At 52.9% G+C, this 134,163-nt stretch overlaps 6 protein-coding genes across 17 annotated transcripts in view; 4 read left to right on the top strand and 2 right to left on the bottom strand.

Annotated features, from left to right (window-relative positions):
* Positions 1 to 21,184, top strand: part of SFMBT1 (Scm like with four mbt domains 1) — a 121,821-nt gene extending 100,637 nt beyond the window's left edge. For 5 of the 6 annotated variants that reach the window (XM_040628691.1, XM_040628692.1, XM_040628689.1 and 2 more), the window contains 11 exons: positions 1,859 to 1,985; positions 3,255 to 3,368; positions 6,466 to 6,508; positions 8,013 to 8,077; positions 12,396 to 12,535; positions 13,280 to 13,389; positions 14,106 to 14,281; positions 17,699 to 17,877; positions 18,037 to 18,282; positions 19,071 to 19,199; positions 20,512 to 21,184. In XM_040628691.1, the coding sequence (XP_040484625.1) occupies positions 1,859 to 1,985; positions 3,255 to 3,368; positions 6,466 to 6,508; positions 8,013 to 8,077; positions 12,396 to 12,535; positions 13,280 to 13,389; positions 14,106 to 14,281; positions 17,699 to 17,877; positions 18,037 to 18,282; positions 19,071 to 19,199; positions 20,512 to 20,652 (1,470 nt within the window). In that variant the 3' untranslated portion in view covers positions 20,653 to 21,184. The remainder of the gene's footprint in view (positions 1 to 1,858; positions 1,986 to 3,254; positions 3,369 to 6,465; positions 6,509 to 8,012; positions 8,078 to 12,395; positions 12,536 to 13,279; positions 13,390 to 14,105; positions 14,282 to 17,698; positions 17,878 to 18,036; positions 18,283 to 19,070; positions 19,200 to 20,511) is intronic. The other variant, XM_040628693.1, reaches the window with a different exon arrangement.
* Positions 21,185 to 28,099: 6,915 nt separating this feature from the next.
* LOC103675064 (store-operated calcium entry regulator STIMATE) lies at positions 28,100 to 81,018 on the top strand. The gene is made up of 8 exons (XM_040628694.1): positions 28,100 to 28,284; positions 63,091 to 63,139; positions 64,893 to 64,988; positions 68,366 to 68,487; positions 73,164 to 73,276; positions 74,584 to 74,661; positions 75,377 to 75,526; positions 77,356 to 81,018. The coding sequence occupies exons 1-8, from the start codon at positions 28,125 to 28,127 to the stop codon at positions 77,470 to 77,472; spliced, it is 885 nt and encodes a 294-aa protein (XP_040484628.1). The 5' UTR covers positions 28,100 to 28,124; the 3' UTR covers positions 77,473 to 81,018.
* A 1,776-nt stretch (positions 81,019 to 82,794) lies between these two features.
* On the top strand, positions 82,795 to 84,627 carry MUSTN1 (musculoskeletal, embryonic nuclear protein 1). Its single transcript, XM_008703675.2, has 3 exons — positions 82,795 to 82,950; positions 84,011 to 84,143; positions 84,318 to 84,627. Exons 1-3 carry the CDS (start codon positions 82,942 to 82,944, stop codon positions 84,422 to 84,424), a joined length of 249 nt encoding a protein of 82 aa, XP_008701897.1. The 5' UTR covers positions 82,795 to 82,941; the 3' UTR covers positions 84,425 to 84,627.
* Positions 84,628 to 86,997: 2,370 nt separating this feature from the next.
* ITIH4 (inter-alpha-trypsin inhibitor heavy chain 4) lies at positions 86,998 to 102,636 on the top strand. Of its 5 annotated transcripts, XM_008703676.2 has the most exons (23): positions 86,998 to 87,087; positions 88,193 to 88,353; positions 90,774 to 90,878; positions 91,024 to 91,186; positions 91,325 to 91,435; positions 91,876 to 92,001; positions 92,669 to 92,785; positions 93,041 to 93,209; positions 93,313 to 93,438; positions 93,602 to 93,783; positions 93,866 to 94,051; positions 96,134 to 96,273; positions 96,536 to 96,696; positions 96,989 to 97,015; positions 97,242 to 97,295; positions 97,701 to 97,823; positions 98,344 to 98,475; positions 98,568 to 98,594; positions 98,668 to 98,805; positions 99,826 to 100,000; positions 101,569 to 101,723; positions 101,857 to 101,953; positions 102,405 to 102,636. In XM_008703676.2, exons 1-23 carry the CDS (start codon positions 86,998 to 87,000, stop codon positions 102,472 to 102,474), a joined length of 2,835 nt encoding a protein of 944 aa, XP_008701898.1. In that variant the 3' UTR covers positions 102,475 to 102,636. The 5 variants fall into 5 exon arrangements, with proteins under 5 accessions (XP_008701898.1, XP_008701901.2, XP_008701899.2 ...); XM_008703679.2 differs by lacking the exons at positions 86,998 to 87,087; positions 88,193 to 88,353; positions 90,774 to 90,878 and having other exon boundaries at positions 90,992 to 91,186; positions 98,677 to 98,805; XM_008703677.2 differs by lacking the exons at positions 86,998 to 87,087; positions 88,193 to 88,353; positions 90,774 to 90,878 and having other exon boundaries at positions 90,992 to 91,186; positions 97,704 to 97,823.
* Positions 102,637 to 106,290: 3,654 nt separating this feature from the next.
* ITIH3 (inter-alpha-trypsin inhibitor heavy chain 3) lies at positions 106,291 to 120,303 on the bottom strand. 2 transcript variants are annotated; one of them, XM_008703683.2, is made up of 22 exons: positions 120,211 to 120,303; positions 119,562 to 119,582; positions 118,145 to 118,311; positions 117,957 to 118,061; positions 117,525 to 117,687; positions 117,007 to 117,120; positions 116,162 to 116,287; positions 115,761 to 115,877; positions 115,344 to 115,512; positions 114,637 to 114,762; positions 114,190 to 114,371; positions 112,170 to 112,355; positions 111,866 to 112,005; positions 110,970 to 111,124; positions 110,258 to 110,275; positions 109,194 to 109,214; positions 108,896 to 108,931; positions 108,634 to 108,747; positions 108,016 to 108,220; positions 107,185 to 107,357; positions 106,867 to 106,978; positions 106,291 to 106,527 (listed from the first exon to the last, which is right to left on the bottom strand). In XM_008703683.2, exons 1-22 carry the CDS (start codon positions 120,301 to 120,303, stop codon positions 106,398 to 106,400), a joined length of 2,673 nt encoding a protein of 890 aa, XP_008701905.1. In that variant the 3' UTR covers positions 106,291 to 106,397. The 2 variants fall into 2 exon arrangements, with proteins under 2 accessions (XP_008701905.1, XP_008701904.1); XM_008703682.2 differs by having other exon boundaries at positions 109,194 to 109,217.
* A 3,103-nt stretch (positions 120,304 to 123,406) lies between these two features.
* Positions 123,407 to 134,163, bottom strand: part of ITIH1 (inter-alpha-trypsin inhibitor heavy chain 1) — a 14,712-nt gene continuing 3,955 nt past the window's right edge. The window contains exons 6-21 of one of the 2 annotated variants that reach the window (XM_040628147.1): positions 132,436 to 132,561; positions 132,236 to 132,352; positions 131,446 to 131,614; positions 131,232 to 131,357; positions 130,107 to 130,288; positions 129,647 to 129,832; positions 128,608 to 128,744; positions 127,868 to 128,022; positions 127,754 to 127,768; positions 127,400 to 127,420; positions 126,930 to 127,010; positions 126,712 to 126,825; positions 125,526 to 125,727; positions 124,479 to 124,651; positions 123,773 to 123,884; positions 123,407 to 123,622 (exon numbers count right to left, since the gene is read on the bottom strand). In XM_040628147.1, coding sequence (XP_040484081.1) covers positions 123,493 to 123,622; positions 123,773 to 123,884; positions 124,479 to 124,651; positions 125,526 to 125,727; positions 126,712 to 126,825; positions 126,930 to 127,010; positions 127,400 to 127,420; positions 127,754 to 127,768; positions 127,868 to 128,022; positions 128,608 to 128,744; positions 129,647 to 129,832; positions 130,107 to 130,288; positions 131,232 to 131,357; positions 131,446 to 131,614; positions 132,236 to 132,352; positions 132,436 to 132,561 — 2,046 coding nt within the window. In that variant the 3' untranslated portion in view covers positions 123,407 to 123,492. Of the gene's footprint in view, positions 123,623 to 123,772; positions 123,885 to 124,478; positions 124,652 to 125,525; positions 125,728 to 126,711; positions 126,826 to 126,929; positions 127,011 to 127,399; positions 127,421 to 127,753; positions 127,769 to 127,867; positions 128,023 to 128,607; positions 128,748 to 129,646; positions 129,833 to 130,106; positions 130,289 to 131,231; positions 131,358 to 131,445; positions 131,615 to 132,235; positions 132,353 to 132,435; positions 132,562 to 134,163 lie in introns of both variants that reach the window. The other variant, XM_040628146.1, reaches the window with a different exon arrangement.

Below are 134,163 nucleotides of genomic sequence, written 5' to 3' on the forward strand. Positions count from 1 at the left end.
CTCTGTCCCTGGAAGGTTATAGAAGCTTTGCCACCACGTTTCCTAGCTGAGCCGCAGTGTGGCCTGTTGGCCCGTCTTCATTCACTTGCTGGGTTCTCGGCCAGCACGTTCTCTCTAGACATCGTTCCTCTCTGCACTGGGAAGTGCTCTTGGACCTCTTCTTTGATTTCCTCCCTTGCATTTTCTCTCTTCTCTTCTTCTGGAAGTACTTTTATTTGTATGTTGGCCCTCTGGATCAGACCTCTACTTTTCTTACCTTTTTCTCCTGTTTTCTGTTTCTTAATCTTTTTGCTTTGCTTGATGAAAGATTTCCTAAACTTTATCTTTCAGCCCTTCTTTAGAGTTTGTAATTTTTATTATCACATTTTTAAAATTTTCCAGAGCTCTTTCTGGTCTCTGAATATTTATTTTTAATAGCATACTATTCTTGTTTTAAAGATGTGGTAGTTTTTATCACTCAGGGGATGTTAACTACCCCTGCCTTTTGGGAAATTTTCTTCTTGCATAAAAAGTTTTCTCCACTTTGTTGTTTTGTCTGCTTTGGTCCCTAGCCTTCATATTTTTAGATGTCTGGTAATGCTTGGTGATTTGCTCATGTTTAAGAATGGGGGGACTGAAAGATAAAGCCGAGTGGAAGCTCTGTGCATGTGGGTGGGACTTGTCAACCTTGAACTTCTTTTTTAGGGTGGGATCTGGCTGGCCGTTTGTCGGGGACACCTAAATCCATATCTTCCTGTGTTTCTTCTTGGGCTTGTCATATGACCATATATTTCTCCGTCTGCCTGGAGGGTAGAGTCAAGGGCTGGACCTCTCAGCATTCCATCTGCAAAACCCTGTTTGGTTTTTTTGCATGTATGCTCTCAGCAGCTCCCGTGCCCTCCTGGCCCAGGATCTCTTGTCTCTGATCTGCTCTGGAGGATAAATCCTCTCATCTTTTGTAGGGGAAGGGATGGGATAATTGCCTGGGGGTCTGGAGTGGAGGAGCCAACGGTCTGACCTAAATGCTTCCTAAATGTTTCCAGCAAATCTTTTCATTTGACTCTTTCTTGTCTACCTACAGTTGCCTAGTCCCTGGTGCTGTGTGTTCTTAGCCTGCTTCGCTGGAGCTTACATTCACCCTTCTGTAATCTGCTACGGTAGTTGTAGGTGCTCTTCTGAATTGTAGCTTATAAAATGTTGATATTGTCTCTTGTTACATCTGTCCTAATACATACAGGTTGTAAAAAAAAGAAAAAAAAAAAACCCCAAAACCAAAAAGTAACACTTTAGTTTTAGTGTGCTGTCAGAAGAGAGAACTATCAAATATGGTTCAGTTCTCCATTTTGACCCAGAAGTTGCACATTTTTCAAACATATATTTTCCATCATTCATAAGCATTATTTATCCTGACTGCCTTGTATGTTATGCACAGAAGTAGGAACCAGGCAGCTTATTGCGTGATAGGGCCCTTTATGGGAGGAGAAACCTACCAGCGGTGGGTGAGAGCCCGTTGGTTGAGGGCACAGAGCCTTAGGTACTTTGTTATTGAAAACGCCTAATAAATCAGCCATTGAGGCAAGTGTTCTCAAGGTCACCTGACCCATGAAGAAACTGAGGCAAAAAGAGGTTACACAGCTTGACCGAGGGCACACAGGTAGCAATAATGCAGGTATGCCTGACCTCAAAGACCATATACTGCTTCCAGCACCAAGAGAGACAGACATTTTGACTTTGTTTCATTAAGAAACAAAACAAAGCAAAATAAATGTATAGCTTTAAAGTGTTACTCTAGGTTTAAATATTACTTGGACCAGGTCTCTCAGATGAGCACACGAGTTAATACTGAGTACGTGTTTGGATTTGATCGTTTATTTTCCAGTCCATTTCTGAGCATGAATTTAAGGAGAATATGAAGCTTGAGGCAGTGAACCCTCTTCTCCCCGAGGAAGTGTGCGTTGCCACCATTACTGCAGTGAGAGGCTCCTACCTGTGGCTCCAGCTGGAGGGTAAGCACCGTGCCCCTGAGAAGCCTTTCTGCAGCTGCTCTCCTGTGCCCTGCCTGCCTACCCCTGGGCTGTGGCTTGTCAGACTGCAACAGTTAGCTAAGTGGAGGTCTTGCTAAGACACGTGTAATTTGTAGTGCCAGATTCTTCGATAAACACTTCTCTTCCTGTCCTTGACTTTCAAATGTTAGGGAATGGATGTAAGGAAAAAGCCTTCCCTGCAGAGTCTCCTGTTTTCTTGAAGGGAAAGTTAAGTCAGATGGCATATGTTTTGATGTAACCAGAATATACGAGCATGAACCTTAACACGTAGCTCATTTAAGAGATAATATTTTGTTTGCCCGTAACCAGTAGAACCAAAAAGTATGTAAAATAGAAAAGATGTACTATAAGTAACGTTCAGTGATTGGATGCGTTTGCAGATGGAAAGCATTACGTGAAAACTCAGCACTGCAGTAACTGAACACGGTCTGGGTTTCTTTTTTATTTGGCTACCAAATAGACTTGGTAGCTACTCTTTCCAGTCTGTAGACTTGGCATTTAATGCAGATGTCGGGGATGGTATTGAATCTAGACTTTTTACACAACCCCTGCTGAGCAACATCCCTTCCTGAGTTACCTTCACGGGCCTGCCTTCTGGCTTGTTGCCAAGTACCAGGACTGATGTTCTCACTGACTAGGACTGTCACTGTTGCCTTTCGTTTCCCAGTTGTTTCATGGGATTGACTGTATTTGTCAGCCAGCTGAGTGATACTGCTGGATGATCCTTCTGGTTGCTTATTTGCTGTTCTGTAACTAGGGGTCACCCTGTGTGCCCACCACCCGTTTTCTTTTTGTTGTCTTTTTTTTTTTTTTTTAAGATTTTATTTATTTGAGAGCAAGAGAGAGAGATAGCATGAGGGATGGGGAAGGGCAGAGGGAGAGGAGAGAGGGAGAGAGAATCTCAAGCAGACTCCCCGCTGAGCACAGAGCCCGACATGGGGCTCGATCCCAGGACCCCGAGATCAAGACCTGAGCTGAAACCAAGAGTCAGATGCTTAACCGACTGAGCCACCCAGGCACCCCCATTTTTGTTTTTGTACAGGTATGCGTAGGGGATATTTACTTTTTTTCCTTAATGTTTGTCACATATGAAAAAGTATGACTTCCGTGTAAAAGGAACTTGCTCAGGAGATTTTGTATGTGCATTACTGCAACAGTAGAATATTGTCTAGGAAGTAGTTTATGAAGAAGGCAGTTTAATGGTCTAAAACTTTTTTTTAATCTAAACAGGTTCTAAGAAGCCCGTACCTGAATGTATTGTGAGTGTGGAATCCATGGATATATTTCCTTTGGGCTGGTGTGAAACCAATGGCCATCCCCTCAGCGCCCCTCGCCGAGCACGAGGTAGCTATTTTTGGGCCAAGGGGCTGATCCTTAAATGATCTGTTGTGTGGCTGCTACCAACTAGGATGAATCTGGACATTCCAGAGAAAAACAAAGTGGCGTTCTGGTTGTCTGTTCCTGCACAGGATGTCACTTATTGCAACAAGCATGGATTATCTTAACGGTTTCTGCGGGTCAGGAATCTGGGTGCTCTGGATCCAAGCCCCTCATGAGCCTGTGGTCAAGGTGTCAGCTAGGACGCCAGCCATCTCAAGGCCCACAGCGGGGGAGGATCTGCCCCCAAGTGTACTCATGATTGTTAGCAAGATTCGTTCCTCCTGGCTTTTGGCCTGAGGGCCTCAGTTCCTTGCTGTCTGTTGGTGGGAGGCTGCCCTCAGTTTCTTGCCATGTGGGCCTCTTTGTAGGGGAGCCCACATCAGAGCCAGCCAGGAAGAGAGGAGGAGAGGTTGAGGAAGATGGAAGCCAGAGTGTTTTTGTATCCTAACCTTAAAAGTGTCGTCCCACCCCACTCTGCCTTAAAAACAGCTTTATTGAAAGATCATTTATATAACATAAAATTTGATCCTATAGTTCAGTGGTTTTTAGTATATTCATGGAGTTGTGCAGCTATCACCACAGAACATTTGAAAACATTTGCATTGTCTCAAAAAGAAGCCCCGTACCCCTGGGCAGTCGCCTCTTTACCTCCTGCCCCCCAACCCTAGGCAACTACTTCTCTACTTTTTCCTGCTATATAGATTTGCCTGTTCTGGACATTTCCTGTGGAATCATGCAGTATGTGATCTTTGGTGACAGGCTTCCTGTACTCTGCACAGTGTTTTCAGAGTTCGGCCATGTGGTGTGTGTATCAGTACTTCGTTCCTGTGTATTTTTACTGCTGTCGCATTGTAGTGAGCAGCCACATTTTCTTTATCCGTGTCTCAGTTGGTGGACATTGGGTTGTTTCCACTCCTTAGCGGTTATGAATAATGCTGCTGTAGCATTGGTCTGCAGGTTCTTACGTGGACATGTGTTTTCATTTCTCGAGTGTGACTATGTTTAACACTTTGAGGGATGGCTAGACTGTTTTCCACAGCAGCCGCATCACGCTCGTCCCTACCAGCACTGTTCGAGGATTCCACTTTCTTCACATTCTCTCGGACACTGGTTACTTTCTGAGTTTTTTGTTGGCTTGCTTGTTTTTTGGGTTTGTTGTTGTTTGTTGGGTGGTTTTTTTGTTTTTTATAATAGCGATGCTGGTGGGTACAGGATGGTATCTTACTGTGGTCCTGATTTGCATTTTCATAATCATTAGCTATATTGAGCACTCTTCATATGCTTATTGGATATTGGTATATCTTCTTTCAAGAAATGTCTGTTCAAGTCTTTTGCCTATTTTTTTAAAAGTTTTTCTTTATTTGAGAGAGAGAGCACAAGTAAGGGGAGCGACAGGCAGAGGGAGTGGGAGAAGCAAACCCCTGCTGAGCAGGGAGCCTGCCATGGGGCTCGATCCCAGGACCCTGGGATCATGACCTGAGCCAAAGGCAGACACTTGAGTGACTGAGCCACCCAGTCACCCCTTTTGCCCATTTTTTAAATTGGGTGTTTTGTTGTTGTTGCTGAGTTGTAGGATTTTGTTACATATTCTAGATATTAATCCCTTCCTTATCAGATATGATATGCAAATATTTTCTCCTATTGTGTGGGTTGCCTTTTCTCTCTTGATAGTGTCCTTTGATGCACAGAAGTTTTAAATCTTGATGTAGTGCAATTTATTTTTTCTTTTGTTGCCTCTGCTTTTTGTGTCATATCTAAGAAATTGTTGCCAAATCTGATGTCATGAAGATTTTCCCTTATGTAGTCTTCTAAGAGTTTTATAGTTTTAGCCTTTATGTTTAGGTCTTTTTAAAAATTTTTGTTTATTTATGGGGCGCCTGGGTGGTGCAGTCGTTAAGCGTCTGCCTTTGGCTCAGGGCGTGATCCCAGCGTTCTGGGATCGAGCCCCACATCAGGCTCCTCTGCTGGGAGCCTGCTTCTTCCTCTCCCACTCCCTCTGCTTGTGTTCCCTCTCTCACTGGCTGTCTCTCTCTCTGTCAAATAAATAAATAAAATCTTTTAAAAAAAATTTAAAAAATTTTTGTTTATTTAAAAAATTTTTAATTTTTAATTTATTTTTTATTTTTTTATTTTTTATTTTTTAAAGATTTTATTTACACCGGAATCACGCCCTGAGCCGAATGCAGACGCCCAACCACTGCGCCACCCAGGCGCCCCTTTTAATTTATTATTTAAAAGATTTTATTTATTTGACAGAGAGAGAGCACAAGTGGAGGGAGGGGCAGAGGGAGAAGGAGAAGCAGACTCCCCGCTGAGCAGGGAGCCCCATGTGGGGCTTGATCGCAGGGTGCTGGGATCATGACCTGAGCCGAAGACAGATGCTTAACCAACAGAGCCACCCAAGTGTCCCTTTAGGTCTTTTTTTTAAAACTTTTTTTTTTTTTTTAGAGAGAGAGATGAGGGGAGGGGCAGAAGGAGAGAGGGAAAGAGAGAATCTCAAGCAGTCTCAACACCCAGCACAGAGCCCAATGTAGGGCTCCATCTTATGACCCTGAGATCATGACCTTAGCCGAAACCAAGAGTCAGATTCTTAACTGACTGAGCCACCCAGGTGTCCCTATGTTTAAATCTTTGATCCATTTGGAGTTAATTTTTGTATATGGTATAAGGTAAGAGTCCAACTTCATTAATGTGGGTAGTCAGTATTTCTCAGCACTATTTGTTGAAAAGGCTGTACTTGCCCCATCGAACGGTCTTGGCATCCTTGCCCAAATCATTTTTTCTTTTGAATATCTTTTCCTGTGTAGAAAATATTCATAGGAGTTGACGGATTTTTAAGGGCCTTGCAAATATTATTTTTGATCTTCGTGTAAAGACTCCTCCTACCCAGAAAATGTGCCTCAGTCTAGAGATTCAGATATAGCAGCACTTAATTCATAGTACTTACTAGTTAAATATACACATGACTGGGTTTTAAATATGCTAATGTTAGCTTAATATATGAATAACTTTTCCTTTGTGTATTTGTCTTGACGTTTATAGTTTTGTTTTCTTCTTACAGTACACAAACAGAGGAAAATTGCAGTGGTTCAACCAGAAAAACAGTAAGTAATATACTAGTATGTTTGAACAGTTGACACTTGAAAGTTAGAATATCTAGAAAAAGAAATCACTATTTCAGAGAGTATATCTCATGTGTTATTTTCTCAGGTGGAAGCATAATTCTTTAATTCAGCTTTTGATAGGTTACATACTTTTCCTTACAGCATATGCATTTTTTAAAATGGCATTATATACAAAAGGGTAAAATGCCGTGTCAAGATGTTCCCACCAGTTGAGTTTTCTTTGGTTTTTAGAGCCTGAAAGCATTTGCATAAGAGAGGAAATAGAATCTCTGTACTGTTATTTGTTAAGGAAGAGCAAAAATTATAAATTAGGATGGGATAAGATTTGTCACAATGAAAAAAAACCTTGAGGTGGAAGGTAGTAGCTCTGAGAGAAAAGGTGCACTCAGGGTGCCTTTGTGTTCCATTGGGAAACCCTTTGTAGCATACCTTCATACACAGCTTTTGAGAAGCAATTAACTAGCGATGCCTTAAAAATACATGTCCATGTGTGTTTCTGAACGCTGGGTTTTCAATTCGAGATTAGTTTGCACAAGCTGCCATAACAAAACACTACTGACTGGGTGGCTCAAACAACAGAAATTTATTTTCTCCCAGTTCTGCAGGCTGGGAAGTCCAAGGTCAAAGTGCCAGCCCAATTTGGTTCTTGGCCGGGCTCTCTTCCTGCAGACTGCCAGCTTCTCCTGCGTCCTCACATGGCAGGGCCAGCTGGAAGGGAGAGCCAGCCGTCTTAGATCAGAGTCACGCCTTTATTTACCTCGTAAGAGCTCTGTCTCCAGACACAGTCACAGCGGGGCTTCAGGGAATGAATTTTAAGGGATCACAATTCAGTCTCTAGCAAATTCTGCGTAAGTTATGGCTGCTTCTGTGGCTGTGTGAGTAAAAAAGCTGACAGCAGAAGTGGAGAGAGAGGCCACGGAATTCAGTTCCAGGTAGAGAAGTGAGATAGCAGTGTCCACAATCTGGCCTTGGATTTCTCCTTGACTTAGTTGTCGAGACAGAGTCAAAGTTTTAGTCAAGAAGTATTCTAAAAAAAGATAAGTTAGCCTTTTTCATTGATTGCTGCATACAGAATAATTCTCTGATTTTTAAAACATAATTTGTCTTTAATTTTAAACTGATAGAAGAAAACAGACCCTTATAAGAAATGTTTTTGTTCTTTGACTATTGAAAAAGATGAAAAATTTACTTCGGGTTTGAGAATCCCAGAAGGAATTCTATAATTTGTTGCTCACATGAATGAAAGAAAGTTGATTTGAATATGAAGTATTATAGCACTGTCTACAGACTGTTGGCTCATTAAACCATGTACATAGTTTTACAAACAATTGTTAAAAAAATAAAAGTATGATCAGGGAGGCACCTTCTGTTATACAGTTTGCAGTCTGCCACGTTTGCTTTCTTAGATTTGAAGGAAACTAGCCTTCACACTTTACTGACCTTAAGGATTGTCTTACCATCTTGTTGTGTTATCTTGACCCAGAATACCATCCTCCAGGACTGTCCATGAGGGCCTGAAGAATCAGGAGCTGAACTCCGCAGACTCAGGTATAAATAAGTGTATGCAGTCTTCAGTCTCTTTTAACGGACTGTATCTTAAGCAATACATTTGATTTATAGGCTGTAGCTTCACAGAGGGGTCTCTTAATGGTGACTTTAAAGACTTATATTGTCTAAGATGTGTTTAGTTTAATAATTATGTCTAGGATGATATTTCTGTCCATTTATAATTATAACTATTCTCTCCTGGTCACTTGTTGGGTGCGAAGGGCTAGGGTCAATATTCTCATCCCTGAGTTTAGATGAAGAACCAGGGGCTTTCCAGGCAGTTCACTTTCTTAAGCTGGGTGGTTGAGAGGTGGATGTTTACTGTTCTTTAAACACTTTGTGATATACACATTATGTGCACATATTTCACAATTAAAAAAAATAAAGCATTGGAAAAACAGATTGTCTCAGAGGCAATGCCTGATGAACGAAGCGAGAATCATTGCTGGAGGCCAGAGCCTTTTGTCGGGAGTTCTTTCCCTGGAACTAGTCTTGGCTCCGCCTTCTCTGCTTGTGTGCTGAGCATCTTCACTGTGTGTGTTGTAGCACAGATGATGCATTTGGATGGCATTTAGTAAATGCCTCGAAAAGAAGAACCAAAGCTCAGAGAGGCCACACAGCTTTATGAATAGATGGGTCAAAAATGTAACTCAGCTCTTTCCCAAGTTCAAAACTCATACTTTTGTCTTTTCTACTCAATGCCTTCTCATTTAGCACTTTTAGATGGAGGATCAAGGCCTTTTCAAAAAAGTTATTACTTGTATTATAATAACCAGTTTGCTGTACTTGTTTACTTTTATTTCCTCATAGCTCTTTATAGAACTTATCCCTGTGTGTAACAGGCTTGATGACAGTGGCACTATTGTTTTATTCATGATATTAAAGGGAAGGTATTTAAACTTTCTCTATTCAATAGGTGATTGGCATGTAACTGCTAAAGAGTTCCCTTCCATTTCTAGTTTTCTGGGAACCTTTGTCATAAACACATGTTCACCTTGACAAAATAATTTTTCCTTAGCATTGGATGATCGTATGATTTTTCTGTAAGCTTATTAATGTGGTGAATCTCACTGATAGATTTATTTTCTAATGTTGAATCATCCTTACATTGCTAGGATAACTCTTACTTGACCATAATGGTATCTTTCGAGTACCCAGCAGAATAGCATTATTAGTAAATATCTTTTTTAAAATTACCCATTTTTTAATTGATAATTGACATGTAATATTATATTAGTTTCAGATGTACAACATAGTGATTTGATATTTGTATATATTGCAAAATGGCCACCATAGTAAGTCTGGTTAGCATCCATCATCACAGTTATAAATTTTTTTTCTTGTGATGAGAACTCTTAAGATCTATTCTCTTAGCAATGTTCAGATGTACAGTACGGTAATATTACTACTACCCTCACCGTGCTGCACGTTACATCCCCAGGACTTATTCATAACTGGAGGTTTGTACCTTTTGACCACCTTCACCCGTTTTGCCCACTCACTACCCCTGCCTCCACCAGCCTCAGTATCCGAGAGTTGGAGTCTTGTTGTTGTTGTGTTTAAATCCCACATCTAAGTGAGGTCGTATGCTATTTGTCTTTCTCTGTCTGATTTATTTCCCTTCGTGAGTGAACTCAGGGTCCGTTCATGGTGTCACAGATGACAGGATTTCTTTTTTTTAAATGGCTGAGTAATATTCCATTCTTTATCCAACTGTCTATCCATGGACACTCAGGTTGCTTCCATATCTTGACTGTTATAAATAATGCTGCAATGAACATGGTGGGGGTCGGGGCAGATAGCTTTTCAAGTTAGTATTTTTGTTTCCTTCAGATAAATTCCACTGAAGTGGAATTACTGGACCACAAGATAGTTCTCATTTTAACTTCATGAGGAACCTCCATGCTTTTCTTCAGAGTGGCTGCACCAGCTTGCATTCCCGTGGTGTGACAGTGTACTCTTTTCTCTGCCTCTTTGTCAACACTTGTTATTTCTCGTCTTTTTGATAATAGCCATTCTTTTTTTTTTTTTTTAAGATTTTTATTTATTTATTTGACAGAGAGAGAGACAGCCAGCGAGAAGGGAACACAGGTAGGGGGAGGGGGAGAGGAAGAAGCAGGCTCCCAGAAGAGGAGCCTGATGTGGGGCTCGATCCCAGGACTCTGGGATCACGCCCTGAGCCGAAAGCAGACACTTAATGACTGAGCCACCCAGGAGCCCCCAATAATAGCCATTCTAACAGGTGTGAGGTGATAGCTCATTGTGGGTTTGATTTGGTATCAAAAGGTAAGGTAAATTAAAAAAAAAAAGGCAACTCTAATTTTGATGTATTACTGGCTATTCTAATGCCTACTAGAACTATAGAATTAAGACATTTCCCAAGTGATCTCAGCCATTTTCTTTTTGGTTTGTGTTTTGTCATAATTCTGGTTACCTTGAAAACAGTCTGAGAGTGATATTTGCGTGTAGGAGTGTCCCTGGGGAGTGCTTTTTCGGAACAGCTGCAGGGGCAGGGGGCAGGATTGGGCAGAGGGAGAAGTTGAGTTGCAGAGTTTCTTCCAGCCTACAAGGGAGCCTTTTAGCTGGTGTGACCACTCAGAGTCATCCCTAGTTGAGGCATAGTGGCCACACCTTTGTACTCCCTCTTTGGTCAGTTATTAGAAGTGGGCTGCACCTCCCTGTCTACTCACAAAGTGTGGGACCTTGGGCAAGGTGTCTGACTCCTAGTGAGAGGGTAGGCTGAGGCTAATTCCAGGGTGACGTACAGCTGAGAGCCGTAAGCTGCCCATACTGCCAGCAGTGGCGGGGAGCATACAGGCCTGAATCCTGAGGAGGGGAATCTGGGTGGCAGAGTTCAAATGGAGAAGTGGGTGCAGACATGCCGACGTCTGTGCTGGGACTGCATTCTTAGTTCCAGAGTAAACATTCTGTGCTTCAGGATCCTATCAGCAGTGGGCATCGCACACATTCCCTTTCCCAAAACAGCGTCCATCAGCAGGGCTTCTCTCTGCTTTAGTGTCTTTGAATTTCATATATTTATTAGTAGAGTTGCCAACTACGACGAGGGAATAAAAAAACATTACATTGGGGGCGCCTGGGTGGTACAGCGGTTAAGCGTCTGCCTTCGGCTCAGGGCGTGATCCCGGCGTTCTGGGATCGAGCCCCACATCAGGCTCTTCCGCTATGAGCCTGCTTCTTCCTCTCCCACTCCCCCTGCTTGTGTTCCCTCTCTCGCTGGCTGTCTCTGGCTGTCAAATAAATAAATAAAATCTTTAAAAACAAAACAAAACAAAACAAAAAAACATTACATTGAAGTATAGCATTCACACAGAAAAAGAGTTGAAGAGGGGGGTCTCTGTGCCCACGGTACTTAAAGAACTTAGAGATGTGTTCATAGCATACTTTCAGCCTTCAGAGGAATCCCAGATGTGGGAGGGTGCTTACCTCATGGAGCACTGCTGACATGCTAGTTTGGTGGTTTTAAGGGGACCAACTGTAGTTCTGGAAAATATTCATCATCACTGCCTAGAAGCATTCCAGAATAGATTATTGAATAGTTGACCATCAAGAATCATCATGGTTTCTCATGCGGCTCCTGGGCGCTCAGTCGGTTAAGGTCTGACTCTTGATTTCGGCTCAGATCATGAGATCAAGCCCCATATAGGCCTCTGCACTGTGCGGAGAGTGTGCTTAAGATTCTCTCTCTCCCTCTTCCTCTGCCCCTCCCCCTGCTTGTGTACACGCACGCATGCTCTCTCTCTTTTAAAAAACAAGAAATCACCATGGGTTCTTTTTTTTTTAATTAATTTTTTAAGAATTGTTTTCCTTTTAGAGATTTTGAGAGAGAGAGCGTACGTGCACTAGCTGGGGGAGGGGCAGAGGGAATCTCAAGCAGACAGCGCTGAGTGCGGAGCAACCCCGAGATTATGACCTGAGCCAAAATTGTGAGCCCGATGCTCAACCGACGGAGCCACTGAAGGCGCCCCATCGTCATGCGTTCTTAAAGTCAATCTTTTACTTCCTTTATTGATAGAAGTGTGGGACTCTGAAACAGTGTCTCATTAACCCTGAAGTCAATCCACATGCCATTCAGGCTGTTGTTTGATTTGGGCAGAGTGATGAGCTCTATAATTAAGTTGCTGTAAGTCTAAGGTGTTTCAAGGGTACTCTCAGGCAACGTGTTAGGCTTCAAAATATGTAATTTATAACTTTATATAATGGTGGATATGCTTGCCACCCCTACACCCCCTAGTAATCCAACTTTGGAAACAGAGTGGAAAATGACTGTTCTGAGTATTTGTTTCTCTTTGTTTCCCAGTTATGATTAATGGAAAATACTGCTGTCCAAAGATATATTTCAACCACCGTTGCTTCTCAGGGCCATATCTTAACAAAGGAAGAATTGCTGAGCTGCCTCAGTGTGTAGGACCTGGGAACTGTGTTCTGGTCCTCAGAGAGGTAAGATTCTTGCCCAGGGCAAAAGAACGTGGAAATTTCACAGCAGTCTCATAGACTCCTCCATACAAGGATCTGCATGCCATACATGTGACAGTGCTAGGTTTAACAGAAATGACTCACTTTTCTCCAGTATTGTTCAATGGACCACACACATCATTACTTTTGCTCCTTAGGGAGCAGTCACCTCGGCAGTTCTTCACATAGCACGCTCCCCTCTGCTAGTGTAGAAAGGGCTTTTGTCAAAGGCTGCTGAGCACGGTGCAAGGATGCGTGGGAGCGTAGTCGAGGAGTCAGAGGCTGTGCGGCGCTCGTGGAGGCCGCGATGAAGCTGCACACCTGCAGGCTTGCCCGGCTGCCTGGCCAGGCTGCCACTCACTGTACATACGGGATGTGAGCACTGCTGGGGCTTTCAGTCCATGCGGTGGCAATGGAGGGTCTGGGGAGGCCAAGCTTCTGTGTGTGCCATGACTGGCAAAGGATTTAGAAGCATATGCAGAGTGATTTTTAATTCATGGTGCCTATTTCTTCCTGAACATAATGTTTTGAATGTCTAAGAGGGTCTGATTATTGTCTTAGCTGCCACTTTGGTCAGCGGTCATATCTTGAATATTAACATTTTGTTAATATTTGTTAATGAATATGACTAGAATTAGTCTCCTAAATGACATTCTGGGGGATAGCAAGATTCTAATGGTTTGTTTTTCTCATTCCCACCCATATTTCTGCTTTAAAAATGGAGCGCAGGTCCTCACTTTACTTATCAATGCAGCCTATAAACCCAGTCGTGTCCTTCGGGAGCTGCAGCTAGACAAAGACTCCGTGTGGCATGGATGTGGGGAGGTACTAAAAGCCAAGTGAGTAGCCTCCTCTGCCCTTTATTCTTACCTGTCTGACGGGCCACAGAGCCCATTCTTCATGCATCATGTTGGAATTGTTATGTCCTCTCTGTCACTTCTTCTTTAGCTACTTGGGGTGAAGGACCAGATTGGTTTTCTTTCCTAAGTTTCCATCCTGTTGTGGGCCAGCACTGTTATAAAATACGGTAAACATGAGTTATAAGAAGTGTGAAAATTACAAGACATAAAATGCAAGAATAATTTATTTTTAGATTTAAGAGCCACAAAATTACCTTTGCAAATTTACTGTGAAAGTTCATATACACTTACTCTTGTTTTCTGACCCTGTCAGCGTGACCAATGGCAGGTTAACCTGGTCCATGACCACACTCTGAGGATCACTGCCTAGGGGTAAAGGAAAGCCTTAGTGCAAGTCACTTTTCTTTTAGTAGCTAGCGTAGACGTTCCTATTTGGAAACCTTAAACTGAGGAACCAGAAAGCAAGAGCCTCATTTGCTAATATGAAAACCTTGACGTTTATCTCTCATAGCTTAGGTGATAAATTTGATTTAAGTACAATGTGCATAAACTCATTATTTTTAGAATCCTCAAACTGTAAAGGACATAGACTATTCTGAGAAGCCAAGATAACTTTTCAGATCTGTGAATGCACTTGATTTTCTCTGGGTAATCACTAGCCCAGTAAACTTGGTCTCTGGCATCTTCCACCGCAGATACAAAGGAAAGAGTTACCGGGCTACTGTTGAAGTAGTGAAGACGGCGGATCGCGTGACTGAGTTCTGCCGGCAAACCTGCATCAAACTGGAGTGCTGTCCTAATCTCTTCGGCCCAAGGATGGTTCTGGACAAGTGTTCTGAGAACTGCTCTGTGCTTACAAAGACCAAATACAGTCAGTCCAGTTTTTCAAATTTGTTAACTATGACAACTGGCCACACTTTATATCTTGGAAAGTGTTTATTTTGCAGACATTCACCTATGGCACAAGTATACAAACTGTTCCTGTAAAGGACCAGATAATATGTTAGGCTGTTGGTCATATGATCTCTGCTGCATATTCTTCTCTGTTTTGTTTTATTTTCACTTTTATAAAAGCCATTTTTAGCTTGAGGCCCATACCAAAACAGGCCACAGGCCAGATTTGGCCCACAGGCCCATTTGCTAACTTTCACATATAGTATGTGTATAAATTAACTATTGCATCTGATGGGATATGTGATTCATTCATACAGTCTGCAAGTATTTATTATGTGTCCACTGTGTGCCACCACTGTTCTAGCACTAGGATGCTGCAGTAAAGAAAAACACATTCCTGTGCTCATTGAGTTTACATTTTAATGTGGGAGACTGATAATAAGTGAACAAATAGAGACAGGTAATATGGTGAAAAGTGAGGCAAGATAAGCAAGCAAAGGAGGGGAATAAGAAAGGCTGGGGGGGGGGTGCTGTTCAGAGGTGGTTAGGGAAGTCTTCCTGCCAGGTAACAACCTGAAGGAAGCAAGAGAGCCAGCTGCGCAGACACCATGGTGAGAGTGTTCTGGGCAGGGGCAGCAAGAGCACAGACAGGAGCAGGAGCTTGCTTTGTGTCTGCAAGGAGCAGCAAAGAAGCCGCGGTGGTTGGGAGGCATCAACAGTAGGAGAGGGGGGTAGTTGCGGGCCTCACTCAGAACTGTCACAACAACACCTGTTCCCTCTCATTGCTTATCTTCTCCCACGTGAAACTGCACACACTCACACGTCATACAAGATGAAATTTCCAGTTTGGAGCCTTGTTACGGCATTGCTGCCCAAAGACAAAATTCTGATCCCTCCTTTCCTTAAATTTTACAAGCCCTGATGTCAGTTGGGAGAATTAATACAGAGGTAGATTTTACCTTGTTAAATTTGAAGATTTCTTTTAGGGATCTGTAATCCTGCTCCTCTTAAACTTTATCATGCATGCACATCAGCTGAAGAACTTGTTAAAATCAAAGTTCTGATTCATCAGGTCTGTGGGTATCTGGGGTCTAAACGTGTCTGCTTTTCCAGCAAGCTCCCAGACACTGTTGATGCTGCTGATCTGAGGTCATTTAGCATGATGAGCTTGCTAATCAGTGTTCAAAGTGCAGAATCATCGAAGAGTCTAACCTTGCGGTTCCTATTTATATTTGTTGGATTGTAAACTTCTTAAAGGCAAGGACTGGTGTTAGCTTATAGTGTCAGATTCAGCACTTAGTTTAGCAAATTGCAAGTATTGGTACCTAAGCGAAGTATCTCTAAATATGTGTATACCACTCTGAGCCTGTGGAGGATATGCATATTTTATTAGCTTTTTGTCTAAATTTATTTTTCACAATGATATAAGCCTAGACTTTAGGAGAGAGTCTTTGTAATTTTTCCCAGTTAGTGATTTGAGTGATATCAAATGGATTTATATCCTGTAGAATTCATTTTTTTTGCCAAAAAAATTACATTATATTTTGTTTTTACAGTAATATATAACTGTGTATATGTTTAGAGCTAGAATATATATGGTTCATTTTTGGAATTGTCTTTAGATTCTAAAATTTATATGAAAGTGCACAGGATCTAGAATAGCCAAAACAATCCTCAAAAAGACGAATAAAGTTGGAGAATTTACTCTGTCTGCCTTGGAGTTTTACCATAAAGGTAGAGTAATCAGTAGTGGGGTGGATGAAATAGTCACACAGAATGATGGGACAGAACAGAGGGGCCAGAAATAGACCCAAATTTATGTGGTTAAATTATTTCAGTGAAGATAAAAAAAACTTACCAGGGAAAGGAAGTTCTTTCAACAAATGGCACTGGTACAATTGGATTTCCAAATCAAAAACACAAAAGCAAAACTCCTTGGCTCCTACCTCACTATATATGAAAATTAATTCAAGGTGTGTCATAAGCCTGGGTAAAAGCTAAAATTATAAAGCTCCTAGAAGAAAACAAGAAGGGTATCTTCAAGTCTCGGGGTAAACAAAGATTTCTTAGGACACAGAATGCACTAACATAAAGGAAAAAATCACCAAAATTAAAAACTGCTCAGAGAATTTCTTTCCAGGATGAAGTAAAATACCCGCACAACTCTGTAATAAGAGAAATCTGGAAGCTAGAGAAAGCTGATAGTTGTATGACATTGTGAATATGCTAAATACCACTGAATTGTGCATTTGAAAGCAGTTGTTAAATGTATGTTATGTGACTTTTACCTCAATTTTTAAAAATTTAAAAACAAAAAGAGAAAATGTTCCAGAATTAGATAGAGGTGATTGTGGCAAACATACTGAATATACTAAAAATCACTGGATATGTACACTTTAAAATGATGGATTTTATATTGTGAATTATATCTCAATAAAAATGAAAGAAGTAGAAAGAGAAAACCATTTTAAAAATGAACAAAAGACTTGAATAGGCACTTCACAAAAAAGACACATACGTGGCCAATAAGCACATGAAAACATGCTCAATATCATTAGTCATCAGGGAAATGCAAATCTAAACTATAATGAGAAATGACTACACATCCACCACATTGGCTAAAATGAAAAAGGTGGACAGCCCCACAAGTTGGCAAAGGCGTAGACAACTAGATCTCTTAACACACTGCTGGTGGGAGTGCCAGATTATGCAACCCTTTAAGAAAACGCTTTGGTAGTTTCTTTAAAAGTTAATCCTAAATCTGCCATATGATCCAGCAATTTCATTCCTAGGTATTTACCCAAGGAAAATGAAACTATGCCCCCTAAAAGCCTTGGACAAGAATGTTCATTGCCGAATGGTAACAGCCCAAACCAGGGAACAGCCCAGGTGCCTGTCAACAGGAGAAGAGTTCAACTAGTGTATCCTATACAGTGAAGTGCTGTTCATCAGTAGAAGGGAATGAAGTATTCACACACAGCAGCAGAGGTGAAACTCAGAAACTTTCTGCTGAGTCCAAGAAATCTTGTTCAAAAAGCATCTGCCGAATGTCCATAGATGAGCCAAAACTAATCTGTACCGATGGCGATTGCAGTACAGTTGTGGTGGCTTCTGATGAGGGGGACTGACTGGGAAGGGACCCTGGGAACTTTCTAGGTTGGTGGAGACGTTCTCTATCTTGACAGAGGGAAGGTTATTCAGGTTTATGCATTCGTCAGTACTAACTATACTGTACATTTAAGATCCGGACAGTTAAGATTATTCCACGATACGAAATTTAAACCTTAATCAAATACAGTGTACCTGTTTTCTGCTGTGCTAGTAGAATCTCTTGTGGTGTGAGGTGGACAGAAATCACGAAGCGACTTCATTTTTCTGTGTCCTTCACATTTAGCCCACTATTACGGAAAGAAGAAAAATAAAAGAATTGGGAGGCCACCTGGTGGGCATAGCAACTTAGCATGTGCCCTGAAAAAAGCCAGTAAGAGGAGGAAGAGGCGGAAAAACGTCTTTGTCCATAAGAAGAAACGCTCCTCTGCATCTGTTGATAACACCCCAGCGGGCTCGCCCCAGGTACGAGATCTGGGAGGTGCCTGTCCTGCCCAGAAGCCAGGAGACCACTACCTGCAGGCCTTTCTAATTCAGACCCCTGCCCAGTAGAAGGTGGTTTTGTGGCCCAGGAGCTGGTTTGTCGTGGATTTCAGGGAGACTTTTTCTCTCTGTTTCCTCTAGGGAAGTGGGGGTGAAGATGAGGATGACCCAGATGAAGGGGATGACGATTCCCTGAGTGAGGGCAGTACATCGGAGCAACAGGACGAGCTACAGGAAGAGTCAGAAATGTCAGAAAAAAAGTCGTGCTCTTCCTCTCCCACCCAAAGTGAGATCTCTACATCACTGCTTCCAGACAGACAACGGAGAAAAAGAGAGCTTCGCACTTTTTCATTTTCTGATGATGAGAATAAACCACCTTCACCAAAGGTACCCATTTTTAAAATACAGTGCCTTTTATTGCTGTCTTCTAGAATGTCTCTCTGAAGTCTAATCGTTAGTGATGTGGGCATTCCATTTATTTCAGTACAGGCTTCAATTGAATTTCCCAGGTCTCTCAGCAGAATTGCAAATTCAGAGATTTACTTGCGTTGCAAGGATTATTTGGAGATCAGCTACCTATCAGAAAGAAGGTCTCTCTGAGTAGCTGCTTACTTCAGGTTAAACTAGCAATAAAATAAGTTATTTATCCTTTTGATTGTGGTGAAGCTATTTTGTTTGGTATATTTAATCCATATATGTGCAGTACGTAACATCCACATTGTAAGAGTGGCAGTCACGTCCCTGTTTTAAAACTGGGCTGCATTTGAAATATATTGCCTGAACTGAAGCAGTAAATGGTTTCTCCTGATGACTTAGTGAAGCCTTCTCTCTTCCGAAGTAGCATCCCGTTCCTGCAGCACCCCATCAGACAGCGAGTCGAAATAGACCAGGAAACAAATGGGAGGTTTAAAAACCATTTGTCTCTGTCAAATTGTCCACATTATTTGTGCTGGAACTTTGAGATAAATTCTTCCCCATTGATATTTCTTATTATAAAAGACAAACATTTCCTGAGTACCTAGTGTGGGTGGACCTCGGCCATCTTTGCTGGGAGAAATCATGCCGTAAAACCCCCTTAAACCCTGCCTTAAAGGGTTATGAATTTATATAGAGAGACTTTTTTAGAATAAAATAGCTCTGACACCATTTGGTTTGCTTTGTTGCGGGCAATGTAGGAAATAAGGATTGAAGTTGCCGAGAGGCTCCACCTGGACAGTAACCCCCTCAAGTGGAGTGTGGCGGACGTTGTCCGGTTCATCAGATCCACCGACTGTGCTCCGCTAGCGAGAATATTTCTAGACCAGGTAATTACAGAGACCTGTGAGTTTTAATAACTTGTCTCTTTAGCGAAGGACAATGGGTGCAATAGCAATTTATTTACAAGTCTGAAGAAAAATAGTTCTATCCAAAAGAAAAGAAATGTAGCCCCCCTTTTAGGTGTCGTAGCAGGAGGATTGTAAGAGGTCGTGATCCGACTCCCCCCACAGTTGAGGCGGATGGTCACTGTGTTGCCATTTTTCCCAAGACTTTGTTTCCGTCTCCCAAATATTCAAATGGCTTAAAATCAAGCATGCAGTTCTTAATTGTGCTCTTCTTTTCCAAAATAATGATTTGCTTGTTTTTAAGAATAATTAACATCTGTAATATGTTAGGCTCTAAAGTGGTGATCAGTTTTAAGGCAAGTTTTCTGAAACAAATAGTCTGTGGCCTTAAATATCAATTTTTTTTTTTTTTTTTTGATAATTGGGGAGATTCTAAACTGAACATCTTTGAAGAGCTGAACAGGCTTTTTTTTTTTTTTTTCTTTAAGATTTTATTTATTTATTTGACAGAGAGAGACAGCAAGAGAGGGAACACAAGTGGGGGGAGTGTGAGAGGGAGACGCAGGCTTCCCGCCGAGCAGGGAGCCCGATGCACGGCTCCATCCTAGGACCCTGGGATCATGACCTGAGCCAAAGGTAGACGCTTAACGGCTGAGCCACCCAGGCGCCCCTGAACAGGCTTTTATGAATGTTACAGAGTAGGAAAACATTGAAGTTTAGAGTTAATATTTTATTTCAGATTTAAAAAGCATCCTTTATTTATTTTTTTTTTAAAGATTTTACTTATTTATTTGACAGAGAGAGAGACACAACGAGAGAGGGAACACCAGCAGGGGGAGTGGGAGAGGGAGAGGGAGAAGCAGGCTCCCAGCAGAATAGGGAACCCGATGTGGGGCTCGATCCCAGGACCCTGGGATCATTCCCTGAGCCGAAGGCAGACGCTTAATGACTGAGCCACCCAGGCGCCCCTAAAAAGCATCCTTTAAAAAGTGGTTTCTTTTGTCACTTTCAGTAGCCAGTTACAAACTAGTTCATTCACTGAATTTCTGCAGAGCAGAAAGGGTAGAATGGATTCTTATCCTTGGTAAAAATTTTTCCTAAATTCTGAAGATTCATTAGCATGGAGGTCTGCGGGGGGCACTTGGAAGAAACTGTGTGCCACTTATGTAAAGGGGGAAAGTAAGGAAAAGAGAGCACAGGGACTTTGACACAAGCCAGAGGGAACGGGGGCTGTGTGGACTGAGCTGCCATCCATGTGCACATCATAGATAATGTGTGTTTTATGTTTTAACAGGAAATTGACGGGCAGGCCCTGTTGCTCCTTACCCTTCCCACTGTTCAAGAGTGCATGGACTTAAAATTGGGCCCCGCCATCAAACTCTGCCACCACATAGAGAGGATCAAGTTTGCTTTCTATGAGCAGTTTGCCAACTAACTGAGAAGGACAACCAAAGTGAGCTGTGTGTCTGTGAGGCTCAAATGCCACAAATCCTTCTCGCTGCTCTGCAGGTGGAGCTGAATCAGCCCTGGGGCTCTGGGCCCTGCAGGGGTCGGCTTGCTCTCTTTGCACTTTCAGGGAAGGAGGACCCACGCTGAGGAAGCAGAAACTGCACAGAAGTGGCTCTCCTGCCAGTGGAACTGTGGGCATCTCTTGGTCAGCAGATTGCAGTTTTAACGAAAGAAAGGCTGTGAAGAGAAGACTCCTGTAAGAAGACTAAGCATTTCCAGCGGTGCGGCCTGAAAATGAGCAGTCTCGGCTGCTGGAGAGCACCCCTGTGGTGGTCGTCTTTTTGTTCTGTTCCTTCCCATTGTAGATTGAACTCTGTTCTCTGCTTTCTCTTTCTTGGAAAGAGAGGACATAGCTTTAAGTCAGCACTGATTTGGGACCATGCCTAAGGCACATCAGTGCTTCATTGTCATTGTGTTTTTAAGCTTTTTTAAATTAAAACAGTTCATTTTGGGGATGATTACATGGCTCTAGGGTTTTGAATGTACAGTCACACTTTGATCCATTTTACCATCTAGTCTTAGGAGTTCCTTTGTTTACTACCTCTGTTGATGATTGAGCTTACAGCCATGTATAAGGTTTTTTGTATGATGCCATTTTTAAGCTACATGAACACTAAAACTATGACAGAAGCTGGAGGGAAAACAAAAACAAAAAACACTGTTTGCTTTCTTAAAAATATCATGTGAGCACTTACACCAGTTCCTGGCCTGATCTGAGAACCTTGCTGTCATTGGTTCCCGTCTGGACCCAGCATGGGCTCCCTGTTTTAGGTGGTCTCTCAAAGACTGTGGGTATTTCTGTTTAGTTGCTCTCTCCCCATCAGTCTTCAGAGGGACTTCAGTGGCTCTTACTTTATTTACTTTCCTCTGCAGTTGTTTGTTTCAAGAGTCCTCACTTTGGGTGAAAATTAGTCGGTGGTCCTTGGACCCACAGGAAAACCCATTTCCCTTTCTTTCTAGGTGTCTCCAGGCAGAGAGTGTAGAAGCACAACAGAGAAAACATTTTGGGGGGTGATGCAGAGCATGGAGTTTCTGTAACAGTGTGTCCTCGTGTCCTCAGTGGCTGCATAAAGATTGAGAGGTGGTTAAGGATTCTGGAAACCTCTTGGCCTAGTCACATTTACATGTCCTCTTGGTGAAACCTTTAAATTGAATGTAATCTACAGTCTGAGGATTCCCACTCAACAGCTCAACAACTTGGTTTGCTTTTAGTTGTTTCTTTTGGCCCAGCTCAGGTTAACATGAAACTACAGGCAAATTTTCACTTAGGATCGCACTGCTAGCTACTATAGAACAGTAGCGTTTGCTGTGCTGTTCCAGCCAGGAGGGATGAGGAAGGAGGCACACATAGATTGCTTCCTTTAAATGGTTTGCATTGCCGAGTGTTTGGGTTTTTGGTTTTGTTTGTTTTTTTTTTTAATTATCCTAGTTACCTGCAAATTTATAACTTAATTATTCATCGTCAAGATTTGAAAATGTTTTAAAACTACAAACTTGGTGAATTCTAAACAGCTATACAAATATAAGGTAGTATTATTACAAATTTAAACTGATTGTAGATTTTTCCCTTTTATTCCCCTCTCCTGCTCCCACCAGTTTATGGATCTTGGCAGACATTCTGTGGTCTGCAGCCTCTCTTCATTGGATTATTTATGAACCACCTTAACTCAAGCGCTCCAACCAAACCGTATATTAAAGCATCAATTCTTTGCTTAAGTTACTACCAGATAGACCTGGAAAGAAGCGTCATTTAAGTAAAAGTTAATATGTTTGAACTTAGCGATCCGGTTTTTAAAAATGTAATTTTATGCCTATGGAAGAGAAGCATATATGAGATGCTTGGGAACAATTAGTGTTGAGTACAGGGTCTTGGGGGAGGGGGTGCGTAACTTACATAATTAAGGTTCCTGAGAGCTCAGCAGTTAAGGCACTAAGGCACAGGGAGTTCCTTGAAGAAGATCAATGTTTGTTTTACTTAGGGAAATGAGATTTACTTCCTATGAGAGGGAATTGACCAAATGCAACAGTGAATACGTTAAGTTGTCTCTCTTTTGCCGTCTCCAAAACCATAGGTTAGGGGGCAAAGCCCCTGGAAAGGTGAAGCTCACGGCCCTGAGTCATCTTGAATCTGGGTATAGTCAGTCAGGGCTCAGCGGGCTCCCCTGTCTGTACCGTGATTATTCAAGCTCAGCTTTCTCCTAGAGAGAAGCCAACTCTAAGTTGGGTTTCCCTTAATATTTCTTGCATTCTCATGGTGATATACAGTTTCTCAGGCCACTGCATTAAAGAATTATATACCCCACCCCCCACTCCCATATATTAAATAAGAGAAGGTAATTGGGAATTTGGCACAGGGCTTTTTTTTTTTTTTTTCTTAGTAGAAAATTTAGACTCCATTTCCCTCCTAAAGCTGCTGGGGCTTGTCTGGACAACAGTGACAGTCTGATTCCTCTGATTCTGAAACAGATTTTAAACCTGATAATAACTCACCATGTTGGGGTAAAGTGTTTGTATATTACACGTGAACTTTGTTCTTTAAACATTGATACCCTCTTAAATTTCTGAGAGATACATTATCAGAGGCTGCATTTGTCTGAATTTCAGCTTCAGCTGGTCCACAGCTGCCTGAGGTCAGGAAGTACTCCATGATCCATTTTTTGATTCTGAATTGACAAACTTGGAAACAGGTGAATGGACTGTATAAGCCTCCTGGACCTTGAAGTTGACCGACCACTATTAGCCTATGTTAGTGTGTTAGGGAAACCTCTTATTGTACGTGAAGATGTGCTGTGACATTTTGACTGTATTTTGTGGGCTTCTGGGAACTGTGCTGTTTTCCTTTGTAAACTGCCCTCATCATTCTCAGTGGAAGGTGAGTTGAGGTGTCTAATGCAGGGGATGCATTACTGGGGCTTTACCTATATCTGCCTTTCTTTGGTGATGTAGGTGGCTCCCGGCATCTATGTTGTGGATACATGAGGTCAGGGAAGGATACTTAGCAACCTCTGGAAGAGAGTGGCTTCCTGGTAAATATTTATGGAAATATGATAGAGGCAGACATGGAAAACCAGCTCAGAGCTTGGCCTTTATATGCCTCTTCTCCTGGAGGTAGTTCTTCTCACAATGAGAGAGAGGGCCTTGGACCAAAGCTTCCTGAGGACTTGAATATATTTTACTGACTCTCTTTTATTAATCCCATCATTAATGTGGTACCTGAATAGAGATTAAAAGCTTTAGGAGGCCTTAGCTAGAGCAGGACCCAGAACCATTCCCCTCTTGCAAGCCAAAAAGTATTTCTGGGGGACACACAGAACGTCAGGAAATTGTTAACAGTAGGTAAGAATTATCTAGATGGGAACTTTGGGAAAACTCACAGACACATTTACTTGGCACCTATCACCAAAGACTTACATTGAAGACCCCATTCACTGGTTTGATTGATGCCCACAGAAGCTCTGAGAGAGATGTTAGGACCTTAGTCTCAACAGTGGAAGCACATGCTGGGTTTGAACACTGGTCCTGTATTCTAGGGGTGGTGGGTGTGTGGGTGTGTGTGTGTGTGTGTGTGCGTGTGTGTGTGTAAGTTCAAAAGTGTTCTGTGTTATCATTTGGCCTTAGGAAGATGAAGGAGAAGACATCACTAACATGTGAAGTATAAATCTCAGTGGGAACCACGGACCCCCTTTTAAAATTTGAATGTCTTTGGTCTTGGGTCCACTGTAAATAACCATGTGTCATGGTCCTGATGCTGTCTCAGAAACTCTGTAGAACAAAGTTTCCTGCAAAGCCAAAAAGAAGTCAGTCCCTTTCATGCGGTTGTAATTCTTCCATGACTTGATCCACTTCACTACGTTCTGTTAGTGAACTTTGACGATTCTCACACCTTGTGTAAGAATATGCGTACTTCGGAAATTTGCATCTATCCAAGCAAGCCACCTTTGGACTTGGAGTTTTTGCAGAAGAGTTCTACACTCAAACCCCAGTCCAAGGATCTGGTTCTAAGCCTTCTCGCTTGGGGTGTCCTCTGTACTTGTTCCAGACCACAGAGGTGGCCTTGTTTCTGAGGGCAGCCTGCAGGGTGAAGGTATAGAAGGTGGTGGGCAGTAAATGCACTGGAGATTGTCTTGCTTCTGGTGTTTCAGAACTCTTAGGTTTTTCACAAGAACCAGCAAAACCAGGAGAGGGGGAATGGAGAAATAGGCCTAAAACTCCCTCCCTTTACGTCTTTTCTGACTTACACTGTTTGGGTTTGTCCTGGTGCTATGGCCTATCACAAAGGACTGTTTTAAAAGAGAAACAATCTACATACAGCCTTGGCGGACACGTCCTCAACACCAGCAGTCAAGTGTGGACCCTGAGCTATTTTGGGGGACAAAGGATGATACCGCCTAGTGAGATGATGCCACCATTGCTGATGGGGGTGCCTGTTCTCAGGATGTGTGGAAACTCAGTCTTGAAGGGTTTCTACATGGTTTAGTCAACCCAACTGCATGCCTAGCTTGGCAGAATGGAGGTGGGCAAAGAGTGCTGGAAGGAGGAGGGTAGGCTTTAGGGGTAAATGAAGTCACAAAGCAGATGATTGAAGGGCCCATACGAAGTTTAGACAAAGTTAAAACTGGACAGTTACTTATCTCCTTTCGCAAGAAGGCTCTAGGGAAGTGTAGTTCGAATGCTTCTTTTGAGATTTTAAAGTGTTCATTTCTTTTCCTCTTCCTTTCTTCCTTTTTTTGGTTGAATATTCTCTAAAGACAATCAGAGGCCTGCTAGGGTGGGACTTCTGGCTGGTTCCAGCACGCCTTAGGCCTCTTTCTGATACTAACTTGTTGGAACTGATGCACTTTGTTTATGCTATCCTTTTTTTTTTTTTTTTAAGCTGCTTGTTTGGAACAAAACGAAATGCATATTGCATTGTATCCTTCCTGCTTGCTGTTTTTCTCTTAATTTTAAAAGTTATGCATTGAGGATGAAGTATAATTAAGGAGAAATATGCACAAGAATACCTATTAAAATAACTCCCATCTAGTTTGGTGGGTATAACTTCAAGGGATTAAAAAAAACTATTTTGGATGAATATTTTGTGTGTGGTTTTTTTTTTGTTTGTTTGTTTTGTTTTTTTTGTAAATAAGAGTGTATAAGATGTGGTATATTATGACAGTTTTAAGTGGTTGTAAGAGAATTAAAACAGGTCTTAAGCTACGTTTAACTTCATTTGACAGCGAAGAAGACATCTTGGCCAGAGTAAATCCTTCAAAACTCTTTCCAGTGGGGCCTCAGAATCATCTCTGAAAGGAGCAGAAGGTTCCTTTCTACATCAATAAAATGTACCTTTCCAGAATTCTCCCTTCTCTCCTGCTGTCCAACTCTCTGGATTTGGGTACTTTTTAATTGCAGTTCAGGAAAGGTAGGAAGAGCAGACTTTCCCCACAGCGACCTTGCTCCTGGCATTGGGGAATCTGCCCCCGATCTCAGAAGAACGTTTGTCTACATTTGCCTTGCTACAGCAGCAACGGGCCTTAAGGATCCCTCCACATCTGGATGTGCAGAGCAGTGCTTTGTCAAAACCTTCATTCTTCCGCTCGGTGTGCAACTTTCCTTAAGCTGCCTGTATCTTCAAGCAACTAACAGTCTCCTTATACCCAGCCCACAATCTCTCCTGCTCTAAGTACATGTCCTCTCATTTGGTTCCCTCTGAACATGGACTGTAACTGTTGAGCATCCCCATAAGAGACTTTCTTAGATTTAAAGACAGTAATGCAATTTCCCCTGACCTATTTATTTTCTTAACCTGATTTTGTGTATTTTCCCATGTTCAATAACTTGTGGAGAGTTTTAAATTTTATAAATTAAAATTCAGTTTAATTTAAAGAAGTGTTGCCATGTTCTCTGTGCCAGGTACTATGTCGGATTCAAGGGCTAATAAAAACCAGTTCCCACCCTCGGGAGGCTCACACTCAGCTGTGTGAGAGAGAGAGAGACGTGTACAGCCATCTAATGGAGCAGTCAGAAAAGTTCTAGTAGAGCAGTATACACAAGGTCATGTGCAAGCCGGCCGGGGAGAGGGAGGTCAGGTGGGCCTCAAGCACAAGTAGCATTCATTCAGCAGAGAAAAGGGAAGAGTACATGCAGCTACAATGCCATTTAAGACACAGGAGGTGTGAAGTGCATTGTAAGAGAAGGACTAGAGAACTGGCTCTAAGGAGCCAGTAGCATTTTTGTTCTCTGGATAATCAGGTTAATATTCCTGTGAACCCAGAAAGCTTTTGTAAGCATTTAGCCCATTGGGATTCCTTGGTGGATATTTTTTAGGGAAACTCTCTAAATACGGTTTTTTTTGTTCCACAAATGTAGCCCAGTGTCTACTGGAGTAATACCATATGTACATGCAGCAGGAAGGCTAGGGAGTGGAGAGCACCAACACGAGATGTCCGGAGAAAAGCCAGAGGGGGCTGGGAAGGTAGAAGGGAGAATAGGCACTACAGGCCCTCGTAGAGGTAGAGAGCTGGTCCCACGGAGTCAAAGGGTTAAGGTGGGAGTAAACGTGCATGTGTGGAGGGGGACCTTAGAGATTCTGGCAGTTGCCAACAATTTGGCTTTATGAAGCACGTTCAAAATGAACAAGATGGGGATATGTTCCCATGTTTTCAGTATAAACGTTGTATATTTCTAAATGACAGTGATTGGATTAAAATGACCATTTACATAATGTTTAGGGAAGAAAAAAGTCGACTCGGGCCTGATTGACGAATCTAGGAAAAGCTTTTGGCCACAATATTCGTACTAACAGGGAAAGTAGAAGGACGCCAAACGTCTGGATTGGAAGGAACATGCCTGTGTGCAGAGTCTTGGATTGTTTTCCTCACCGCCTCCTTCAGAATAATCTAGGCTGCTGAAAATGCAGATTATTTCGCCCTGTCTCAGAACTACTGAATCGGAATCTGAGGGTGGAATCCAGGAGTATTTTTAATAAATTCTGCAGGGTATGAGGGGTTCATCTTGGAAAAGAAAAGAATTTAGTCGCAGACGGTCCCGGCTCCTGCCTTCCCGACCTGGAGCTCGGGGTCCTTGGGCTCACTCGCATCCGCGCAGCCCGGCTCACCTGCTCTGCTCTACCTGTGGCCTGGACGCACGACCCCGCCCCCACGCCCGGCCGGAGCCCCGCCCGTGGGGGGGCGGGGAAGAGCTGGAGCAGCTGAGGCCCGCCCCCACGCCCGGCCGAGCCAATCAGGCGCTGCGGTCTCAGACGTCGGGTTACGCGCGGCGGCGAGTGGGCCGCGGGGCGGAGGTACCGGCTCCCGGCTTGGACTCCCGGCCCGGAGCTCGGCGGCGCGGCCCCCGCAGGCAGCGAGGCCGGGCGGGCGGGCTGGCCGCGGCGCCCCGCGCCCCTCCGCCAGGCCCGCCATGCAGGGCCCCGCCGGGAACGCGAGCCACAGGCTCCCGGGCGGGCCGCCCTCCACCGTCGCGTCCGGGGCGGGCCGCTGCGAGAGCGGCGCGCTCATGCACAGTTTCGGCATCTTCCTGCAGGGGCTGCTCGGCGTCGTGGCCTTCAGCACGTTAATGCGTGAGTCCTGGACCCCCGCCCCTCCTGAGGCCCTGTGGGACCACCGCAGGCCCAGCCCCGCCTCGGGGAACCTCCTGCCTGAAGAGTTAAGGCCTGGGGCTCCGGGCCCTGTGGCGGGGGTGCCTTCTGCCCGCGAGCGCAGGCTGGGCATTCCCAGACTAGCGGGAGCTCCGTCCCCCGACCCAGGGTCCTGAGTTCCTCGCCTTATCGCGACAGCCTTTAGCCAGGGGGTCCCCCCTTCTCTTCTCCTACAGCCCGCACACGCCTCTCTTCCGAGAGAACTAAAACTCGCGCCCCCCTCCCCCGCTACCTTGTCATCGCGAATTAAGGCTACTCCACTTTCCATCCTGGGGCCATGAACCCCCCAGCTGGAATAATCCTTTGTGCCCTCTCATAGAGTCTCTTCCTAGCCTTCCCTTCGCACTTTGAACCCGCTTCCCTAAATGCCCTGTCTGTTGCTAGGCTTTTTCCTGCTTCCTCACTCCGCAAAGATTTGCTGTCTCCCTTTGGCTTTTAAATCCCCGCTACTTTGCAATACCTGGACTGTAAGGCCATGCTTTGCGTTCCCAGTACTACTTCCTCCTGCCCCGCCTCCCCCTCTCCCCCCAGCTTTATTTTCTGTTTTGGTTGGAGCAGGACCCACCCAGACTGCCTTCTTTCCCCTCCTTTCTTCCTGAACAGGTCCACCTGTTCCGTATCTGTCCCAAGCTTTCCTGATTAAGTTGCATCTCAAGCCTCCTCTGGCCATTCCCCTGCCCAACGCACTCTATTACTTGTATTTAAAGTTTCCTTCCTTTCCATGCGACTAGGCAACCTAGTGGCTTAGTGGAGGAGGTGGCTCAGAAGGTCTGGAGAGGTGGCAGAATTCCTGTGCTAAGTCCCCACGGGCCCTTTCTTGAGAGTTTCCTGATGGAGGGGAAAAAGCCCCAGATGGCCCTTCTGGAGAACTAGAAGTTCCACCCTGTTGTCAGGTGTGCTGTGCGTTTGGGGTTGTGTTGTTTTCTTGGTGCACGTCATTCCCTTCATTACAGTTAACAGGAGGCTTCAGTTGGCTGTGATTGCATTCTGGGGGAAGGAAGGGTTATAACGATCTGTACGGAGGCATTCATTCCAGAATGACTGGTTCTCAAAACTTCCCCACTGTGCTCACATGGGCAGAGTGGAAAGTTTCTGCAGAAAGTATGCTCCTTCGCACTGGGGACAGATCCTGCAGCTGTGTGCGTTTGTCTTCTGGGGTGGAGTTGCTGGCGTTACAGCTTTGCTTGTCATAACACGGGGCTTGTTTGAATGAATTATCCCAGGCTTCATTCAGGTAACCCCAAAGAGGCTGTTCTGGGATGACACTTCTTCTCGTTGCCTGGCCTTGATAAATCTTACCCCAAGTGCCCGACTGTATATGTTTGCCACTTTTTCTTTCCTTTTTAGTCTCTGCTTGTCTTGCTATTTTCCCAGCTGAACAAATACCCACTTGTTTCCACAGTATTAATTTATGACGACTTAGCCAAAATCAGCTGCTGACTTGGGGGCATGAACTGTATGCATGTGTTTTCAAGACACCGTGCGTGGGTCCCCCTCCCCTCCCACTTCTGTCCCCTCCATCTGGTCTTCCTTTCTCTCTGAAGGAACTGCAAGCTTACTTTGCGTTTTGTTCCCTAACTTAGGATTTGCTATCCTAGCTCTGGCTATTTCCGTGGATTTGATTGCTGCTGATGGCCCGATTTATTCTTGAGAGCTTGATACTCGTGGTTCAGGGAGGGAAATATGATTATGGCCGGACAGAATTGCTTGTCGCTGAGAAGTGTGCCAGGTCGCCTGTGTTCTGAGTGACGGCGCTGGCCCTGGAGTCTTCAGGGACATACCCACTTTGCTTAATCTTCAGTGCGAGCACATGGGCAAACCCCACTGCGGTGGGTGCTTTCTGTAGGCAAAGACCAGACTACAGAGTGGCCTTTTGCTCAATGTAAGTCTAGATGAGGAGGGTGCCTGTGGAAATGGGCATTGGCTTCTGGGACAGTGATGAGTAGGAGAGACGGGGAGAAGGGGTGGAGGGGTGAGAACTGTGTCTACCCTTGCTTATCTCTTCAACTTGCTGGTTCTGTTCTGAGAACCACGGGGCTTCCCCGTTGGCACTGTGGGGTTGAGGAGGGAATCTCTCAGGGGCTGCATCACATTTTGCAGTGACTTTGCTGGGGATGAGGGGAGGGGGTGGAGGTGCTGTCAAGGAAGTGCATCTGTGAGCAGTTTGGTTTGCCTGGGCTTTGTCTTCCAGGCACAGCGTCGGTTCCCCAGACAGGCAGAGCTGCTGGCAAGAGTGCCAGGCTTCTGTGCCAGGTGTCCACCTTGCCGCCCTTGAGGGAGGTCTCGGTGTGTTAAGATGAAGCCTCTCCATCCTTCGTCAGTTCCACTGTTTTCTTTGTCGAGCATATTTTAAATAGCAGTCATCTCTCCTGAGCAGTTAACCTCTTTGGGGTCACAGTCTGTTCCCACCTGGGTGCTTTTTTCCCCCCGGGCCATGGGCTCATTGGCTCTCTTCTCCGACAGTTCCCCAGTTCTGCGGGCAGGCACTGGTCCATTTTCCGGGCAGACCAGCTCTGTTCCATTGGCTACACCCCCTTCTCTGCCAAACAGGCTGAGGCATTTTTCATCACTTCACATCCCTGAATTCAGTGACTCCTCAGACTACTATCCTTATGTTTCTTTTTCTACCCAGAAAAATCATTTTTTTCCCCCATTTACAGGTGGTTGTGTTTTTTACCTAGAGGGTTTTGTCCTGGAGGAAGACTTCAGATATATATGTACATCCGTGTGTGTGCGCACACATACGTGTACACACATATATATGGGAGGCTTTTGATTCTCACAGGATTTCTCATCCTGGTGCTTGGCTCTGTATGGAGATTTTCAGATGGTCTCAGCCCAGACAGTCGAGAGTTAAGAATGCCAGGTGATGTATGTCGCCTCTCTTCAAGTTGCATAAATACAGACTGTTACCGGCCAGCATCCACACGCATGTCTCGGTGTCGGCTAAGACAGGTCAGCATGTCTCACACCTCCCTGCGCTACCTAAGCTACCCTCTGTATGCAAGGAAAGCTGAACACATTCGGAGGCAAGCTTTTAAAGGGACTTTCCAGTCTGGGTTCTCTGGGACGTCACCGAGAAGCACTGGTGTCTGAGTAGAAAGAAATGCTTTCAGTGAGGGGGCTTGTCATGACCTGCCTGCTGAACCGCTCCTCTTGTTTTGGTGGCTTTATCTCTAGTCTGCGACTTGATGAAATTGCTCAGACCAGAGTCACAGCAGAACAGAGCTGAGCACACTGTCCACTGCAGGACCATGGCCCGGCTGTCAGCCAGAGGTCGGTGTCGGCCAGCGTGCATGTTGGCGTTTGGGGGTGTTGACTCTCAGGACGTGGGATGCATAGCAAACACAAGCCTCCTTCACCGTGCACAAAGTTCCGGGCTGAAGTATAGACAGAATCGGTTTTTTTTTTTTTTTTAAAGGTTTTTTTTTATTTTTATTTATGTGACATAGAGACAGCCAGCGAGAGAGGGAACACAGCAGACGAGTGAGAGAGGAAGAAGCAGGCTCCCAGCGGAGGAGCCCGATGTGGGACTCGATCCCGGCACGCCGGGATCACGCCCTGAGCCGAAGGCAGACGCTTTAACGACTGCGCCACCCAGGCGCCCCGACAGAATCGGTTTTTAACACAGCAAGCAGTTTGAGAGGTTGGATAGACCTACCTCCCAATTTTGTGGTGCAGATGTGGGGACTGGCCAGCTGGAGAGGGCGTCCGTGTTTTACAAAAACACTGCTGGCGTTGAGAAATGAGAGCTTTCCTGCGACCCAGAGGAACCTCACACACCAGTCTGCCCGGCTTTGAAATCTCAGTCTCGTGCGAGGGTCACTGGTTTCCTCACATGGTGAACCGGCCTCCTTACATGTTCTGTACGCACAGACCTGCGGGGGCCACCCTTCCTGGGGTCTCCTCTCCCCACCCTATCCCAGTCTTTACCTTACAAAATGTCAGACATCCAGGAAAGATGAGAAATACTACAGTGATAATACAGTATCAGCCCTCCACCTAGATTCAGAAATTGTTCGTGTTTTGCCACATTTGCTTTTTCTCTTTATACTTTTTTTTTTTTCCTGGCCAAGCCATTTGAAGATACGTCGCAGCCAGGATCACACTTCACCCCTAAAAACTTCCAGTTGAGTCTCCTGAGAAGGACAGTCTTCTGCATAATCAGTTTCATGATCATGCCTAAGAAAATGGATACGAAACCTTGACCATAGCACCCAACAGCCAGTCCGTAGTCACACTTGCCCACCTGCCCCAAGTCTCTTGGAAATGCGGTCTTTGAGAACCGAGCTGGTCAAGGGCCGCATGTTGCATGACTTGTGTTTTGAAGTCATTTTTACTATAGAACAGTCACCCCCTGCACTCACTCGCACGCTCATTGGTTGTTTGATGACATAGCTGTTTTGAAGAGCACTGATCGCTTGTCATGGGGTTGTGTGCCGTGTCCCGGAGTTGCCTGGGTGTTTCCTTGTGGTGGTGTGTGAGCTGTTCCGTGGACCCCTGTGTTCCCTGAGTTTTGTCTGGGGGAGGTTTTAGGTCCAGGTGACCTTTTTTACAGCAGGAGCACTCCGTAGGCAGTACTCTGCTTCACAGGACGGCGTACCAGGAAGCACGAGACCTCAGGCGGCCCTGCTCTCAGTAATGAGGTGGTTTATGTGGCGGAGGGGTGAGGTCTCCGGATCTCTCCCTTGTAAAGGTACTTTTCCCCCTTTGCAATGGTTAAATTATCTCTGTGGTGGTGATCCTTCGAGATCGTGGGAATATCCTATTCCCCAATAACTTTTCACTCATTGGTCACCTGATATGAGGGTGGGACACAGTCGTGGCCGCGCTGGAGCTGGAGATGAGGAGAGAAGGCACCTGTGTCTGGGCCCGGCACCTAGCACTCAATAAATGTTGGTTTCCTTTGCTCCCTCTGGAGTGCCAGCCACAGCCAAGGGAAGAACATCCCTTTTTCTGTCCCAGGCTGGTATTGTGCCCACAGGGGAAGGAAGGGCAGCCAACATTAGTGTGGCAGCTGGTTAGGAATCTTTATTTTTGGAGAGTTTTCAGGGTTTCTAAACGCCAATTTATCTGGTAGCGTGTATCCATCATGGTGATCTCCTCTATTTATAGTAAAAATTAATCTGGAGTAAAATCAGGGCAAGAGGGAGTTGTCTGAATTAAAGGACAGTCTGGGTTGAAGAATAATTTAATGAAATGCATTTTTTAGCCTTTTAAATGCCTCTGTTTGTCAAGTGTTGCCCTATAGGGGCCTATCCAGCCTCCTCTGCTTAAATGATCTGTTTAAAATCCTTTGCAATTAGTATAATATTTGCATGAAGATGAAGTCTCTTTGAAGGAATTTTACAGGTGGTTAAAAATAGGATCCGTGGCTCTGGAACCAGTCTGACCTGGCTTCCATTTCTGCTTCTGCTTCACTGTGCCCTTGAGCAGCCTACCTATATTTCCCCACAGTTCCGTTTGCTCCCCGGTAAGATGGAAATAATAGTTTTTCTGGGACTGTGGGGATTAGGAAGAATGTAAAGAAGCTGGGTCAGTATCAGGCACGCGTTAGGCCCTCTGCGGAGGGGGGGGGTGTGAAGTCATCCTCGTTGTTACCATATTTGCATTCGAGAGTCCCACTGAAGAGCATTTCACAAGTGCTTGAGTAACTTGTTTTCTGAATTAGGTTAAACATTTCCCTTGCTATCTTGTTTGCACAGCATCTTTACCTTTCGCCCTCTTTTCGTAGACTGCATAATAGTGGAAAACTTGAACACAACCAGCACGATGCTGGTGAATTCCAAATTAGCATGTACCCAAAGCAGGTGGCTTCAGTAGAGGCAGTGCTCCCCTCTTCACCTAACCCTGACCTGTGTTTTCACCTACACAGTCTCTCATGGGCCTTGAGAGGGCAGCGTGGCTACAGGTGATTAACCTGTGCCCGAGCCCTGGCCTTATCTGCCCCAGGTCCCGCAATGGCAGGTGGTGGTGCTGGCCCCTAGAGCCAGTGTCTTCCCAGAAGCTTGCTCTGTACCAGGTCCCCATTGTGCTGGCTCCTGTGCCCGGCACTTGATGTACTTCCCAGGCATCCCCGGAAGGAACAAGGACGGCGAACACCGTCCTGGTTAGTAGGTGTGGAGCTGAAATGTAAGCCAGGCCCAGCAGACTCCAGACCCTCTTAACCACTTTCCCTACCCCTGCCTGCCTTCTTTGGGCCCCTCTCCACACAGGTGCACTCTTGGAGGACCCTAACCCCTCGCTACGTCACCTCATTTTATCCTGTTTAAACAACTCTGATTTCCTTTCTTAATAATTCTTTTTTATGTCCAAAGTGTTACCTGGAACTTCAGACTCTTTTGTGGCTCTTGAGAGCATGAAAGTAGACATTTGAAATGACTTACCAGTCATTTTGTGCGTGTCTGAGCCCATCTGAGGTTTGCTGTCCCAGCCCGGGCCTTTGTGCAGCTTCTCCCTGGCAGCGTGAGGATGGCCATCCTGCCCGGGACTGAGCCTTCTGCAGCACCGGCGAGGGAGTGTAGCTGAGCTGGGGTTCAGTCGCTGATGAGGACACCTCTGCATGGCTCTCAGTGGTTTCACGTTACCTGCTGGTTTTCACAATTTGTTTCCCTGGTGCTGCAAGGAGTGTAGTTTATAACCTTGAGTTGGGGAGAACCCTAAGTTACCTTTTTCCTCACGGATGCCTAGAAGTGGTCTGTGGGCCTGTCAGCCTGCTCCACTACCGGGAAGTTTTCCAGCTAACCCAGGCTTTTTCAGCTTGGCACTATTGGCATTTGGGGACAGATAATTCTTTGCTGCGGGGGCTGTCGTGTGCCTTGTTGGGTGTTCAGCAGCGTCCCTGGCCTCTCCCCACTAGATGCCAGATACACCCCCCTCCCTCAGACTGAGACAGATAAAAATGTCTCCAGACAGTGCCCAGTGTGTCCAGGGTCGGGGGGGGGGGTGCTGTGCGAGAGTTGTCTCTGTTGAGAATTACATTTATTCAGTTTGGGGGTCACTCAGTGAACTCTCAGGGGAGCCCTAGGGAACAGACTGGGTCAGTATGTGGCCCCCGAAGGATGAGAACAGTGCCCTGGCAGGGCTTGTTAAGGGCCTGGGTGCTGCCTCGACATGGACTGCTGAGACCCGCACCCCGTCCCCCAGGGGCTCTCCGCTGAAGTGGGCTGCGGCCCGGACAGTGTGAAGGGGGCTCTGGAGGGGAAGGGTGAGGGGTTCTGCCTGTGGCTGGGGAAGCAGCCATGGGGAAGCCCTCCTCGAGCACAGCACCGGGGATGAGGGTGACGCGGAAGGGACATGGGGAATGGCGAGAGCCAAGGTCCAGAGGAGGTTGTGAGCAGGGCCATTGTCCTGGGGGCTGGAGAGCATGGGACAGAGGCTTCCAGACAGCCTTCCTGTCCAGTTGCGGGCCTCTTTTCCTACAGCTTGTGCTTAAAAAAGAGGGTGAGTTAAATTATCAGGTGGCAAGCCAGCTTCTGCCTTTACCTTGTGCTCCATTTGGACTGTTTCTCTGCAAACGTTTCCTTCGAAGCAGCTTTATCATGTCCCTTTTAGACCTCAGGGGGTCCCCCTGCGGACCCCGCTGTCCAGCCGCAGAGGCACTGCTGCTAACTAGTAAAGGGAGCAGTTCGTTACTGTGAACTCACTTTCGCCGGCTGCCCTCCACAGTGCACACGGGTGTAAAGGAGGCAGGGCTGCTGCCAGCCTGGATTCTGGACAGCTGCCGGGGCGGGCGAGGCCTGGTCTGTGAGCACCGTCCCAGGCCTTGGTGGGCTGGGGCTCTGCTAAAGAACATCTCTTATGAGAAGGCCAGGTGTGAGCACATTCTAGAAATCCTGTACCTACCACCCCAGGGCTGTCAACCACTGAAATCACCTTTGTGCCTATGCTGAAAAGACTTCTGACCTGAGTCACTGCAATCCCGTCTCAGCGTCTCACAGGTCCTCCCACGTTTCCTTTGATTGAGAGTGTCCCCTTCATCCTAAAGGGCGTGTTGTGCTGCTGTCAGGCCCCGCTGGAGCTGCTTTGCGTGAGGCTGGGCCTTACCTGGGGCGTGCTTTCATGCGGGGGCCGTGGGATGGTACAGAGGGTAGGGGAGGTAAGGTCACTCAGCTGGCTGGGGCACTCAATGTTGTTTTTTCTTCTTGACTTTGAAAGACTTGGTGTTGAGTATCTATGGCTTTTCCGATCCCCAATCAGTGGTAGGTGTCAAGAGCTTTCACACTTCGTCTTTAGTTTTCTCTTTCATGGACAAAGTTGTATGCACAGTAGTTTGGGACACGAGCAGAACCAACCTTATATTTTTTTTTTATATGTTCACCTTTCTCAGAGTGCTTTTCTTCCCCTTCTCTCCAGCTTTTGTTCTAATCCCTGGGCTCCTCTAGCCTCTTTTTAATTTTTTTTAATTTTTAAAAATTTTTTTTAAAAGATTTTATTTATTTGAGAGAGAGCAGAGAGAGAGGGAGCAGGGGGAGAGGGAGAAGCAGACTCCCTGCTGAGGACCCAGAGATCACCATCTGAGCCAAAGGCAGATGCTTCACTGACTGAGCCACCCAGGTGCCCCTCCTCTATTGTCTTAAGCTCATCAGTGTTCTTTAAGGGCTTTTCCATTTTCTTAGAAGACATTTTCACCTAATAATATGAAAAATGATATAGAGAGGTGAGGTGCTGGCATCAACCCCGGGGTCAGGACACGCTGGAGACGCTGTCCTGCAGAAGCAGGGCACACCGTCTCTCTTGCCCAGAGCCGAGGGCCGTGTTAGCATCTTGGCCGAGGCAGCGTCAGAGCTCGAGAGAAGGTTTTCTACTTGGGCGGTGAGTTTGGGCCCAAAATATTTGCAGGTTGTTCCAACGCAGCAGACTTGAAGATTGCAGGTCTACTGTCTCCACCGCTGCTCCCACCCTGTCTGAGCTCTGCAGAGAACTGGGGTCTAGAAGTCTGGGGAAGAGAGGCTGATGACAAGGGGCGGGTGCTGGGGTCCTGCAGACGCAGTGGAGGAGGCCTGTAGGAATGTGTTTTCTCTGTCAAGAACCCTGGTTTATAATTCTGTCCCCAGATTTCTGTCAGAAATCTGATCAATTGCTGGCAAAAAAAAAAAAAAAAAAAAAAAAAAAAAAAAAAAGCTTAATGAAAGGAGAGTTAAGAAGAATGTTACATTGCCTCTCAGACCACTGAGCAGATTACATAGGGATTTGTCTTTTTCAACGTGTTAAGGTAAATAATTTACTAATACCCCAGATAGGTTAAAAAAAAAAAAGTCTTCAGGGAAACAGCCAACAGACAGACTGTGGTCTTGCTATGGACCCCTGTAGTTCGAGGGCCGCTGCTGTGGATGGGACGATAGCCCACCCACCTGGGTAGCAGCTGTGCTGTAGTGATCTTGCTCCCCCCAAAATGGAGGTTTTGAGGTTGGGCCAGTGTGGACATGGCTTAGGCTGAATTTTGGTCTGCAGTAATGTGAGGCACAAGGGCGAGGAGAGGTGGTGATGGCCGTGTTGCTGTCTAAAGGCATTCAGACCCGGTGAACCATGGAACCATACCAAGGAGCTCCTCTGTCCTCACTCACGCTGGCCATAGCTGCCGGTTGTCCTTCTTTGCCTTGAACTAAGCTGGTGTCCTGGAGTCTTGCAGGACACCCAGGCTCCTGGACCTGCTGTGTCCCTTTCTGAACTCTTTCTGTGCTGTAGACAACGCATGGTTTGCCTTGTAGCCTGGGCCAAGAACAGCCATGTTATGAGACACTGGATGTGGCAACGTGCCCCAAGGCTGCTCTTCTCCCAGCCCCCACACCTGCCAAACCCGTTCCTGCCTCTTCCCCTTACCCACATTTCTCTTTCCCCTGAATGCTTTTGTCCTTCCTTCCCACCTAGCCACATCCTCCCCAGGTCCAGGAAACTTCCCCTAATGACCTTAGCCCATACTGTTAGGTTGCAGGACAGACAGTCTGTACCGGACAGGTATGACCTCTGCCTCTCATTGGGTCTGGTCTGGCTTACTGGCCAGGCTGGTGCTGGCACAATGCTGGGTGTTCCCCACCTGGAAGCTGGTCTTGGAATAGTTCCTCAGCCTTTCTTCATCTTTCTTGGCCTTGACACTTTTGAAGAGTACAGGCCAATGGTTTTGTAGAATGTCCCGGATGGGGTTTGTCTGGTGGTTCTTCATGATTACGTTCAGGTTATGTTTTTGGCAGGGATGCTGCGTAAGTGACGCTGTGACCTCCTCAGTGTGTCGGACCCCGAGGACCTGATGTGGGTTTCTCCCAGTACTGGCCAAGTTCTCTTGATGACTGCAGTAAGGTGGTCCTCCGGGTCTGTCCACTGTGAAGTTAACATTTTTCCTCTGTAAGTAGTAAATTGTGGGGGGAATGTTGAGACTGTGTAAATGTAGGATCTGTGCTTTCAGTCTTCTTGTAAAGCCTCCCCTGGTTTGGGAGGTCAGAGCCACAGGCTCTGAGGTATTTTGGCTGAAGGTGCTTTGGCCCGTGTTAGATCTGGCGACAGTACTGAGTCACACTGTATAGTGCTTATTACATGCCAAGCCCTGTAAGCACCTTACATATATTAACTCATATGTTTCTCACATTAGCCACCTGAAGCAGGTGCTCCTATTATCATATTATATACTTGGGGAAACTGAGGTACGGAGAGGTTAAGTGAAGTGTCTCAGGTTGTGGCAGCCTCTAAGTGGAATACTGGGATTTGAACCGGTGGGTCTCACTCCAGCGCCGGGGTTCCCCACTGCTCCACCTGCCTTCCGTGTGCAGGGTTCATGTGTAGTTCATGACATAGGGACACTGCTTCTCTAACCTCGGCGGACTTCCTGTCGCCTCTACGCATGGACTGCTCAATGCCATCTGGTTGCATTGTCTCTCACCCGCTTGGTTTTTCACTGAGAGCATCACTGCAGCAATTTTTGTAGGCAGGGTAGGTGCACTAGGAAAAAGCCAAAGGCTTTTCCTTTTGAGATTGCAATCCAGGGCTTACTGAAGTCAGAGGAATCTGTCCCGTGTGGATAAATAAAACATGTGAGCCTGTGCAAAAGTGGATGGAGAGACTTTTGCCAGTGAAGGAGTCGCTGGTATAGAATTTGCCCTTCTTCTATAAGCAACCAGAAAACAGACCAAAACATACGAAACAACTATTTGCAGACACTGGGCAACAGGCAGCTCAGATAATGGTTCCCAAGGGACCGAAAATAATAAGGTAAGCCCCGTGGTCTCCTCTGCAACTTTTGCCGGAGGCAGTTTCCAGATCTCAGAGCAGTGAGGAGGAACCCAAGCAGAGCACAGCAGCCTTGCCAAGTTGAGGAGACAGAGATGAGGAAGCCAGAGCAGTTGGAGTTTCCAGGGACAACATGGAGAAAAAAGAGCTACGTGGAGGAAAAGCTCTGGACATTTGCTCAGAGGTCTCCTCAAGGCTCTTTCTGCACATGAGTCTGTGCGTGTGTGGGGGAGGGAGACGCAGGGCAAAGCCAAGAACAGCTGCTGGGAAGCTGGAAGTTGAACTACTTTCTAGGGCTGGGAGACGTTCTGTCCAGTCAGATCTGAGACTTGTTGAGCTCCGGGGACATTGGTAGACACCTCTGAAGGGCCTCCTTATCTGAGAAAGCCACTCTCAAACTCCACTGCCGCCCTGGCGGAAAGGGCACACAGCATGGAAACAAGCTGAGGGCGTGCGCAAAAGCGGAGCAGAACTCCAGCACGGATCTGGATGTAGAAGTGGAAACTGTAACACTTCTAGAAGGAGGCATAGGAGAGAATCTTTTGACCTTGGGATAGGCAACGATTTCTTAGGACACAAAAAGCTTGAACTGTTACCAAAAAAAAAAAAAGAAAGAAAAGAGGGGCGCCTGAGTGGCTCAGTCGGTTCAGTGTCTGCCTTCGGGTCAGGTCATGATGCCAGGGTCCTGGGATCAAGTCCCGCATCGGACTCCCTGCTCAGTGGGGAGTCTGCTTCTCCCTCTTCTCCTCCTGCTGCTCATTCTCCCCCCACCCAGTAAATAAATAAATAAAATCTTGAAAAAAAAAGTTGGACTTCCATCTAAGTTAAGCATTTCTGATCTCAAAACATACTGTAAGGAAAACGAAAAGATAAGCCACAGACTGGGAAAGAAATATCTGACAAAGGACTTGCAAACAGAATAGGTAAAGAATTCTATCAAGTCAGGTAAAAGTCAACGTAATTTAATACTAGGCAAAGGAGCAGAATAGACATTTCTCTAAAGAAGATATGCAAATGGCGGGTAAGTGCTCCAGAAGCTGTTCGGTATCATAGTGACCAGGGTCGTGCATGTTAAACCGAGTTGCCCCGTGTACCCGCAGGATGGCTACAGTTAAAAAGACTGACAATACCAAAAGTTGAAGAGAATATGAACTTTGGAACTCTTATATATCGACAGCAGAAATGTAAAATGATACAACCGTTTCGGAAAACTGAAAGTTTCTTATAAAGCAAATTGCACCCGGGGCACCTGGCTGGCTCAGTCAGTGGAGCAGGAGACACTTGATCTCAGGGTTGTAAGTTTGAGCCCCACATTGGGCGTAGAGATTACTTAAAAATGAAATCTTTTTTTTTTTTTTTTAAAGATTTATTTACTTAGAGCACACGAGCAGGAGGGTGGGGAGGAGCAGAGGCAGAGGGAGAAGCAGGCCCCCCACTAAGCACGGAGCCCAGTGTGGGGCTCGACCCCAGGACCCTGGGATCATGACGTGAGCCGAAGGCAGACGCTCAACTGACTGAGCCACCCAGGCTCCCTTAAAAATGAAATCTTAAAAATTAAAAAAAAATTAGATCTACCATCCAACCCAGCAGTGTCACCCCTACACATTTACTTAAGAGAGAACAGGGCTACAAAAGGGCTTGTATAAATATTCATAGCAACTTGATGCATAATTGCCCCAAACATTTGGAAACAACCCAAATGCTCACCAGCACAGGAATGGGTAAATTGTGGTGTATCTGGGCGAGGGGGTACACGTCGGCCACAGCAAGGAATGAACTAGTGATCCGTGCCGCAGCGTGCTGAGCAGAAGAACGCAGCTCAGGTATACTCTTACTGTGCGACTCCAGGTACATGAAATTCTAGAAACAGGGCATCTGTAGTGAAGAAAGCAGATTGCCTTGAAGTGGTAGGTGTGAAGCCAACTGCAAAGGAACAGGAGATAGTTTTGGGGGTGATGGCAATTAGTATATTGGTGGTAGGGAGGTTCACATCAGCGTACACAAAACTCTTGAACTATGTTTAACGTGGGTGCATTTTGGTATGTAAATTATAGCTCAGAATTGATTTAGAAGAGAAGGGGGAAAAGCCTCAGAATAATCGAACTGTTTCACAGACTTAATTGTTCACACCAGCAAACTTCAGTACTCGTTAAAGGAAGACAACAAAATCCAAATGCTTCACAGTATAGCAATCATAACGTATGGCCTCTAATCAAAAATCACAGGTGAAGAAGCAGAAAATTATGACCTATAATCAGGAGAAAAATGAGTCAGTATAAATGAACTAAGATTGAAATACAGAAGAAAGACAATAACAAACAGCCCCAGTGACCCATGGGAAAGTATCAGAGGTCTAGCATGTCATCGGATTTCTGGAAGGGGCAGGAATCTGAAGACTAATGGCTGAACATTTTCCAGAGTTGATGAACACTATAAACACACGGATCCAAGAAGCTTCATAAACCCCAAGCAGATGAACACAGAGTAAATGACACTAAGCCCCGTCATAATCAAATTGCTGAAAACCAACGATAAAAAGAAAATTGCAGAAGCATCAAGAGGAAAAAAGACACTACATATAGACAAATAAACATGAGAACTGATAGACTTTCCATCAGATTATTCAAGCCAGAAGACAATGGAACAAGATCTTTAAAGTGCAAAGTAAAACCTGTTAACCCAGGATTCTGTATTCAGGGAGAAATATCTTTTATAAGTGAAGTCAGGAAAAAAAAAATGGATGAAGGCATTTTGAACCTTCCTTACCCAAAGCAAGTGGCTCCAGTCCTTACATACTGCCTTACCAACTCAGCTCCTGGGCCCTTTTTTTTTTTTTTTTTTTTTTACAAATTTTGTCCACTCTAGTTATAATCTCAGGGGTTATGTCTGATGGTAGGAATTACATAAGTTGGGGAGAAATTGAGCTGCTTTCTTAACTTCAAAAATTACCGCCACCACACTGACGAGCAGCAGAGCAACAGCGTGGCTTTGGGCTCCAAGAGGCCGTACGTGTGAAATCACGGGATCCCAGTGCATCCTTTCTGTTGTCTGCCCTGCCGCAGCGCCAGGCCCTCGGCGCTTCTTGGTACCCCTCCATGGATGACATCATTTGGGTCCATGCGCCCTTGTCAGCAAACTTCATCGCACTGATAGGATGCCCCCTTGTTTGGGTGAGTGGGAAGCTGCATTTAGCTGCAAACACTTTCTCGGTTGTTGAAGTAGAATAGGGGAAGCTCCTGTAGGGTTGGACAGAAACACTGCTGACTGCTTCTAGTGCCCTGTTCACTTTTCCTGCCTTGGAGGATGGTAGCTAGCCAGGTCAGCAGAGCGCGTGAGCCTGTTGGCCAAGACGGAATTTTTGCAACCGAACATCTTCAATCCCTGCCTCCCCCTGCCCCCGCCCCGGAAAGGGTCATCTGTTCCACATTCAGTGAAAATTTCCTGGAGCGTAGAAGGGCACAGGACAGCCAGCCTCCATGACAGACCCCAGTGATCCCCACTCCTGATAAGCGCACCCTGTGTAGTCCTCTCCCACGTCGCGTCAGGGTTAGTCTGTGTGACCCACAGAATATGGCGGAAGTGTGATGGTGTGTCGCTTCAGAGATTAAGTCATTTAAAAACTGCAACTTTTGGGGCGCCTGGGTGGCACAGCGGTTAAGCGTCTGCCTTCGGCTCAGGGCGTGGTCCCGGCATTATGGGATCGAGCCCCACATCAGGCTCCTCCGCTATGAGCCTGCCTCTTCCTTTCCCACTCCCCCTGCTTGTGTTCCCTCTCTCACTGGCTGTCTCTATCTCTGTCAAATAAATAAATAAAATCTTAAAAAAAAAAAAAAACTGCAACTTTTGTCTTGGGCGTGCTCCCTCTGGGGTCACTTGCTCTGGGAAAAGCCAGCTGCCATGTCTTGAGGACACTCAGTCCTTTGGAAGGACCCACGTTCACTGTGAGGAGCTGAGGAGTCCAGCTAATAGCCGTGTGTGTGAAGCCTGTCAGAAGTGGCTCTTCCAGCCCCAGTCAGAGCTTCTCATGGTTTGTAAGTTTGCAGCCTTACAAAGAGACCATGAGCCGGAACTGCCCAGCTAAGCTGATAATAAATGTTCAGTGTTACGTAGTGGTACATAACTAACATAGCGGAGGTGAGTATGAGAAAAGTTGAGACTTGATCACTGCTCTCCGAGAGTCTATGCTCTATTTAGAAAGACCGATCACTTGAACGAGTAACTCATGATTCCAGGTTTATAGGCTGAGTGGCCCGACGGTCGATTCAGGTATATCTACGTATTGGGTGGACAAGTGAGAGCTTGTTTATTGGATGGATTTCACCTTGGTGAGTGGGCTGAGTCCCCAAAGGTGGTTGAAGCAGGCTCAGAGATGCCAGTGAACATTCCCTCCAAGATGAGAGTTGGCTGCTGCTTTAGTCTTAAGGGCCCCAGAGGGGCAGTTCGCCACTTTCTGTTTGCCAAGCCAACCTCCTTGCTCACTGCTTGTATTTTAACTGGTAGGAAATCAGAGTTTCTACAGTCTACACTAGATTGTTGAACAAGATAAATTTCAGACTAATTTGTATAATGAGCCTTTGAGTTAGGTGTGGGAGGAAAACAGGGACTGCTAATTGAAATGGAGCCTACTCATTCTACTCGCTCATGACTTTTTACACATGTTTGGTCTTCTTAGTATCATTTTTATAAGGATACACTTGATGGATCTTCCTTTTCACCCCTTTTTCAAAGATACCGAAACCCAGGGAGCACATATTTCAATGCTAAGAGAGAGGAAGTGCTGAAGTTCTGGGTCGTATTTAGTATATAGCTTTGTTCTACAGAGTCTGTGTTTGTATAGAGTCTGTGTTCACTGCCTAGAGCATCAGTCTCTCCTTAGCCACCTGCTCTTCCCTTGCCCCTAGCGTATATGTAGGCGTGGTCACCTGTCCCCTGATCCTTGTGTTGAATTGTTTTGGTCGGTTCCTGACAGAGTGCTCTGCTCTCTTTGGTTTCTGTCCTTGCCTGCCCACATGAGTGGTACAGCCTCTGGCTTCTCTTGCCATGGCATCAGGTGTGGTAAGAAGCTTATTACTTAAGTCTCGTGCAGGTAGCTTGGTAGACCAGCAAGCCCAAAGGAAGTGTGCTCCCTGGCACTGTTGCTGGGTCTGAGGACAGCGAGGGCCCTACGCCTCCTTTTCTCCCAGGGCCTCATGAGTTGTGTCTGACCTTTCTCATCAAGAGCTGGCATAGGCAGGCTTGTTGGAAATGGTAAATAGCAGGGCCAGGGCATTGTGATTTTCTAGAGATCGATTTATGTTCATTCTAGACTTCTAAGAAGGCTGGAACCAGAACAACACAGTTGTGAGCCAGTCCCAAAATAGGAGCCAGCAAGCCCCTCTCCAAAACCCAGGATGCTCAGGCGGCTTTCCCTCAGTACCTGTAGCTGTGGTTTTCGGCACCGTTGAGGAAAGATATGGAGGCAGACCTCCCTTTGACTTGCTCTTCAGCCAAGCCATCCGCCTAGCCTTCATCCCTGCGGCCGCTCACTCCGAAGCCTGTGCAATGGGACAGGGGATGCAGAAAAATTTGCAGGTGCCTCCTGTGCCCGCCATGCCATACGCTGGTAGTCTGTTAGTGCTCTCACAGAGGGAGATTGGAGCGGTCCTAGCAGGCAGGTGGACGGAGTGAGCACTGGGAGTTGAGGAATTCTAATCAGACACAGACCCGCCTGTCCTAGGGCAGCCTGGGGCTCCCCGTCCTAAGGGTCGTGGTCCCTTTACGTCGTTCCTTGTCCTTAACTGGTGTACGGACTGCTCACGTGTTCCTCTCACCCCCATCCACTTGTTCTATGTGGAGAAGAGGAGGAATCGCTGTGAACACAACCTAAGGCGCGTGAAGCATCCGCCAGGCCACTCTGGGTAGGATCCCCCCGCCCGCCAAGGAGGACTTCGGATGTCGGAGCTCCCAGGGGCCTGATGATCTGGGCACTGAAGGTCACAAGCCCCCTTGAGGTCAGCTTGTTATTGGAGGGTGAGGGCTTCCTCAGCTGCTCCCTGCCCTGCCCCCTCATTCCCAGGCTTTGGAGCTAAGGAAATGAAGTCTGTTGCTTTTCTTGTGCTGAGATTGGTTGGTTACCTTGGATTGCTGGAAAAGAGAAGACTCGGCGTGCTAACTGCGCCGGGTTGAGATGCTAGGGAAAAGGTCTTAAATGTAGTTTTGTGACTCTGATAATCAAGAGAAGAGCTGGTCTTCTATTAATTTTTCTGCTGAGGGAGCTTATTAATTCACTTCCACTAGTAAAATTCAAAGGTGAAGCCCCCTCCTGTCCCAGCTGAAGAGCCTGCTGTCGGGTGAATGCGTGGTTCTCTCACAGGGGACAGCCATGCCACATGACGATTTGGCAGCCTCAGCCCAGGTGACATGTGAACGCTCTGAGATTGTTTCTTGTTCTCCAACTAAGGGAGGTGATTACCTGTCTTAACAGGTTAGTACGAGCATTAAGTGAGCTGGATAAGTGAGCTGGAAAGGTGCTTCACCCGGTGCACAGAGGCTGCTGAATAGATGTGAGCTCACTGAGGCCCACCTTGGCTCACTGACCTCCACAGCAGGGGATCCTGAGGAGGTAGGACAGTTCACACCCTACTGTCGGTTATTAGAATTGGAAAAATTCAGGGGACTTAATGCAGGACTCCTGGGCAGGCGGAACTGAAGGGACTTGCAGCAGGTCAAAGACTGAGTCAGCACATGAACCCAGCATCCTGCCTCCTGGGCCTTCGTCCTTTCCCCACCACTGCCCAGTCCTGTTGCTATTTCTTTGCCTCCTCCCCACGCCACCCAAACACGTTTACGGAGGCTCATTGGTTTGTCCAGGGAGTCAGTTCCAGACTGTGGCATGAGAAAGGGAACTCTTCTGTCCTGTAAACTGACCTTCCCAGCTAACTGTGCCACTCAGCCATGACAGCCCCGGAGTACAGAACCTGGAGCAGCGGCTGGTGGAAGGTGGCCGAGGATTGTGGTGATGGACGAGGGGGTTGCACACTCTTGGGAGAGGCAGGGCTTTCACCCTCCCCACTGCGTGGGCTGGCCTGAGGCGCGGGCTTGCCCAAGAGCCTGATCTGTACTGCCGGGAGGCCAAGTGGTGGCAGGAGCAGCCTCAGGCAGGGCTTGACAGGGACCTGGGAGGGCCTCAGACAGTGTGGCCTGTTCTGTGTCCTGAGGAACTTGAACAGCCAGGCCTTCCCAAGATTAACCTGAATTAAGACTTGACTTGTTACCCCAAGCCTTGAAATGATGGACCATGCATGCTTTGTAGACACACACTGCTAGCTCCCTACAGTGTAGGGTGAAGTTCTTGACTTGTTTGTCTCTCTGTATTTAAATTTTCTGAGCTAGTTCTCTTTGGGAGGTTGTTCTTGACTTTTGATAATGCTGTCTGGATTGCATGTAGAGTTTTGCATTTCACAAGCTTTATGTTTTTGTATCAAGAGGCCAAGCTGAGTCAGACCGATGTTGGAACCTGTTTAATGGGGATAGAGGGGTGTTGAAGATCAGCTGTGGGGCCTGGGTTCTGGTCTGACCAGCATTTGCCACCTGTGAGACTTTGGAAAGTTCCTTACCTGCATTGAGATTCAGTTTCTTCATCCGAAAGTTGGGATGGTGCCGTCTCCCTCCTAGGGTGGGCATAACGTGTGGCTGGGTCAATTTATGTCCAGTGCTCAGAGCCTTCAGTATTCCGCACGACAGTAAAGCCTTACTGGTCAGGTTTTTCTCAGACGTCCTCTTAGGAACTCTGTTGAATAAGTTAGGCATTTTGGGTGTGGGTAGTAGATGAGGTGTTTTTCTTCAAAGGCGAAGCAGGGTACAGTCGGGGACCCTGCCAGGTGTGAAGCGGTCCTCAGCCCATGACCCTCCCAGAGTGTTTACAAGGGCTGCCACCTGAGCGAGGTGGGTGACTGGGTGGCCCCTTCACCACTGCCTGGGAATGGCACTTAAAGGATATGGACTGCAGGAGGTCAGAGGGCAAGTGCAGTCGTCTTGAAACATAGTACTTTGGGGTTTTTCTCCTAGTGAAATTCTTGGAGTTGAATGACCCAGTTAAGTGAGTTGGCAACTTTGTGTTCAGTCCTTTGGATTCTGTGTTTAACTCTTGATGGGTGAATATGTGGCTGGATCTCTACCCTTTCCTTCCAGGTTCCAGGTATGAAAACCATGTCAAGAGAGCCTTCCCTGTACCCATTATATGTTCTGTTCTCTGCTGAGTTTGGATCACCCTAAGCATCTGGAATCACTTCAGAGCCTTGGGTCACAAGGATGAAAATCCATCTTGCAATGTGTAACTCATCACTGCACGGCGGGGGCTGGCGGGCGTCTCCTCTGAGCAGAGGAATAAGTGCCCAGACCAGCATCCGGCTGCCTGGGCTGTGGGTCACCCTGCGTGGTGGAGCTGGGCCAGGGGCTGCATGTGTTACCTCTGAGAAATGCAGGCTCTGGGCCGGGTCTTGCTCTGATTAGCCATGACGTTGCACAGGCGGGGGTGCTTTCTGTCTCCAGTGAGTTCTGCCTGCTGGAAGCTTTTCTCTCAGAGGGAGATTTGCTAATGAGTTAGGTTTGAGGAAGGCTTTTAATTACTTAATGTGCAAAAGTATAATTTTGTCACTTTTTTAATTACTGTTTTTAACATCAGAAGTTTTTTTTCCCCAAGTAACCATTTTTAAGATCTTTTTTTATTTTTATTTTTATTTTTTTTTTTTAAAGATTTTATTTATTTGACAGAGAGAGAGACAGCCAGCGAGAGAGGGGACACAAGCAGGGGGAGTGGGAGAGGAAGAAGCAGGCTCCCAGCGGAAGAGCCTGATGTGGGGCTCGATCCCAGAACGCAAGGATCACGCCCTGAGCCGAAGGCAGACGCTTTATGACTGAGCCACCCAGGCGCCCCAAGATCTTTAACTACAAAAGTAATGATGCTCTTTGTAAACAACTAAAACTTTATGGAAATACATAGCTTTAATAAAAGTGAAAGCTTCCTATAATTCTTCTAGAGAGCTAACCATAGATAACAGTTAATGTGTGTGCCTTGAAATTTGTTTGTATAAATCATTTAAAAAAAATCAAAGTAGTTTCACATGACACTGTTTTGGTGACTTGCTTTTTTCCCCATTTAACACAGGCATTTTTCCGTATCAAAGCAGATAGATTCACCTCACTTTTTAAACAGCTTTGTTGAGGTATAATGTACATGCCATAAAATCCATCCATTGCGAGGGTACCCTCTCTGCCTCACTTTTTCACGGTGACTTCCACCGGATGATAATTTACATTTCACCCCTTGCCCCACTGATGGACATTTAGGTGGTTTCTAAGTCCTCCACGCTCGTAGCAATGCTGCAGTACACCTTTTTACACAGATTTTTGGGCATTTGTGTGACTGCAAATTAAGAAAATCCTAGGAGTGGAGTTTCTGGGTTATGGTGTATAAACAGTTAAAATCATAATAGATATTCCGAAAATACCCACTGCGACTTTCCAAGTCATCTGTGGGTCAATAGGGAAAAAACTACATCCATCTCCATCCTCTGTGAGATCAAGTGAAATTCCAAAATTTACGGCTGGGGAGTATGGGTCAGCAGTGGAGGGGTGACGCAGGGCGGGAGCAGGTTCACTGTGTCTCAGAGTTCCCCAGACCTGGAGGGTCCCCAGCTGCCCAGGGACACTGTCCTTCTAGGACAGCCCATTTATGCTTGGCGCCTCCGTCAGTGTGGAGGAAGAAGTTACACTGACAAGATCTCCCTCTTGAGGAATATTTGCAGGTCTCCCACTCCTCCTGTTCTTCAGACTCTGCATGCTGGAACCCCATTCATTCCACCTCCAGTGTGTCCCCAGGTCCCAGAGGGCTCCGTTCACTGTGCCCCCCGCCCTGGGACACCAACCAAATGTGCGCTCTCAACTGGGAGCTCTGGGGACAAGATCACAAATCTACTCCCCCACACATCCCCATTTACTTGTCCACCAGCAACTTCAGAGCCCCGTTTTCTAATATCCTCCCCGATGTTTTCATCTTGGCTAATCTGGCAGAGAGCAATTATTAATATACATTTTTAAAACCCACCTTATTGGGACTGCCTGTTTTCTTGTGTGTTTATCAGCCACTCATATTTCTTTCCATCAAACAGAGCCCCGTGGAGCGCCCGCGCAGTGACAGTGCCCCCTCAGCCCTGCTGAGGTCATCATCGTCGGCAGATGGCACCGCCGCCCTGTTCCAGGGGAAGCTGCGGTCCTGGGCGCCCCATGTTTAGAGAGCTAAGCATATTTGTTTGCTGGACAGTTTAGGTTTTTTTTTCTCATTTCTTTCTCAGCCTTTGGCAGAACCTCCATGTAGGAGGATTGAAGCTGGCCAGCTGTGACCCTTGCCTTCATCTGGTCCTTACCAAAAAATGTTCATGAGCACTTCAGCTGTGTACAAACCCAGATTGTCTCGTTCTTGCATCTAAGGCCAGATGTGGTGAGGGAGACCTTGACTGGCCCGTCCTCCCTGCCCTGTGGCCGGTGAGGAGGAAGAGAGGTTTTGAGTCCTTGGGCAGTCTTGCTGGCAGATTACTATGTCCAAAAGCAAAGAGCTAAGCAATTTTGTCCTGTTGCAGAACTAAGGGCTTGCAAGCGAAGCTTCTGGGAGAACCCGTTGTGCAAATTCACGGACCTTATTGAACTAAAAATAAATCCTGGACAGTACTCAATAAATATGTCTTAAGTGACAGGCTGAATGAATTCCTTTGTTCAACAAATGTTGTTTAGCTACCTGTTAAGAGCCAAGCACCTTCTCGATGCCAGGAATATGGGGATAAACAGAACCAAGTTCCTGGTCTTGCAGAGCTTACTTTCTAGGAGGAGAAAACAGTAACCAAGGAAGCACATAAGAATTTCTGAGATGAGGGGCGCCTACGTGGCTCAGTGGGTTAAGCATCTGCCTTCGGCTGAGGGCATGATCGCAGGATCCTGGGATTGAGCTCTGCATAGGGCTCCCTGCTCAGCAAGGAGTCTGCTTCTCCCTCTCCCCCTCCCCGTCCTCCCCCACGCCTGTGTGTGTGCTCTCTCTCTCTCAAATAAAAATCTTAAAATTTCTCAGACAAGAGGGGTAATTGTGGAGAAGAAATAGAGGGGGGAAATGTGAGTGAGTGATGGAAGCAGGGCAGGATGTACACAGCTGGGGGTGCAGGGATCCAGAGACGCCTCCAAGGAGGCGAGCTGGGAGCTGCGACAAGAAGAGAAAGGAGTAGCCGCCGCTTGGCAAAGCGGGAGGAGAGTGTCCAGACAGGAAGTGCCGTGTGAGCCAGGGTGCTAAGGCAGGATGGAGCTTGGTGTGTGCAGTGTGTAGAGAGAAGGCCCCTGTGGCAGGAGGGAAGGAGGGGACGAGGCCGGAGAAGTGGGCAGAGCTATGTCACGTGGTTCCTTGGCCACGAGAAGGAGTCTGCATTTTATTCTAGTTGCTGTGGGAAGGCATAGGAGGGTGTTGTGTTCGTTTTGTTGTTTTTAAAATTTTTATGGAGGTTCCATTTACATAAAGTAAAATGTACACATCTTCAGTGTAAAGATTGCCTCTTTTTTTTTTTTTAAGATTTTATTTATTTGACAGAGATAGAGACAGCCGGCGAGAGAGGGAACACAGGCAGGGGGAGTGGGAGAGGAAGAAGCAGGCCCACAGCAGAGGAGCCTGATGTGGGGCTCAATCCCACAACGCCGGGATCACGCCCTGAGCCGAAGGCAGACGCTTAACCGCTGTGCCACCCAGGTGCCCCTAAAGCTTGCCTCTTGACACAGTTATGTGTTTTGGGAGTTTTAAGTGGAGTGGCGGGTGACATCATTTTATTGACATTTTGAGACCCACCAGCAGCCGTGTGGAGGATGGATGCACAGATGGACAAGTAAATGAACGGAGAGTTGTGTCTTATTACATACAACAGTGTGACTCTGAGCGGGACACTTTGAGACAAAGAGCCGTTGCAGGTGGCCTCTGGAGGCTCTTCTCCGCAGGCGAAGGCTGAGCGGTGGGGCAGGTGTCCAGCGGCAACTCCGTAATCCCAGGCAGGCTCGCGCTGGCTGCTGCCGTGGCTTCTGCAGTTCCCTCGTGGCTTTCACGGTTCTTGCTGCTCAGACTAGGTGCTTGCCGAACGGAGTGAGCAACGCAGCCTGCTGTCTGCTCTTTGACTGGACGCAGCTGACCCAGCCTTCCCTCTGTCCAGGGTAAATGTCGGCCCTGTGATCAGAAGGGCAATGGTCGGGGCGCCTGGGTGGCACAGCGGTTAAGTGTCTGCCTTCGGCTCAGGGCGTGATCCCGGCGTTATGGGATCGAGCCCCACATCAGGCTCCTCCTCTATGAGCCTGCTTCTTCCTCTCCCACTCCCCCTGCTTGTGTTCCCTCTCTCGCTGGCTGTCTCTATCTCATAAACAAACAAAAAAAAAAGGGCAATGGTCTTGGCCCAGGGGATGTGATTTTTGAGGGTCACTAGAAAGGTCTCTCTTTAAAGACAGCTTTTCCGTCAACCTTCTTTGGCACTGAAATTCCACCTTTAAAATGTTTTGATTTTAGAAACAACAAGTGTTGGCGAGGATGTGGAGAGAGGGGAACCCTTGTGCACTGTTGGTGGGAATGCACACTGGTGCGGCCACTCTGGAAAACAGTATAGAGTTGCCTCAAAGAGTTAAAAATAGAACTACCCTATGCTCCAGCAATCCTGCTTCTAGGCATTTACCCGAAGTATACAGAACACTAATGGAAAGGGACACATGCACCCCAGTGTTTATAGCAGCATTCTCTGCAGTAGCCAAATTATGGAAACAGCCCAAGTGTCCATTGGTTGATGAATGGATAAAGAAGATGTGGTATACACACACACACACACACACACATACACACACACACACACAGAGGAATATTATTCAGCCATAGAAATGAGTGAAATCTTGCCATTTGCAAGGACATGGATGGAGCCAGAGAATATTATGCTGAGCAAAATAAGTCAGTCAGAGAAAGACAAACACCATATGATTTCATTCATATGTGGAATTTAAGAAACAAACAACCAAAGGGAAAAAAAGAGGCAAACCAGGAAATAGACTCCTAACTATAGAAAACCATCTGCTGGTGACCAGAGGGGAGGGTTGGGGGAGGGGGGAGGTGGGAGATGGGGATGAAGGAGGGCACGTGTCTGATGAGCACCAGGTGATGTATGGAAGTGCTGAATCGCTACATCGTACCCCTGAAACTAATATGACATTCCGTTACCTAACTGGAATTTAAATAATAAAAACTTTTTAAAAATGCACCTACCATTTAAAAAAATAAAAAAGTGTCTTGATTTTGAGTGTGTGAAGCCACCAGGGGCACTGTCCTGACAGGGGATGGTGGTAGTTTATTGATTTGCTTTCCAGGGTAACAGCGAGGGGAGCAGCGTGCAGGGCAGGCAGGTTAGGAAGGTGGGTTGGGGACCGAGAAAGACCCGCGGCCTGCCGCTCTCTGTCCTGGTAGACAGGCCCAAGCAGGGACTGGCACAAAGGCCAGGATGCCCGGAGTGGGCAGGAGTGCTGAATCCTGGGGTGCCCGTCAGCCTGCCCGCATGGGCAGCAGTTCCGACCTGCTCCTCCTTCCGGATCACTGTCTGGGGACAGGTGTCGTCTCATGGTGTTTCTTGAATATGTGCCGCGTCGGTTCTAGTCTTTTCCTGACTCCGAGTGATGAAGGAAGAAATCCTGTGCACCCAGAGTTGATTTCACAGTGGGTCTCCTCTCAGCCGAGAACAGCGCGAGGCAGAGCAGGCACCAGCCGTGTCCAGCCAGTGGTCCTCTGAGCCTTCACAGTCGGTCGTGGACCCCTGTCCTGCCGGTCCTGCAGCATTTCTGCACCCCCTTGCATCCTGCCCTGGGGGTGGCAAGTCTTGCCTGCCCCTAGGCCACTGCAGCCGAGGGCATGCCCGGCCGCCCTGCCTGGCTTGAGCCTGTCACTGCTCCTGTGCTCTCACCTCGCGGAGCCCCGGTGTTTGGGGAATTCTCAGAGCGACCAGCCTTTGGTGCGAGCTGATGGAGGCTGACAACCAGGGAACAGAGCACAGCCTGACCCAGCTTTGTTCCGGTCCCACCGGGAAGGCACAGGCCAGGAGGAGCTTTGGAACCAGAACGAAGGTGTAACAACCAGTGGGCTCGGTTGTGCTCAGAGGGTTGCGTGTTAGATAACTTCTCTTTAGTTTCCAAACTGGTTAAAGTGGTTTATCACAGAAAAGGGAAGAGAAAGACCGGAGGGTTGTGCAGGTACTCAGCTGTGTGCTCTTGCCCGCTGCTGCCGGGCTTCGTGCCTGAGGATCGCCACTCCCTCCAGCGGTCACAGCCCTGCTGCCTCCTGCTAAAGCGTGCCCAGTACTTGCTGAGTCCTCTAATGTGTTGTCTCATTCATACTCGTAGGACGCGGCTACTGGAATTCCTCCCATTCTCCAGAGGGGCAGAGTAAGGCCCAGAGAGGTTAAACAGCTTTCCCTGGCCCCACAGTAAGTGTTGCCGCGAGGTTTGGGACCAGAGGTTCCCCTGCATGCACTAAGCTTTTACCTCCTCTGACTTGAGTGTTCTTCCAGCGTGTTCTGCTCCCTTTGTTCTAGTCAGTAGTTTTAGTGCCTGCTTCTTCCAGGTACAGGGCCATGAATAAGACAAGGTCTCCGTCTGCTTCCTTGACTGGTGGGAGAGACGGACAGATCCTCAGTATTACATGTGAAGTGTCAGTCCAGAAGGGTGCGGAGTAGTATGAGTAGGAGACCGGGGAGCCAGACGGAGGGGTGCTTGCTCTGCTGCAAAAGAGGCCGGCCGGTCTTCCAGCTGCCTGAGCTGGATCTGGAAGGATGCCTGAGAGTTACACTTGAGGGCCCTCCCAAGCCAAAGTCACCGTGTGAGTGACAGGACTGAGACGGAAGGTGCCAGGCCATGGGGAGGGCCCAGTGTGCCAACCCAGAAAGCCTGAATCATGTTCCCTGAGGAAGGAGAGGTGGAGCACACACTGAAAGGCTTGACCGAGGGGCGTCCTGTGCAGTTCACTCCAGCTCTCGTGCGGGAGGGCTTGAGGGGGAAAGAAGACTAGAGTCAGGAGGCCCTGATCTTCTGCCCTTGTGGTACAGCCATACCAGAACTTTCATTGCCTTTGGACCAGGCTTCCTCAGGACGGCAGGGAAAATGTGGGCTTTGCAGTCAGAGAGACATGGACGCAGGTCTTGCTTATGCCATGTTTGGCCTCAAGGCAAAGCCTTTGGCCTTCCCTGTAAAATGAGAATGATCCCTTACAGGGTTGCCATAAAGGTTAGAAATAATATTGTAAAGTACCTGTAATAAGTACCCAGTGATGGTGGCCACAGCTGCAGATGCTTTTCTCCCCACAGTAACTTTCTTAAAGAGATAGTTGAGGAAACTTAGACCCAGAAAAGTGACTTGCTTAAAATAATAACATTTTTGATAAAGCAGGGACTAGATTTCAAGCTAATACCAGCCTGATTGCCTTTAGTTCCTTACTGTAAGAATCACTGGGCCCTTCATTTCTCCTTGAAAAGGGGTCCACCCTGAGCTTCACACTCTCTTCAGCTAGAACTTGGTCCTGTGGCCACCTCCAGCTGCAAGGGCCTCTGGGGTGTGGTGTGTCAGCTGTGCCGCTAAGTCCTAGGAGGGAAGAAGGTGGTGGGTGGGTTTGGGGGAGGCAGCCAGCTGTCTACCTCAGTGGCTTTCTGGAAGAAACTGGTACGTCTGGGCTTTTCCTACCACTAGCGGGCACTAAGCTGGTTTGGGGTGAGGCTTGATTGTTTATAATTCAGGGAAACTGCAGAAACATTTTCCTTGATTTCTGGTTCTGTCAGTGAGGGTGGATTTGCTCAGCCCCCCCCCTTCCCCCAGACCGTTTCTGTCGTGGGCTTATCGAACCGGCAAGGTGTGGCTTGAGGTCTCTGCCAAGGCCAGCTGGAGGAAGAGGCTGGCTCAGGTGGCTTGATTTCATCCCAGGCCCACTACTAACCACCTGATGACCTTGCACAGATCACTCCTTCTCCACCATTGTCTCCATTGTCTCCACTCCTTACACTGAGGACGTTGGACTTCTCTCGCACTGCACCTGGCATGGACCAAACAGCTCTCTTAAATTGTGTGGTTTAATCTCAAAACAGTTGTGCTTTTTTATGACTCAGTTTCTAAATAGGACTGCATGGTAATTGTTCCCCTTCCAACTCGTGTGGATTTGTTTGTTTTTAAGATCTTTTTTTTTTTTTTTTAAGATTTTTATTTATTTATTTGACAGAGATAGAGACAGCCAGCGAGAGAGGGAACACAAGCAGGGGGAGTGGGAGAGGAAGAAGCAGGCTCATAGAGGAGGAGCCTGATGTGGGGCTTGATCCCACAACGCTGGGATCACGCCCTGAGCCGAAGGCAGACGCTTAACCGCTGTGCCACCCAGGCACCCCTTAAGATCTTATTTTTAAGCAATCTCCAACACCCAACATGGGGCTCGAACTCACAGCCCCCAAGATCAAAAGTCTCATGCTCCACCGACTAAGCCAGCCAGGCGCCCCCATCAACCCTCCCCCTGTGGTTTTTTAACACTACCTCTTATGTCTTCCTCCCTGTGACACGAAAGGAAGTGCCTGTATGTAAAACTCAGCTGTCTTCTGTCACACAGCAAGTCCGTGGGAGCGCCAGCAGGCAAGGCTCTGAAAGGGAGAGTGAAGTGGGGTACCTAGCCCCCACCCTGTAGATGCCGACTCGGAGAGTTGTGTGCAAAACCAAGCGACGGCTTTATGTGAGCCGTCAGTGACACGGCTACTGGCGCGGGACAGACAGGTGGATAAATAAGCCATACCTTCATTCTGTTGTGCGGCACGAACAGCGCAGAACTTTTAGACGAGTGAGCACTGTGCTTTGTGCCGTCTGGGGAGGCTGGCAGCCGAGAGCACGCGGGGCAGAGGTGCGGGTGGTGGTGAGCCCCGCGGGCACCTGGGCACCCGCCTGACCCAGTTAGTACACACTGCAGCGGTGAGGAGGCAGCCTCTCTGGGTTTGCTCCTGCTCCGTGCTGGCAGGGATGTGGGGAGCGGGCAGTCATGTGCATTGCAGCAGCCCCTGGAGAGTGGCGTGACGAAGTCGGCTGCACGTGTGTGACCTTTGACGCGGCGAGTCCACCACTAGGAGTGCACCCACATGGGCACAGATGGCACGCCGTGGGAGACCACAGAGCCTCTAACAACAGAGGTGCAGTAGGTGAAATCCGGGGAGGGGAGCGTTCAGTGAGAGCAGCGAGGGTCCAAAGCATGCAGAGTATGCGACCATCTGTCTCCGAGGAGACCTCTGTTCCTCTTTGGACTCACCTGGTGTGTCTCTGGAAGGCCACGCAAGATCTCGGTGACAGTGGTTGGCTCTGAGAAGGGAAGCAGGGCCTGGGGTTTCAGATGGAAGGGACACTTCACTGAGTGTGTTCGTACTCTTCAAAAAGAAATTTTTTTAATAAGAAAAAGAAAAGAAATGCTCTGTTAGTTTACTAGGGATGCCATACAAATAATCACGAACTTCTTGACTTAACACAAAAGAAATTCTCTCTCTTCTGGAAGCCCAAAGTCCAGAATCCAGCTGTTGGCAGGGCCACACTCTCTCCAGTGGGTCTGATGGTGGATCCTTCCCCATCTCTTCCTCTTCAGGGGTTCCCTGGCTTGTGGCTGCAAGGCTCCAGACTCTGCCTCTGTCTTTACAAGGCCTTCTCCTTCCCTTGTGCCTCCTGCTGATCAGAGGACCCTTGTAATTAGATTTAGGGCTCACCTCATTAATCCAGGATGGTCTTGGCTCAAGTTCTTTAACTTAATCGCACCTGCAAAGACTCTTTTTCCAGATAGGGTCACATCCACAGGGATTGGGGGGTCAGGATCCGGACATATCTTTTTGGAGACCACCATTCAACCCACTACAATTGTGAGCCGGATTTATGGGGGAAAGCTGAGTACACTAGACCCATCTTAAATATAATGTTGGAAAAAAAGGGATTAAAAAGGATGTACCGTCCAAATGCTAACCAAAAGAATGCATTCTGAATTTTATATACCCTCCATATGGTCATCTCTTCCAAAAGATGTATTTTAATTCAAAAATGCGTAAGATTAGGAAAGAAGGGAGCAGCGTTTTCAGGCAAGTGAAATGATGTGCAGAGTAATGGATGGAAAGTTCGCTGAGGGCAAAGACCGGGCTGTAGTGTCCAATACTGTGTCCCCAGTGCTGTTGATGCTCAAAGTAGCTGGAAGGAAGCGCCGGTGGGTGGCTGGGGCAGTTGGAGAGCCAGGGAGGCCTGTTAGGAGGCCGTCTCCGTAGCACAGGAAAGCATTCCTGAGGCCCGGACTAGTTTGGTGGTAAAAATGGGGAAAGGGACACGTCTAGAAGACCAGTTGCAGAGTTGGCAGAGGAGATCGAAAGTTGAGTGGGGGAGGAAAGTAAGGAGCCCCAGAAGAGAGGATGTTTCCATTCTGTGAAGCAATGGTGAGGCCAGGCAGGACTGGGGGGGTGAGGGCTGGGAGAGGAGGAGGCTGGAGAGCCGCAGCCTAGAAGCTGGGAAGAAGGGGAGCCTGGGGAAGGAAGGACGGAACTATGGGGAGACACAAGAGAGACACAAAGGAGCACTCAGAGCACGGGGCAGTCAGCCCGGGGGGGACAGCAGGGTTGGGGAATCCTGGGACCCTCCTAGCATTTGGGCCCCCGTGGAGAGGTTGCCGATGGCAGACTCAAAGTCACACACTTCTTAGAGACCCAGAGACCAAGAGAGGTTGCTCAGCGCCGGGCCTCGGGAGAGTAGATACTGAGAGGAGGAATGGGAAGGCAGGGTCCAGGTCAGGGACCACTGAGCGCAGGTCACGTTCCTGAGCATGTGTTCTATGCTGGCCTCCTCACCTGTTTCTTCTCATTTCATCCTGACGCCAACCTGGCAGCGCCCCTCCCTTCCCCCCCCCACCCCCCGAAGTCAGTTGGCTAGATAGTAGCAGAGACAGGACTCAAAGCCGTATCTGTCTAGCTCTTGGCCACTACGGCTTTTCACGGGTGATGGGGCCCTGTGCCTGTCTTCAGGACACGTGCATAAGCACAGAGCAGCTGCTAAGGAGCCCAGCACGGCCTGGCGGTGGTGGTGCACAGCATCATTCAAGGAGTGGAGTGGGGCCTCTGTGCCGGGCGTCAGGGACCGCTGAGTGCTGCACACCCCGACAACCTCTCCCTGGCCCCACTCTCCATCCCCCACGCCGCTCCTTTTCCTACTAGGGGCTCTTTCAGGCCGGCAGCCTGCGAGTCCGGTCTGGTGTCCCTGCCGTCCTGCCTTCAGGGTCTGGACCTACACTTGAGTTGGGCCCTGTGCCCCAGCCTTCGGCCTCAGGCCATGTGCTGGCTATGTTAGAGAGGGTGGATTGCACTTGGCTTTGGCCTCGGGCTCCATCTGCGTTCCCTGCCTCCTGCGGAAGCGAAGATCAGCTGTCCTAGAGCTGCGCCTGAGCCGCTCTCTACGTGGCTTCCAGGGAGCCGCTGCCAGGCTCCGGCGGGAACAGACTTGTTTCCATGGGACTGGGTGCCTGGCTCACTGTCCGTGAGGGACTCAGGGTCAGCTCCTTATTTCTTGTGCACAGATGTCTCGAGCCTTCCAGTTTACCGCACCCCTCCCCGCCCCGACACACCAAAACAAAACCAGAAATGAGTGGAAGTGTGCCGGTCCTCACCTCTGGAGGCATCCCGGAGGCCACATCCACCTTGTCAGCAGATCCTGTCAGCTCACCACTGAAAGTACAGCCAGGCTCCCACCTCTTCTCCCTCACCCTCTCGTGCCACCACCAGGGCCGGGCACCCACTCACCCAGGCTTACTATGGTGGCCTGATCTGCCTCCCTGACCCCACCATGGTGCCCTCAGGCCACTCTCCGCACAGCAGCTGTGGGCCACAGCCCCTGCCCCGTGGCTGCCCCCAGGTCTCCCTGGCCACAGGCCCACATTCTTGCGGTTCAGGCCCAGCCCTCCGCCCGAGGGCTCTTCCCCAGAAGCCTGTGACTGTCCCCTCCTTTCCTTCAGGTCTTGGCTCACCTTCCAGACCTCCTGATCAGCAAACCCGCTTCCCAGACCTCTCTCCTTTCCCGCTTTAGTGTCACAGTTGCCATCTTCACACTCTCCATGTATTCTCTCCCCACCCGGAGAATGCAGGGAAGGCAAGGATTTTGTCTATCTTGTCGCCTGAACGCGGCCTGTCACACCACAGGCCCCTCAGTACAGCACGACTGGTGAACAAAGTTTCCTGAGTTTTCCTGCCATGTTAGATCTAGAGGAGCTCTTTTAGTGTTTCTTCTGCGTTTAATTAAAAAATAAAAAGATTTTAGGCGCTGAAATATCCTAGGGAGAGGGGATGCCAGGTGGAGAGGAAGAAGGCAGGAGTCACACTCCTCTGTTGAAGGAGAACTTGAAGGCGTTCGCAGTGCCGTCTGAGGTGCTCCTGTGTGAGACCATGCTCCGAGCACGGACCGGCACACGCACACATCCTTCTCCCTTCTTGTCCCAGAGCCCCCTGTGACCCACACCGCATCCCCAAGTCCCACTTTGCTGTCCTAGCACAGGTCTCTGACACAGGTTGTCTTTTGTTTTTAGTTCTTTAAAAGCAGTGTGAAAATAGAAGAACGTTTTAAACCATTCAGAATGATATAGAAGGCCTGCTCCCCTGGACCCTACCTAATTCCTTTCATCAAAGGCAGCCATTGTTAATAATAGTCACGTATCCTGCTAGGGAAAAAACACGCGCATAACACCAACATAAATATTTATCCTTTAACAATGGATATGAACCAAAAAAGTGGATATGAACAGAATCACGGGAGGCATATTATTCTGCAATTTATTAATATAATAGTCCATGCCGATGACCTTGTTGTTTCCAGTGACAGCCTAACATTGCATCGTACCGTGACGGGGATCCCCGACCCCACACTGACGGACATTGGTTTCTCTCTGGGTTTTCGTTAGGGCGGTATTACAGTGAAGAGCACTGTACAGCTTGGCCCAGGTTGCAGTAATGCGTGTAGAAGACACACGTGGCAGTGCCTTGCAGGTTAAAGGCACCTGGGCACTGAAAATTCTGATCGATATTGCCAGATGGACCTCTGAATGGCTGTACTCACTCATGATTTACAGCATGTTTTCCTCCTAACTTTTTATTTCAAAAAAATGTTAAACCTACAGAGAAGTCTAACTAGTTATTTAATGAGTACTCAAATACCCTTCATCTAGGTTCTCCGATTACTGTACTGCCACATTGTTAGTGTGCTAGGGCTGCCATAAAGTACAGGCTGGGTGGCTCCAACACCAGAGCTTGCTTCTCTCACGGGTCTGGAGGCGGGAAGTCCAGGTCCAGGTGTGGGCGGGTTGGACTCTTCCAGGTCTTTCTCCCTCGGTTTGCAGACGGCACCTTCTCCCTGGGGTCCTCACGTGGTCGCCCCTCCGTCTGTGTGGGTCCTAATCTCTTCTAAGGACACCAGTTGTGTTGGATTAGGACCCACCCATATGACCTCATTTTACCTTAATTACCTCTTTTAAGACTTTGTCTCCAACTACAGCCACCTTCTGAGGTCCTGGGCGTCAGGACCTCAACATGGGAATTGGGGGAGTGGAGACATGATTTGGCCCATAACACATTTGCTTCTCTTTCTGTGTTATAGATCACATTAATACAAATGATAAGTGTATTATATAATAGCTGATACTGTATTTATTACTTCTAATGTATTAGATCATTTATCATATAGTTACTTTATGTAATTGTAATATATTGTGGGTGATTTTTTCCCTAAACCAATTGCAGGTGAACTGCAGCCATTCTGATACTTCAGCGTGGGTCTCTGTGGAGTGACAGCGTTCTCCTCAGGTTGTGTTTATTTTATGCGGATGGGGACAGATTCCCCTGAGGTTGAAGCACAAATGCGCATGACGTGGCTCGGGTCCTAACGGGGGCTTTCCCTCCAGATGGTGTTGTCCTGGCCCAGTTTCCTGTGCACCTCCTTTCCGAGTGCCCGGTGAGACTGCGTACTTGTGGGGAGGAGGCCCCCTGCCTTTGAGAACCATTTGGGCGAGCAGAACCTCTTGGCCCCATGTCCAGACCCTTGGACGTTGTTGATACTTTGGATCTGTGATGCATCCACAGAATGACAGGCGTCCTGACAGTTCCTCCTGCTTTTTGGTCTGTTGAAGTATCTCTCTGAACACAAGACCTGTTTTGTTTCTGCGTGCAGACAGTCCTCGCTGTGCAAACTGCAGACGGCTTGTATTCATTTAGAGAAGTAGGGTCCTTCGATCTGGGCACCGAGGTCTTCCTCCCTTTCTCCTCCTCCTCCTCCTGCACCCTCGTTGGCAGCTCGGGGCTCTGCCGGAAGTGAGTTCTCGCCTCCTGCCTGTAAGAACGAGGCACGTTCTGTGGGCTTGCATTGGTGCATCTCTTCCTTGGTACTTTCGTGAGGAGCGGCAGCACTTTTCAGGGCTGGTTTTCGTGGGTAGACGTGTGGAGACAGTCTGCGTGGGCTTGTGTCTGCAGACCCAAGGTGAGGATGTCAGTCTGGGTGGTCCTCACCATCTGAGGTTGGCCTGTGGCTGAAGGAGCACCCCACCCCCACTGGCTGTTCTGTGGCGGGGTGCACCCCTGCCTGGTGCTGAGGCTCAGCCAGCACTTTCTCCAGCCCCAGAAACCCGCCATCTACACAATTCAGAGCCATTTGTCTAAAACACAATTCCGACCATGTCTTTGACTCTGCCTAGCACTCTGTCCCAACTTTCCCTTCCCTACAGGGTTCATTCCAGACTCCTTAGCCTGGCATTCAAGACGCTCCATCACATGGCTCCTGCTCAGTCTGTCAGTCGTGTTATGTCCCTGTGAGCTGGTGGTGTGTGCTCTGTCCCCTCCTCCCAGTGCAGCCTCTCCTGACCAGTGTCCTTCCAGGCAGCCAGGGCTGGTCCTCCTTTGCTTGTGACCTCACCCCGCCTCAGACATACCTGTCCTCTGGCACTTGCCTCACCAGATGGATACGTGCCTGCCCTCCTGCTGGACACCTGCCTTTGCCTTTGTCTCCTCGGTGCCAGGCTCGGAGCGGGCACCCAGTGACTCTTTGGCCAGAGCGGATGGGGGGCTGAATGGTTCTGTCATTGGGTGTGGAGCAAATCCTGGAGCTGGAAATAGCCGCGGTCCACCTGGTGGTCTCCAGGCCCTCTCTGAGAGGACCTCGGCACAGAGGAGAAGAAAAGCCAGTTTTCCACATGCTGTGAGGCGTCGTTCTTCCAAGCGTCCGGTTCTGAAGAGGCTGAACTGGTCACCAGCAGCACAGGGCCTCTGTGACCTTCACAGCTTAGTGTATGTTGTCACATGTTAAACGAGCAAGGACCTTAACTTAGTGTCAACCCCGAGTGCGCTGATAACCCTTCTTGTGTGCATTTTGCCTTGTTGTCGCTGTGGCAAGCTGCTGAATGTGTGTGTTTTCTTCCAGTCAAGCGCTTCAGAGAACCAAAGCACGAGAGACGGCCGTGGAGGATATGGTGCGTATGTATCTCTTGACACCTTCCTAGAATGCCGTGGACTCTCTGGGGTTTGTTGTGGGGGGTGGGGCGGTGTGAGCGATTCTGCATCACATGAGGTGTCGGACTCGCCTAGTTGAGTTAATCATCAGGAACTACCTCTAATACGAAAGACTTCTGTTCCCCTAGAGAACGTGGAGCGCTGCCTGTACTCGGTCATCACACAGCCGCCCCGTTTTAGGAAACGGCGCTGCAAGCTCCTTTAATTATGTGCCTTGTTGTCAGGTTGTGAGAAATCCTTGCGCTGCGGTCTGTATGTGTATGCAGAACATTCTCTAAATCTGGGGATGAGTCCGATGTACCATGTAAATGCTCCTCTCCCCAAAACTCGTCTGCCCTGGTCCTAGGGTGACCCCGTGGTGGCAGTTCCTCCTTCGTAAAAGGGTGGTAGAACTTCGGACACCGCCTTCAAAGACTGAACTGCAGAAAAAAGGAGACAGCCAGCCCTTCAGGACAACATCACGTCCACAAGAGGCGGACGCTCCTGGCTGCCTGAGGCTTGCCGCTGTGCTAACGAAGCAGCCATTTTCCCCTCCAGAGGAGACTTCCCGTGACAGGCCCGTTACGGCACTTTGAGCATGTGCTTGAGTGATTTTCAGTGCCTTATTTGTGAATGTTGATCAGTCTTATTTTTATTTTCCCCAATCGGTTTCTCTTGAATCTGGGTGGCTAGCTTGGGCCGGGGGACCCGGGGTCTGGGATTGCGGCACACTGTGGGGCACACGTTGCTCTTTGGGGACTTCTACTTTGCCATTATTTTAGGAAATGATTTTCAGGTTTCAGTCCTAGGGTTAGTCTGGATAATCTCTAAGGTCCGTTTGGTCCTGAGACCCCGTGGCTGCTGTCCCGTGCCCGTGTGCCCCTTCATCACCTCCTTCAGTGGCCCGGCCCAAGCCTGGATGCCCAGCCTGGGAGGCCAAGAGAGATGGCCCCAATCCAGAGGTCCCTCAGCCACAGACCACCAGTGGTCTCCAGGTGTTTGTGGCGGAGGAGAAACTAAAGGCCCCCCTCTGGACAGGGCAGCAGGGTATCCCCATACTTAGTACCCTTGTTTTTTTCTTTTTTGAAACTGCCATCTGCAGCCCACAGGCCCAGTGCGGCCTCCTGTCCATGTTCATAACCGAAGTGTTACAGGAATGGTGGGCTCTGCGGCCGCTTTCACACGCAGTGGCAGGATGACCGGTTGTTGCAGGGCCGAAGATATTTACTCTCTGACCCTTTACACCCCGCTGTAGCCCAGTGCTTAAGTGGCAGCAGCCGGAAGTCTCTGGGGCTTCAGCTGCAGGGCTGGGTCTGTGTGTCTTGTTAGTCTCGCACAGACGGCCTTTAGCTCGGAGGGACGTTGAGCGGGAGCTCTTCAAACTAGAGGTGCCTTGGACTTCATCAAAAGCTATGACCCAGCATTTCATTTTGAAGTGACAAAAAGTGAAAAAGTAAACACACCTAGTTTAAATACGTGCTTAATGTGTTTAAATATGTGTTCTAAATCAGTGGCCTCTTAGGGAGTTCAGATGCAGTGTTACTGAAGGTTTTCAAAGGTCACTGAGACGCCAAGCCTGAGTTAGTACCAATGCCCCCAGAAAGAGGCGACCAGTAAAGGGAAGGTTGAGAGCTCCCCAGTGGCTTTCTTCCTGTTTCAGGCTTCTCATTTTCCCCAAATTGGGTGTAACCCTCCTGTCAGGATGGTAACAAGTGCTGATCCTATTTTGTACAGGTTTTTAGACACTTCCAAACAAGCCATAGGAATGCTGTTCATCCACTTTGCAAATGTGTACCTAGCAGATCTGACCGAAGAGGACCCTTGTTCACTGTAAGTGGCCCATATTTGAGGACAAACATCACCCATCCCTCCACCGGAAATGTAGACTGGCCTTGCTTTCTGCCACCAGCCATGTTCCCTCTAGCCTGCGGAGGGGGGAGCCCCCGCTTTTGTGCTCTGTTCTCCCCTGAGAGACCGTCCTCTCTGTGCTGCCTGTGGGTTCAAATACACAGCTGTCAGCTGGCTATTAGGGCTTTCCCTGCTGAGAGTTGCCCAGTGCGTTGGCTCTCTGCTCATCCAAGCTCTAGCCCTTGGTGTTCTAGTGACCCTTATGTCTCCCGGCAGGGAGCGGCCCCTGGTGGGGCAGCATAGTGCCCTGAAGGAGTGTCTCTGCTAGAACAGGACACACGGGGGGCTTCTCTGTGGTGCCAGCCACTCAGAGTCAAAGCCATTGTTGACCATCATTGACCTCTTTGACCTGAAGACCATGGGTGGTTCCAGCTCATCACTGCAGTGTGCCTTCCACACAGCCCCCCACCCTGTGCAATCTGACCGAAACCCCAAATGGAGCCTCTCTTAGCAGATGGAGCGGAAAAAGAGGCTCACCTGCCCTATCCCGGCTCCATCTCCTACCTTCTTGGCTCAGACTTGTTGCTCCAGTCATGCTGTGCTAGGGTCCTTCAACCGCACCAGCTGTCTCCTGCTTCTGTGCCTTTGCTCACGCTGCCTCTGCCTGGAACACCCCCACCACTGTCCTGCCCTGCCTTTGAGAGAGCAGGGCGGGGGGCTGGTGAGTCCCTTGCCAAGCGGTTTCGCGTATATTTGAGATCATGTGGACTGGAAGATTCTTTTAAGCCTCCTTTTTTGGTGACTGTGCAGATTTAGTCCAGGCCCAGATTGCAGAAGGAAGTTATGAAGTCTCCCTGCCCAGAGTCTTTCTCTAAGACTTAGAAAGGTTATGATCTGTTTGGATATTTGGGTATAGTCCCAAAGTGGGGGACTGGAAAGGTGATCCTCCCGTAGGGGAGATGGTTAGGAGATGGTTGTCCATCCAGCTCTTGAGCCCCCAGCAGGCTGTAGTCATCCTCCAGTGAATCATCTTGCTGTCGTTGGCCGGGATAGATTAAGAGGCAGTGACTGGTGCCAGAGGCAGTAACCGGTGCCAGAGGCAGTAACCTCACTCCCGGTGCAGCCTTGGCCGCATGGCTCTCCCCTGCAGCACCTCCCTTGCCCGTCTGCAAAAAAGATGATACAGCTTTAAGAAGGATATTGATAAGCAGAATCACAGCCAGGATGGAGAAGGGGCTGTTGACAGATTCAAGTGCTCAGCCTAGAGGAGAAAGGGCCCAAGGTGGAACTTGGTATAGTGAAGGCATTTGACTGAGAGGCCAGACTGAGCCCCACTTTGCTCCCCTGTCCTGTGTGTCCCACCAGATCCCCAGGATTCCTGTGACGGTTTCAGGAGTTGTTGAGTATAAGCAGTGGAAACTATAGGGTCACTTCTCGGCGAGGGAGTTAACAGTTCAGTTGGAGGATGTTGTTGTTACAACTTAGGAAAGGTGTGAGAGCCCCAGCAGTGGGCAGGAGAGCAGGCGGTGCTTGGGAGTGGAGGGCGCCCGGGCCCTGGGATCTGTTCCAGGTCCTGCCATCCTGGCTCTGCCCTGTGACTTCTTACAGGTGGAGGACAGGCTGGGCTGGCCTTGAGGCATCTTACGGGAATCTGCAGACCAGAAGGGACGCCGGCTTCTGCTCCGGGAGAGGAGAAACTTACAGAGGGGGACGAGCTGCCCCCTGTGGCTGCAGGGTTCCCGTGGGCTGGGGGCTCTGCTCCTTACTCCGTCTGGACAGCTTTGGGAGGGAGTTGAGCTTTTGTGACGTCCAGGGTTCTGTGATTCTGAGGGGCCGTGATTCAAACCACACATTTGTATGGCGCCTACCACGTGGCAGGCGTTGTTCGCACATATTGACTCATTTGATCCTGATAGCAGCCCTACAGTTCAGCCCTGCAGTTTGTTATCCTCGTTTTACAGCATGGGGACCTGAGGCACAGAGAGAGGACAGAACTTAAATTCACACAGCTTAATAGTGATGGAGCTGAGATCTGAAGCCGGCCAGTCTGCCGGCCTCATCTGTGTTGGGTAGAGCGTAGAGAACATTCTGTCTTTAGTCCCAGGGCCTGGCGCACAGTGGCGTAAATAATTGGTGAGGGAATGAATGAATTGACGTGTGTCTATCAGGTATTCTTGGGACTTTCAGGGCGAGCCTCAGATGTGAGAAGCCCTTGAAACCAATTAGATGGAAGCATTTGAGAGCATCTTAGGCCAGGGCCAGCTGTGAGCCTGGAGAAATTGCCTTGGACACGGCTGCTCTGCCTGGTCTCTGGTCTGAGAGTGACCCCTTGTGATGTTAACGAGGAAGGGCAGGCGGGAGACACCGCTGTCCGCCCTTCTGGTTTTCTGGCCACTCCAGGGCACCGCAGGGCCGGGAGCATAGCAGAGCAGGGCGTGCTCCCTGCAGTGTCAGCATGTGCGTGGCGCCAGGGCCTTGGTCTTTAGGTGGGGGTTGAGAATCTGCATGAAATGTCTCCGGCCTCAGCACCTGGAAAGCACCACCGTTGGTCTGTGGCATCTGGAACTACTTTGAGGGCTTTCGAAGCCACTTGGCATCCCAGAGGGCTGGTACCTGACCCAGTGACTGCCTGTCTCCAGCTCTGTCTGTGGTCAGGGTGCCCGGCAAGATCCGGGTACAGGGCCCTTGAGGGAGGGCCTCTCCTTGGTGAGGGAGAAGGTGTGTGTCAGACACATGGAAACAGACCTTACAAGAACACAGGATCAAGGTGGGAGAGCTCTACGGACCCTTCTCCTTTCCTTCCATCATCCTGCCTTTTCCAAGGGAGTAAACCTCTCTCTAGAAATACACTTGCTTCCATGGCAGGCTCTGAAACATGGGTATGAGTGAGGGCCCCATGACCCTGCCCTCTTCGGTCTAAGAAACCCCAGAAGCCATGTCTTGAACTGCCCTGGGGCAGCAGCACTGGACTGGTGCCGTGGGTGTGAACAGCGTCATGGAGCAGATTTCTTTGAATGAATCAATGTTTTCCTATTGATGTCCGTGGCTGCTTCCAGGCTCTGTCTTGTGTCAAGTCTTCATTTGGTGGGAGCGTTTGAGGTCTTTCAGATTTCTTTGTCCCTTGTCCACGCCTCCCTCAAGTTCTTTGACCCCGATGAGTGTCAACACACTGTCATGGGGAGGCTTCGCTGGGGCTTCTGGGAGTGAGCCCTGCAGCCTCTTGCACGGGCCCCCCAGAACAGGCGAGTGCTGGGACATCAGGCTTGAAGTTGGCCCTGGTAAGCACAGGGGCCGGGCTCAGGGGCCCTTGCTGCCCGGGCGGTGCTTGCTGACGGCGCTGCTGTGTCCTGTCCTGCCAGGTACCTCATCAACTTCCTCCTGGACGCCACCGTGGGCATGCTGCTCATCTACGTGGGGGTGCGCGCTGTCAGCGTCTTGGTGGAATGGCAGCAGTGGGAGTCCCTGCGGTTTGGCGAATATGGTAACGTAGCACGGACGTTGGCCGGGCTGTGGAGGGGGCTTCCGGGGGGGCTCTGCTCCTTGCCCCAGTCAGCTCTCCGGGCCAGTGGGTTGAAGGTTCAGGAGCTGGTGGCTGTCTCCTCTGTGTGGTGGTGGGGCTGGTTCTGGGGCCTGAACACCGTCCCCCTGCCCGTGTCAGAGTGCCACACATCTGAGGTGTGGAGGTGTGCACTTCACTGCCCCTCGATGGCAGGAGCCAGGAGACCCTAGGCTCAGGGAGGGCACAGCATTTGCCTGTTCCACCAGAGGGCACCGGCGGCCTCACCTGCAGGCTGTAAGGCCACCTCACTCTGCCAGGCTTCTCACCGAGCTCACACCACCTGCCCACCTCGTTAGAGAAATGGGGATGGCTCTAGGGTTGGGAGGTGGTCTGCAGGGAGGTGGCCCCCTTCTGCTGCATGTCTGTGCTTGTCCTGTCATCGGACCACCTCACTACAGCGGCTGCAAGGTCAGGACTGGAGGGTCCATCCCCCACCCTGGGTTCAAGTTGCCTTACTGTCTCCTGACTGGAGGCTGGCCCCCCACCAGCACTGGGTGCATGCAGTCACCAGGGGCACCAGGTCCATGCTCACTCGCAGAGACAACAGGTGACCTGTGGCTGCTGGCTCATCTTTACCCCCTCCCCTCTCCTCAGACCCCCAGGACAAGGGCCTGGTTAGGAAGCTACCCTCCCACTCTCTAAGCACAAACACATTGCCCCCTTTACTTTGTATGCCCAGAGAAGCGGCTGGCTGTAGCCTCCACAGGGCTGTGGTGAGAGTGCCTTCCTCAGGCCTTGCCACACCCCGGGCATTCAGGACCCAGGGTTAAGGGACAATGGCAGGTCTCTCCCACCTTCACACCTGGCCCCTGCTGTCTGGGAGCAGGAGCTCTTGGTCTCAGTGGGAACAGCATCAGCAGGACCTCAGCCACCTAAGGACACACAGGACAAGAGGGAAGGAATTCTGGGTCTCCGCTCTCCTTTCCTGGTCACACCTTCCACAGAATTCATGGCTCTGGACCTCAGGGCCACTCACTCCTGGATGACTGAAGACTCACAAAGCACTAATGTGTAGAAGGGGAGCCAGTCCGTGGAGCTGGCTATATGAGCGCCTTGGGTATTTCTAGAAATCTTGAGTAATTGTTTGTCTCTGTTGAGCGGAGATGAACTCAGGGGAGGGCTTTTCTTAGCCCCGTTACTTGATGCCTGATGAGTCACGGACTTAAGATAGCGTCTGACACACGGTGTATGCTCCTGTGGCTCGAGAGAAGGCTTCTGAGAAGCCCCGAGTCATGACCCCTCTGTTTGGAGGACACACATGGACCACAGCGGCGTCATCCTCATTTATAGGCTAGGTACCCGGAGGGGTTAGGTGATGCCAGAAGCCAGCGCACAGCTGGGGGTGGGCATGGCCTCATCTGCCGTCACCTCCGAGAGCAGTGCTTCTCACTGCCGGCTGCTGAGATCTGTGCTGGAAGGCAGTGCTCTTGACTCAGCTGTGGTGACCAGCACTACGGGAGATCCACAAGACAGCCAGTCTTGTGCCACTCGGTGACCCCCCACCCCCCCGCCCCAGTGGGAGAGCAGGTCTGGTCCTGGAGTACCACCCGTTGCCATCGTGCTGCGTCCCCAAGAGTGGATTGGAAGGAAGAGGCAGTGGTGGTTTGAGCCTCTTGCTTCCATGTCACGCCGTCTTCCCAGCGTCTTCAAACCAGGGTGTCCGCAGATGCCCATCCCAAGTCCTCCCTCCCCGGGCTGAGGGAGGACAGCTCACGTCCTCTGTTACCTGATTTCTGTTTCTATCTGTGTTCTTGTGTCCTGTCGCTGCTGTAACAAATGTCCACAAAATTGGTGGCTTCAGACAACAGGTTTCTCGCCTTACAGCTGTGTAGCTCAGACATCCCGCACGGTCTCGCTGGCTACAGTCAGGGTGTTGGCGGGACTGGTTCCTTCTGGAGCCTCTAGGGGGGCATCCATGTCCTTGCCATTTCCTGCTCCTAGAAGCTGACTGTGCTTCCTGCTCGCGGCCTCTTCCACCCCTGAGGGGCGTCAGGCTCTTCTCACATGGTAACATGCTGACCTCCCAGCACCTCCTTCCAGTGCCCTTGTGGGTGCGCCGGGCCCACCTGGACACTGCAGGATACCCTCCCTATCTTAGAGGCAGCTGGCTAGCAGCCGTACTTCCCCTGGGCCACGTCACCTAACATGGTCACGGGTTCCGGGGACTAAGATGTGGATGTCTCTGTGTGGCCATTGTTCCACCTGCCACACCTGTTACGCCTGTTAACTGGCCCGTCCTTTTGAGGCAATATTTCCATGTAGGCCCCATAGCTCTCTTCTCAGCTAAATGAAGAAGGGGGGCTTGTGTTCTAGGTGCTTCCTTTGTCCTTAGGGGAGAGGGTGAACTTGCCGACAAGCATGTGGGACTTGGGGAACAAGCCACACAGCCCTGAGGGGCAAGACAAGGTGATAGGTGTGCTTCCTTGATGACCAGACAGCTTTTCCCCCAGCGGAAGCCCTGAAAGCAGGTCTGTGTCCCATGGCACCAGTGGTCTGTGGGCTTTGCTGCCTGCCCCTGTTCTCATGTTCCCTTCCTGAAGCCTTGGGAGACAGACGTGTTCTGTCTGTTCATTCCCTATCCCTGCGATTTCTCCTGAGGAAGTTATTCAACAAAAACAAAACACCCATCTACCTGAGGTTGTCCAGTGTGGTAAGAAGCAGGACATATCGAGGATGCCTGGCGTGTCTAGCCTTGAACAGTGAGACAGTGGGGAACATCTGAGAGGCTCTCCAAGGAAACAAATCTGAAAAGCAGACTAGCACACATGCTCATTCCAGCTGGGGCAGCCAGTGGTCTGGGTGCCGAGGAGGAAGGGAGTGTGGAAATGCGTTTACAGGGGACTTTCTTCTTTTTTCACCATGTTTTTTAACTGTCTTATTAAAGCATGTAAGTGAAAGACGACACAGCCGTGGCCGAGCTGTGGCGCTGACACTCAGTAGTGTGGGGGCAACGTGGGGCTCGGGGGAGGGGGGAGGAAAGCCTGTCCCCCTCTGACGGTCACTTCAAGCTTACGGGCAGACGGAGCAAGCACATGAAGCGAGCAGGTTTCCTTGTGACCTGAAGTGTGGCCCTTGGTCTGCTGACTTGAAACACACCGGCCCCCATTTAGAGATGTTTCCTACTAGTGCTTTCTGTGTGTCTCCTATCTTAATGATTTTTAACAAATATTTTGATCTGTTATTTCTGAGAACTTTCCTCAGTAAAGTCACATAGTGGACTGAAGGGATTCCGGCACCCCATTAAAAATCTAGCTAGGAGAGGTCGTGCTTCTGAAGTGGTTTTTTGGCTCAGACGTGTCTAATCCCAGAAGTGAAAGTAGGACGAGCTCCGAAGAAGCCCTGACGGCTCTCTGCATGCTTTCTGTAGCCTTCTCCCAAGGTTTTCCAGAAAAGGGAATGGCCTGGTGTTGTGTCCATTACAGCTTCATGAAGGCATTCGCTTGCTCCTCACTGCGTATGGCTGGAGGGCTGAGGCTGGGCTGGGCCTGCTCCGGCACCCGTGCCTGGACAGGGATGGCTACAGAGGCCGGAGCATCACACGAGAAACCGGAGCCCTGTCTCTGGGCCAGGTTCTGTCTTCACAGCCTGGATGGGGGCCTTTGCCTCCCCTGAAATGCTGCCCTCTACCCCCTCTTCTGGCCAGTGATGGTCCGGCCACTCCAGCAGAGCCTCCAGAGCTGGCCCCAGTGGCCTCCCCCCGTCCCCTGGCTCCTCTCTAGGTCTCCCACTTTGGAGAGGCATGTGTGGCTCCCTGGAGGCCCATCCCATGGGTTCTGCCTGTCCCCGAGGATACAGATCCATCCCTGGGGCTGGTCCTCCACCCTTCCTCTAGTCCTTTTTGAAACATTCTGGAGCCTCTCCAGGGCCTTCATGTGCCCTAGTGTGAACTGTTGTATTTCTCCATTTCTCAAGCACAGTGACTGATGGGGTCACAGATGGACCTTTGTCACGGCCCCAAGGCCCAGCCCCTCCCTCCTGCCTCTCTACCCGGTTTCCTTCACTCTCCCCAGCGAAGCTGTGTTGGGCTACCCCACAGAGACAGAATCAGGATCCCTCCAGTCTGAATTCTGCTTTCAGGGCTGAGGGCAGCAGGAGCAGTCGGGGAGGGCGGCTCGGGGTAGCAGACCAGCAAAGAGGAAGTTTGCTCCCTTCGTAGTCACAAACATCAGGCAGCCCACGGATGGAGCAAAGGATGGATAGCGCCACAGTCACTGGAAAAATCAACAACGGATAATAATAGCAGTCTTGCTTCATACAGCTCTACCAGTGGACAAAAAGAGCCAGCTCTCTGAGCCCCAGCAGTGAACACTTACTAACTTTAGTCTCCTTAATTATATCCTAGAATCTCCTGAAAGAAGCACCACTCTGGTATCTCCAAATTAGGAATTCTGTGATTTTGTCTAAAACACCCGCATGTGTCTGTTCTGGCTGAAGTGATTCTTGGTGCTTTGGGGGCTCATGAAGTGGATTTAGAGCCACGGTTCTGGTGTGGGCCGGGGGGCCTGAGGGCTCCCGGGAGCTGTGGGCGTGGGGCGGGGCCATGGGCTCGGATCCTGGCGTCTGGGCCCCACGTGACTGCGCACCCACTGTCCCTGCAGGAGACCCTCTGCAGTGCGGAGCCTGGGTTGGGCAGTGTGCTCTTTACATCGTGATCATGATTTTTGAAAAGTCTGTCGTCTTCATCGTCCTCCTCATACTTCAGTGGAAAAAGGTTTGCCTCTTGTCCCTTCTTTAGCAGCTCCTTGGGACGCCAAGCGAGACGGTACTTGTTCCCCTACCACCCACACGCCCCAGCCTTATTGGGAAAGCAAATTTGTTCTTTCTTTTCCTCCTTTTTTTTTTCCACCTCCACGAATGCAGTCTGGATTGTGTGCTGTGGCAGCCTGTCTAGAGCAGGAACTTGTTTTTTCACTTAGCATCCATCTACTTGAACCGTGTAAGTGTCTGCCCTCCATTAAGCTTTGGGAGACGCAAAGCCAGGGGACATAAGAGTCCCTGCCCTTGGGCTACTTACTGGCTGAGACAGTCTTTAGGCCTCACGATTGAACTGTTGGGAGTGTGTTCTCTACATTTGCACATGCCCTCACACACCTCTCTTGGCAAGTGGTTTCATCAAGCCTTTGGGTGCCGCAGGAAGCAGCTGGTTACACACTGTTCCCAGGGTTCCCTTGGCCCTGTCCTTTGGCCCCTATGTACTGTGTAGATAAGCCTCCGCTGCCCAGTTCCCCCACACGGCCGTGTGAAACCAGCCAAAGAGCCTTTGAGTAGCTCAGAACTTGGCCTTCCTCTGGTTCGGTTTGGTTTTGTTTTTTTTAAAGATTGTATTGATTTATTTGAAACAGAGTATGCAAGCACAAGGAGGGGGGCAGAGGGAGAGAGACAAGCAGACTCCCTGCTGAGCAGGGAGCCAGATTGGGCTCGATCCCAGGACCCTGAGATCACGACCTGAGCCGAAGGCAGATGCTTAACCTGCTGAACCACCCAGGCGCCCCTTCTTTGGTTTTATTTGTGTCTGAGTTTTATTTTTCAAGAAAATAAACCAAGGCTTTTCAGAGCTGTTGTCCTTCAGGAGGTGGTTGGGGTGCAGGATTTCTGTTCGAAGGTGGCCTGGCGTCTCGTTGCTAGTGTCTGTAGTGAGCCTCCACCGACCTCATTCCCTCCAATTCCCCGAAGCCCCACCATCCCCATCCTCCGTGCTTCCCGGTGGGTGGGCCCTGCTCTGCTCAGTGTTGTAAGCCCACTGTACTTCCCAAGTCCACAGCACTGGAAAAGCTGCTAAAGCCCTAACTGCTCTAGGTGCTCTCCCGGAGGTCTGTCCCTTGTTAGCGGTCACACCTGGGGACTGCCCGTGCAGCCCTGGGCGTGAGGCGCTGTTCCCCTCAGCGTTCTGGGGGAGTGTCGTCTAAGCTAAGCCGCCCTGCTTAGGGCCCCATGGGTGATGTGTGCTGCTGCCCCCCTACCCCCAGGCACTTTCTCTGTGGTCTCTCCCTACCTCACGGAGTCTGCTTCTCTTTACAGGTGGCCCTATTGAATCCTATTGAAAACCCAGACCTGAAACTGGCCATCGTCATGCTGATCGTCCCCTTCTTTGTCAATGTCAGTGCCATGTTGCATTTTACCCCCATGTGCTCTCTGCCTTCCAGTGTCCTGTTCACAGTTCTGAGTCTGACAGACAAAGCCCCTTACAGCCCCCAGGCCCCTCCCCACTCCAGACCTGGAAATGGCAGGATTGCTTCCTCAGTGGGCAGAACCCTACTTCAGGCTCCCCATGCAAGAGGGGAGGTCCTGGGAACTTTGTCTTGCCCACCCTGCCAGGGGACCTCCCGCGGAAGAGGCCCTCCCATGCACAACCAGCAATTTCTAAATCAGGATGTTAGGAATTCACCCCTGTCTTATCCCTGACCCCAGAGGTCCAAGAGAAACTCATGAGCACACTGGCTAGAAGTTAGGAAATAGAAGGAACATGAAAGTCTCCTGGGGCTAACGGTTGTGGCAGAGTGGGCGGGCCAGCCTCTCAGCCTGGGGCAGGAGCCCCAACCCAGAGCCCAGAAACCTTGCCAGCGGCTAAGGCCAAAGCCCAAAGAGGGCCAGAATTTTCTTGCTGGTTCTCTGATAAGAAAGTGGAGGCACAGGACATGGAGGGTGGAAATCTCTTTGTAAGCTTGTGAGAGAGCAGGGGGACTGGAGGAGGTTTTTCTTCCCCTCGTTCTGGACCTTACAGTCTGGAGCGGGTGGGAAGGATGGCGATGGGGTCGGCTCTGCTTTGACAGCTGGCTTATCCCAGAGTAACATGCATGTTTCCTCCCCGCAGGCTTTGATGTTTTGGGTAGTGGACAATTTCCTCATGAGAAAGGGGAGGACGAAAGCTAAACTAGAAGAAAGGGGAGCCAACCAGGACTCAAGGAACGGGAGCAAGGTTCGCTACCGAAGGGCCGCATCCCACGAGGAGTCAGAGTCTGAGGTAGGGCCGGGCCCTCGCGCCGTGCCCCGTCCCGAGGAGGTCTCCGGCCTCTGTTTGCATCTGGTCTTCTCAGCACCGGCCAGGGGGAGGAAGAAGAGACTGGTAGCTTCCATCCAGCAGGGACGCATGTGGTGGCCCCTGGCCTGCCCACAGCAGGGAGGTGGAGCACCGGGTGGGTTGGTGCAGCTTGCCCCCCATAGCCTGGACCTCCGCCGGGGAGGAAGACAGGGAAGGGAGGGGCTGCCGTGTTCGGGGAAGTTGGCAAGGACTGTCATGGGCCTGATCGTTGACTGTAAGCGTTAAGGTGTTTCAGTCCCTGCCCACCACTACAGAGCAGCAGAAGTGTTGGCTAAGCCCCCTAGAGACTTCGAAAACATAAGGGTAGCCAGACCTTCTGGGGAACTGCCCCTTCCCTTACTGTCAGGTGTCCTGAGTTCAAAGGTTTGGACTTCGGGAAGATTAGTGGTCATAAATAGGAGCATGGAGGCCAAGTGGCGCTCCTGGGGAGCCCGCACCTCTGTGTGCTGTGGGGCAAGGCCAGGGCTGCCTCCTGAGAGGCCTCGTCTGCTTTCTCGGTGTGCCCAGCTCTGCATGAGGGTGGGGCTGCAGAAATGGCGGAGGTAGTGTCTTCCCCGGAGACCTTCAGGCTGGATGAGGTGAAGGTGAGCGTCTGGATAGCTCCTTCTAACACGGTGTGATCCTTCTGACACTGAGGCGTTCACAAAGCCGTGTGAGGACCCTGGAACGTCTGTTTAACTCCTGGGGGCATCCCGAGGGAGTTTTGAAAGCTGAGTAGAAGAGCAGGAAAGAGGGTAAGCCCATATCTTCCTAGGTGTCCCTAGGATCTGGCACGGGGCCTGTCCTGTCCCAAGAGCCTGGCAAACATTAGATAAATGATAACACTGTAGGCAGAAGCAACCACTCAGGAGCAATCGTGGTCACGTGTGGTGGCCTCTGGGTCACGTGAAACCCCTCGTGGCCAGAGCAGCATGTGTCCTGTAGGGTAGGACAGAATGACATGGAATGAGGTACCGGCAAAGGTCTCAGCCAGGTGGGCAAGGTGCTTTGTGATGGGGGCACCTGGACGGGTGGTAGGGAGCCAGAGAGAAGGTCTAATCAGGGACCCCTTGAGGGGAGTGGTCCAGGGAGAGGTGAGGCAGCTGTCCTGCCCCTGGGAGAGAGCGAGCTCATGGTGCACTGTCCCTGTGCTTCCCCAGTGCCCAGAGGTCTGAGGAGCCAGCAAGCAGCGTGGCAGGTCAGCAGGAAGTGCCCTTGCTCCATGGCCGAGTCCTTCCAGACGCTCAGAAAAGTGCAGGGCTCCCATTTGTCTTCGCAAGTTGCAGCGTTGGTTCACAGCAGCTGCTCTGAACGTGGCCTGCCTTATGTGTGCTTCACAGAGGTTCGCTTTGCCTTTTGAAAGGGACTTTTGAGTTTGCATTTGCTGTCTGTAGGGCACTTTCCAGGACCTGGGACGCCCTGTGTCCAGATTGGACGTTTTTGCCGGGATGACCTTAGGGTGGGGGTCCTTACTGAGTTTTCTCTGGCTAGGCTCCATCCCAGCTAGAGGTTGGCTGGAGAAGGGGGGAGCGCTGCAGAGGGGCAGGCACGTCCACACGGCGCTGGCTTCAAGAGCCCGTGAATACACCGGGAGTAAGGGACGTCTGGGGTGATCTCACTCCGTAAAGGGGCCTCCCCATCGCCCTCTCTTGAAGAAACACAAGACTCCGGGCCTTCTGGAGGGGTTAGCACGCTGCTGCGGGGGTGCAGGGAGGGCAGGGGTAGAAGGCCCCGCTGGTGGTGACTCAGGCCATGCCTCTCCACCACCCCAGATCCTGATCTCAGCCGACGACGAGATGGAGGAGTCGGACGTGGAGGAGGACCTGCGCCGACTGACCCCCCTGAAGCCTGCGAAGAAGAAGAAGCACCGCTTCGGGCTGCCCGTCTGACGCGCTCCTGTGCTGGGGTCCGGTGTGGGGGCCCTGCCAGGTCAGCAGATGGTCGCTGCACAGTGTCCCTCCTTCCCTCCTCTCTGCCCCTCCTCTTCTACCTCCACTCCTCTCGCTGTCTCCGCCCGCTCCCAGACTGCTGGGACTTGCCAGAGGGAGGCTGGGCCAGCGCCGAGGGGCTCCAGGCAGCCGGAGGTCCCCACTCAGTTGCACTACAAACACTGACCAAATATGCAAGCGAGGCGTTTTGTGTGTCTGTCATTGTCCCAAACGGTGTTGTGAGGGACCCAGAAGCCCCGTTCTGTGTCTGGCTGGGTGGCATTGAGGAGGAAAACGGACGCGCGCACAGACTGGGTAGAGCCTTTCCCCAAGGCTCCTGGAGCATGAGGACCTAACACGTTTTGGGCTGAAAGTCATTCATTGACCAAGTTGGAACCACAATGCTTTCTTACTCCAAATGGCTTTGTAACTACTGATTTCTAAAGCCGGTTTTATGAGCTGTCACAGTGTTAATGTTTTTGAGTATGTGTTTATTTCCTATGGGACTAATGGGCAAAACATAGATTTTTAAGTCTTCCGTATGCTGTTGACTTTTATATTTTTAAGTTATATTTTCATACTATTGTATTTAAAAACTCTTTTTAAGCCCCAAAGAAATGGGTTTGTCTGCCTTTTGTGGGATGTGAACTAGCGGGAAGAAAAAGTCGGGAGTTTTTTATTTGGGATATTTTTAGGTAGTCTGCGATGAATGAGGTAAATGGTCCTGGCAGGAAGGGAGAGGAGCCCGTGTCTGAAAGGAACAAACCCAGTGGCTCTGTAGAGGCCGGGCCTGAGTGGGAGGCAGCTGGTCCAAAGGCCAGTCCGGGGCCCGGGGCAAGTGGGTCCAGCTGCTTGGCTTTCTGCTGACAGGTTAGAAGTCTTAGTTAAACGTGACCAAGAGAAGAGCCTGGAGGTCTGTGTCCAGAGAAACTGAGACCATGAGGCGACCCCTTTGTGTTCCCTGCCTCTCTTTGGTCTCCACATCTGAAGTTTAAAATTCAATCTGGGCCTCCTCGCCTCCCAGTGTAAGGTGGAGCCTTCAGAACCAGCTGCTGGACCAGTCCCAGGAGCCTTCTCTCAGGCTGTCCTGTGTCTGACATCTTGGTGGTGACCCCTTTTTTGCACAAGAGTCTGAGGAACGCCTTCCTGACCCGGTGATCCTGTTTCTCACAGCGTCCAAAGCAGCAGGGCAGCTGGAGATGGGGCGGGTCAAGGTGCAAGAGCTTGCGTGTGCATCCACAGGCCGGGGAGAGGCTTCGAAGCCCCGGTCCCCTCCCTGGGGAGTGGCCCTCACTGCTTAGGATGGCCCCAGGCCTCCCGTAGCTTTGTGAGTCTGCTGACCACGGTGGAACGGGTTGGCCTGGGCCCTCACCCTGCTGTGGGAGCAGCACAGTGGGGCAGCCAGCATTTTGTCGTGGCCCAGACGCAGCCACAGAAGTTAAGGAACGAAAAACTACACCGCTAAGGTACAAGCTAGAAGTGAGACAGGTGCAGGGAGGCCACCTGGCCCAGAACCTTCCTTTTAGACCTACATACAAATGTGCTGCCCTTAAGTAGATTGGGTCAGAATTGTGGCGTGGGAGCCAAGCTGCTAAGCCCTGGGCCTGCCTTCCGTCTCACAATTGCACTCGTCTTCCCCTGGGAGTCTGGAACCAGAGGGCTCAAAGGAGCCAGGCCCTGTTGCTACCCTGGGTGGCTACTCTGCAAGTGCGGGTGTCTGCAGCGGGAGGCGAGGCTGTATGCAAGACCAGCCCTCATTTTGGCTCTTCACTCCTGCCCGTCCCCCGGCTGTAGTGGGGTGTCTCCCCTGAAGAACCGGTGCTGGGGAAGACCAGAACTGACGTTGTGCCTGCTCATGTCAGCCTCTCGTGGCGTTGCTGGCTCTCCCTGCTTTTCCCTCCTGTTCCATGTTGTATGAACAGCCTGTGCCCGCCCCTGTTTCCTCCACCTTCCTGAGCTCAGAATCAGAGCTGTGCTTTCAGTCTTCAGCTCCAGGCACAGTGGGTGGAGGAGCCACAGTCCCTGGAAGGTGAAAAGTAGGACTTATATAGGCCTCAGACAATCTGCTCATCTCAAGGCCAGACCCAGTGCCTGCTGGGCACTGGGTTTGGGGAGCAAAGCAGTGGCTAATGAGGGGTGGTTTTTCCTTGTATCCCGGATTTCAATAAGGGCTTTCGTCTCTGAACCACAGTTGTAGAGCTGGCTGACCTGGGGATGGGTGTCTAATCGTAGAGAGCCTTGTAGTGTGTGGGACTGGACAGCGTGGCCTCGCCGGTGTGGCCTTCCCTGCCCTTCGTGTGTGTGTGTGTGTGTGTGTGTGTGTGTGTGTGTGTGCAGTTTGTATTCCCTGGAGTGGTTCCTGCAGTCACTGGGGGGTTTTCTGTGGTGCGCTGTCCCAAGAGACCAGATGCAGAGGGCCATGGTCAGAACCTCCTGCTGAGCTGTCCTCCCTCCCTGGGATGCGTCTCCTCACCACCCGCCCCGAGGTGCCTTACGAGGTGCAGCTCTTTACCCGGCCACGTGGCAAGTGTCACAGTGCTTGAGAAACCATGGGACACTAACTGGATATTGTGTGCTGTCCATCTGATCTGTGCAGATGTGGACCTTGGCCAAGCCACCCATGATGGAAGCTTATAAGTCAGGGTCATGAACAAGTTTTTTGTACCTAATGGAAATAACCTGATGAGGTAGAACTGTCACGTCTGAATGGCAGGAATCATTGTTGGCCTTATTTCCTTCTGCTGTCAGTGGGATGTTGACAATGGCAAGCGGGGTATGTTGGTGAGATCCTGGGCAGCAGTGGCTTCTTGGTCTGCTCAGAAGACCTTTGGGGTAAAGGCCAGTGTCCCATCAGTTAACCCTCAGGCACGCTGGTGGCCTCCTGCCTCAAGCTTTAATTCATGCCCCTCCTAGCAACAGACAGTCCGAGGCGAATGTTGACCTGTCATGCCTTTAAAGAGAAAACCTATAAAGGCTCAAATCCTAGGCAATCTAGTCCTGTAGCCTGCAGCCCAGAGTCCCCATTGGAAGGCTACCCAGGAGCCCACTCTGCCCTCTAGACAACAACTTACTGGCCTTTTGCAGCCAGGCCAGCATAGACAGCTCTGGGAACTTCTCACTGGCCAAAGCAGTCCCTTTGTAGGATGTAGGGCTGGCTTTTAGAAGTTGCACACACTTCCGACCAGGAGTGGAGAGCTCTCGGTTTTACCCTGTGAAAACATGGCAGCTCTGAAGGGCTTTGCTCTCAGGGAGGGACTTCTGGTCCAATGGCCGTCGGCACCTTGAGCTCCTGGCTAGGTGGGTGGGCTGGTCTCATTTGATCTCTCTTTTCATGATGTTTATTAGAACTCAGAACTCTGTGAGCAAATCATGGCCTATTTCCACTGCCCTTCCAGTGGGGGTGTTTCATCAGTGGTGTTAAGATTCATAGAAATACGTTTTTGAAATGAAAGGGAAGACGATGTACTTACATTGTAAAATGGTTTACAATAAAGTTTCACATCTTAATAGTTTTTTTTTTTTTTTTTTAAAGAAACCGTCACTTGTGGTTGTTGGTTGTGTGTTCTTTGGAGTTGAGACAGTTTAGTAGGGTCAAGAAAATTTCCCCAGTGAGTTGGAGGATTCTCCCCTGGGGCGCCTGGGTGGCTCAATCGGTGAAGCATCTGCCTTTGGCTCAGGTCGTGATCCCAGGGTTCTGGGATCGAGCTCCACATTGGGCTCCCTGCTCTGCTGGGAGCCTGCTTCTCCCTCTCCCTCTGCCCCCACCCTCGCTCGTGCTCTCTCCCTGTCTCAAATAAATAATCTTTAAAAAAAAAACAAAACAAAACAAGAGGAAGACAGACGACTCTCCCCAGGAAACCCAGTGTGAATGAACCTGCATCACCCCGGGACAGACACAGGAGCCGGGCTCTGCCAAAGGAAGAAACCAAGCGCACTCTCGCCTTTTCCGCTTCCCTGCAGATGCCAGTAAAAGGTACTTTACCTCCCCCTGAGGAGCAAGTGGTGCTGGGGGATGGGAGCTGTGAGCAGTGAACAGTCCACATCCTTGTCCGTGACGCCATGGGGCTGGAAGGCAGGTGCCTCCCTGGGCAGAGCCAGCCGTGGGGGCAGTGCCAGAGCACCTCCCCCCCAGGCCAGGCTTGCCCTCAGTGCCTCGTGGCCCTGTTCGCAGGCCTGGGTTCGTGCCCCTGGCTGTCAGAAGGCATTCCTCATGTCAGCACTTGTCTCAGATGGAGCCTGGCAGTCCTCACATTGGCCTGCTGGGGCTTGGGGTGGGATTGGAGATGTGACAGCAGTGGAGTGACATTCGGGATAACCAAATGTCAGTGCCTGGTGGGGTTCCGTCTGCTTGGAGCCTCCAAGGATAAAAATAACCTCCGTCACAAACCGACAAGGACTTCGGGTGTGGCTGACACCCCACCCCAGCCACTCCCCACACTCACCCCAGGTGAGGAGTCCTGCCGTGTGCCTCGAGGGTCTCCCCTTCAAGGATGGGCGATTAGGAGCTGGCAGAGAGCCAGGTGACCTTCAGGGGAGACCTTGGATCTGTCCCTCTCTCCACAGCTCAGTACCTGGAATGGGCTCAGATGTCACCCACCCTCTTTGAGCCACCTAAGTGTCTTCAGGCCAGGCACCTTTGGGTGACCTCATCCGGTCAGAGGCTCTGTGCCCTTCCCTGCCTGCACTCACCAGTGCCCTTATCAGAAAACAAGTTTCTTCCTGCTCCTTCCTGGGCACTTTACCCCCTGCCTCTTTGTTCCTTTGCTGAACTTGCCCTGGGAGCCAGACAGAGGACAGGCACAACAGCAAACAGAGTGGCTTCCTGGGCTTCCCTCGGCCACGGTTGCTCCCCTGTGAACCATGGGGGGCTGTGCGCGCTGCAAGCACATGTTCCCGAGTGTCAGACGCGGGCAGCTTCTGTCCTGCTGCCGAGCAGGGATGGAAAATCTCTTTCCTCTGGAATCCAGGGAGAGAAGGAAAAACAAGCTCAGAACGGCCCAGCCAGGCGAGGGGCCCTTGCTCCCCTCAGGGACACCCACTGCGTGGGGATGGACTGTCCCAGCTGGACGGCTCAGGCTGCCACACACATTCTGGGATCTGCGTTCCTCAGCACACCCGTTGCTAGCTGCCAGGCCCGGCCCCTCCTGCCCTAGAGCAGCTGTTTGCGAGGGCACAGGGTCTCCCCCGCCACCTGCTCTCACCAGGGCCACAGCCCCCCGGCAGCAGGGCTCAGCCAAACCCTCTCATCTCCAAGAATAAACTCTGAACTAGAGGCTGTGTGGACCTGAATCATCAGGAAGCCCGTCGAGGAGGGGAGTGGCTTTCCGGGATATATAAGCCCCAGAGGGCTGGCGCGGCTCTGATCTCTTCCACCGGTTTCTGCCTCTGCCGGAGGAGCGCGTTCACAGCAGCTCTCGTACAGGACCCACCATGTCCCAGGTAGGAGGGTCCAGCCCAGGCTGTGTGGGGCGGGGGCGGGGATGGGAACCTGGACACTGTTGTCTCTGACCGTTGTGTCCTGAGCTGAACTCCAGGCGTAAACAGGGGTCCCTGCAGCCCCTGAAAGGCCAGGGCCCAGGGAGGGCAACCCCGGGCCCCAGCTTGCCGACAAACCCCTATTTATCTTGGGTTTGGTGGTATTCCCTGCTTTGCCTAGAGAGTGGAGACAACATGACAACGTGTAGGGTACTTTTGTGTGTGAAGAAGCTGACCATATGACCCGTTTGTAACTGTGTGTATGTGTGTGAACACACACGTGAGGCTGGATCTGTAGGTACCCAACTCTGCCCTGGCATCTCCCCAGCCGGACAGGGCTCTGTGCAGGGCGGGTAGCGTCTTGCCCCAGGAGCCCAGCCCAGACTCGGGGACCAGGGATTCCCCGCACCTGTCCCCAGGGCTTAGGAAGGAGTGAGGCCTCAGACTCGTGGGCGCCTGGGGTTGACAGGATAAGCACTGAGTCTGAATATCCCTAGTCCTGGAGGGAGAGAGAGAGTAGCAGGCAAAGTGGAGGGTTCTCCTTGCTTCCTGCCCTATGGGTGGGTGCTCACTGCAGACTGACTTCATGGGCATCTGCTGCTTTTACCCTATTCTCACCCCCAAAACACACAAATGCAGGCAGTTGGGGGGAGAGAAAGGCAATCCCTAAGGGACCCACCCAGTGAGCAGGTCTTAGAATTCATCCCTTGAAACTCCACCTCGAAACCAGACCCTTTTCCCTTTCCCCTTTGTGCCCAGGCCTGAGCCTGGCCAGGCAGACAGACAGCGTGTGGCCACAGGAGCCATAGTCCCCGAGCTCCCAGTCTGTGGGAGAAGGACAGAGAGACTTGGGGGTGGGGGGTAGAGTGCAGCTGGGGAGGCTTTCTAGAAGAGGAATGGAGCCTTCAATTGGCTTGAGCTCGGTGACCAGGGAAGAGGGGTCTCAGGGCCAATGCACAGAGGTGGGAAGGGGCTTTCAGCCTCGAGGCCTGGGTTTCTAAGCTGAGGCTCTGGACTCTCCAAGGCTGGTGCTCAGGAGGCCCCCATCAAGAAGAAGCGCCCCCCAGTGAAGGAGGAAGATCTGAAGGGGGCCCGTGGGAACCTAGCCAAGAACCAGGAGATCAAGTCCAAGACGTACCAGGTCATGCAGGAGTGTGGTGAGTATCCTCTCCGGCGGTGGCAGTGGAGGGCGTGGATGGCTGTCGGGGGGCGGGGGACAGGGTGAGGGGTCCCAGGGTGGGTTCCTGACAGGCCAGAGCTCCTGAGCTCAGGGGGGCACCCTCCACGAATGCCCCTCCCACACCTCCCCATCCTCCCCGTCCTCCCCACAGAACGAGCTGGCTGCACTGCCCCGTCAGTGTTCAGCGGCAACCGGACCGGCACTGAGACCGTCTTTGAGAAGCCCAAAGCCGGACCTGCCAAGAGTGTCTTCGGCTGAGACATGCGCACCATTCCTCTCACCGCTGCCAACTCCCAGACGCAGGAGCCTTTCCCAAAAACGTTCTTATGCCAGAATGTACCCTCTTACCTGCTGCCTGTGAGACTGCCACCTGCCCCTCACAGCCCTGGCCCCTCAGCCCAGGGACTCTGCACCAGCACCCAGGGAACACCAATAAAGAGCATGCCCAAGTGGCCCCAGCATTTTGGAGGCTGTTAGTTGATCGCTCGCCATGGCTGCTAAGTGTAGGGGAGGGGCAGGCGGGGTAGGGTGTAGGGCATGTTCTGTACCCTTCATGGGCTTTTGGGAGGTCCCAGACAATAAGGCAGGTGCTATTATGGCTACTGCCACATGCTAGAAAGAGCCTTGGATGTGGAGACCTGGTGCTGAGCTCTTGTGTGACTTCAAACCAGTCTCTCCCTTTCTGAGCCTCGGTTTCCCCTCCTTGTCTGACAAGGGACTAGAGCTGGAGCCTGTTGCATGAAACAGGCCACAGTAACACTGCTCAGAGTGAAGCAGGGGGGGGCCCGAGGCTCACCCTGCCTGCCACAGAAACCATCAAGATGTTTCCAAGGCTCTGTGGGAGCAGGGACCTCAAAGACCCCTTCCCCCCCCCCCACACCCATTTGCACTACCTCCTTGCCAGCTCATAACCCTTCAAAGACAAAGCCAGGTCGAGGCCCCTCCCTGGCCACTGGTAGTCCACCTCTTGAGCTGCTCTGCTCCCAGGCTCGGGGTGAGCCTCCCCCCTGCCACTCCCACAGCTCTGCCTGCATCATGGGAACTCAGCTCCTTGGCTCATGAGGCCTCAGTGTCCCCTGTGTGCATGGAGCTGTCAGATCCAGGGGACTACAGAGGCCCATCCGGGGGATGGGCAGAGGCCCGGGCTGGACCGGCAGGGCTGGGGCTCACGGCACCCGACTTGGCTGCTGCCTGCAGGGAAGCCGGCTGGTCCCCCAGGCAGGTCGGGCTGGCTGCTCGGAGCCTTTCCCACGTTCTCAGCCTGCCCGGCCTCCTTATTTAGCTGCTTCTGGGCAGGGCCTGTGCTCTGTGCCCAAGGAGCAGACCTTCCGTGGGACAGGGCCTGGGTCTGCCTGCTGTGCTCCTTAGGAGGCTCTTTTCAGATTGCCAAAGGGGTGTGAAGCCCAGTATGATCCCAGCCATATTCAAAGCCAAAGGGCAGGCAGTATAGACCTGCGTAGAGATGCTCCCGGCTGCAGGCGTGCTGAGGAAGGGGAGCATTTACTGACAGCCGGAGATAGCGCCAGAGCGTCTGCTGCCCTTTCCCCAGGGCTGGATGCTGCTGGCCTTGATGGAGGAGACCCCCGGGGGCCAGTCACTGCCTCAGAACCTTGTGTGGGCCCCCAGAATGGCTGCTGTGCTCCACTCACCCCCCCCACCCCACCCAGTGTCACCAAACCATCCTCCCTCCTCCACCCAGGGTTTGGCACCAGGCCACACTGCTGAAGCAACTCGACCTTATCCATGGCCAGACTCAGGAACTGGGCTTTCCCAGAACTGCCAGGGACACAAGCACCAGCTGTCTTCAGATCCCTCGATATTTGTTCACTTCTCTGTGATTTGTTACAAAAGGATTTCAAGTTTATTAAAGGATAATTGAAAAAAGTTACCAGTAATCCTACCCCAGGCCCTCCGGTACACTCCCACGGGTCTGGGCTCAGGACAGTGACACTGCCTTGGTGTCCTGATGGCTCGGCATTCTCACGCAAGCCATGACTCATGGGCTCCCTCTCCACGACTGACCCCCACGGGCTGCCCAAGTGCACACACCGCCACACTGTTCCATGCTTTCCTCTCAATAAATCCCCTGGAGGGAGACCTCTGGGCCACAAGGTGCGGGCATCTTTATGGCTCTCAGTTTGTATTGCCAGATGCGGGTCTCGTTCTGGGGGCCTTGCTGGAGTTGAACCAGGAGCCCTAGCTAGATTAATGGGGCCCAACAGCAGCCTGGGACCCAAGCACAGAGAAGGGGACGGACTCCTGGGTCCAGCCCCTCTCATCCCAGAAACAAGGGGTCTCTGTCCTGCCCTGGCCCCAGCAGATCTTGCCCCAGTCAGACACCCCAGGGGCTGCTCAGTACCTTTAAGGGCAACCCCCTCCCCCCCCCCAGTCACAGGGAGCTGGCCTCCAGGTCACCTTCCTCCTGAAGCCATTCCCTAGCCAGCCCCATTCTGGGCCATCCCTGTTTCTCCCAGGCTGGGCTTATGGAGAGCAGGCTGGTTCACTGTTGTGTCTCCCAGGCCTAGGGAGCCCGCTGGTGGAAGGGCTGGTGAGAGGGGTTGCCAGTGGCCTGGGATGATTCTAGACCTTTCAGAAGGGAAGCCATACCCAATTTCCACCTGAGCCTGACTCTTTTCAGTACGTGTTCCTGTCCCCAGCCAAGGTCTACAGGACATTCACTGTTTGCTTAGCTGAGGCTACTCCAGTTTTTGGCTTGGAGATCCCAACTTCCCAGAAGCCGCCCCCAGAGGGGTGGGACAGTGAGCTTGTTATTAATTCATTCCCCGTATCCTCTCAAGTTCAGAAGCAACCTGCCACACACTGGAGCCAAAATGAAGACTTCAGCCCCTGGCCGCACCTGTGGCATCTCGCTGCTGCTGCTCTTGCTGCTGGCTGCCCTCCACATGACCACTGCCCGAAAGGTAACGGGTGTCCGTGGGGGCCTGAGCGGGAGTGGCGTGAGCTGATTAACAAGGAGAGCCTGTGTGTGTGCAAGCATGTGCGGCCCAGTGAGGGTGGATCAGTGTGTGTGCAAAGACGTGCCGACCATCCGCCAGGCACTGGCCTGGGGCTGTATGGCTGCTCTCACATTTGATAGGAGGGAGACCCCATTCCCATTTTACAGGGAGGCATGCGGCCCCGCCAGCTGCTGCTGGGGGCCGGCAGAGGGTGGAGTGGGTGGGAATGGGCGTCATGAGCCCAGCTCTCCCTCCCCCTGGCTGAGCGGCCTCGGAGGAGTTATTTATGCTCTCTCTGTCAGTTTCCTCATCTGTAAAATGGTAAAAAGAAAAGGTATTCCGAGCTTTGTTGTGAAGATCTAACCTGCAATATCCAGAAAAAACTCTGTACAGTGCCTGCCACCGAGCAGACACCCCACAAGTCACCTGGCCTGTCACGCGCCTCGGTGCTAAGCTGCGTGTGCACCTGAACACGCCATGTGCAGACAGCAGGTGTGCAAGGCTGCAGGTGTGCATGCATCCTTCCTGGGGAACTGCAGACCTGGAGGAGAGGAACATGTGCCTGGGGAGGGTCCAGGGCTGCAGGGCCAAGGGGGCAAAGAGGAAGGGTCCCAGTAGAGACTGGGCCCTTGTCTCCTCTGAGTTCCCCCAGCTCCTGTAAGCATCTGGTGGGAGGTAAGAGCTTCTTTTCAGTTTCTTTGGAGGCCAAGGTCACCAGAAATCATAGAACTTTGTTCACTACCATTTTACTGGGCAGAGCTAAGATCAAATGCGAAGCTGCCTGACCCCGCTGGGGCCTCCTGCCTGAGGAGAAAGTCAGAGTGGCCTCCGAGACACGCTGGGGCTCAGGCTCCAGCGCCGTAGCCCTTAAGGGTGGGGGACGAAGCACGCAGCTCCCTCTGCTGTGAGACCAGCGTTCACACGTGAAATGCCTCACGGGGTTTGGCCGGAGGCTTGGTCGTGGTTCAGTCGGGGTCGGGGACCAGGGCAGGGTCCCCTCTTAAAGAATGTCATCTTAAGCTGGGGTGGCATTGAAACAGTCCCACCTCCTCCCCCTTCCCTGGTCCAGAATGACATAGACATCTACAGCCTCACCGTGGACTCCAAGGTCTCGTCCAGATTTGCCCACACTGTCGTCACCAGCAGGGTGGTCAACAAGGCCGATACGATGCAGAAGGCCACTTTCCAGGTGGAGCTGCCCAGGAGAGCCTTCATCACCAACTTCTCCATGTAGGTGCCTTCCCGCCCTCTTCCCCATCATGCTCCTCCCACCCAGCACCATGACACCCTCTTCCCTGGCGACACCCTGTCAGGAAGAGCGACCCTCTTCCTGATGTGAGGTGAGCCGGGATGGATGCCTTAGGCATGTGTGCTCCGCCTGTAGGCAATACAAGGAACCAGAGGCTTTACCCATGAACTTCACGCATTCTCAGGGATGTTCCATCCCTCTATCCACCCATCCCTGCTGCCATCCGTCCCTCCCTCCCTTCCTCCCTCCCTCCCTCCATCCATCCCTCCATCCCTCCCTCCATCCATCCATCCCTCCCTCCATCCCTCCCTCCATCCCTCCCTCCATCCCTCCATCCCTCCCTCCATCCATCCATCCCACCATCCATCTTTCCGTTTATCCCTCCCGCCATCCACCATCCACCAACCTGCCCAGGTGACAGATGGAGAACCACAGCATCTTGGTGTCTTTGCCTCTGAAGGGCACAGTTGGGGCATCCTGCGGGCAGGCCCAGGCAGGAGGGAGTCACAAAAGGCGGAGTCCAGCTCAGAATACAGCCGACTTCCTAACTCCTGGGCTGCTTCACAATGGAGCAATGCCTCGAGGAGGGGGATCTCTGTCACAGGAAGTTCTAAGCCAGCTTGTCCCCTCCCTCCCACCAGGGACATCACAGAGGGCATTTCTGCTCTGGGCCAGAAGCCGCATGGGGAGGCCCCTAGGATTTCTGTGGACTCTGTGGCTCAGGGCTGATCCTCACCTTGTCCTCTCCCGTCCTCCCCCACCTTTCCCGACTCCTTTGCAATGTTTGCTAAATGCATGAGAACCCTCTCCATCTGTCCTGACCCGCGGGAGAGGCAGTGGTTGAGGGCAGGCCAGAGAGACGCTGATCCCAGCAATGCAGGGAGGGCGATGGATGGGGCTGAGAGCAAGCTTCTCTCAGCTGGGGTCCCCAGACTACCCTGAGACCTCTGAAAACCTGCAGTGGGGCCTGCGTCCCTGTGGTGGCTTCTTCCTTGCTCCCTGCCACGCCATCAGCAGCCCCTGCTTCTCCTAACCCTGGAGCCAGGCCTGTGTCACCAGACTGGCTGCGTGAGTGCCACAGGGTACACCTGGCCTCCCACAGGGGGCCAAGGCCAGCAGCCTCTGGGTGCATGGCATGTGCTGAGAGCCCAGGGCCAGCACCCCTCTCTGGGTGTAGATGGTGTTGCCGCCGGAGATGGGGAAGCAGGGGGCAGGGTGCCCTGCTCTCTGACCTGGCGGGGAACCCCAGCTGGGCATCTGGGAGGAGGAGCCCTGTGGCCCACTCAGCAGCCACATCCCTGCCCGGAGTATGACCAGGAAGGTCAGAAAGGTGGGGAGGAGGGACACCAGGTCCTAATGCCCTGGCTACACCCTCCCTGCCCATCCCTGCACACTCTCACCCTCTCATGCCATCCCAGGTGGAGCAGACTAGGTTCACTGACACATCGCTGCTCACCTCACAAGGAGGGTCTGGAGAGTTCCTCTTCCAGAGGAAAAGCCCTGGCAGTTCTTTCTAGTCCCAAAGAATAGCCATTAGGATTGTGTCCACCCCCCTGGAAATCCTGTCCACCAGTTGTCCAAGACCCACTTCCCCAGAGGCCAACCTCTGTGCAGAGGGCCCTGCCGCGTGCTGGCAGGAAGAGGGGACAGCTGCAGGGGAGAGGGATCAGAGCCTTTCAGACCTGTGCTTCCCACGGGCCTGGGAGCCCAGCACACCCCTATACCTCCGCCTGCCCCACACCGCTGCACACAAGGCTGGGTACACGTGCGCCCTGGAAAGCGCTTGCTGGTGACTGACCAGCTCCTCTGGGAGCAGGCTGTGAGTCTGTGAGAGTGGGCAAGCCGGAATGTGGGGCCAGACTGCAAGGGTGGAGGCCGGCGTTTCTCTCCGTCCCACCTCCTCTGCAGCCTTCCTCCCCCATTGGTTCAGTCAATGCATGTTTATCAACACTGCACGTGCCGCAGGGTAGATAGAAGCCTGGCATAGCTTGCAGAGGCCCGCCACCCTCATCTGGGCCCTGCACAGAGGCTTGTATACAGTAAGTACATAATAAATGGGTAGGCTGGGTGCCTGGGTGGTTCAGTCAGTTAAGCGTCTGCCTTCGACTCAGGTCATGATCCCAAGCATCCTGGGATCAAGTCCCAAGTGGGGTTCCCTGCTCAGCAGGGGGCCTGCTTCTTCCTCTCCCTCTGCTGTGTGCGTGCGCTCGCTCGCTCTCAAATAAATAAATAAAATCTTTTAAATAAATAAATAATTAATAAACAAATGGGTGGGCTCAGGCGAAGGTAGGAGTCAGTCTGTTAAGAGGCACATCGAGTCTGGAGAGGCTCCCTGGAGGAGGTGGGATTGGAGTGGCCAGCTCCTATCAGGCCCTCCACAACTCCAGCCATCCTGCCCCAGGATCATCGAAGGAGTGACCTACCCAGGCATCATCAAGAAGAAGGCTGCAGCTCAGGAGCAGTACAGCGCAGCTGTGGCCAGGGGAGAGAGTGCTGGCCTTGTCAAGTGAGCCAAAGATGGTGGGGGGAGGGACCCCAGTGGCGGTGGGGCTGGGGGTGCCCCTGCCTTCAGCCCTGCAGACCCTCTCCAGCTTCCAGTGGCCATACCCTTCCTGGCCTGGAGGGGCAGACCTGATGCTGTCCTCCCCTAGGGCTGCCGGAAGAAAGACGGAGCAGTTCCAGGTGTCAGTCAGTGTGGCTCCCGCTGCCAAGGTCACCTTCAAGCTGGTGTATGAGGAACTGCTCAAGCGGCATCTGGGAGCGTATGAGCTGCTGCTGAAAGTCCAGCCCCAGCAGCTGGTCAAGCACCTACAGGTACTGGCACTGCCTGCTCCCGGGAGGCCTCCAGGAAGACACCTGCTCTGCTGAGGGCAGCCCCTCCTTCCCCCTCTGCCTCCTGCAAGACCCAGCCCCAGCTCCTGGCCGACCCAGTGACCCACTTCTTGCCTCCAGATGGACATTCACATCTTCGAGCCTCAGGGCATCAGCTTTCTGGAGACAGAGAGCACCTTCATGACCAACGAACTGGCAGACGCCCTCACCGTCTCGCAGAACAAGACCAAGGTGGGCCTGCCACGGTTGGCGGGCAAGGGTCCCAAGGATCTGTTGTCAGGCCAGCCGTATGAGTCTGTCCAGAGAGTGAGATAATTGGGCAGACTCTCTGAGCTGGAGGGACTTCAGAGGTCCGTGTCCATGCTGCTATGTGGCAGAAGTAGAGGACAAGGCCTAGAGAAGCCTGCTGGGTGCTGGTGTGAAGCCTGAGTTGGGGAGAGGACGGTGGGGAGGAGCTGGAGTGAGGGCCCCACAGCAGGGAGGGGTCGCCAACTGGATCCTGCACATCCTCAGCCCAGCTTCTGCTCGCACAGCTCCCACTCCCCTGTATGGAGGCAGTCTCTCCAACAGCTGGGCCTCAGAGAACGTTCCCTGCATCCTGGAATTCTTGCTTCAGATGGGGGTTGGGGGTGACCATGGGCTTCTCCCAAATACCTCCTGTCCTTCCACAGGCTCACATCCAATTCAAGCCCATGCTCTCCCAGCAAAAGTCATCAGGGCAGCAGGACACAGTCCTGGATGGCAACTTCATCGTCCGCTATGATGTGAACCGGACCAGCTCCGGGGGCTCCATTCAGGTGTGTGGGCTCTAAGACGAGAGTAGGGCAACTAGAAAATCCATCCATGCTCAAAGGCCTGAGCTTGCATGTTCTGGAAGGAAAGGCAAAATAACTGCCCCTACTTATCAGGGTGAACCAGTGGCAGCACAGACTGAAAACAAGCGATTTTGTTATGTTGTTCCTGAAACAATTTTGTCTTGGAGGCACAAAAGTTTCACCTCTGCTAAAGAGATGCCCTGTAGGATTTCCCTTATTGCCTTGGCTGCCAGCAGGCTCACAGTTCAGTTTTATGCTCAGTGGCAGTAGCTTTTTTCACACAAGTTTCTGGCATCATGTGCTTTCCCTTTACACTTTTGATGAACCTTGTTTTTAAAGTCTTCACTCTTCTGATGGATTTCAGGTTTGTTATGTCTAAACTTTTTAGAATAAGTTGCCCCAAGTACTAAAACAAATAGGAGATAAAGTGGGGCAGAGTTCTAGTGGGCCACTCGCGTGAGCAGGGAAGGCAAGAGACGGGCTGGACTGAGCTGTTGAAGATGGTGAAGCTTTGGGGAGGTCAGCAGTGGAACAGAGACGGAGCCGGCTGCGTGAAGAGAGGAACCTAAGGATTACGGTGCGAAGGCTGGTCCGGGGCAGGGCAGGTCTGCAGCTCTCATTACCTCTGTTTGTTTCACTCTGATCACAGATCGAGAATGGCTACTTTGTGCACTACTTTGCCCCCGAGGGCCTACCAACAATACCCAAGAATGTGATCTTTGTCATTGACAAAAGCAGCTCCATGAGTGGCAGGAAGATGCAGCAGGTGGGTCCCGCTGGGGAAGGGAACAGCCCTGGAAACTCACACATGCCTCACTCCATTGGCTCTGGTCCAGGAGGCACTCTCCTTCCTCCATCTTCCCGGGTAGGGGGCACCTAGGGGTTGAGATTGGCCAGAGTGTGGGCAGGGCCTGCCCCTAGAGCACTGACCGTGGGAGCCCGGGTATGCCATCCAAGTACACGTGAGCCCCAGGGAGGCCCCACTCGGACACCCTCCTGAGTCTCCCACCCTCCTGCCCAGACCCGGGAAGCCTTAATCAAGATCCTGGATGACCTCAGCCCCAACGACCAGTTCAACCTTATCAGCTTCAGCGGGGATGCAGCCCAGTGGAAGCCCTTGCTGGTGCCGGCCTCGGCTGAGAACGTGAACCAGGCCAGGAGCTATGCTGCCGGCATCCAGGCCCACGGAGGTGAGCACCTCTGGGGCCCTGCAGTGTGGGGGCTTCCGGCGCAGCAAGCCCAGCCTGGGGACCTGGGCTGGAAGTCGCCACCCTGAGAGTACGTGTCCCCCAGGGACCGACATCAACCATGCGGTGCTGATGGCCGTGCAGCTGCTGAACAGTGCCAAACAGGAAGAGCTGATGCCGGAGGGGACCGTCTCCCTCATCATCCTGCTCACCGACGGCGACCCCACCATGGGTGAGGGCACCGCCAGCAACTCCGGGGCTGTCCCCCGGCTTGCCGTGGGACCCGAGGTGGGGGTGGGGGCCGTATCCGAGGCCCCTCTGGCTCTGAGATTCCAGAAATATCATTGAACCACTCACTGTTTCCTCACTCCCCCTTCCCACACCGCTGGGTCCAGGGGAGACCAACCCTGCAAGGATCCAGAGGAACGTGAAGGAAGCTATAGATGGCCAGTACAGCCTCTTCTGCCTGGGCTTTGGCTTCGACGTCAGCTATGCCTTCCTGGAGAAGCTGGCGCTGGACAACGGCGGCCTGGCTCGGCGCATCTATGAGGACTCGGACTCCGCCCTGCAGCTCCAGGTGGAAGAGGGCCCCCAGTGGGCTGCATGACGGAGGCGGGCAGACCCCAGCCCGGCACTCGTGACGCCCCCCCACCTTGCAGGACTTCTACCAGGAAGTGGCCAACCCATTGCTGACAGCAGTGACCTTTGAGTACCCCAGCAATGTGGTGGAGGAGGTCTCGCAGGACAACTTCCGGCTGCTCTTCAAAGGCTCCGAGATCGTCGTGGCCGGCAAGCTCCGGGACCAGAGCCCTGATGTGCTCTCAGCTAAAGTCAGGGGGCAGCTGGTGAGTGGGGCCAGCCGCTCTGCAGGGGAGGGGCCGCTGGGCAGGCAGTCAGAGGGGCTGGGTTCAAAGCCCAGCCCGGCAGGGCTCCAGCAGCTGACCTTGCGCAAGTCACGGGGTGCTCTCTGCCGCTTGGAGGTGACACTCAGCAGTCAGCCTGTGCTGCTGCTGGTTCTGAGAGCACCAGGTGCTTGGAATGCCCTCCTGTCCTCACACCGGGCCTCGGAGGTTGCTATCGGGCAGTGGAGACTGCTCCCATTTCACAGATGACCAGGCTGAGATCCAGGCAGGGCAGACAACTTGCCTCGGGCCCCACTGCAGCCAGGTCAAGAGCCCGGCTCCCCACGTGGTGCCCGTTGCTGCCCGGCCTTCCCTGCCTCTGTGCCACAGGAGACCCTCTCATTCCACGGAGAGAAACAGCACCTGCTCTGTGCTAGGTTCTTCTCTAGGCCCTGGGGATACTATCCTCCCAGGAGAGACAATGCGGGTAAATCATCACACAAACAGGGAGCTGCAGCGTGGGATGTCCCTGACAGGATAAACCCGGGGCCTCAGAGGAGCAGCACTGGGAACCCAAACCTGGTCTGAGAATCAGGGAGGGCTCCCTGAAGGAGGCCCAGCTGAGCCTGAAGGATGAGTAGGAGGTGGTAGAGATGGTGGCATGATAGAGGAATGTTCTGGGCTTGCATGGCAAGCAGGCAGCATGTGTGGGAAGAACAGCAGGTGGGTGAGTCGGGGGCACTGGGGTGGGGGGCGGGGCCTTGCCTCAGAGAAAGTAGCTGAGTATCGTGATGGGCAGCGCATGCCCTGTGGCCAGCCTGCCTGCGTTCAAACCCAGCTCTGCCACATCCTAATCTCCCTGTGCCTCAGTTTCCTCCTGTGCAGAAATCAGAATGGGTCACCTACCACCCTTGTAAGGCTGCTGTGGGGATTAATGTCTGGTCCCAGTGTAAACACTCCATTCACATTAGCTGCTAATATTAACCTGAAGGCCAGGGGTTCCCAAAGTGCAGAACTCGGGGTGACTCAAGGTAGTTCACAAACGTGTCTTTGTTTCAGTAGTTGTGTATTTATTGTAACATGTCTCCTGAAAAATATAACTTGAACGCCAGACCTAAGATTTTTGCGGGTAGGATTGCTTGGAACGAGGCCAAAGAAATAGTATTTGTCTATTTAAAGTTCATTTAACGAAAACCATCAAACAAATCGCTGTGTGTGTGTGGACAGGGCAAAATTCGTGCAGGTGGCCTGCATGTGGCAGTTCTGGGAAACCAGGCTGCGGGTGAGCGACAGAGGAGGTGGTCCCAGCAGGGGTGGTGGGATCTGAGCCATGGTAAGGTCTTCGGCCGCTGTGTGGAGTGGTGGTGAGAGAGGGCGGGGTTCCTCTGTCCCCGGACCCGCTTCCCAGACTGCGGGCAGGGCAGCCCAAGGCCAGAAGACCCTTCCCTGGGGAAGGAAGCAGCAGTCCACCCAGAGCTTGGCGCCCGCCTTACTGCCACCGTCCCACCAGGCCCAGCCCCACAGAGGGCACCAGCTTGGGCAGGGGATAGCTGGTTGGGGCAGTTGGGGCCCCAAGCCCTATCAGGGCCAGGACACCTGAGTTCTCCCCTCAGCTCTGCCACTGACTCCTGGAGAAGGCTCTTCCCTCTTGGTCCCCAGTCTCCATCTTTGGGATGAGTGTGGAATGCCTCTGGGGCCCCTTTCTGCCCCCACACTGCATTTGCCCTTCCTTCCCACTGCTGTTTCTACTCTGGCCGGGGGTTCGGATTCCATTCTCATTTCCCTTTCTCTGGAACAGTCAGTCTGACCTGAGCTCCGGGCTCTGTGCCTGCCATGTTGCCCTTGGAGAATTTGCAACCTTTTACCCCACCTCCTTCTCATCCTGGGAGGCTCTGTGACTGGGTCTGGTGCCCCAGACTCCCTCCCCACCCTCCACCCTACTCAAAGGAAATGCGGTGCTGGCAGCCAATTCCTGGGGACTGCCCCAATCCAACCGGGTTTCCCGTGGGAGTGCCGGGGAGCTCCAGGCCAGGCGTGGCCAGCAGGCCCTCACTGCTCCTGCCCGGGCTGGGCCCCTTTTTCTAGCACATGCAGAACATCACCTTCCAAACGGAGTCCAGAGTGGCGGAGCAGGAGAAGGAGTTCCAGAGCCCCAAGTACATCTTCCACAGCTTCATGGAGAGACTCTGGGCGTACCTGACCATCCAGCAACTGCTGGAGCAAATGTGGGTGGCCCGCACCCCCGATGGCCCGCTGGGGCAGCCACACACAGCCCGAGCACCTTCCCAAGCGTTCCCCTGCGAGGTGGTGGGGGGCGACAGGTTCAGCTGGCACGGGGCATCTCCCAGGCATAGAGAGAGGGGGTGGTGGCATCCTGGGTAAGCTCCAGACTCTCCCAGTGGGAACCTCCCAGAAAGGTCTGGAAGGGAGGGAGAGTCCAAGCATCCGGGGAGGACCCGCTGAGCCTCTGACGTCCCCCACCTGCAGGGTTTCAGCATCCGCTACTGAGAAGCAGGCCCTCGAGACCCGAGCTCTGAACTTGTCACTCCACTACTGCTTTGTCACTCCCCTCACGTCCATGGTGGTCACCAAACCCGATGGCAGAGAAGGGTCTGAAGTTGCTGAGAAGCCCATGGAAACCAATAGGGGTGAGAGTAGGACCCCAGCCTCCTCGGCAGCACACTTTTGACCCAGTGTTCTCTGGGGTCTTTCCCCTGTGTCCCCACAAAGTCCCGACCTGGCCACCCCTAATCTCCCAGGAGCCCCCGGACACTCATCCCATTTCATTGACGAGGAAGCTGAGGCCAGGTCTCCCGACCCTAGAGTTCACTGCACCCCCTCGGTGCTGGGTTTGGGAAGCAAGGTTAAACAAGCGCTTCAAACTTGTCGAAACCACTCCAATGGTGTATTTCCTTTTCTCTCTCTTTTTGTTTTATCCAGAAAACAGACACAAGAACTTCTACTTAGGTAAGGGCCTAATTCCCTCAAAGACTGGGCGGGGCGACGGTTGGCTGACGCAGGGCCTAAGGCACCAGCCCCACAAAGTTGCTGGCCAGGGTCTCTCTGCAGCCAGGAGGGGGCATCGTCTGCCACTCAGACCCTGTCCTAGGCACTCAGAGACACAATCCCTGGTCAGCTGCGGACCCCAGAAAGGTGTATCCAAGAAGCAAACCCAGGTCCCTCTGATTTCCAGGTCGTCCATACTCCAGACTTCATACCACAGGAGACAGAGGGTTCAGATTAACAGGTAGCACAGGAGGGAAGGGGAAGGGGTAGGAGGGGTTGACAGGACATTGACCCTGGCCACAAACTGGGCTCTGCCCTGGTTGTTGGGGGAGTGACTTGCCCAACTCACCGGGCTGGTTGGCAGGCCTGGGACTCAGGTCCAGTTTTATCTGAGTAGGAGACATCTTTGCAGACTCTGTCCTCACTGAAGGAAGAAGCTATAGAGGACAAGGTAGTTCGAGTGGGGGGCTGGGGGGTGGGGGGCTCCAGAAGGGTCCATCGTTCCCACTCTGAATTTCTCCTGGCCATGGGGGGACAGGCTCCCAGAGTGTTGGGTAGAGGCAGGGAGCCATCTGTCCTCTCCCCATCCCTCTCCTGGGGGATGACACTGCTTGACAGAAGGCTGCATGTGTTAACTTTTCCAAAGCAGGAACTTCCGGGAAGATAGCTAATGACCCAGGGAGAGCGGGACCACGAGGACCTCTTAATTCTCCTCGTCCTTATCCAGACTACCTCACAGCTGGAGAGTCAGTGCTACCGGACATGTTAGGTAAGCCACTTTCTGACCCTCTGAGGGTCTCATTTCCTCAAGATGGTCATGAAACATGTCCGTAGAGTTGATGAGGTAAAGCACAAAGCACAGGGCTGGGCACAAACCAGGGAGAGTTGCTGTGGGCCATGACGTGACGTAACGTGTCCTTTATTGTCACTGAATTGGGGGCTGGCTCAGGATGGAGCCTTCTAGCAAGGGAAGTCTTCCTCCATTTCCAAAGCCAGCAGTGGACCCCTGAGCTGTTTCTGATCTCCAGATCTGGACTCAGATACAGTGCAGAGCCAGGCCAGACCATGTGTCCTCTCCATTTTCCCTAATAGCATGCTCTCCTGTTTGAAAATCTCATTACAAAGCTCTTCTCAGTTGGGTGTACGCATGGCAGGGGTTGTGCGGCTGGGTGGGGGGCGGGCGGCAGTGATGATGGCTGGAGGGCGTGCTGATTGCTCTCAGTCCTGACTGCCCTCTTCCTTTCTGTTTCTGGCTGTCCCTGCACTGATGCCTGCTTCGGCGCCATCAGCTCCCTCCGTTCCTGAAAGGATGATTCACGGCATGGATTTAAGAGCCAAAGATGTCCCTGCAGTAGCTTCTGACTCTATAACAGGGAGACTCGGGGAGAGGAAAGCCTCGGGGAGCTCTACAGACTTGCCACGTGGGTTTCCCAGTGTTGAGGTCGAGAAGGAGCCCTGGCCACACACATCCCTGGGAAGGGGCTCCCTAAACCCACACTCTTTCTTCTTTCAGAACCAGCCAAGACAGCCTCACCCCCAGGTAAGTTGCCAGCCTCCCTCAGGCCTGGCCCCCCTCCTTGTCCTTGTCTCCCAGCCTGCTCTACCTACCCTAGGAACCACAGCTGCTGTCCCAGCCCCCATCCAGGCGCCTCCCATCATCCTGACGCTGCCTGGACAGAGCGTGGACCGTCTCTGTGTGGACATCAAGCACTCTCAGGGGCCGATGAACCTGCTCTCAGACCCTGACCAAGGTGAGAAGTGCACATCCCGTCATCCACCCAGAGAGACCCAGACACCACTCACTCCTGACTTACTACCCCAGAGACAACGACAGGACACCTGCCCATGGAGACACACGCTGCCCCATGCAGGCCGGTCCCAGATCATGGCACGACCACACCCCTGAGCACCACATACGCAGATCTGGGTGGCCTGAGCACTCCAGGGTGACCCGATATGGACTTGCCCCCAGGCGCTGCTGTACTTGGGGGTGGGGAGACAGACTTGGGCACAGATAAGCTCCATGGTCTATAGTCAGTGTCCAGAGTGACATGGAAGCAAACCCGGAGGAAGAGACAAGAGCTGTCCGGGGGACAAGGCTGTGCAGCGTCATGTAGGAGTGACTGGGCCTTGGCAGACAAGTAGGGGTCCACTGGGCAGAGCAAGGGGAAGGCAGAAGCAGAGCCCTGGAAGGTGCTGGTGGGACCGTGGAGCGTGTGGAGGCGGTGAGTGGTGGGAGGAGGTAGGTGTATGGCCAGACCTGTACCCCCAACCCCCAGAGTGGTCTCGCTGGTTGAACCGAGTGTCAGGTCAGGCGTGAGGAGGCACCGCACTCAGGGACATGCTCGCCTGCAGAGCCAGCCGGACTCAATGAGCACGTGCAGCTCCCTCGTTCCTCCCAGGTCGACACAGTCTGCCCCTCAGCCCACCAGTTCTGTAGTCTGTTTGCTCACAGAGGAGAAGGGGGCACCACCCCTCCTCCATCTTGCCCTTGGCCATAGCACCTCATTGGGCCAGGCACGCCACAGGGGCTTTATGAGAGTCCCTTCTCAGAGGGCTCGTCTGAAGATGGCCATCACTGAGGATTCGGGGGCCCTTCCACAGCCCTCTGAAACCAGGGGATGAGGGGGAGAGACTGTGGGAACCAGCCCCCAGTGGGGAAAGGGAGCTGGGGAGGTCAGCTGGTGAGAAGGGGTCTGGGTGGTCCTCCCGCTCGGGGCGGCGCCCAGCTGGGGCCACAGTCTTGACCTCTCTGCCCCCGGCCTTCTCAGGGATTGAGGTGACCGCCCAGTACGAGACAGAGAGGGCCCAGTTCTCATGGATCGAGGTGACCTTCAAGAACCCCCAGCTGCAGGTCCGCGCCTCCCCTGAGCACGTGGTAGTGACCCGGAACCGAAAAAACTCTGCCTACAAGTGGAAGGAGACACTGTTCTCGGTGACACCCAGGTACGCCCCGGCCTGGGTCTCCCTGGGTCTCCCCCAGGCTGGGTATCTCTCTGGCCACATCAGTTAGCTGGGGACAGTGCCGACAGGTGACCTGAGCCCACGGGCCTGCGGACGAGGTGGCTGGGCATGAGTCTTCGGCAGGGGGCTGGGCCCACAGGAGGAACAGAGACGCGGAGAGCCCTGTACCAGACCCGCCTGCCCTGGAGGGCACAGAGCGGTTAGGCTGGGGCCTGGCTGCCCTCAGACCTAACTCCGGTCACTGTCCCATGTGAGGCATGGTGTGGTTTGGAGCTAGCTCTGCTGCTAATTCTGTGTGACCCTGGGCAGGCTGCTCACCCTCTCTGAGCTTGTTTCCTCACCCATCACCAGAGATAATCTCCCAGCCCTGAGTCAGAGGGCTGAGCAGAAGATCCAGTGAGAGGACGTGGTCCGGGAGCACTTTGCCCATTAGGCAGTGTGGTGCCCATGGGGTACTGCAGAGGGCAGCACTGTCAGTGTGGCGAGGTAATGACAATAACGAGGAGCTGGAGAGCACCGTCCCACAGGGGAGGTTAGGAATGTCATCCTTAGCAGACTCCCCAGACTCCCCTACTCCTCTGATGAGGGGCAACAAGTCTACCAGGCATCAAACACTGGGCAGCTGGTGGGTAATGCAAGTGGACGGCCACCTCTTCTGGGAGGGGCTGCCCCACCATAGAGCCTTCCAGAGGCAGCTCTCCAGCTCTGGAGGTCACAAGGGGCCTGGGAGTGGGGCTGAGGACCCTGGCCCTCTTAGAGCCGTGCCCTACAGCCCCCCAGCCTGTACCGGGTACAGAGAGCCTCGTCCTCTGCCCTCTCCGTGCCCCGCAGCAGAGACTGGTTTCCACTTGACGAATGAGCGCATGCCCAGAAAATCCAAGGGCTTCACCTGAAAACTGCCCAATTTCGTAAGAGGTCTTGAAGTTTCCGATTATCTGATAAATACAGAGAATGACAGCGTGTCTGTGCCTTGGACACGCACACTAGAAGGTAGAATAAATAATTCCTATCACCCGCAGTGAGAAAAAGTTCAGATGCTTTCCTGAGCTACGGAAGAGACACATGAGGGAAAACAGACCACGTCTTTTACGTTGACGTGAAGACAGTGTCAGTTTGGGGCAATTCCATTTAAAATAACCTCAGAGTAACAGCAGGGTCCTGTTCAATGTGCTTAAAAGAGCCTAACATTCCTAAGAAAACAAAAAAGGTAAGAATTTCAGATTATCTTAAGTAAAAAAAGGAGGAAAGAACAAAAAGGGACTTGCTCTTCTAGACCTAAGTAACACGGATCGTCAGAAGGAAGTGGCACTGGCCATAAAAACGAAAGGGACAGAGTAAATGTACCGAGACCTGCCGAAATCATATCCAACTAATTTATGAGAAACGGAATCTAAGAGAACCGGAGAGAAAGGAGCCGCCGTTCTGTTTGATAAAGAATACAGCAGATATCACTACGTCAACATCAGTCCGCGGTGGAAATTCCCCAGGACAAGAGGGCAGCCCCCGCCTGCTCGCAGCCCGACTGCTCAGGCCCCTGGCTTTCCCCGCAGCCTCAAGATGACCATGGACGAGGCGGGACTCCTGCTGCTCAGCAGCCCGGACAGAGTGACCATCGGCCTGCTACCCTGGGACGGCCCTGGCGAGGGGCTCCGGCTCCTCCTGCGGGACACCGACCGGTTCTCCAGCCGCGTCGGCGGGACCCTCGGTATGCTGCCCGTGGCTCCGGGCGTCCTCAGAAGCCACCTGTGCCTGTGAACAGGCAATGCCCTTCACCTCTGTGTGTCTCCCAGCCGCCCTCTTGGTCTTTATTCCTTGCTGACCCGCCCTTTGTATCCCAGGCCAGTTTTACCAGGATGTGCTCTGGGGGCCCCCAGCGGCGGCAGATGACAGCAAGCGAACCCTGAGGGTTCAAGGCCTTGACTACTCTGCCACCAGGTGACGGCGCAAGCAGGCCACTAAGCCCGGCCAGGGGTGGGGGCCGGGAGGCTGGGAGCTGAGCCCCCACTCCTCTGTCCTTGCCCGGCAAACAGAGACCGTCAGGGCAAAGGCTGATGCTTTAGAGACGTTTGACCCAGCTCTCAGTGACCCCACAAAGGACAGTCCGCTCAGACCCACAGAAAACACCCCAGCCCAGAGATCACTAGGGTGGGGGTGGGGGGCAGTAGGAAACTCCTCCTGAAGGTCTCAGAGCCCCGGACCCTGAGGACCACACACAGCTGGGTCCACTTGGGGGACAGGGCCTTGTCAGCCTGTGCTGGAGGAAATTCTAAGGGCCCTGAGACTCTCTACCCTCCCCATTCGTAACCCTAGCCATTTCCGTCTCTTTCTACCACACCTGAGATTTGCTGACCATCTATATTTCTGTCTGTCCATCTTTCCATCCCAGGTTGCTCAAGCTGGATTACCAAGAGGGGTCCCCAGGAACAGAGATTTCCTGCTGGTCCATAGAGCTGTAGTTATGTGGGGGGGGGGGGGGGGGTTAAGCCCACCCCCTCCCCCCATGCTGCCAGAAAGTGTGCAGAGGACTGCCACCCTGTGACCCGAGGGCCACCTGTGGGGCCTGGGCTTCAATGGGGAGGATATTTTGACTCATTACAAATAAAGGTGCTGTAAGCCCAGGCAATGGGCATCTCTGCTTGCATCTGGCTAAATCTCACATTAGAATTAGAATCTTAGATTCTTAGAATCTTAGAATCTTCTACCATGAGCCCCTCAAAGGCCTGTGACCAGTAAGCCCCATGGCAAACTTCCAGCCCAGTCTCATCATTTTACAAGCAGAGAAACTACGATTTAGAGAGATTAAACCACCTATTTAAAATGTTGCCCCACACTGGGTGTCATACACAAAATGAATTGTGGAACACTACGTCAAAAATTAATGGTGCACCATATGTTGGCTAATGAACTTACATAAATGTCAATCAAATAAAATGTTGCTTCAGCCCCCACTGGGGGACGAGGGCAGGAGAACATACTCTGGAAGCAAAGGTTTAGTCTGCTTTATGGCCACTCAGGCCGTGGAAACCAGTTTTGACTAAAAAAAGAGAAGCGTGAACTGGGTAGACGTTCTTGTTAGAAACCAATGTCCCCGGGTGGGCACAAACTGGGCAGAAGTTCTTTAGAGGCCAGCTCCCCGAGGTTCTCAGCAAGCTCTGGGGCCCCTGGTGCTGGGATTTGCATGACACAGTTTGATTTCCACCCGTGTGCTCAGGCTCAGGCCTGTCTGCTCACTGCCTTGTCAAGAGGCTAGTCCTGGAAGAGAGGGTCCGGGGTGAGGCCCTGGTCCCAGGAAGGAAGCCAGGGTCTGTCCCCAGGAGCCTCCAGTCTCATGGGGGTGCTCCCAGATCCTGGACAGCCAGGGGTCTGCTCTGCCATCCATGCCCTGGGGCTGGGCACCCCAAAGATTGTACCCAATCCCTGCATAGGCAAAGCATACTTAAAAAACCATTTACAATTACTCTATCCACTCCTTTAAAAATGACACAGCTTTGGCTTACAAATAAAAAGCATCGAGAGAACAAAACAGAAACCAGGAGAATGAGATCAAAGAGAAGAGGCAAGCAGGGGAAAGTCCTGGATCAGAGGGACAAGGGCCGGGCGGGGAGCCGCAGCACCGAGCATGCACTCCGGCCTCCTGGCAGCTAGGATAAAGCAGGAAATGAGTTCGTCGGCTTGCTGGGAGGAAGCAAACTAGATCACCAGGGAAAACATTCTTTTCGCAGCTCTAGGGCTTTACAGAATGTTTGCAGAGTGACTCTTTCTAGAAGGGTCAGAGGAGAGGCCAGTGGGCGGGGTCTCCAACAGCAGGTTTGCCAAACACACGGGGACACTCCCGCCCTGCTGCCTCTCCATCCAGCCTGGTCGGCAGGCGGGGGTCACGGGCTGAGTCGCCTTGTCTAGGCCGCTCAGAGGGGCTCAGACCAGAGCTCCGCGAGACAAGGGAGCAGCCTCAGGGGCTCTGCCGGACTTGCTGGGGGGCTAGCGCTATCATCCCGCGATGAGATGCGTGCCCACCCGTCTCCCCACTCCGGGACCCCACCACCTGGGCTGGCCTGTGGAACTGGTGCAGCAGCGGAGGGTCATGGATGACTTTCTGGCCCAGCAGCATTGCTGTTCACCACTCTCTGTGAACCGCTGAAAGGAGCTCTGTGTCCTTCACTGCTTTGTTCCCTGAGCGCTTCCCAGCCCTCACTCAGGCCAGGCCCTGGGCTGGGTGCTGCAGGGACATTGGGTACCATGGGAAACAGTGCCTATTGGGACAGCCAGAGAAGAGCCCACGGGGAGACATTTGGCCCAACCTGGGGAATATCAGGGAAGGCTTCCTGGAAGTGGCATGGTTGGGGTTGCATTTTGAAGCATAAAGAGAAATTAGCCCAGTGGAAACAGAGGGCAAGGACACCAAGCCTAGAGCCAGAACGCTGTGCATTGAATTCAGGGAAGGTGAAGGAAAGCGGTGCCATGGAGTGAGGCGGAAGCGGTCGCTGGAGAGGTGGAGAAGCCGGACCAGGCCAGCCCTGGCTGTATGCACATTGCCATGGAGCACAACTTCTCTCCTGAAAGCTGGAGGAGGCATCAGAGGCTGTAAGCAGGGACAAGCATAGCCAGGATGATGTGGGACTGGGAGAGGACAGAGTCCACCAGGTTTTTGCCTGCATGGAGGGCCTTCCTGACTATGCACTGGGGAGAAGGGGTAGAATTTTGCCTGGGGACCTCCTCCTGCCTTTCTACTAGCTCACTGGGCTTGGGGGCTAGCTGGGGGGGACAGGACAAAGAGAGGGGCCTCAGGAGGATCAGAAACCATAATGATGTTGATGTCTTCACACCCTCTGGCAAAATCTTTCTCCCCATTGTACAGATGTGAACACTGACTGGTTTAAAGTTACATGGTTCCTCAGTCAACCCGGGACCGAATGGGTGGCAGGGCCTGGACACGTGTTTTCTCCTGGACCGGCCTCTCCAGGACCATCCTCCAGGCCCCCAGGCCCTGGGAAACCCTGTTCTGGCTCAGGCAGATGGGCCCCTAGTCTGGAAGGTAGGGGAACTTTTTGGTGACCCATCGCCAGATTCCACCCCCACCCCCACCCCCACTGGCACTTGTGGCCATTCCCAATCTAACCCCAAGCTCTTCCGGGGGGTTGTAGCCCCACTCTGCCATCCAGCAGAGCTCCCACTGCTATCTTCAGCACGCCCAGAGCCCCTCAGGCAGAAAAAACAGTACAGCCAAAGGATCTGGGGCATGAGGGGTTCGATGTGCAGAACTGGAGGCAGCCTGTGTGTCTGGAACTCTGAAACTGAGGGGAAACCCCTGGTGTGTGGGGTTGGTGAAGCTACTGGGGCCATAGGTGGGACTTCGCCCTTTGTCCCAAGGTCAGTGGGTGGGAGGTGGTATTCAGAGGGCTTTAGGCAGGGACTGACCGTCAGTTCTGCTCGACAAAATCTCTCTGTGGAAGCAGGGAGACCCAGGAAGGGCTCTTGCAGTTGTCCGGTTGGGAGAGGGTTTTCCAGGCTGAGAGCCCTCACAGCCCCTCATCTGGGAATCTGTCGGATCCTGACCCCACCCAGGACTTATTTTGGGGGTGGAGAGGGTGGTCACCGTGAGTTGTGATTGAAGGATCCAAGGGATTCCCAGCCTAGCTGCCAGCAAACTTGGGGCACCCATGCAAAGAGGAACCGGGTTCCTAGGCTGTGTGTCCCCAGATTCTGGCCCAGAATCAGAATGATGGGTTTATCTGCTGGCTGGCTGGCTGGCTGGCTGGCTGGCTGGATGAAGGGATGGCTAGTGGATAGGGTTGGCTAGTGATTGGTGGGGGCTGGCTGGCTAGTGGATGGTGGGGGGATGGCTGGCTAGATAATGGGAAGATGGAGGAATGAATGATATCCATAATGGGCTGTAGGCTATGTCTGTTCCAGGGCACTCTCTGCTTCTGCATCACAGAAAGATCTTCAGGCCCATGATACCTGATAGGAGCCACTGAGCAGTGACCCTTGACTTTTCTTATTACCATCCTGGACTCTAGAATGCACTCAACCCTTCTTGACTTCCCAGAGCCCTTCGCACCAGAGTCAATGCTTGGTTTTTTCCTCCCTACACCATCACACATTTGGCTCCCCAAAGTGCCACCCCAACCAACCCCGTCTTTCACAGGCATCAGTGCAGAGGCCCAGAGAGTGACTTTCCCAGCAGCCAGCCCCTCCTTGGCGCTACCTCAGGGCCCAGCTGCCTGTTCCCTGGAGCAGGGGCTCACAGAGGCACAAATAGGCTGTTGGCAGTGTCCCCTTGGGCTTTATTGTCACAGCCCTCCCTCAGGCCCTGCTCTGGGCCCATTCCAGATGCCGGGCGAGCTGGGCCAGCCGTCTCGGCAGGAGCTGGCATGTCTGCTCAGAACAGCTCGGGGACGATGTAGTCACTGTGGACACCATCAATCAGTCCTTCCCCATTGTCGTGGACAAACCAGCAGGCGACCTTGGTGCCGATGCTAACATCCTTCCTGTAGTCCTTCTGGGAGCCCCTGGAAAAAAGGAAAGAGACACTGTGATACACCGGGTGGACCAGAGGGCTGCTAGGCTCATGGACGTAAGGCAGGAAAAGGGTGTGAAATTGCTAATTCGAAGAGTCCAGAACTCTTTGGACAAGGAAGATATCAAATGATTAACTCCTTTTAGGGGGCCAACGTTGGCCTTTTCCTGAGTAAGAGGGGCCTAGAGGGGGGCCAGGACCCTGGGGGGAAACGAGAGTAGGTGCCCCACAGGAGACAAGAGCCTGCTGGGCCAATGTGTGTGGGCGGAGAGGGCTCTCTCCTGACGTCTTGTTACTGCGCGGGGTGAGGGTGTCAGAGGAGTCCCCTCACCTGGTGACTGTCAGCCGATGGTTCTTCACCACCATGGTGGCGTCTGGCTTTGTGGGGTCAGAGCCTGGATGGATGTCAGACACTTCAAAGTCAAAGGGATGGAAGAATTGTCCTGGGAGCAAATAACATTCATACTGTCACCTGCAGGCTATGAGCCCCGGCCATCAGCAGCGGTCACACGGCCGCTGGCCTGCCGGCGTTGATGCAAAGGCTGACTGGGCGTTGTGTGCTGGGCCCGGCGTGACTGGGACAATCTGTCATGTGGCTTTTCCCCTCTGCCATGTGTCCCGACCAATCTGAAGCTCGAACATTCCATACCCAGCAGCCCATGTGTCTGTGCCGACATCCGGTGGCTGTCCACCACATAGAAGCCCAGAAAGTCCTGGTGGACAGGGTGCTTCTTCCACACCTGGTGCAGGACGACCACAAAAGTAACCCCATCTCCAAAGGAGACCACCATGTTCTTCTTCCTGTTGATGGTCACGGACAGCCTAGGAGAGAAGAGGAGGTCAGCAGGTGGGACCCGGTGGCGGCCATGATACCAGGCATCCGAATCCAGGACATCTCGGGAGGCCCTTCTCCATACATGGCACCTAAGAGCACACAGACCCTGGAAACTATCTCAGAAGTGTTGGAGAGAAGATGCCTCGTGCGTGTTGACTCTGCGCTCTACTGGGTGGATCCTTGTTGCCCCGTAAGCAGAAACTGGGTCGTCCTGGGAGTCTGGGAGACCTGGGATCGAGCCTCAGCTCAGCCCCGGGCTTCCTGTGTGACCTGGGGTAGGTTCCGTCCCTCTCACAGCTTCCTTGGGAATAACAGCCCTGCCCTACCCACTAGGCTGCGGGCAACTTGGGGACACAGGAGAGGCTGAGCAGTTTGAGAAGGTTCTAGTTAACAAGTTCAGCCAGAGAAGGTGAAAATGGGGACGTGTCTGTGCAGCCCTTCCCTGCAGATCGGTCCTGTGAACCGGCCAGCCGGCAACTCTGGCTGGGGCTGCGTGGTCACCCTTGCCTGGGCAGGGGCTGAACTCAGGCCACCGGTCTCCCCTGTGACCCTGTGGATCTTCTGTCCTGATGTGTCCCCATCCCTCAAAGGCCGCTCAGGCCTTGGGCCCGAAGTGCTCCTCAGAGACCCGGTGGCAGGGCTTACCCATCCTGTGTGACCGTGACCGTGTCCAGCCAGCCAAAGGTGCTCTGTGCGGCTCCGTTCCACAGAATGATCTTGTCCGGCGTCACCTCCATCCGGAAGTCCATGTGAGCATTGGCAATGCCCAGTTTGCCAAAGTAAGTCTTTCTGGTCTTGGAGTCAGAGCTGCCTCCCTTCTCGCCAATGATCTGCCCGTTAACTGTGAGGCCTGCCCGAGGGATGGGGCAGTGAGGGCCGGCGGGACCTTCTGAGTCCAGGTTGGTCTTTAGGGTGTGCCTTCTGCTCCGGCCAGGCTTGCTGCAGGGGAGCAGTGTGGGCTCCCCAGAGCGAGGCCAAGACTGCAGGGCCAACCCTCTCTGGTCCTAGACGCTCCCGGGTCACGCCGGCGGCCGAGGGCCCACGCTGCAGACCTGCCCCTCTCTGGACCAGGGAAAAACTGTCTCCCAGACACAGCTGTATCCGAGCCACCCTCCCCCTCGCCATCTCTCCAGCACCACCGGGTCCTGGGGCCTGGGTGAGCCTGTGGCTCTGGCCAGCCCCCTCAGGGTGTAAGCTACACACGAAGACAGAGCCTTATGGGCAGAGTGAGGAGCTGGCCCGGCCCCAGCCCGCAGCCCCCACCTGTGACGGGGTCCAGAATGAGGCGCAGCACTGTGCCTGGGTCCTCATCGATGTTGAAGCAGATGGCATCGTCTTTCTGCGGGACTTGGATGATGAAGTGGGGGTCCCCGTCCACTGAAGGCACATCAGAGAAAGGGCTGGATCACGGTTCCAGGGGGAGCTTCCCCTCCGCTCTTGGCCCCAGTGGGTAGACTCCTAACAGGTACGAGGCACTGGGTCCTGGGGCCTGGGCCTCACCCCAGGAGGAGCGGGGGGCACTCACCGTAGTAGTAGGGCGTCTGAGGAGGCTGGTAGCTGGCTGTGGACACAGAGGGAGAGAGGCTGAGCTAAACAAGCAGGCTGGGGGAGGCGCCAGGACCCCCAGCCAGAGTTGGGTTCATGCCCCTCCCCTTCCTGCTTCCCCAGGGTCTCTAACCACCCCCCATCACCTCAGGACCCCAACCATCTGCCTGTTCCAGAGAGCTGACTCGGGAAGACTCCAGAAGGGAATGCGGTACAGGGCCAGTCTCTGGGCAGTGCCCTCTGGGCAGGGGGGGCTGTGGCCCCTGGCCTATACTCACTCAGGTAAGCCATGGAGCGTGCTGCTGAGAAAAGAAGCCAAGGGGCAGTCGTGAGTGGGGTCTGAGGGTTCCCTCTCCCCCAGCCCCATGCCTTCTGCCTGTCCTGGGACCACCAGTCTCCAGTGGAGCCCCAACCCTGACAGATGGAGGATTGGGATGTGACTCCTCATTTAGACTTTAGAAATGGGAGCATGCCCAGGGAACGCCTTTCGAGGACGGGTGGTAAGATGGCTGTAATTTCTATGCCACGGGCAGGGCATTGTGACGGGGCTACAATGCAAGTCACGAGATCGTCTGCTTCTCTGTCGTGAATGATGTTCACAGCAGACACCATCCCACACACCTGAACTCCCTCTCCCAGAAGCTCACAGCTGTCTGTTATCCTTGGTGGTGGAACACCCCCCACACACACACTCATGCGCACACATGTGCACACCAGTGACTGCATCGGACGGCCCCATGCTGAGGGGAGAGCAGGGAGCCAGGCCAGATGTGCTGCTCGGATTGCACTGTCAATGGCGGCGGAGCAGGCAGCTGGGGGCTGGGAGGCCCTGCCTGGTGGGTGAGGGGGCTTACTGGGGGCGAGGATGCGATTTGATAACAAGAGAGGCACAGAGTGCTATGAATGCCAGTGAGGGGCCTGGGCTGAAGTCCCAGCTGGGCCACCTGCTGCCTAAGTCCTCCAGCAGATAGACTTAGCGTCTCCATGCCTCAGTTTCCTCACTATAAAATGGGAACCACGAGAGGACTCCTTTAGGGGGTCTCTGTGGAATTCATGGAGTGTCAGTGCCTGACGTGAGAATTTGTTAAACTTTGCACAGAAGGCTCTCATGCTGATTGCCCCTCCTTAGTCGGGGAAGCCACCTCCAAACAACCAGCAAGGACCTGATGGGCCCAGAGAGGGCAGAGCCCAGACCGCGGTGGCTCATGAGTTGGCAGCAGCGCTGGGACCTGAGTGCAGGTGTGCTAAGGGCCCCTCCCTGGGCTGGGCACTTGGAAAGGCGTCCTTGGTTCTCTCTTGTCCCCTTCCTGGGACACCCGCCCAACTGCTGGCTGGAGCTCACCTTCTGTGTCCACAGGCCCTGCAAGGGAGGAGGAGGAGAAATGTGCCAGGGTCCCCGGACCCCCGGTGTCGATGCCGCTACTGCCAACTTGGTACCTGGGCGCCCGGCCCCAGGCTGTGGGCCTCCCAGCAGAAAACGCCTCCCCACTCGTGACAGCATGTGCCCTGGAGCCAGGGGCTCCTAGAGGCCAGGGCCCTGGCCTGCACTAGCTCTTTACCTCCTATGCCTCCCTCTGCCAACCCCCCACTCCCCACGCCCAGGTGCGGGGACACTTAGGAGTCCCCTCTTGGAGTCTGGTTGAGCAGGCCTGGTCCAGCCTCCAGCGCTCCAGGCCTTTTCCTCTCACAGTCCCCGGGCTCATGCTCTGGGCCTAACTTTCAAGCTGGAAGTGCTTCTTCCTGTCTAACTGAGCACTTGCAGGCTGCAGCCAAAGTCCCTTTCCTTGAAATGACCCTGGGCAAGGTGTCCCTTGACTCATATCCCTTTAGAGACCCAGAGGCTCCTATTCGCCCCCACCCCACTGTCCATGCTGATGGTTCACTCCCTCCACAACACCCTCCCCAACCCTCGGCCAGATTTCCTTCTATGCTCCCTGGACCTCCCCCTCTTTAGCAAGTCTGGGTCTCGCCAGCCTGGCTCAGTCCTCTTCTGGGCACCCAAGGCCCGAGGTCTGGAAGGCCTTCGAGTTCTGGCCTCCACTCTCCATGCACACCTTCTCCAGGCTTGTCAGCGATGGCTGTCTGGTCCTCATTGTCCTCAGGCTTGGTCACCACCATGGAGGTCAGTGGAGTCACAAAGTGGTACTTGAGGGACAGGTCCAGGGCCTGGGCTGTGAGGTTCTCCTTCTCCTCCCCATGGGCATTCTTGCTGTAGGACGGGCAGGGGTGTCAGCCGGAGAACAGTTCCCTGCCTGGCCTCCTCTGCTCTGACCCCCAGAAGGAGGCCAAGAGCCCCGGAGGTGGCCCAGGACTGCCTTTTCCCAGGGTAGAACCCACTAATGCTCAGAAAAGACTGGTTCACCAGCTCCCTGGGACAGATGGACAGGCTGTGTCTGAGGCTGGGCCTCAGTTTCCCCCCCATAAGATATAAGGGGCTTGAAATGGCATCACAACAATGACTCATGACAGTGTCCGTGTGCTGAGCACGGAGCATGTGCCAGCCCCTGCTCCAGGGACTTTATAGGCTTTTCCCACCAGAAGGAGGGCCGGCACAGCACTCTCAAATGGGCCCGAGCTCTGCCTTCCGGGGGCCGAGGGCAAGGGTCCCCAGCCTTCAGTTGTGTTCAGCCTCGCCATCCTTGTGGGCCCATGGGTGGCTACAGGGTGCTGAGGCCCGCCCCTGCTCTCGAGGTGCTCCCAGGCTGCTGCTTGAGCCCCAGATGTCAGGCTGGGCTCTGCTCCTGGAACACCCTTCCGTGGGGCTGGGCTGAGAAGAGGGGAGGGCGGCTGGGAGCGCACGTGGAGGGGTGCATCCCGGGCGTGGCTGAGTCTTCTTCCTCTTGGGCTCCCCCAGAGCATAGCCAGCACAGGGGCAAGCCCCGGTAGGTGGTGGGCCAGTGCCAGGGGCCCGGGTGTGGGGCCTGGCTATCGGAGGGGTGGCCAGGATCACCGTTTCTCCAGCAGCTGCTCTATGGTGAGGTAGGCCCAGAGCCGCTCGATGTAGTTCCCGAAAATGTAGTCCTGCTCCTTCAGAGCCTTTTCCATTTCCTTCATGTCCACCTCTTCTGTGAAGGTCAGATCATTGGTGGCCTGAGGTGGGGGGGAGAGGAGACCAGAGGCTTGAGGGCTGGAGGCCTGGACTAGGTGGGCCCAGTTCGAGGGCCACCACTGCGGGACCGTCAGCCAGGAGGCCAGAGTCCCATTGGTGCCGATCCCCTGTCCACAGCACACATTCCGGCCCTGGCCCAGCTCACCCCGTGGCCCTTTACATCCGCCTTAAAGTTGTTCATGTCCTCGTCCAGCAGGCGGCCAGCCACCACGATCTCAGAGCCATCATAGAAGTGCTGGTAAGCGTTCTGGGTGAGGTCCTGGATGGCGTTCTCGGGGTACTCCACCTCCACGCCTGTCAGCAGTGGGTTGGCCACCTCCTCATAGAAGCCCTGGAGTCCAGAAGGGGGACCTGGCCATCTCAGGTCACAGGGCAGACGTGGAGGGGACGGGGAGGGCAGGTGCCCCCTGCTGCCTTCCCAGGCGTCAAGTCCCCCAGGCGGGGCGGGACCTGGCTCCTGATCTCCACTTCCTTGTGGCCCTGAGTGTGCCCTTCAGTTTGTGGGAGCTTCCCTGACACCCCCACCCCCACCCTCTACAAGTAGAGCCTGGGAAGAACAGAAAGGTAAGCACAGAGTTCTTGGCACATAAAACGTGCTTGAGAACTGTTTGTTGGAATGAAAATAAGAAAGAGAAAAGGAAAGGAGGGGAGGCTGACCAGAGGAAGTGACATGGGGCGTGAGCACAGGATAAAGAGAGATGAGGCAGCGGTGTAGGGGGTCCACTGCAGAGGTGCGGGCACCGTCACCTGCCCCGGGGAGGGCTGGGGTTGGCAGGCTTAGCAAATGAAAACACAGGACGTGCTGTTGAATTCGAACGTCAGGCAAACAACAAATTCAGCCTTAGTGTAAGTATGTCTGTTAGGGGATGAACTGCATACCCCCAAAGTCCATATGTTAAGATCCTTCCCCCAGGATCTCAAGATGTGATTTTGTGGGGTGTTAGGGTGGTTACAGATGTAATCAAGTTAACATGAGGCCTTAAGTTGAAACTTGAATTCTATGTCTTTGACGTAGTATAAAGATGGGGCACCCGGACCCCAATGTTCAGAGCAACAACGTCCACAACAGCCAAACTGTGCAAGGAGCCGAGATGCCCTTCAACAGACGAATGGATTAAGATGTGGTTCACGTATACAATGGAATATTACTCAGCCATCAGAAAGGGTGAATACCCACCATTTGCATCGACATGGAGGGAACTGGAGGGGATTCTGCTGAGTGAAATACGTCACGCAGAGAAAGACAACTGTCAGATGGCTTCGCTCGAAGGTGGAACATAAGGAATAGCACGGAGGACATTAGAAGAAGGAAGGGAAAAACGAAGGGGAGGAAATCAGAGAGGGAGATGAACCATGAGAGACTATGGACCCCGGGAAACAAACTGAGGGTTACGGAAGGGAGGTGAGTGGGGGGATGGGTAGCCGGGTGACGGGCATTAAGGAGGGTACAGGTGGTGATGAGCACAACTAATGAGGCATTGAGCACTACAGCCAAAACTAAAGATGGACTCTATGTTGGCCAACTGAACATAATAATAAAAAATATATACTTGATGGAGTGTAAAAAAAAAAATGAGGCCTTTGGGGTGGGTCCCAATCAATACATCTGGTGTCCTTCTGCAAAGGGAACAATTTGGACCCAGAGACAGACATGCACGCAGGGCAGATGACGTGGAGAGACAGGGAGAAGGTGGCCATCTAGAAGCCAGGAAGAGACGCCTGGAACAGACTCTGCCTTCACAGCCCTCAGAAGGAAGCAGCCCTGCCCACACCTGGGTCTCGGACTTGTAGCTTCCAGAACGGCGAGGTGGTCGGTTTCTGTGGTGGGAGCCCCCCAGCACGTGGCACCTTGTTACAGCAGCCGAGCAAATGGACACAGCGTGCCAGGCCACACTGAGGGCACGCTTACACTAAAGAATTGTTCACTGCTTACCAGAAATTCACATTCGACCCTGTGTTTGGTCCGGCTATCCCACAGAGGAAGCAGGTCTGTTCTGCGTAGCCCGAGGACAAATCAACCACCACGGATGGCTAAGAGGTAGCTAGAGGTCCATGCGAGCCCAAGAGGGGGCTCTTTCTAACAAGTGAATGTGTCACTTGGTGGAACAGCTGCCTGGGGAGGTAATGAGCTCCCTGTTCCCGGAGGTGTGCAAGATGAGGCATACCTGCAACTGCAGGTTGGCATCGGAATCCTCATAAATGCGCCGGGCCAGCCCTTGGTTCTCCAGAGCCATGCTCTCCAGGAAGTTATAATTCAGATTGTTGCCAAAGCCCAGGTTATACAAGGGGAACTTGCCCCCAATGGCGTTGCGTACATTCTCTTGGATTTTTTCGGGTCTGCTTTCCCCTGCAAGAGAAAGGGGTGTTCACACTCCGGCCACAGCCCGGCGACGAGCTGGATATCTTTGGAGATATCGGACGCCTGCTCGCGCAGACAGGGTGGGGTCGGGGCCCCGAGCCCATGTGGGCGCAGGGGGTAGTCCTCATCAGGGGGAGCCGGGGCCCTGCCCTTGAAGGGCTCACAGGCCATTGGGAGAGCCACCCACGATCTCGCAGCACGCCGGCTCCAGAGCCGGAGAGGCGGCCAGGGGAGCCATGGCCGCCTGCCTCACCAACGTTGGCGTCCCCATCGGTCAGCATGATGACGATGGAGGTGCTCCTCTCTGGGACTCTGTGTTCCTCCCGGGCCTTGTTCAGCATGTTGATGGCCCTCATCAGCCCATCGTTGATGTTGGTCACTGGCACCAGACAGAGAGACAGCACCGTGAGAGGTTATCTTCAGGGTACCGGGCTGGAGGAGGTCGGGACAGCAGGCCCTGCTCTTGGGCCTAAGGACCCCGTTGGCCAACGCACGGTGGTACTCAGTAGACACTGAGTGAGTAGTGGATGAATGACTTACTCTTTCAATGGGGACAAAAGGACCAGCCACATGGGGCTGCCAGAAGGTGGTTATGAAAGCAGTTTGGAAAACTGCCAGACGGACCGCCAGGCCCGCTCCCTGGGAGGACAGGGGAGCCGTATTGACGTCACTTGTCATTCTCTCTAAGAAACAGCCCAGGATGAGGGCTTTCTACGGCGTTAGCTTGCTGGGATTAGCGGGGCGCCAGCATCATGGGTTAGAGAAAGGAGGAGTGAGTTCCCCAAGCCCACAAAGAAGACACCCCAATATCAAGCCTGAGACCTTTCCCAACCCCACTGCTACCCCCAGCTAGGGTCTGCCGGGCTTGGACCAGCAATCTCTGCCCTAAGGTACGAGGACGGCAGACTGCTCAGGCCGAGGGCAGCGGTGGCATGCGTCTGCTCTCCCCTCCGTTCTTACTTCCTTGATCATGAATATTCTTCACAAACGTCCTGGCCTCCTGGATGTTCTCGGGAGTGGCTTGAACTAAATTGTCTCTCCAGATGGTCACATCCCCACTGAACAGAATGATATTCAGGTAGTCCTCCTCTTTCATATCATCCAGGATCTTGAGGAGGGCATCCTTCGTCTGGGAAGGAGACAGATCAGCAGACGAGAGGCTGGGAGGGGGCAGCAGACCGCCTGCTCTCTGTCCTCCCAGCCCGGGCGCTGGGGCCTCTGCTTTCCACAACAAAAGGGGGCGGCTGCTCTGTGCCCCCCCCTTTTTTTTAATCCTGCCCCCCTTCTTCCTCTTTCACGGGAACATCAGCTTTGTCCACTTACAAAGAAATCTGTCTCCCTCTCACCCCTCCCCTCCACCTGCAGTGAGGAGATTACCTGCTCCATTTTCCGACCGTGCATGGAGCCGCTGACGTCAATCACGAAGACCACGCTCTTGGGCACTACTGGGAGGCCTTGAGGTGCAAAGAAATGCACAAAGTAGCCGTTGACTATCTGAGAAGGGGAGAGAGAGACTGGAGGCAAGTGCCTTTGGTGACTCTTGCAAATAGAAGCCAGACATTTCCCAGCTCCAGAAAACGGCTGTTCTTTCCCACCCACCATGGGGTGCCACACGAAGTCTCTGGATGGCCTGTCATCCCCAAGCTGCGCAGGAAACTCAGCCTTGGGCTGCCCGAGGGTCTGGGCACTAGATGCTGCCGCGGCCCCTCCTGCACCAGCCCCCACTGCATCAGGGCGACAGAGGATCCAGCGGCCCAGCAGAGCCACCGGGCAGGTACCTGCACATTGGCCGGAGACTCCCTGTTCACGTCGTAGGTGATGATGAAATCCCCGTGGAGGAGGGAGTCTGTACAGGTTGGGCACGAGCGCTGTTGGTCCATGCTGGGCTTGAAGGACACGCGGCCCTGGGGGAGGCGACGGAGGACCTCACTCAGCTCGGCCGGGGCCTGTTGACTGTGCCCTGCCCTCGGGAGGGAGGCAAAGCCCCACAGCAGGAGCCCGCGGGTGGCACCTGGGCAGGGCAGCTGCCGTCCGGCATGCCCTGGCCTTCCTGAGCACTCAGGGAGAGGACGGGGGGCCCAGGGCAAGCACACTGCCCTGCAGAAGCCGCCGGCACTCTGAGCCGGTGCTCCTTGGGCTCTGACCGGGAATTCCCGAACGACTAAGGTTTGCTCTTCATGGAACATTTATTCATTCACTGCGCGTGACGAACAAGGCCCCTGGGACAGCTGGCAGCCTTGGGACCCGGAGCTAACCATTAGCACCAAGAGATTCCCTTTCATCTGTCACCCCTCAGCGTGGAGTCGGCAGATCTCAATGACTCCCTCTGGCCTCAGTGTCCTTATCTGTAAAATGGACAATAACATGCCCTGCCCACATCCCGAGGTAGAATGAGACCAGGCCTTAGAAATGGTTGCCCTTTCCGCCCCAGGGCAGCTGGGACCCCAGATCCTCAGCCGCACTAGCCTGGCCTCCAGCACCCCCTCCCGAGCTGGGTGGCCAGGGAGAAAGGATGGATGTGGGTACTTCCCCCCCTTCTCAGCCAAGCCCCGGGGCTCACACTTGTCCCTTTAGTGTCGGGGTTCCTGCCCCTGCTCCCCCGCCCCAGGCCTGAGAACACCACCTTTTTCCCTGAGAAGGACTTGCTGAGGGCGCTGCCCAGGAGGTCGTTGGTGATGAACGAGGCCTCAGCATCCAGCGTGCTGATGCCCTGGGGCTCGTAGATGTCTGCCTCGATCTGGAATGGGCAAGAGCAGGGAGGGGTCGCTGGGCGACAGTGCAGAGGCCAGCTTCCAGAACAAGGCCAAGGGGATGGAGAGGGTCAGCGAGGGTGCAGGGACAGCCTCCAGATGACTCCCGCTGGCTAAGCCTGGTATCTCCCACCAAGAAAATGACCTCAAAGCCTCGGAGACAGGTCGGTGACCCCAAGGCTCTCCCACCACCTGCCATCTAATGCCCCACACCCCACCACTAAGCGTTTCCTACGGCTTCCAGCTCGGACGCTCTTCAGCCACGGTGGGGCTGGACCTCTGCGTTCTCAGCCCTGCTCTGAGGTCTGCCCCGGGGCCCTTCCCGGCAACACCCCGCCCCCGCCCTCACACCTGCACTTTCACCCCTGCACAGGGGCTGCAGGGTGGTTACCTCAAAGTGCTTGACCAGTTGCTTGGGCTGGACCTTAAGGTACAGTTCGTATTTGCCCTTGTGCCTCTTCAGCAGCTCCTCGTAGGTGAGCTCGAAGGTGACCTTGCTGCCCGCAGCCACGTTGACGGAGACTGTGAATTTCTCCAGCTTCCTCCCGGAGGCCCTGAATGGGGTGCGAGACCGCCCTGCAGACCTGCGCCAGCCCACCCTTCCTGGACCGTGGGCTCAGGTCCAGCCCCGTGGGAGACCCCCTCCCCTCTCTGAGCCTTCTTGCCTCCACTTCAATGTGGGATAATGCTGGAAGAATCATGGGCACCTTTTGCTGTAACCACGGACTAAGAGCAGTACTGATAACATTGGCTGTTGTCGTCTGCATCTCTGAGAGCCCCTGCAGCCCACACATTCTTCCCAAAGCCAGGGGGACCCACTTACTTGACCAAGCCAGCTGTCTTGCCCTGGGACACAGCCTTTTCGTACTGTTTCTTGGCGACTTCCTTCTCCTTGACATTCCCAGGGTAGGTAACACCGTCGATGGTCCTGCGAGGAAGGAGAGCTGGGGGTCATGCTGAGCCAGGTCCCCCCACCCCCGGCCTGGAGCCAGCAGCCATGGTGACACCCACAAGGTGAAGTTGGTGATGAAGGCTGTCTTGGGCAGCTCCACGTCGAAGGACACCTCCTTGGCGGTGTCTGCGCGGTTGACGGCTCTGGTGGTGACAACATTGTGAGCAAAGCGGGAGGTCACCTTGCAGCTGATCTTGGTACTGTAGACCTCGATGCCATTGACGACCTGTGGGAAGGGACAGTGATCGGCCCCTGGGAAACCAGGCCTTCAACTTGCCTGCTCCTTCCAGGCTCCCGCTGCAGAGCCCAGAGCCCCTGCCTGGTAAGTGGCCCCTCCAGTTTCCCAGTCACCGTGTCTGAAGCCTGGACGGCATCCTCCGTCTTCACATTCAGTTGGCTACCCTGATTCTGGAACGCTCTGGCCTTTCTGAACACCTCTCTCCCCCTCGGAGACCAGGGGTTCCTTGGCGGGCAGGGGCCTTGGCTGATTCAGCCTTTGTCTCTCCTTGTTCCCTGGCCCCACACGCTCCTTAGCTCAGCCTGCCTTGGAGCTCAGCACCGAGAAGCCACTCAGGGAGGGGTTTTGCCCCGTGAGAAGGAACTTCATGCTGGGTGGTAGTGCATGTGTTGGTGCCAAGTGGAGGGGCAGGGGGAGGGAAAGGGGGAGGGTAAAGAGGGAGGAGGGGGACAGGGAGTGGGAGGGCCACCTGCTCTGCCTCCTTGACTTTGGATCTGTGTACATGCAGCTACTGTAGCTGGGGGAGGGCTTATAAAAATCCAAGTCTGACCCTGTCTGTCTCCCACTTAAACCCTCTTGTGCTCCCCATCACCCTCAGGACAGTCATCCCCATGGCTCCAAGGTCCTCCAGTCAGGTCCTACCGCTCTGATCATCTGTGCTCCAGCCACACCACGTCTCGGGCCCTGGAACACCTGTCCTAGCTCTTCCTGCTTACCTCCACGTGGAAAGAAATCACGTTCACACGCACCCCAGCCCTCTTCCTCTCCTTTGGTAATTGCTTGATTTTGTCCCCAGACAGGCACTTATTTCCTGTGCCAAGGGGATGGTGAGGAGAGGGCCTTCATGTCCCCAACACCTTCTCTCCAGTGGGGGTGGTGGACTGAGGGAAGGTCTAGGGAGACATCTGGGTCGAGCAAGATATGAAGAGGCTTCGTGAGGATGTGTGTTTCCAGCCCTGCGCACAGGAGCTGGTACCAGCAAGGGCTGGGTGCGTGTTTACGGGAGGCAGGGCTGGTGGAAGAGCGGTCCTGTGCTGCTTCCTGAGAGGTCCGAGAGCATTCTTCTGTGGCACTTTTTCCCAGGGCTCTTGAGTCCATGGGGTCTGCCAGGGCAGGGAGCTGGGAGCTGTTTGCCAACTGGGAGGGATCTTTCATTATGGCCCACCCCTTCTGCTATTGGGCAACCAGCTCCATTCCGCCCTGCCAGACCCCACCCCATGCCTGGTGAAAGTTCTCACCCCTTCCGGGAGGCTCCGTTTCTGCAAAAGCAAAGACAAACACGGGAATCAGGCCAAGGCCGCGATGGCCTGGGAGCAAGCTAGGACTGAGGCCAGGGTTCAGCAGTGATTCCCCCCTCCACACACACATACCCCTTGAGGGGCCTCTGGACATAGGACCCTCCCAGAGCCACTTCAGGGTAGGAAGGGCTCCGAGTAGATGGGGAAACTGGGGCCCGGATAGGGCAGGTCTCCAGGTTTCCCAGGGGAGCAGGGCTAGGAGAACCAAACCAGCTCTCTCCCTGCCCCACATACCCTGACTCACCTTGCCTTTCCCTGGACCCCAAGCCCCTGAGGTCTCCCCCCAGACCACCCCCATCACCGCTGCACCCCACAAGGCTCAGCTCAGCCCTTCCTGGAGTCCTCTGCACTCCAGTCTCGGGTGTGGACCTGCACAGCCCCTCGCTGAGGTGAGCACTTTATGGTACTCGCCCATTTGACAGGTGGGGAAACAGAGGCCAAGGGAGATTTAAGAGCCCAACACCCAGCCTTGTCCCCTGCAGCTCACTGCCTAGCCTCTTTCCTCCTCCTCTCCGCGCATAGAGGACGGTCCATCCTGTTGCTTCTGTCCATGTGACAGGCTCGGATGGCAAAGACAGGGCAGACTTACCCCCAGTGGCCGCGAGGGGCTTCTCAGGAAGCCAGAGGCCGCCAAGCCAGAGAGCAGGGCCAAGATGAGGCAGGGCCACCACGCAGATGCCATCGCTGAGCACACAGGCCTGGCCTGTGCTCCTTATATGGTGAGCCTGGTGTTTTCCAAGTGGGGTCATTGACCTGCAGTGTAGGACGGGAAGAGTGGGAGGTGGGGGGCTCCCCGGGAAGCTGGGGCGTGGGTGGAGTAACAGGTCCTGGATCTGCCCGTACCCAAGGGGCCCGTGGGGATTGTCAACAGTCAGCAGTCAACAGTGTTGGGACATGGAGGCCCCCAGGGAAAGCAGGCGCTGCGTGTTGGCCCATGGGCCCAGGGCTCCCTGGGTGCGGGCTCACAGGGTGCGGAGTCTCCCCTAAAGCCAATGGCATCTTGGTACTCCTGCCTGTTACCTGCACCACTGCCGCGGCCTCTGGGCTGGCCTCCTGGACAGAAGCCCCCCAGCCCTCTCCAGGCAGCCGGGGCATAAACCCAGGCCTGTCACCCTGAGGCTCCGACCTCCATGGCCGCACCCCTTGCTCACGACCCTTCTTGGGTTGTCACGGCCCCAGGGAAAGGACAAAGGCCTGGTCCTACGCTCCAGCCCGCTCTGTGATCTGGCTCCAGCTTGCTTTTCCGAGCTTACTCTTTTCCCACTGGCATGCTGTCCCCTTCTCGGCACCTCACACCTCTCTTCCTGCCAGCCCTATGTCCTGCCTCCAGAAGCCTTCCTGTTTTGTCCCCTAGCTGACCCCTAGCTGTCCCCTAGCTGACAGCCCTGCACCAGGCTCCCAGTCCCCGAGGGCCTGCGCCGTCATTACTTTCCGCAGAGGTTTGCTTGTTTGGGTCTGATCGTCCGTCTGGATTCAGCTCCCGGAGGGCCAGGCCAGGTCACATGTTCATCCCTGTGTTCCAAGGGCCGGCCAGGGGCTCAGCTGCCCCCACCTCCTGGAGAAGCATTCCCCTAAGAGTCTCCAGGGAAGCTGGAGCTCTGGCTACCGGGACAATGGGAGCTTCGGAGGCAGAGCTCAGGCCTCTCTTGGGCCACCCCAGGGCCCTGGCAGTCCCTAGACCTTCCAGAGTGGCAGCCATCTGCCTGCCATACACATGTGCTTATGAGCAAAGTGACCCAGTGACCCTCCCATGGGGCCACCACTGAATACTGTCGAGGAGGCTGCCCGAGCACAGGGCAGCTGATTCACGGTGTCCTGTGGCCTTGGTTAAAAGCTCTGCACCCAACTATGAATGGTACAGAGAGAGTTGACTGCTGGGAGCAAAGAAAGAGCGAGAAGGCAGAAAGAAGTCTCCATGAGGCAGCAGAAGCCACGAGGAAGAAGTGGGCTAGTGGTTGGAAGTGGCAGGAGCCACAGAAGCAATGATGGAGAGTGGCTGCATCGACAAGACGATATTGGACCAAATGAAGCAACCACTGAGGGGGCCACTACCCATGCGGCAGGACTGCTGGGGTGCCCGTGCTCCCCAGGCCTCTGGAATCCTTATGCACCCCCACTGCCGGCTGGCGCCAATCTCAGGGCCTGACTGGGACCCGTCCCCGCTGCCGATCCCTGCGAGCAGACAGGAGACCCCTCTCAGAGCTGCCACCCAGCCTTGCAGCCTGGCCGCCGGGTGCCTGGCTCCCAGGATATCTCATTCATGTGGTGCTTTTCCGTGCCCATGGTCGCTGAGCATGGGCTGATGGGGGCCGTGGCGGAACGGTCGTCTAACCAGCATTGCCCAGTGGCTCCTCGGGGCCTGCGGCCGCCTGTGGAACTTCCCCAGCCCTTTCCTCTAGGTGCCTCCTCACCCCCAACGACTTGGAGTTTAGTGGGAGGGACGACTTGACATAGGACTTCCGAGGCTGCTCAGCAGACACTGGAGGGACAGCTGGGGACTTGGAGGAACCCAGAGTCACATGCCAAGTTGAGAATTAGATGGACTCTAAGAGCTCTTCGGGCTCACGGCTTTTCCACTCTTCAGGAAGGCCTTGCTCAGGGCGGGCGACTAGCCATCTGGCAGTTTCTCCCTTGAGGAGCCCAGGAGGCTCCAGACGCTGCTGGCCTCTGCGACGCTGTTGGCTGTCCCCCGCCCGCCACTGAGGGCCCTGTGTTCCCTGGGCCTGGGGCAGCCCTGGAGCTCAGCGTTTGTGTGATCAATCTGGGTCCTCATGGGCCCCTGTTGCGGTAGGAACTGGATGGAAAGCCAGCAGAGAAGGAGAAAGCTTTGGAAAGGAGAGGCCCATCAACCTTCACCCGAGGGCCAGCGGCTCCCCACGGTGCAGAGACAGGTTCACCTCGCCGCACCCTGGGACACTGCGCTTGAAATGGGCCCCGAGGGGAAACCCGGGGAAGGAGCCCTGAAGGGATCATTCCAGGCCTCAGCATGAGGAGGCAGTGGGCTCCCCAAAAGCACCGCTTATGGGGAGTGGCCGTCTCTGCCTTTGGGGACTATTCCGGCTCCCACAGCTGGAATTGCAAACCCGCAGCTGGAAAGGCGAGCTGAGGGGGAACGCCCTGGAACTGCCTCCGGAGGCCCCATGCCCAGCGGCTGTAGCATCCAGCTCCCGGCAGGACTTCTTTGGGACCCCAGATCCCTTTCGATTTCATATGCTCCTTTCACAGGTGCATTTTAAGTGATGCTTTGGAATACTAGAACCAAATCCCAGCAGGCTGTGATCCACTGCCCAGCCTGACGGGAGGATCCACATGGGGGGTTAGGCACACAGATGCTGACACCAGACAGCATGGGTTCAAATCCCAGCTCTGGCACTCATGAGTGATCTTGGACAAGTCACCAAACCTCCGTTTCCTTGGCTATAAATGGGCATGACACAGGTATCCCTTAGGGCTGTGGGGAGCATACACTTAGTTAATTCCAAGAAGACGCAGAACAGTGCCTGTAGAAGCTGCCAGTGCCCGTGAGGGGAGCTGTGTGCAGGGGTCACTCCAGGCGCTCAGTGGGCACAGGATCGGGCAGCTGCCGTGAACAGGGTGAGGTGGGGGCAGAGTTGGCGTAGGGCCCCTTGTGGCCTCCAGGTCTGCCGTGACCCCAGAGCCCTCTGAGCGGCAGTATCTTGGGTTGCCTCCTGGCCACCCTCCCTCCCAAAAAGCAGCCAGCCTGGGTGGACATAGCTTCTCTTTATTGAAAGTCATGGGGGATTTGACACAGTCGATGAGCTTGACCAGGGAGGTGTGACATGGGAAGCAGGTCAGATGCTGTCCTCCTCTGCCATGGTCTCAAGAAAGGACAGGTGTGCTGGCTAGGGGCTCAGAAGATGTCAGGGACGATATAGTCAGTATAAACACCGTCAATCAGCCCCGCACCATTGTTGTGGACAAACCAGCAGGTCACCTCCGCCCCGTGCTGGGGGTCCTTGCTGTAGTCTTTTTGCAAGCCCCTGGGGAGATGCAAAAAGGTGGGGTTACCTTTTGGACCCAGCAGGGCTGCACCCCCACCCCCAGAAGCCCACTCCCCCATGTAGCACCTAGATCCCTGACCAATGATGGGAACGCCAAGGGCAGACATACTGGGAGAGCAGCCCACCTACCTGGTGACCGTCAGCTGGTGGCCCTTCACCACCATTGTGGCATCTGTCTTCGTGGGGTCGGAGCCTGGGTGGGGGTCAGACACTTTATAATCAAAGGGGTGGAAGAACTGTCCTGGAAAGGCACAGTGGAAGCAGCAGTTACCACTGGGGGGCCCTCATACTCAGCAGGTGCTCGCTGGAGGTTAGAGAGCTGCTTGCATGCTTTTTCCTAAGGGCGTGACTATGTCTGATACATTTTGGCATCGAAAGCCACCTTTCGCTCACCTGCTATAGAGAAGCAGATATATTGGCGGGCGGTTGTATGTCCTACCTTTATGGACCAATTCCCAAAGAATCTGGTGGGGAAGAGGGGTCAGAGGGGTAGGTGCCCACAGACTGTAGTGTCTGCAGGAAGGCCACAAGGAGAAGTGGTGTGGCCAATGACTCACCCCTCCCGAGGTCTCAGGGACCTGGTCTGTTTGCACCTTTCTGCTACTCAGACCTCTCCCTGCTCGCCCCCACTTAAGCTTTAGTTTCCCCTTGTGTTTGATCACAGGTTTTCTGAGGAACAAGACCCTCGCCAGGACAAGCCCTCTTTGGAGCTCTGAGCCTCGCTGGCCAAGTTGGAGGAGGGCCCGCCCTGGTACCCAGCTGCAAGTCTGACCCATGGTGAGCCCACTGGCTGCCGCCGCGCACCGCCCAGCTCTGCCTGCCAGGCCGGTCATACCCAGTAGCCCATGTGTCCACGCCGACATCCGGTGACTGTCCAGCACATAGAAGCCCAGGAAGTCCTGGGTGACGGCACTCCCCTTCCACACCCGGTGCAGGACAACCTCAAAAGTGCCCCCATCCTCCACAGACACCACCAGGTTTCTCTTCCTGTTGATGGTCACTACCACCCTGCAGGGCCGGGCGGCCGTGAGGGCAGGTGCAGCTGCATGGCACCCCTCTCCATTCAGCTGCCCTCGTCCTCCTGGATCCAGCTTTCATGAGGTCCCACACCCCCTCACTCCCAGACGGCGGGATGTTACCTGCTACAAGCTCCGTCTCACATGCTGCTATTGGGGGGGGGGGGCTTACAGTGTGCCAAGCCCTGTGCCAAGCCCTCCATACAAGTTGCATCATTCATTTCTCACTTGGATCGTGCGAGGCTCAGAGAGAGTAAGGAATTTGCCCAGTGTCACACAGCTGGTAAGCAGTAAAGCAAGGACTTGGACTCCATCCTGTCTAATATCAAAGTCTGTGTTCTTTGACTGCTACTCTCATCTGTGTCCTCCACGCCAGACTCTGCCCACTTCTTCCTATAACTCTGCCGCCGAGCATCAGTTCTGGTACTTGGCAGAGTTTGGTGAATGAGTGAGTGGAAGAAGGAACAAGCACAACACAAGGCATGCTAAGACAGAAGCTGAAAGAGAAGCCTGGAGAACTCTGGAGTTTAGCAGAGAAGAGACGAGGTGGGTTTCAGGGAACAGGTGGCCTTTGAGCTGGGCCAAGGAGGTGAGTAGGCTTTGTTTGGTGGCAATGGGAATGGACTGCAGGGCAAAGGCACCACAGAAACCCAGGTGTGCAGGCAGCCAGGCCTGGAGCACAGGTCCGGGAACAGAGAGCAATGGGCGGGAGGTCACATGGATGTCATTCACTGACATGGCTTAGGGGACTGGGGTCCAGCAAGCTCAGGCAGCTGAGCTGGCTCTGGGGCTTTGTGCCTTATCCCTCCCCACCCCTGCACTGGCTTCCCCCGCCCCCCCCCGGGCCCCGGCCCCAGCCTGGTTACTCATGCTGCCGCAGTGAAGCCTGGTCCTTCCAGGAGAACACAGGTCCACCGGAGCCAGGGTTCAGGGTTATGTTCTGAGGAGTCACTTCCAGCCGAAAGCCCGTTGCAGGGTTCGAGATCCCCAGCCTCCCGAAATACGTGCCCTCTTGCTGCCCAGGGCTCCTGGCCTTGTTGCCAATGAGCTGCCCATTCACGGAGAAGCCTGCAGAAGGGTGAGGGGCCCTCTGAGTCAGGGAGGGGCCAGCTCTGGCTAGATGCCTGCCAGCCTGCCTTGGCTCACACCATGCGTCCCTCCTGGGAGACACCCATACTCCACCCGTGCCACACTGGCTTGGAGGGTCTCACCTCCCAAGGGGGTCTTTCAGGAGTAGCAGAGGCCACACAGCACCTCTCTTCGCCCCTCTCCTCCTACCACACTAACTACCTGCTACTTAGTCCTTGCTTCTGGGACATTCTGGGTCTTATCACCCCAAGGATGGGCCTTGGGTCTGCTCCTTCTCTGTGGTCCTAATCCCTGACACAGGAGCAGGGCACAGAGGCCTCCTGTGACCTGAGCAGTCCCCAAGCCCCCTCCTTGTCCTCACTACGCCAACACAGCATGTCATCTGAGAATTTGTTTGCCTGTTTCCCTTCGCTAAACTCCACAAGAACAGGGACTTTGGCTCAGTCCTCCTGCACCCGTAAGCTGGAGGAGGTGCTCAGCAAACCCTTGCAGATGGCCTGACTGGACTGGGAGGAGGGAGAGAGAGTGGCCCACAGACGGACAGGGAGTCGTTCCACCACCTGAGCACCGCTGGGGGTGGACTTAGAGGCTCCATTGGGGGGATGAGGCAGGATCACTACGTAACTTGCAGAACTGGGTACAAAATGAAAGTGAGAGGCCCCTTGTTCAAAAAAATGTTAAGAATTTCAAGACGACCAGAGCAGAATATTAAACTGAGCATGGGCCCTTCTAAGCATAGGGTCCCGTGTGCCTGCACGGGTCACACGTCCATGAAGCAGGTGCCACCTAGGGCCTAGGCAGGTAGATGAAAGAGAAGGAGGCAGGTTGAGCCCAGCCGGGTGACTGGGGCACAGAGGCTGTGGGAAGTGGAGGCCACGGCACTGTCCTGTCCGCAGCTGCACATGGAGGATGGGGGAGTCCAGGCCCCACCCCGTGTGGTGGAGGGCGTGACGTCACCCGTACCTGTGTCCAGGTCCTGCACCAAGCTGAGGACCACACCGGGCTCCTCATTGATATTGAAGCACAGAGTATCCTTCGTCTGGGGCACGTGGATGAGGAAGTGGGGATCAGTGTCCACTGGGGGCATAGCATGGAGTCCGTTAGATTGGGCATCAGGCAGGTGGGCTGGGACCAGCCAGGAGCAAGGCAGGGGTGTCCCTCAGACCCTCCCCAGGACTCACCTCCAGTCACTTGGTTTGGCAACTGCTGGATGTTGGAACTGGACCGAGTCGGGGAAGGCTGCAGAGCCGACAGCATGAACGCTGGCGGGGAGTGAACAGCATTTAGGAGGATGGCACCCTGCTCCCCTGGGGCTGCTGGCTCCTCTTCCCGGGCCCCTCCACCCAGGCGGCAGGCCTGAAGCCACAGAGCAGGAGTGGCCCCTGAGCCCCCGATGCCTCTGGGTGTGTTGACCCCCCCATCTGTCTCCTTTTATGGGGACCTGGTGGAGCTGGGGGCAGAAGGGGATGCCAGGCCCGGTCAGGGGGCCGTTCCGAGGGTCCCAGTGAGAGGCAGTGAGGAAGCCTCTGTTGTCTGTCATTTCCTCCTCAGGCAAGTAGGGGCTTTGCTTGGGGTGGAACACACAGCCTGAGGGACAGCGCGTGGGGAGGAGAGAGGTAGAGATGTATGTCGGCGGGATGCAGCCACTTACTCTTTCTGTTTCCCAGCATCTCTGTAGAGGACAATGACAGAGGACAGCATCACCCTCACCACCCCACCTGAGAGGCACGCGCCTCATTCCCCAAGGGCACCCTGGGCCCAGAGGCCAATCAGGCCTCGGCCGACCCTCCTCCTGGGATCCCAGCCTTCCTGGGCTCTTTGCCCCCTGCCCCCCACCTGGGCCATCTGGCCCAGAGGCCTGGATGTAGGCTGCACAGGGGCTCCCCAGGTGCACAGGGGGCAACAGCTAGTTTGTGGTGAAGGGGTGGGGGATGTGGAGGAGGGAGTCCGGTGCCTGGAGGCTGGAGCACGAGCTGCTGAAAACCAGCATGATTTAAAAACTCACCCAAGGGCAGAGAATCTGGAAGGGAGAGAAGGGGAAGAGAATTAAAGCCCAGGAGGTTTTTGGCCCTCAGAAGCCTCCCTAGACCCCCAGCCTGGCCCTTTCCAGAACACATACCCTCGGGGGGCTTGTCAATGACGGGCTCCAGGCCGTCCTGGTCCGCCATGCCCCTGATGGTCATGGACGTCAGCGGGGTCACGAACTGGTAGGCCAGCGACATCTGCAGGGCCTTGGCTGTCAAGTCGGCCTTCTCCTTCCCCTCCAGCTTCATCCTAAGAGACACACACCGGCTCCAAGTCCCGCAGCCTGGACAACAGCAGACTCGCACTCCCTGGCCCTTTTCTGCTCATTTGTTCACTCACTCCCTCATTCAGCAAATAGGTGTGGGGCACCTGCAGTGCCCCTGTCCCGTGGCTGCCTTCAAGGACCTCGTGACTTAAAGCCCTCGCACCGGGAAACCTGGCGATGCGGCAGGGCTGGGACTGTGCCCTAGAGAGACACAGAGAACTGCACGGCTGTGAGATTCTGGGCGAGTGGTCTAACGTCTCTGCACCTCGGCGTGCTCACCGTGAAATGGAGATAACCAGGAAACTGCCCTGCAGGGTGTGGGGATGAGCCAAGCGTGTCTGGACACGGCAGCCCCACGGAAAGGGCAGCCTCCCCCTGCCCGGCCGCTCGGCAGGGGCAAACCGTGGTCGGCCACACTGTGGACTAACGGGTTGATGTTAACCCCGTGAGCGAGGCTGAAGGCCAGTGCTTCTGACCTGCTCCCCACCTCGAAGGCCCAGAAGCACCCCTTCTCCGTTCCCCTCATTGGTCCAGAGGCCCCGGTGTCCAAGCCCCCGCCCCGGTCCTACCGCTTGGCCAGCAGCTCCTGGATGGTGAGGTAGGCCCAGAGGCGTTCAACGTGGTTCTCCAGCATGTGGCCCCGCTCCTGGAGCAGTTTCTTCATCTCCCCCTCATCCACCAGGCAGGTCGTCTTGAATTCTTGGCCCTCCTGAGGGTCGCGAGGGGGAGAGGGGCCACGTGCCGTGAGGAGCACCACCGCTGGCCGGCGCTCCAGGCTCCCAGGGCCCCCCTGTGCCCGGTCTCTGCGGTTCGTCCACCGCGCCGCCCTGCCCCCCCGAAGTTACTCTCTCGGGGGGCTGCCATCAAGCCGCCAGCTGTTTCCACTCTGTTCCACTCCTCTAAAGGCCCACCACGTCCCCCACACAAACGCTACTCTCTTCCAAGCCTCAGGAGCCCGGACTCGCCCGCTGGGGGCGCCCCGCGCACGGGCACCTCGCGACACGGTGCCGAGATCCAGTGCGCTGGTACCCTGTGCTACAGAGAGGGACACTGAGGCCCCGGAGAGCTGGACCTGTTCGCTGCAGGTCACCCAGCTGGTGAGGGAGGAGCCAGGGCCCAGCTCAGCTTTCCTTACTCAAAGCCCCGGTTCGGAACCCTTGACCGCACCGCAAGGCGTGAGTCGGCACCCCGCGGTCAGGTCCAGGTCTGACACGCCTGCGACCCCCGCGGCGTGCACACGCACACACGCGCTGCACTGTGGCACGAAGCTGGGTGCACAGAAGTGTTCGGGAAAAGGCTGTCAGGTGAGAAAGAAGAGGCTGGCCTCTCGCTCTCATGCCTTGGCGGGGAATGAGGTAAGGAGTAACAGGTGATTCATTTTTGGTCAAGGGCCTACAACGAATCAGGCCATTTTGGTCCCATTGCAGCCCACCCCGGGGATGTCTGCATGCGGGAACGTTCAGGCCTGGGGTGGGGAGGGGGTGGCATGGTGCATGGGTGGGGACAGCCCTCTGAGGAAAGAGACGGGGGGAAGCAGGGAGGAGCACGGGGTGGATTTAGACCCTCTGCGTGCTGCCAGACCTCCCCCCTCCATAGCCCACCGTTTACCCCACGGGCCAGCACGTCAGCCTTGAAACTGCCCAGTTTGTGGTCAGCGATGCGTCCCGCCACCATGATCTCCGAGCCTTCGTAGTACTGTTTGTGGCGGTGCTGGGTCAGGGCTGAGACGGTGTCCGGCGGGTAGAGCAGCTCCACGTCCACCAGGAGCGGGTTGGCTACCTGGTCGTAGAAACCCTGCAGGCAGAGAGGGGGGCACAACCTCAGAGCTGATGGGTCACCCCGAGCACCCGATGGGGAAACGCGCTTACAAAGTGGGGTGTTGGGACCCCCACTCTGCAGATAGAATTGCAAGCTCATAGCAGTTAAGTAACTGGTTTAAGGTCACGCAGCTGATTCAAACCACCTTCTAGAGCTTTATCTGCTCCTCCGGGTGGATGGGCTGCCAAGGCCGGGCTGCCCACGGCCTGCCGTTGGTGGCGGGTTGTGGGAGAAGGCGGTGGGGGGAGACCTGCAGCTGCTGGGTGGCGTCATGGTCCTCGTAAATTCTCTGGGCCCGTCCGTTGTTCTCCATGGACATGACCTCCAGGAAGTTAAAGTCCACGTCGTGGCCAAAGCCCAAGTTGTAGAGCGGGAACCTGCCCCGGATGGCGTTGCGGACATTCTCGAGGATTTGGGAACGGTCTGTCACGCCTGCAGCCACACACCCAGGCAGTGCCGGGACACGGACTCACAGGCATGTAGGGCACAAGGGGGCTTTAGGGCACACTCCCTGGGGGCCAGGCCTCCTATGTCAGACCCCCACCTATTTCCTGTCCCCACCAGCATCTTGAGGCAACGTCTCCCGCTGGCTCAGTGGGCGACCACAATAACTCCTAACAGCCCCTCGCGAACTTGCCCATCTATGTGGATCCATCATGAGCAGATGGGACTCTGCTCTCAACCTTCCCGTAGGTCATTGTCATGGCCTGCAGGGCCCTCCCGACCTTCCCACCCTTGTTCCACCTAGTCGGCACATGTCTGCTGTTCTCAGGCAGGCCCTGCCATTGTACACACCTTTTTTCTTTGCCCAAGCTGCTCCCTCTGCCAGATATCCCTTCCTGCTTCCCTTCTCCTCCTTCCAGCCTGAGCTCACGGGTCACATCCTCCAGGAGGCCTCCTGGGACCTTGCCTGGGCCAGACACCCCTGAGCCAGTGGCCCTGTTCTTTCAGGGCCCTCAACAGAGCAACTGTTCCTGGGTCTGCCACCCCAGTGGATCCTGTGCTCCTCAAGGACAGAGAAGAATCGTGTCCTCTCGGTATCTCTTCTTGGTCCCTAGTCCTATGCTTGGCACGCAGGTGGTGTTGAATACATAGTTCATTAAACTCAACCTGGGAATCCCGCCTATCATCCTGGGATCTGCGTAACCCTGTGTCATACAGATACTCCCCCAACTGCCCAGCTCAGCATAGAAGTATGCCTTGTAACTCCCGTGGATGTTATGGTCTGAACTCTGTCTAGATCAGGGCTGGACTTTGCCCGGAGCCTTTCTGCACCCCCTGTGGCATCTCCAGCGGTTGGCTTTCCAAGCTCAGCTTGAACACCTTCCGTAACAAAGAGATCACCACCTCCCAGCACAGGCCTTGAGGTGCTCACCCTCTGTGGGCTCGCCATCCGTCAACATGATGAGAATGGAGGCGTGGTTGCTGAGTTCGGGGAGGCTCCCCTGAGCTTGGTTCAAGATCTCAATTCCCCGGAGCAAACCTCCATTCAGGTTTGTGGCTGCAAAGGAGGGAGAGGAGGCCAGTGTACGCCCTCCTTCCAAGGGGACAGAGGCGACGCCAGAGTGACTCAAGACCCCTGCCCTTACCCCCAGCCAGGAAGAAGCGCCGTACGAAGTCTTGAGCCGCGCGCAGGTTGGCGGGGGACGCCTGCACCAGCGAGCCCCTCCAGGACTGCACTTCAGACCCAAAGAGGACCAGGTCGAAATAGTCCCCTGGCCGTATGTCCCCCAGGATTTTAAGGAGCGCCTCCTTGGTCTGTAATGACAGGACAGTCGGTGGAGGGACATGGCCCTGGGAGAGTGCCTCCTGTCTGCTCCAGATACCCATTTGAGAGATCCACAGGACAGAGGCACACAGAGGACAGATGGGAGGGGATGGACAGGACAGCCAGGTGGTGCCAGGAGAGGAGTGTCCTGTGGAGCCCCAGGGGTGGATGAGGGATAGAGAAGGCAAGAGGACCCCGCATGGGGAGAAGAAATGACCAGGGCAGAATCAAGAAAGAGTTTCTGAAACTTTGCTGGCGGAACTGTGGCTCTCAGAGCATTGTGGGCAGTGGGCTGTCCCTGCTGCCAGATGCCTCCCCGGGGACAGCCATGATTGCCCCTGGCATGTTCAGTGTACCCCCCATCACTAGACCCACAACCCCACGGGCATCCTACTGTGCTACTGAGGAGAAGGGGATCCACTTGCCATGGTGGTACAGTGAGGACGTGGCTGATGCCAGAGCCCCTGACTGCTGGGATTCCCTGTCAAACCACCCTGCCTCCGACCAGGAGCAGAAACCCCAAACCCAGACTCTGGGACAGCACCAGTGTGGGGTGGGGGCTGGGGCTGGAGAAGCTATTGCTGGGAGAACTGCTTAAAGCCACAGTTGACCTGTTTCACTTTCTGCCCTTCCATGGAGGTGCTAATGTCAATCACAAAAACCACGTTCTTGTTCAGGTTCGTCAGGTTTTGGGGTGCAAAGAAGTGGGCAAAGTGGTTATTGGCAACCTGAAACACAAGGGAACAAGTGAGGCTTGTCACAAGCACCCCTGCCTGGCCTCTGAGTCTCGGGCCGGAAGCTTCGGGCTTACCAGGAGGTCACAGAGTTGGTCTCGATTGACATCGTAGGTCACCTTGAAGTCCCCATTCAGCAAGGATGTGGAGCACGTGGGGCAGGATTGCTGCTGACCCACAGTGGGGCGGAAGAGCACGTGACCCTGGAAAGGAGGAGGGTGTGAGGCATTACTGGCTTAGTGCGGCTGTGGTCCGGGTGTTTGCAAAGACAACATAAGTTTGTGTGTGTGTGTGTGTGTGTGTGTGTGTGTGTGTGTGTGTGTGTGTGTGTGATGCAAGGGCATAGAAATGAGTCTGGAGGGCCCTTCACCCCGCTGCTGCGAGCACACACCTACAAGGTGGTGGGAGAGAAGACCTGTTTCTTTGTGTATATGCTTCGGAATCACTGGGCTTTTCTACAACAAGCGTCACCACTTTGGGTACAAAATAATAGTAGTATGAGAACAAGGGACATCGGTCAACTCAAACCGTGGAGTAAAAAAGCAAGGCCACAATACTGTGCTGGAAAACAGAGCCCCCCCCCACACCTCCCGCTGGTAGACCAAGAGCAGAGGCTGCAGGAAGGACCCGGGGCGGAAGCTAAGGTCTGGGACGACGTGGCGTTGGTGCTTGGGGAAATTAGGGACGGTTTTTACTCGATACTTTTCTAGTCTTGTAACTTTCCACTCTTTCCTTAAATACTTTTAAATTTTTACTTTTCATTTATGTGTTTGTTATAAAAGTAAGAGAGACTCATCAAAACCTCCCTCCAAAACTTGAAAAGGATAGTTAGGAAGACACAGACCCACCCCTCGGTCCCCTAGTAAAAGTAAGCACGTTTGCTAACACTCTGGGTATCCTACTTTTTTAAAAAAAGAACCCCTGCAAAACTATAAGAAACATTTCCTTCATATGAATTATGATGGTGTCACTACCAAAGGTAGGAGGGAACTGAAGGGTTTGTTCCTGGTTCTAGTTGAGGGCAAGTTAGGAAGCTGGGTCCCGGCTGAGTACCACCCACCCATAATGCCACACTCCACCAGGACCCAGGGAAGGGGCAAGCAGGAGACTTCGGGAGTTCCCGCAAATGGGAGGTGCGTGACAAGTGGCAAGTGGTGAGGCAGACCAAAGGCCTTCCCAAACTGAACTCTGTTCCCTAGAGCCCTGGAGCTTGCGATCCTAACTGCAACACCATCTGAAATTTCTTCGTGTGCCCTATATTTCCCTGAACGCTTTCCTGTGGGTGTGACATAGCAAAGAGGAAACTGAGGCTCAAACACGTGAGCAGCTCACCCCAGACCATGCCAACCAGCGCGGTGCTTCCCCAGCCTTGGCACGCAGGCTTTTGCTAAGTTGCTCTGAGAACCAGGGGTACCAAGTTCCCTGGAATACCAGCCACAAAACGCCTCTGTCTCTCACCAAGGCAGCCCGCAGCCCCTGCCTGGTGCCCAGGCCAAGCCCGGACACTCCGTGAGGGGTTGAGCCAGGCTGAGAAGTCCTGAAGTCCCGCCACCACTCCCAGCCATCCCACGCACCTTTTTCCCTGAGAAGGACTTCTGGATGAGTTGGCTTGCCAGTTCCTTGGAGAGGAAGGAGGCCTGGGCATCCAGCTTGCTGATCCCCTGAGGCTCAAAGATGTCCACGTCGATCTGCATCATTGAAGCCCCCAGGCTCCCATTGAGGCCACCATCAAGACTCAGCCAAGAGCCAACTTGTGTCCTGGCCACCCACTGTGTGCTGTACCCACCTAGCCCTCCTCACAGGGC

The sequence above is a fragment of the Ursus maritimus genome, unplaced genomic scaffold, assembly GCF_017311325.1.
Source record: "Ursus maritimus isolate PB19 unplaced genomic scaffold, ASM1731132v1 scaffold_14, whole genome shotgun sequence".
In the NCBI taxonomy this organism is placed as follows: Eukaryota; Metazoa; Chordata; class Mammalia; order Carnivora; family Ursidae; genus Ursus; species Ursus maritimus.

What these genes read in the sequence shown, in the direction of transcription:
- LOC103675064 (XM_040628694.1), top strand. Translation starts at nt 28,125, where the DNA reads ATGCAGGGCCCCGCCGGGAACGCGAGCCACAGGCTCCCGGGCGGGCCG. An exon ending in CCTGCGGTTTGGCGAATATG is followed by an intron (nt 68,488 to 73,163) that starts GTAACGTAGCAC and finishes CTGTCCCTGCAG; the next exon opens with GAGACCCTCTGCAGTGCGGA. An exon ending in TCGTCCCCTTCTTTGTCAAT is followed by an intron (nt 74,662 to 75,376) that starts GTCAGTGCCATG and finishes TCCTCCCCGCAG; the next exon opens with GCTTTGATGTTTTGGGTAGT.
- MUSTN1 (XM_008703675.2), top strand. An exon ending in CCAGGTCATGCAGGAGTGTG is followed by an intron (nt 84,144 to 84,317) that starts GTGAGTATCCTC and finishes TCCTCCCCACAG; the next exon opens with AACGAGCTGGCTGCACTGCC.
- ITIH4 (XM_008703676.2), top strand. Translation starts at nt 86,998, where the DNA reads ATGAAGACTTCAGCCCCTGGCCGCACCTGTGGCATCTCGCTGCTGCTG. An exon ending in TCTCGCAGAACAAGACCAAG is followed by an intron (nt 91,436 to 91,875) that starts GTGGGCCTGCCA and finishes GTCCTTCCACAG; the next exon opens with GCTCACATCCAATTCAAGCC. An exon ending in GCTCCGGGGGCTCCATTCAG is followed by an intron (nt 92,002 to 92,668) that starts GTGTGTGGGCTC and finishes CTCTGATCACAG; the next exon opens with ATCGAGAATGGCTACTTTGT.
- ITIH3 (XM_008703682.2), bottom strand. Translation starts at nt 120,303, where the DNA reads ATGGCATCTGCGTGGTGGCCCTGCCTCATCTTGGCCCTGCTCTCTGGC. An exon ending in AACGGAGCCTCCCGGAAGGG is followed by an intron (nt 118,312 to 119,561) that starts GTGAGAACTTTC and finishes CCCTTCCCACAG; the next exon opens with GTCGTCAATGGCATCGAGGT. An exon ending in CATCGGCTGACAGTCACCAG is followed by an intron (nt 106,528 to 106,866) that starts GTGAGGGGACTC and finishes CCTTTTTTCCAG; the next exon opens with GGGCTCCCAGAAGGACTACA.